General features: G+C 42.1%; 2 pseudogenes; both read right to left on the bottom strand.

Annotated features, from left to right (window-relative positions):
* Positions 1 to 1,115: 1,115 nt before the first annotated feature.
* On the bottom strand, positions 1,116 to 95,614 carry LOC115656786 (annotated as a pseudogene).
* Positions 78,283 to 78,488, bottom strand: LOC115656689 (annotated as a pseudogene).
* Positions 95,615 to 110,915: the final 15,301 nt, after the last annotated feature.

Raw genomic sequence — 110,915 nt, 5'->3', positions numbered from 1 at the left:
ACTGAAGAGCACAAGCATAGCTTGAAGCTATTCATTCATCCATTGGGCTATCAGTCTCTGCCTTTTATAAATGTTCACTCAAAACAAAAAGCAGTGGGGAGAGATGGAGAGTAATCTTGGAGGAGTTAAAAAGAATAACTTGACCACAGGGTGTCACTCTTGACCCACATTTGGGTCAGCATACAACCTTGTCTATGGCAGCAGGAAATGTGTTTCGTTGCAGATTCGTAATAAGCCTTACATTCACTCTAACACTAAATACTGGATGGCACAGATAATTTTATGCATTTAACCCCCCCAAACATACTGTGTGCTGCTTTCTTAATATCACTGGTAGAACTCTCTAAGATGGGCACTAAAGCTAGCTAAAGAAAAGGGTGTCCTGATCTCAGTAGCTTTCTAACTTTCAGAAAAATAGAAAAGATGGTGGTTCAGAAAAAACATTCCACTCAGAGCCGCATTCATGTTTGTGGTGCACTGTGGTTTCTTCTTCTTGACTTAATTATATGTGATCTTTATCCTGTGGAACATCTGGATCAGCAGCCTTCAAGAAACTCCACTATTGAAATCAACACCTGGGAGAATGTAAGACGGAAGGAGGAAAGGAAATTACTCTAGGCATGGGATACAGCTGGTTTAAGGTTAGGTAAGAGCAGTCACTTTGGTCTGTGTTTCAGTAATGTAAAAGGAGGAAAAAAGAAAAGACTATAGAATATATTTTCCATTCACCCCTGCAATTTTAAAAAACATTTTGGTTTAATATAAAATTAATCCTCAAAGCCAGGATTCCAAGAATTTCCTGGTGCTACTATGACTCCCTGTTTGTTCCTTCCAGGTGCTCTATGTTCCGTGTATGTTAATCTGTGCAAGACTCTATAGTATGGTCTCCCATGGCAAGAAGTTTGATAGGTGTCTAGAGTTGGATTAGGTAATTTAAGTGCTGATGGAGAGCCTGGATCAGCGTTCATGTCGCACTCCCTATCAGCACCTTCCCCAGGTCAGGGAAGCTAAGGATCCAACCAGAGGACCAAATCTGGGGAAGAATCCTGGTCATGTGACACCCACGGCAGGTTGCGCAAACACTAAGAAGAAGGAATGCTGATAATGCTCTGCTTTCAAGTGCTAGTGCCCCTCAGAAACCATTTTCTGATGAAGTAGGAGCTGGTTTTTAGTTCCACTTTCAAAGAAACCAAAAAATAACGGCATCATTTCTTCATCAAGTTCTGGTATGGGCTTGTCAAATTCTGCAAGTCTTAACTAGACTTCTCCTACATTCAGCCAACTCTTGAAACTGCACTGTGTATTTCAGAGCCTTAGGTAAGTAAAAGGCATGACCTTTGCTGCACTTGTGTGCCGGGGTTGCGAACAGGACCTGCCACTCACCTGCACTTCCTACCCAAGCAGCAGGGCAGGACCTCTGCTTGGTGCTAAACACAATGCTTGGATAGTGAGCAGGCTTCTAAATGGGCTCACACAGGGATATGATCTACTAGTTACGAGTCTGACTACCCAGCAGGCTAGTGGGAATGCTGCGGTCAGCAGCATGCCAGCTAAGGAGCAGGCTGCTCTTTTTCAAAGCATCAGCAAAATGTGACCTAGTGTGTGTCCTCTCTGGCAAGAGCCCTGAAGCAGAGGACACATTTGCAAGAATCTCTGCTCCCCTGGCAGTGCTGGTTGGGATGCGATTTGTCCCTATGTGTATAGTGTATGATTCAGGTGACTATCATTTACATCACATGAGTTCTTCACTGCAGCCATCCGTCAATTATGCTTTGAAGCATTCCACAAGGTGCTGAGCGCATATATTGAGAGCAGGGGTGCTATCTACCTTGGAAGGAACACTTATCACCTTGCAGGACCGGACTCTTAGCTTCAAAAAAGGCACTGCCCAAAGTCGTACTTAAAATCAATCTTACCCGCTCTTGAATCTATAATTTCTACAGTCAGTTCATTCTTCTGCTCCAGAACAGCATTTTAAGGCATGCTCAGTATTATTTTTAACACTTCATGGTTTTCCTCCAGGCCATCATCCTTAATGTGGATATTCCAAGACTTTATGGAAACACCTGCAATGTGTAAAAGCAAATGACTGAATCTCAGTAACACTGGAAAATGGCTTTTATGCAGCATGACAAAAAAAAAAAGACATGTGACTACACCAAAACCTTTTCTAAATAAAGATCAAAGTAAGCAGCAAAACCAAATTTTAATTATAGAAGTGAGGACTGGAGAGAGAGTGCAGTGTCAGTAACACCCTAAAATAGGAAGTTCTCATTGTATTAATTCATTTATAGTACCACCTACCTTCAACACAGCAAATTTGCATCACAGAATCATTTCTACCTGGACATAAAGGCACTTGAAAATAGCCTCACTTCAGCCATCACTGATGTAGCTCTACTGCTGCTGATTCTAAGCACAGACAAGGGCAAGCAGAGGTTTGTACTGACTGAACTGATCAGGGTTTACTCCTGCTTGAACCTCTCTCTAAAGTAAAATAAAAGCACAGTTGCAGTGGTTTATGATATTGGCTATGCTCCTATAAACATAGTACAGGAAACACTGCAGATTCTTTACTGTGGGTAATATCACTGAGTTTCAGAAGCAACTGGACTGGTTTAAAAAGTGTCTAGTATATGTGGATAAATGTCAGTATCCATAAGTTCTTTGGGTAACAACTAGAAAGCATTCTCAATCAGACCCATCTAGTAGAGGGAAAAGCAGCTGCAGAGGTGACAGCTGGAGGAGGGAACTAACACTAAAAAATGAACTAACAAACCACATCTTGCAGCTGTTAGCTCCAGTTCCATCCTGTCTACGTTACTTTTCCATTGATTATAACTTCCACACTCACAGCAGTACCAGCTGATAAAAGGTAGAATCTGTTAGTCTTTAAGGTGCCACCAGACTCCTTGTTGTTTTTGTGGATACAGACTAACACAGCTACCGCCTAGCAGAGTGCAATAGTTTGGCAAATTTCCATAGACCTTTTCTAATGCTATCTCTTAAGAAGCAAAAGCAACAACATAAGCACTCCAAAGTCAGTTCTTTGTTTCACATTACCTCTTTCACATCCTTGAGACACCTGCTTCATGCTACATCTTCATTGCTTAGAATGGTTAAGTCCAGAAAGTCACTGCTACCACTGTGGTGTAGCAATCAAGTGCTATTACCTTGAGTGTCATTATAGTCTTTATTAAGCCTTCGTAACCAAATTCTTAGCCTGTTTTCATAGAAATACAGAGCACACTGGATATTTACCTGTATGAAGATTTAATAGAATTCCACCCCCCACCGCAAATTCAGCTTTGCCCAATTTTTCTTTTACAAAACTGCGGGAAAAATAGTGTTAGGATATAGATATTCAGGCCTGTCTGCAAAGGCCTATACTTTAAGAATTTAGGTGTATTCTTATCATATGGGCCAGATTCCAATCATGCAAACGGTTATAAAATGGAGTGATTCCACTGGAATCAATAGTTCCTTTGATTTACACCAAAGTAACAAAGACCAGAAACTGGCCCTGTATCTAGAGCCACAGTTTACTTCAGACAGCAATAAACTACTTGTACATGGTTTAAAGAGCTAATGGGGGGACAGGGCTGTTTACTATAGACAATGGCTTTGCGAATTAACATTTAGTAGCCTGAAATTAACCGTGGCTCTTGACTGCAGAAACTACACCTGGGCTATGAAGGCTGTGTGCAGCTGGTGTTACAGGCCTGCATTCGGCTGCAGAGAAGATGAGAGGTTTGGGGAAATGATTCACACATGCTGCATATTAGACAACGTCTAGCACAAGTACTAATCTGGCTGTAGGATGAGTGGTGAGAGAGACTTGATTTGTACTCCAGAGGAAGGTTCATTCCCATCCAGATCCCCAAATCAGGAAAGTATGTACTCATGTCTCCTTAAAATCGATGAGATTTAAACATATGCTTAAATGCTTTCCTGAATCTGAGCCCTGCAGCAGAATGTCCACCACAAATACCTAATAATCGGAGAGGAATAAAAAAAAGAGGAAAAATACTCCAACTGGAGTGAAATTTACTAAAGCAAACACCACAAATTCATTTAAAAATTATGCTCAGCTTCACTGAATTCCTTGAGGTTATGTTATTGGACAAAACATTTGGGCCATTTTATAAACTATCAACAAATCACTGCAAGTAAATCAAAAGGAGCGTTTTCTCTCTCATTTTTTGGCACAGCATAATGGGAAATTCTGATATTTCACCCTAAATTGGGACAAAAGCTAAAATATCAAAATTTTCACAGAGCAAAAAATTTCAGTGCAGAAATGTTGAACGGTGGATTGAAACGAAACATTGCAATATTCCCGAAGCAAAATATTTGCTTTTGGTTTGTTGAACCAAATCTAAACATTTGATGTCAAGCGTATGCTCAGCCCTTCAGGTGGGCAGGGTAGCTTGTGGGTCACCTTGCAGTGCTCATCCTTAGTATTAAAAACAGAGGCAAAAAATCCTCATGATTTTAGAGCCATTACTTGTATATTAAAAATGTTCTCACAAAAATAATCTTTAACCTTCTTGTTTGCTCTGTCAGGACAGGCAGAGGTGGGAGATGGTTAGCAGGGAAGCACGTAATCTGTGAAGTCCATGTGAAGAGAAGGGGAAGTTACAACAGGAGAATCAACTCTTTCATTATACGCTTAGTGAATTCAAGTGGTAATTATCGCCCCTCCTAAACAGCCATGAAAGCAAGAAAAGGAGCAAAGAGGCCAGAACAAGAGAGGTGGGTGAATACAGAGGCATCAGCACCAACAGAAGTCCCTAGGGAACTGGCTTGGCAGTGGTTAGAAAGTGAAATAAATCCCAAGCACCAGCCAACATAAGCCATGGAAGATGGTCAGCCTCACTCACAGGAAAGCTGTTCTGTGTGATGTTCTCCTCCCAAGTGTACGGTAGCAGAAATAATACTTAGTATTTCAATTGTGTATCCATCCAAGACTATCAAGACACTTTACAAAAATGAATAAATTAATTCCCACAACACCTCTGTGAGACTGACTGTCTCCATTTTACACATTGGGTACTGAGAGCTTTGGAAGATCTGGGTCTATATATCTATAGTTGGGCACCCAAACATTGAGATTCCCAGTGGATGACACTTTTGGAAATTTGGGTCTAACTGGCCTAAACAGAAAGGAAGGTCTTGTGGTTAAGGCATAGTACTCCTGGAATTATAGAGGCCTGGGTTCTATTCCCTTCTCTACCACAGACTTCCTCTATGAACTTGGGCAAATCACCCTGTTCCTTGTGGTTGTTTGTATTTTTACAGACACTTCCTGATCTAAAAGCATGATGATGCCTGCATTAAGGATTGTGAGGTGCTCAGACACTGCAGTGATGGAGTCCATATACCCACTTAGAATATTCCTCTCTCTACCTTTTTTCCAGCACCCGGCCACTACTGAGAAAGGGGATGCTTGTGCATAGGGCTAAGTGTGAATAGATCTGAAATCTTTATCCAGTGCTGCATAAATATCAAGAGTGGCTTGTGGGCAAGTCATTTTTATCTAGCTAGATGCTTATGACCTCTGTCACTGTAGTCGCAAAGCACCTCACAATCTTTAATATATTTATCCCCACACTTTTAGGTAGAGAAGTAGCATCCCTATTTCTACAGAGGAGGAACAGAGCGACTGCTGTTTGGGCCGCTGGTGGATATGAAAGTCATGTAGGAAAAACTAAAAAAACTGATCTAGCCAAAGTAGTCGGAGTGTCACAGAGGGGAAAGACGGCCCCATTGCTGCACTGGATTTTTCTCTCTAGTTACACTGCTGCCGTGCAGCTGGGTATTTGTGTGGAGATGCTGTTAGAAGAGGCAATGAGGGCACCCACATAGGAACAGCTGCTCTAAGAAGCCACTTGAAAAACAATCAGTCACCAGAGTGGGTGAAACATCTGTGGTGCTGCTGCTACAAGCCTCTCTCAACACAACATCAGTGCTGCAGGGGAAAGAGCAGATAGAAGCAGCCCCGTCAACACAGTAGCTCAGTGACAGGTCCAAACAACATGCGTGGTCCACTCCTCACTACAAGGGTCACAGAACCAAACAAGTACACCTGGAAGCATTATGCGCATGGCTGCATAAAGTGCACCTCTCATGTAGGCAGAGAGAGGGGGAGAGGTGCGGCACAGAACTTGTAGCCCAAGAGGAGGCAGGGATAAAGCCACTTCAAAGTGCTCCTGGACTGCTCTGAGAGCTGGAGAGGACCCCAGAATAATTTAGACCCCCTTAGAAGACTCCCAGTGTTGCCCTACACAGCACCATCCAGAATCTCTGCACCACTACTTGCAGCAGCCCCATCTTCATCACACAACCTCCTGGCCCTACACTGGGGCTTGCAAAGGAAGCCTCAAAAGACATCCCTGTGAGCACCCAGGCAATTCTCCCACAGCAGGAACCAGGGCTTTTAGGGCCCTTTCATATCATGTAAAAGGTCCAGAGCAGGGCTGAAGCATTCCATGGGGATTTATAAAATATTCACACTACAGAATTCCAAAGAGGCTAGTCCCAAATGTTCTAGAGTGAAAACTGCCCTATGGACTACTTAAATACACAAATAGGATCATTTGCTGCCATCTTCTTATAATGTGCCCGTGAGCATCTATTAATGAATCCGTAATGAAGCATCTTTGAAAATGCATCTGACCCTCCTGCCACATTTTCCTCCATTGAGATCATCACCACTGTGAGTGGGATGAGTGTTATCAAGGACATTGATACCATTGTGTTTGATCTTAAGAATGCAGATGACAAACAGCCTCCATGTCTACCAGCTCCTCCCTGAGGTAATGACCAGGTAGAATTCTATCTTTTGAACACCAGACACACTCTTTCAAATTTGCAGTGACTCGGACAAGTTAGAAGCTGGACATGAAGGATTCTAGGCTGCAGCAGGCTCAGTTTAGCTGGGACGTAAAGGAAAGCCTGTATGTCAGCATCTTGAGATATGTTGGAGAGGAACAGAGAGAAACGTGTATGTATGTGTAAAAGGGTGCTGGCTTAAGAGGCCCTGAACCAGCCCCTGTTAGTTCAGAAACTGCTAGCATAGCTCCCATCAAGGGGAACTGGTCGGAGCTGGCAGGGTGTGGCTCATTAAAGGAGCCTGAGAGTAATCACCTGGGAGCCTGCTGAGGGGAAGGCCTATAAAGCTAGCAGGAAGGAAGTAGGAAAGGAGGAACAGGAAAGTGAGGAGTGAGGGCCTGTTGCTCCCTGCTGCTGTAAAAGCAAGCTGTTCCCTAAGGGGCTACCTGACAGGTATTGAACTGTATATAGCTGTGTGTATGTGGTGGTGGGAAAATACTGGGAAATAAAAGGGCACTGGTGTGTGAAAGAGTGGTCTCCAGCGAATTTGTACCGTGAGCAATGAAGCACTTGTCTACAGTAGTAACAAGATTTTAATATTGCTTGGGCTAGTGTCACTTTCCTAAAGGTTTTTTATTCAAACACTGGTGTATGGAGACTGTCCTGATCCTATCAAAACAAAATCTACCTCCAGACTAGGATCTGAGGGCAGTCATCCTATCTTACTGGCAAAGAAGGAAGAGAACAGAAGAAATGCAGAAAGAGACTTCTTCTGGTATTGACTGCAGACTTAAAATGAGAGTATATAAAAAACAAGACATAAATAAAAATAATCAGTGATTTACAGTGACTCAACCTTAGGACAACCAACTTCATACTGCTTAAAAGGGTGAGATTCTCAGAGAAATTTGGCATTAAGCTGGGCACCCAAAAGCTAAGGCTCCCAAATGTGTAGCTATAATTGCTGTTTTTCTGCTGCTCTCCAGCAGATAAGGGAAGGGATTGATTGGTTTAAGATCTGCTGTATGAAAGAAAGAATGACTGTAGCCAGTTTATGAAACTATACCTAATACATTCAAGATGAAAGAAGTGAAATGAATGCTGCACCAGGATCAAACTGCACTTAACTTGCATGCAGCACTGTGAGTGAAGTCTAAGCCAACTCTAGCTGAAAAGTCTTGGACCTTAAAAGCAAAACAAGACACCAATAAACTGCATTAGACACAGCAACCAGGAATTTTGGTTTCATATTGTTAGCAAGTGTTAATGGCAACAAAAATGCAGTCTGTAAGGATCCAGCCATAGAAACAGGGCTCATCTCCTATCCTTATGCCAACAAATAATGGCTCTGCACTCTGTCCTGTCCTTACCACCTTAATGGCAACAGTCCCAACATTTTCACAGACACAATAACAAGTTTCTGCCAGTTCAACTCTGGACCATTTCATTTCAAGTCTGAAAAGAAATTAGATCTTAAAATATTCCTTATTGCTACAGCATATGCAGCACAGAAATGTGGCTTGTAGCCACCATTGTTTCCTGCTCCTAGCTGGGTTCAGGGGAGCTCAATACAGCTGTGGATCGAGCCCTAGGGCTAACATCCTCTGCACCATGCAGCTATTGGACAAAGTAATCTACCATACTAACCCTGCACAACTGTAAATAGTACACCCAGCATCTTTCAGGACAGATAGAATCTGCAGATTTAACTGTATCCCATAATTTGACATACTTGACCCCTCAACGTCTAATGTTTTACTTATGTTCAGTATCCAGGCATTCTTCATTTTCTTCCCCTTCACATATTTATCAGCTGCTATACCAAAAAAAAAGTGCAGATTTAACATCTTCCTGTAACATTTCACTTCTTCTATGACTTAATAATAAAAAGAGCACTGAATAGAAAGGCCAGAGTTCAGTTTCTGAGCTCTATTACCATTTGCAAACTGCATTGTCCCATAGTTCCTCACTTGAAATACAGCCTACGATGCAATTTTATGCTATCTCAGGAGCCATAAAACTGTACATCGCTAGAGGAATTGAAAATCATTGTTCTATACCAGGGAGAAATCTTAAAAATAGAAATATAAAAGATAAAAAAGTGAGGGTTAAAGGGAAAGTTCTGGATTATACTATGTATAGAAATTTTCTTTCTTGAAAAGCCTCCTTTTTAAAACAGACATTTGATTTGGTTTTAGAAGCGAAATGGTGCATTATTTTTATGATGATTTTTGTTTAAATTCCCCAAGCTTCCAAAAAATGTAAATCATAGTGTTTGAGAAGATAAAAAACAAAACAAAACAGTGTGGACTGTGGACCCTCAGGTAGCACCAGGACCAAGGAATCACAAAAGTGGCTGAGAACCTTTTATCAGTTACTTCAGGAGATTATTCCCAATTTACACTGAAGTAGGCAAGGTCAAAATCAGGCCCGGATTCTCACTGAATGTTTTATTTTTCCATCAAGTATTAGACCTGGCCAGGGAGCAAACAACAGAACCTTCAAACTCCATCTAAAACCATGTTAGATTCTGAAAATGGGCCTGAAATTTAAAATAAATTCTTTCGGCAGGGATAAAATTTCATCTCAGAAAAGCTATAAGCACCTTGATATTTTAAAAGGGACACACACTGCTATTTGTGAAGATCATATACTCCCCTCTCTAGACAGATTATACCACCCCCTTCCCTCATCCCCGAGTGAATATACTTGACTGGACTCTGACACTTACATTTCTGGAACCATTGTATTTCCTGCCACATCTGATACTTGAAATTCAAAGCTATCTGAAGTCACTTCAGTGGAGGGATTTATGAGGTACCGGATGATCTGCTGGTTTAAATCATTCTCGGTAAAAGTACTGTGTACATAACTACCTGCAATAGACAATGTACCATTATAGCAGAGCTCAGATTTTCCAATTCATTATGGTCACTGCTGTATTTTTTATTATTAATGTGTCTTGAAAAATAAGATGTTTAGCTAAGACTACTAATTCTTTGAAACTCAAATCATTTAAGCTGTCTAACCTTATTCAGGATAATTATTTCTATCCATTATCCATCATGCTAAAAATGACAGCTCTGGGACAAGGAGGCTTTTCAAGCAAATGTTTTAAGACAGTGTTTTAGGTTGCAGGCACTGGCAAATGTTAATTAAATTAGATAAACAGTGACTCAGAGTAGCTGCACTATACTAGAAAAGAAAGATGGAGATGGAGGGGGAAGCAATTTAATATCTTAAAACCTATTAGATTTTTGGAAACAAGAATCTATCCTTTAGACATTTATCTTGCCTAAATTCAGGTGTTATCAGAGGATAATGGACATTTGGTTGGGTATTTTTCATAATCACTGAGGGCTCAATAGTGAGCCAAGCAGTGCATCTGTGCAGGGGAGCCACCACTGGGCTGTTACTTCCCATCTTTTGCATCTGGGTGGGCAGAGGTGGAGAGAGGGAGGAGCCTTGACTCCATCCCCCACAATGCACCGGCAAGAGCAGCTGTGCTGGTATGGAGGGGGAAGTAATCTCCACTGAGAAAAGGTTGGGCACATGGAGGAATCAAGGGGGCAGTTAGGGCCCAATTTTGATTTTCAGAGCATAACTGCACTGCCCCTTGCTTAAGCTGGATAGCAGAGTTCAGCCTCTAAAACAGGGGTCAGCAACCTTTCAGAAGTGGTGTGCTGAGTCTTCATATAATCACTCTAATTTAAGGTTTCGCGTGCCAGTAATACATTTTAACATGTTTAGAAGGTCTCTTTCTATAAGTCTGTAATTTATAACCAAACTATTGTTGTATGTAAAGTCAATAAGATTTTAAAATGCTTAAGAAGCTTCATTTAAAACTAAATTAAAATGCAGAGCCCACTGGACCAGTGGCCAGGACCCGGGCAGTGAGTGCCACTGAAAATCAGCTCGTGTGCTGCCGTCGGCATGTATGCCATAGGTTGCCTACCATTGCTCTAAAACATAAAACACTTCAACCTAATAAATAGTAATGGTGAGGCTAAACATTGCTGAATGCAAGAATCAGGCAGACACCCAAAATTTTGGATCTTATCCAGGTTAATGAAGTCTTTTCTCAGTCTCCAAAGCTATGCTGGAAATTCCAGAAATTCCAGGTTGTTTCACAGGATTTCCAGAACTTTCTACGTCTGGTTCCAGTTGGATCCTGGTAAGGTAGATGGGCACAAAAATTAATCCAAACCCAATTTCTGAACCTAAAAGTTAGTTGCAGAGTGTAATTTCAGAGAAGAGTAGCGAGTTCTTATTCTTTCCAAAAGGGCTTTCTCCATTCCTTATGAAACGATAGGCCAAATTCACCTCTGCAATAAAATGGCAAAACTCTATTATCTTCAGTGGAGTTACATCTGTTTATGCTAGCTCTGAAGTTTGCCTTGTGACCTTATTCTTCAAGTTCCTCTATTTTCAGCTTTCATCAAACATTATCAGAGGCCAGAGCTGAAACATTTAGAAGCTGTTCTAAATTCTAAAATCCACATATGTGGGTGGCATCTTCCTCCATTTGGTGCACCTCACCTAACATCCCCTCTGAAGAGGGGACAGACTGGAGTGACCTCATGGAAACCAGACTTGTGGGCATCAAGCCACTAAGTGTCTGCCCTCCAGAAGATTTGGTACTGTGGGTAAGAAGTTGGCCAGAATTGTTCATTGGGTGGTTTGGCATTTATCACACTAAATCAGGATTCAATTTCGATTGAGAGTTGGGCAGAGATTTTTCTATCCATCCATCCAAGATATTTCTAAGGTGCTTATCACCATAGTATCATACAATATCTCATCATTGCTCTTATTTAAACCCATGCAATTCACCCATCCATATTTATATAAAGTCATAAATGAATACAGCACTTGACAGAATACAGAGGTGCCAAACAGCTCCATTTACTTCAGTTGGAACTACACCAATTTACACCAGCTGATGATCTGGCTATATTCCTTTGGGCAATTTACTTATAACATCTTGCACAAGCAACCTTAATTCTAGCATTTCCAAATTTTTGAGTGCTTAACTTTGTAACCTCAATAATCTACTTTAAACATACAATTGTTGTGTATGTTCTTCTAGGTTTTTAGAAAAGCAAAATGAAAAAACAAACTATCGCATGACATCATATTGACATCCACAGGGATCATCAGCACACGAACCTCTGTGCCTTGAGTGAATGGAGTAACTGATAGCAGTGGTACATTTCATCTTCTGAGTGGACCAGCCCTAGAGGGGAATCTTTGCAGGGGGTTTCACAGACCTTTGCTGACAGCACAGGAATATTGAGACTCAGGGATCTTGGGTCCCATTCCAGGCCCTGGAGGGGAATGTACTCTGTGGGCACAGATTCTTCTGCCTATTTCCCCAAAGCTTGATCTCCCCTTCTGCTCCACTCCCTCCAAACTTTCCTTGTCCCAGTCCCATTCTCTTCACCTACCCAATCCATCTCCACACCTCAGAGTGCTTATCTCAGTCTCCTTGCCCAGTCAGCCCTAATGTTCCCTACCCCAATTCTTTGCCCCTAGTCTCCTTGTCCAGCCAGGCCCATTTCCTCCCCATCTCAGCTCCTCATCCGATCTGTCTTTCTCCCCTCTACCACTCTTTCCTAGTCCCAGTCTCCCTTCCTCCTCCCAGCTCCTCATCCAACCTCAAAGTTCCCCTTAAGTAGCTGGTTCCCAATCACCCCTGCTACCTTTCCTCACAACCTCCTACTCATAGTTTCTCCTTCACGGTTCCAAGTCCCAAGCACCGCCCTCCACAGCTACCAGGCCCAGCCTCCCTGCCCAACCAGTCCCAACCTGATCCTGGCCCAATATCCTTGCCTAACCAGTCCAAGTCTCCCCACTCAAACTTCCAGTGTGTGTGTGTGTGTGTGTGTCTCTCTCTCTCTTCTACTCTCTAGCCTCAGATTCCTTATCCTAATCTACTTCTTTCCCTGCCCTGGCCTAGCCTTGGTTCGATCTGCATTTGAGGCAGACAACTAACTTCCTTCTCCGTGTTGCCTGGGCATCAGCAGAGGGGTCATTGAGAGCAGGGATTTCTCAGTTCTGGTGCCCAGCCTCACTCAACCCAGAGCAGCAATTACGGAGAGAGTCCGGCTTTGAACCTATAGTTCTGGGCTGGGGCATGTTTAGTCACTCTATGGTAGGGTGACCAGATAGCAAGTGTGAAAAATCGGGACCGGGTGGGGGATAATAGGAGCCCATATTAAAAAAAGCCCCAAGTATCGGGACTGTCCTTATAAAATCAGGACATCTGGTCATCCTACAGGCAAATAGTTAAAGTTTGGCAAAGTCATAAACAACTGAAAACAGGGTGTTATAATGCAAAGCAACCTTAATATTAGGTGGTAATACCCACTTATTGTATTGTATTGCAGCCTCTACCAGTTTGAGGGCTTCAGAGCTGCAGCTTCCAGCAGCTACCACAGATAGCAGCACAGAAGTAAATACCTCCAATGGGCCAGTCTGTGTTGCCTGTGCTGGAGGAGACACAACAAGGAATTTTATTGGCATATTGGGGTGACCAGCAGCAGGCTCCAAAGACCCTGGACCAGGCTGGCTGGTGTGAGGTTCCTTCTGAAGGACTGTGTAGCCAGGGGGAGAGAGACTGAGGGAAAGAGGCTGGTTGTTGCTCTCCACTGCTGGAGCAGAAGCAGCCATTTTGACTCTCCCACTCAGACAGCCTGGGACCTATCCAGAGCTCTTCCCTGTTTCACCACAGAGAGTCTGAGCGCCAAGAAGCTGTGGTACATTAAAATTAGTGAAGCCTGGAGGCTCCTTCTGCAGCAGGACCCAGGAGCCAACCAGGGCTTGACACTGTCTGGGACACCAACAAGCTAGAAGAAGAGCCACTGGCTACATGGGAAGGGTTACTAGCCGTACTCCTCAGCTCCAGTCCCACTGCCCAGATCAGACCTGTGGGGAGGCTTTGGGAAGGGAAGGGGTTCTGCCCACCATTATACTGATGTCACTGAGGGCTTTTAGTTGTTGTTGTGGGATTGGTGGGTGCCTTATGTCATCATCTCTCTGTCCTTTACATGCTTCCCCCCAACACATTGGGTCCATTGGTAATGTGGGAGAGGGCAGAGTCCCTGCAGAGAAAGAAGGGGGTTCACCACTTTTGGGGATCAGGGGTGCCTGAGAACATGTACAATATTTTAAATGGCCATACAGTAGATTGGCTGCAAAATTTGGGGCAGGGGAGGAAGTGGTTTTGGAGCTTTATTTACATTCCAGGAAGTCCAGTGGCTTGGTGTTTCAATCCCCTGTAGAGTACAGTCCCTAAAAAAGGAACAAAGCTGCCTAGCTGTCTGTGTCACTGTAATTCAGCCAACTGCTGAGTTTTATACCATTGAGCTACTGATGTATCAAAACTTTCTTCACCTGCTCTGATAATTTGCACTCCTTTGGGATCACACCTTCATGCCACTGTCCAACTAATTAGTTGCTTCACTGACTGCATTCTGCAGTTCTTAAGTGATGGTTCCCCACATGACAACGTATGACAACTGATTAGTAAACTAGGCCATGAGTTTAAGAAATATGCAATTTGGGCACTACTTCCTATTAACTCTTTATATACCTTTTTATTTTTTATTTTTGTGAACTAAATATGAAACAATCTGGATGAAAACATGTTTGCCAAGTGACTGTTTAAGACACCAACTAGAATAAAGAAAGCATCCTAACAATAGGTATTGAAGATGCAATCATGGAGATGTGTTCTGAAAAGTAAGATAAAACCTTTATTATAATGTCTAGGTGTAAAGGCATATTTTTAAAATTTCTGGCAGAAGCCTATCCAATAAATCATGAGATATTGAGTTAGGATTTTAAAACAACAAACATGTCGAAGAGCTAAATCACAATAAATATAACCTGAGATTTAAATGAGTGAATATCTCTTGAGGTTTGAAGGCATTTCAACAGCAACTAGCCTCAGCATCACAGTGGTTAAATGTCGTTTAAGATTTAACTGTGTTTGGTCTGGGATTCGCTCTCACTTGAGAGCTGGTCAAACCAATCTTTCCAAAACACTGACTTCTGAACTTTTGCCAGAGGTGCCTCTCTCTGGTGACTGTGAAGGCTGATTTACCAGACATGTTAAACCTGTCAGTTTTGAATAAGCAGTTAAGTAAGCGCACACAGTAAAGAGTATGCTTAAAGGTACAGTGTTTGATTTTGCAAGCAAGCTACAGAATTTGAATTTATACCAGAAGGTTTACAAATCTTTAGCTGGAGATTTTGGACCAGATTCTCACTGAACTGGAATAAATTCCAGTAAACCAGTGAAACTACATTGATTTACACTGACTAGGAATCTTGTCCTCTACTCTTTAAAATGTTGAACTCTGCTTTTCTATATCATACACATTTCAGTTGTTATGGAATTCTGAATTACTGTTTAGACGGGTTCCGCCGGGGCTCGACCCTCCCTGAGGGGGAGGGGAGCCACACCGGCCTCGAGGTCTTCCCTGCAATTACAGTCTGCTCTGGCCTTTCGGCAGGTCAGAGCAGTGACAAAGTCAAAGGGGGCCCAGCCCTTGATTCAGGCGGGGCACCAAACACAATTATAACAGCTCTGGCCCTTTGGAGCAGGGCAGAACAGTGGCAAAGTCAGCGGGGCCCCAGCCCTTGGTTCGGGCGGGGCACCAAACACAGTTTAAACAGTTACAAGCCTCTCCGACTGGGAAGAGGGGGAATCTGCCACCAGGATCTCCTTAGGCAGCCCCACGTGGGCAAAGACCTTCACTAATTCGCCCGCGATGGGCCGTGATGCTCGGCAAGGGGATGGCCTCTAGAAACTGGGTGGCATAGTTGACCAGGACCAGGACGTATTGAAAGCCGGCTGCGCTCCGGGGAAGTGGGCCAACCAAGTCCATTGCGACGCGCTCAAACAGGGTGTCAATCAACGGCATGGGAACCAAGGGCGCTTTGGGTGTTCGGGCTGGTGCGGCCAACTGACACTCTGGGCAGGAGTTGCAGTATTGTTTTACCTCTCCGTCCAGCCCCGGCCAGAAGAACCGAGCCCGAATTCGTGCCAGGGTCTTTTCATACCCCAGGTGGCCCGCGGCTGGTACATCATGGGCCAAGCTCATGACAGCCCGCCGATGGCATCGGGGCACGAGGAGCTGCATCCGCGGTTCTTGTGTGTGGGGGTCCCACTCCACCCGATAAAGCCGGTCCCGGCGGAGCTCAAAGTGGGGCCACTGCGTAGCCCGGCCAGGGTCAATAATGGACCCATCAATTGCAGCCAGCTGTTCGTAGGCCCGTCGGAGAGTGGGGTCGGCCTGCTGGTCCCGGCAGAAGTCTGTGTCAAAACGGGGTGCAGGGGGCGCTCCCTCAATTAACTCCTCGGCCTCTGGGGTTTCTAGTCCAGCCCCCTCGGCGTCTGTCTCGGCTTCCACAGGGGGTTCCGGGGATTCGGCCGCTAGGGCTGGTATAGACCGAAGGAGCCTGTCAAAGGCGGGCCAGTCACGTCCCAGGATGACAGGATAGGCCAGTCGAGGGGCCACGCCGACTATCAGTGACCGAGTGAGGCCATTAACAGTCAGGCGGGCCCGAGCACTGGGATAGGGCCGAACATCCCCATGGATACATTGTAGGTGAATGGGCCCCAGACTAGGATCGATCGGGGGCCCTAGAGCCTGACGGACCAGCGTTTGACTACAGCCTGAGTCGACCAGGGCCATGGTGGCTTGGTCCCCCACGAGTAACAGGACTGTGAGCTTTGGGGGCTGAGGCCGCCGGGCCCGGCCCTCTCCTGCGCAGACCTGCCCGAAGTCACACTCCATCTCCGGGCAGTCCCACTGTAAGTGGCCGGTTCCCCCGCATCTAAAGCAAGGTCCTACTTCAGAGTGTCCGCACCGGGGACCGGTGGCCTGAGGGCTTTGGGGGCTTCGGTGGAGCTCCGACGGACCCACGGGGGAGGTCCCCGAACCCGAGTGTGGGCCAGGCTCCGCGTGTTGGGTCCGCGGCGCCGGTTCAGGGCCTAGTCCATGACTCAGCCACCGCTGTCCCGGTGGGCCAGATCCTCTCCGGCTTCCACGAGTTTGGTTGGGCCCCGGGGCGGGTGGCCGGAAGGTCAGCCCCACAGGAGCCTCCGCCGCAAGGAAATCCTCCATCAGGGAGACTGCCGCCCCCAGGGTGGTAGGTCGGTGGCGGAGCACCCAGGCCCTTCCTCGAACCAGCAGGATATGTACGAATTGTTCGAGGACCACCTGCTCTGTCACTTCCTCCGCCATCCGGGTTTCTGGCTGCACAAGAGGCATGCCGCCGCTGGCTGCAATTAAGCGGGGATGGGTGCCGGTCGGATAGGTCTGGCCCCGGAACGGTTGTCAAAAGTTTTCGGGGCTGACATCTAAGGCGTCGAGGATCGTGGCCTTCACCCAGTCATAGTCCTTGGCATCCTCCGTGGCCAACCCGTGGTAGGCCAGCTGGGCGGGCCCGGTTAAATACGGGGCCAGAAGAGTGACCCATTGGGCTCAGGCCCATCCAGCGACCAGGGCCACGCGCTCGAAAGTGACCAAGAAGGCCTCAGGGTCATCCCCCGGGCCCATCTTGGTCAGGCGCAGGTGGCCGGGGTCCCGCGGGGTCCTCCCCTGTGGCCCCTTCGGGGACTTGGGTGGCGGGCCCAAGAAGCGTCTGTAGCTGGGCCCCGAGTTGCTGGATGAGTTGTTGCTGGTGCTCCAACTGAGCAGCATGTTGCTGTTGCTGCTGCTCGAGATGGGCGGCCTGCTGCTGTTGCTGCTGCAGCAGTTGCGCCGCCTGCTGCCACTCCTGGCTCTCCGTCAGCAGCTGGACTAGCCGTTCGACATCCATGTTCCCTGCCCTGGGGACACCGGATGCGCTAGCATCCTTCTACCAGCCCCTTCTCACAGGGGCACGGGTTCAGAAGGTCCCTGGTCAGGTGCCAGTTGTAGACGGGTTCCGCCGGGGCTCGACCCTCCCTGAGGGGGAGGGGAGCCACACCGGCCTCGAGGTCTTCCCTGCAATTACAGTCTGCTCTTGCCTTTCGGCAGGTCAGAGCAGTGACAAAGTCAAAGGGGGCCCAGCCCTTGATTTGGGCGGGGCACCCAACACAGTTTAAACAGCCCTGGTCCTTTGGAGCAGGGCAGCGCAGTGGCAAAGTCAGCGGGGGCCCAGCTCTTGGTTCGGGCGGGGCACCAAACACAGTTTAAACAGTTACAGGCCTCTCCGACTGGGGAGAGGGGGAATCTGCCACTCGGTTGTGGGTGGCAGGGGGAACGCAGGCCCACCCACTCCTCTGCGTTCCAGCCCGGGGCCCTGGTAGTGGTTGTCACCTCTACCAGTGGTCAGTGGGGTCCTGACCGCAACACACTGACATGGGCAACGGTAGCTCTGCAGCCTGACTGGAGTCAGCTGCCCCCGGGCTACTTCCTAATTCCCCCTCTATTCCTACCTGGTCCGGGGCCTCTGTTCCAGAGACGTCCAGGACCATCAGTTCCTCCCAATCCGGGCTGGGTGGCAGGTCTGGTAGGGTTTTGGGGAATTCGGGCCACTCCTGGTCTGGGGGCTCCTCGGGGCCGCAGTAGGGGCGAGGCAGTTCTGGCCGCCTCTCGTCGTAGTAGGGGCGAGGCAGTTCTGGCAGCTCCTCGTCATAGTAGGGGCGAGGCAGCATTGGCAGCTCCTGATCTTGACCTCTGGCTTGGGCAGCCTCCCAGTCACGAGCGGCGGTGGGCACATCTGCTCCTGCCTGTGGCCGAGCCGCAACTGAAGACTGGGGCCCGGCTTTTATTCTTTCGGGTCGCCGCCTGACCCTTTGAGGGGCGGGACTTCCGCCCAGCGGCCCTGCCCCCGTGGATGACTGACGGGGCTTGACCCTCCCTGAGGGGGAGGTGAGCCACACCGCCTCACTACATACTGATAAAAATGAGAGAGATAAGGAACAAGAAACAATTCATTCATTGTTGAAATGTTAGCCTGACAAACCTCACACTAGCTATAATTTTTCAATATTCAGCACCTCAAATTTCAGATGACATTACTGTCGATTGTCCAACTTATCTACAAGAGGATCAGAAAATACCAACGACACTGAAGGAAAATTAGGATACTCTAGGTTACAGAGAATAAAGGTGAATATCTCTAGCAATCAAGAGACAAAGGATTTTCAATGAAAGTTAATTGGCCTTTTGCTCCTAAATCATAGGATCATAGAAATGTAGAACTGGCCAGATTTTATAACCTCCAAACTCTGGCAAAGTTCAAATCCAGATCTGAACTTTATAATGTATGCCCATTACTAATCTATATAGCTTGGAACAAACTCTATATAGCGACGTAGTTTCTTCCGAAAAACCAACAGTTGCCATAGAGTTTAAGGCCAGAAGGGACTGCCAGATCATCTAGTCTGATGTCCTATATCTCACAGGTCACAAATGCCACCCAGCACCTGCACACTAAACCCAACAACTGAAATGAGACTATACAATGTGGAGTATCAGAAAAACAATGGATAGTATTCACTCAATGGGTGAATCTTAAAAGCTTTGTTTGCTTCACACTGGTTAGCGTTCATATTCCTGATTTGCTTATCTGAACAGCTTTGGTAGAGAAATCAAATAGTCTTGTGAGATTTCCAGTACCTGGTTGGGTCAGAAATACCACAAGAAACATTACATACTATCTTTGCCAGCAGTGTAAATCAAAATCAGGAGGCTCCAAGGTAAATGCACAAAAAAAAAGGAAATCAATAAAATCACCAAAAATCTGATCACTTTAAAAAAAATAACATTTGTTTGCTCCAAGTTTTGGGAAACAGCGCAAATTATTTTTTGTTCTATGTAAGCCTTTTAAGTTATAGAAATAACCATTGTTAATTACTAATCAGTTAATGAACACCAGCTATTTCAGTTTACAATATTTTGCAGTTAAGAGGCCCAATAGACTTGGTACATACTTTCAGATGCAGTTAATAGAGATTTGATCTCAGATATTTTAATGGTTCCATTGCATTCAGAGAAGCACCTTCAAATTCACATGATTTTCAATCTATCTGAGCCTCTTGAGCCTACACTCGTGGCCCAGATTTTTCATGGAAACATTCTCTCACACAAGATTTTCAGCAATTCTTGGCTTGAACTGAAAAGGGTAAAGCTATATCAAAATGAAAAATAATGATATTAGAGAGGTCAGTTTTCCCAAAAGCAACCAAAAAAAAAGCAAACGGTTCATTCCTTCCTCATAGTTAGAACTAGAGCTGGGCAAAAAAAATTGGCTGAAATCTTTTTGGGCAAAAAATGCAGATTTGGCAACACTAAAATGTTTCATAAATTTGTGTCTATTTTGACAAATTATTTCAGTTGGGAAAAGAACCCTGAAAAATACTGAAACAATTTGTTCTGATGTTTTCAAAATGAAATGTTTCATTTTTCTGGTTAGAAATGACTTTTCAGTTCAAAATTTTCTTTTTAAAAAAAACAATCAAAAAGGTTGAAAATGGTCAAAATCAAAACAAGATGCTTTGATTTTGTTAAAATGAAGTTTTGTTTGACTCAAAAAGGATTTTTCTGAATTTTGATTTGCCACAATTCTTGAAAAGGTTCATTTTCAATTTGTCCCCAAACTATTTTTTTTAAATGTCAGAATTGCCTGCAAACCACAAAATCTGTTAACACCACAGCTCTAGTTAGGACTTAGTGTTCTTTTATTAGATACTTTTTAATTTTAGAGATGCTTCAGAAGCGAGATAGCTACATTTAATAACCATAGTTACCTATATTGTAAATTCCATTGCCTCTTCTCTCATTTGCCCATTGACCAGAAAACCATGATGGACTTTGTCGGTAGCTACAAATGAAAATCTATCAATTTGCCCAGCACCTCCATTTTGTCTGTAGTACGCTTCCATGTTATTGATATCCATCTGTGTAAACTGGCCCCAGTACAAGACAGTCTCTGTCATGTAGAGATGACCATACTATGTGGGTGCTTGGTAATTATGTAAGGTTTTTTAATGGACTAACCAGGTCTGTGAGCTGAAGAACATCTGAATGAAAGAAACTTTTGATGAAAAATAAGAGGCACAAATAACCTTGCAGAATTCTACAAGAATGCAGCTCTTTATTTTCACTGTCCAATAATGAGATCTTCCTCGAAGACTTAGGCTCTGATTCAGCAAAATACTTAAGTGTGTTCTTAAGGGCTTTGCAGAATCGGGATATAAGATATAAGGATTCAGTTATGGCTTTAAGGACAGTCCCACTTTGGGGTAATGTGGAGTCACATTACTCCAAAACTTTAACCTGTTTACCCCAAAATCCTTGATGCCTAGGAAAAGCATGCCTGCTGCACCATTTAACCTCTTCTTGTTTTCCTTGGAGACACCTGCGTCCTACAGGGTGCTAGTGGGGAGCCATCTCTGTACAGACAAGAGGGTAGGACTGCAATTGTGCCTGGATCGTGCATAGCAGCTGCAAGGAGATATCAAGGGCTCTTTGTTCCCTTCCCAACCCTCCCCCCCATTTTGAGCATCCACATGGGTGCAGCTAAATGTGTGCACTTCAGTTTCCAGCCACCAAGATGATGCGACTAAGGGATTATATCCTTCTAGTAGAACAAATCAGTTAGGCCAACAACACACTAGGGCTGGATAACATATGGGTCCTGCGCTCCGTACTGTGAAAATCATCCAGTAAAGCCAATGGGAGGTTTGTTGCATGAAGAATGCTGGATTGGTGTCATAATTCATGAAGATGTTTAAATGGTTAAGTGTACTATACATATGATATAAGCACTCTGGTACTGATGAATTTTGAGTGCTTTATTCCGTTTAAATAATATATGTAGCATTCTTTTACTGGGCTCCTAAGGCGGTAACATGTCCTCAAGTGTAGGAAAAGCAATGCTTGCTCCAGATAACCACTCACTTCCACTCATGGGTTTAGACATCTGTACTACAGGAGGAGTTGCAGAAGGAAGAGCAAAAGGGTGATATTTACAAATATATCCACCATTTTAGATTCCCAGGCAATTTTCTGACAGCTTTTAATCTAAAAGAGGCTTGAGCTGAGATTTTCATAGGTAGTGCTTAGATCTCTAAATACTGCACTTCATGTTCTTAATCACATCTGCTACAGAGAGGAGGCTCTGAATAATTAACTATGCCTCCAACATTACAGTCATAAGATTATGGTGGTGATGACTGGTGGACTGCCATGCGCAGCATAAACCATTTAGGAAACTCTCTCATCCACTTTCCCTTTATATTTGTCTTGCAGTCACTTCCTGCTTAAAAGGGTAAATCTTTCATCACTTTAATTAAAGCATTTAAAATAATTTACACTGAAATTGTATGTGCTCGGGTTTGTCAAAATTGATGCTTTAATAACATGTCATCTCTTTTTTCGATTGCCCTGAAATCTGTTAAAATTACCACTAATCTAATTGGGAACAAAGTTGTCAACTGCACGCAGCTCTGACAGTTTGTCTTTCTGCAAACTGCCGACAGATTGCAAGTTACGCATGTGTTGAGCAGATGGGTAAGTTAAAAGGAACACAGGGAAAAAAAAGAAGCAATTTATTAAATCACCTGGAACCAGCAGCTCCATTCCAAAAATAGTGAGAATGAAATATAGCAAGGGCAAGGAGAGTTGGCACTGGAACATGCCAGAAGGTAGCAGTTACAAAACAAGATAAACATTTTGAGAAGCCTCAGCTGTGTTGAAGAATAATGAGGAGTTATTTAACCCAATATAGATTACCAGCAGAAATTAATTTAGGGTGCAGGGTTTTTTTAAAAATGATTTTTAATTCCTTCGTTCTTGAAAAGCAGGCATCTCTCTCTCCTCCATGCCTCCCCACAACAACCCAGTGTACCTGTTTTAAATCACCTTTGGCAGAGTGGTGGAAGAGCCATACAGACGATGCTCTCTGCTACAGGTACTTAGCACATAATCTCTTTTGTGTGATCACCCTCCATTTATTGTGGGGGTGCCAAATCCAGCCATGAATGTGGAACTGACAATGCTATCCCACCAGTGCAACTCCAGGTTAATATTTGGATTTTATCTTCAATAGAGAGAACCTAAATATTAGCTGTAGTCTGAGCAGACATAGGAAAATGTCCGGTATCTCCAAATGCAATCGTTTTTTGGATGAGTCATTTCTAGGCTGCTCACTGTTAACACTTGTAGATCAAGGGCTATTTATCATTACTTTATTTGTATTACAATAGTGCTTAGGAACCCCAGTCAGGGGTCAGGGCCCAATTGTGCTGACAAGCAGAGTCAAGCAGACAAATAGCAAAGATGACAGCCCCTGCTTCAGAGAGTTTATAGTCTATAGATGAAAGATAGGGCAGGGCAGGTGAACAAAACAGACGGACAGGACATGGGTAAGAAGGGAGAGGAGATAACATAAGGTAGAGTGTTTAGCAGAATAATAGAGGTCCTGACTCGCCACTTGACCAACCAATGCCAAGCAGGAGTGATTTGTAGGTGTCACAGCAGAAGTAGGTTTTAAGAAGGGATTTGAAAGAGGATAAAATGGTGGCTGTATGGATTTTGATGGGGAGATTTCCCATGCATGAGAGTGAAGGTGCTTGAGAAAAGTGGACTGGCTGGTGACAGAGGCTAAAGCACTAGCAGAGCAAAGGCGAGAGATAAGGTGATCAGGCTTTTTCAGTGAAGGAACACAAAGAGGGAATTGATGCAGTTGGAGCAACACATCAAGAAGATACAGCGGCATTCTGAATGGACTTGAAGTGGCAATGTGGCTGACCTCCAGGCCAGAGAGGAGGGGACTACATTAGTCAAGGGATGAGATAGTCAGGACTTGGACAAGAGACTTGGCAGGACAGACAAAGAGGCTGAATCTTTGAAGTGTTATGTAGGCAGAGGTGCCGAGACTTGGCTATGGCCTGATAGCATAAGTCAAGAGCCAAATCAAAAATGATTCCTTTATTGAAGGCTTGCATGATAGGGAGGATGGTGTGGTATCCATGGTGACAGAGACATGGTGGAGAAGAAGAAAGCTTCATGAGGGAAAGAGAGAGGAAGAAGAGGGAAATCAGAAGCTTATTTTTGGCAGCGTTGAGCTTGAAGTTGTCGGCTGAATATCCATGAGTGGGTGACAAAAAGACAGGCCAAGATGCACAATAGGATAGGGGGTGAACAGGTCTTTAGTAGAGAGGAAGACTTGAGTCATAAATGCAGTTATGGTATTTGAAGCCATGTTTGTGGATAGGAGTGTGTGAATAGCACATAGGAGGAGCCCAGATATTACTTGTGTGTTATGCTAAATGTGGTGAGTCTTGCTAACTCTGGCTGGTGAAATCTCTACCCCCAAAAATGATGCTATAGTCTCGCCCAACATTGATTGGCCAATTCCTTAACAGTGCAGTTCATATAATGGTAAGGGTATAGCAATAACAATTAGCAGCTACCTGGAGCCAGAGTGTGACATGCATTACATATCCGTAGCACAAAGCAAGAACTCTGCTCACATCCCTGCATGAGCTACCCAGACTTTGGGTATGTCTGGGTAGGAAAAAAGGGCATATTTTTCAATCATGTTAGCTCAAGATAGTTTAACAAGATTAAGAAACTCCATTAAAATGCAGGTAAATATATCTGAAGTTAGGTTAGCTGGCCTTGTTGAGCTAACATGACTGGGGAAAAAACACTGTTTACCCATCAAGACATGGCCTTTGAGTCCAGACGTTAATTCCTTCCCCGCTGAAGTTGATGGAAGCTTTGCAATTGACTTCAATAGGACCAGGATGTCATCTTACACGTGTAGGAGTAAGTAGGTGCTGCATTCCCCCGCTGGTCCCAGAACAGGAGAGTGGAAAATTGGCAGTGAGAGAGGTGGAGCCTTGGCTCTACCATCCCTCTCCTCACTGGCCACTTCAGGTGATGCACCATGGAATTGTCAGAATTCACTGCTGGTACAGGCCAGAAACAAACTACTATTCTCCCTAGAGCAGGGGTTATTAACCTTTACTGCAGCCTGCACCCCTTTGGTTCTCAAAGTATGTTCTCACACCTCTGATCGAAAATCATTGAAGTAGCTCAGTTCTTTAGACCTAGAAATATTTTTGTTTGTATATTACAGTAATCATTTTAAAATGTATAATGTTAATAAATACATAGGTTTGATTAATCAAAGTAGTTGTACTTACGTGCATGTGCTTAATTTGTGTTTTCCATGATTTACTGTCTAAAAAAATCTGGCATGTCTTGCACCCCCAGAAAGGGCATCTTACACCCCCAGGAGCGCGTGCACCACAGGTTAAGAACCACTGCCCTAGAGCAAAGGGAAAGTAAAGAAAGAGTTACAATTCCGGGGGTGTCTCTGAGTCCTAGTGGCATGCACGGTTAGTCCTTCATAGGGGAGGGCGGGGGAGGGAAAGTAGCTCACACAGCACTCGTAGCTCAACACTGGGCCAACAAGCACAGTTTAGCCCATAGGGCTTTACAGTTTCAAAAGATTTTAATTTTCAGAGGAAAGACTGAGGCCCCTGGCCTTTCACAACACCTACTTGCTGATGGGTGCAGATGTGGAACTGATCTCTGTGCCACATGGGGAACCTGTGTGCATCCCTTGTGTAGCCCCTCTAATTACACACACACACACACACACACAATGTCCAAAGGAACTATACCAGTTCCACTGCCAGAAAACACTTCACACCTGTAAAAGAGGGACCAGGATTTACTCCATGGAAACCAAACCAAACAACTGAATGAATCCAAAAGAATCACTCACACAAACACACACAATGCTCTGGACAGAAAAGCACATTACAAAATAAGGAAACTCTTAGCAGCAGCATTATGAACTTTCTTTATAAAGTAAAAATGGACATAGCACAACTGAAATAAATGCAGTTTTACACCAGCTAACAGCGTTGGCCTAGAATACAAAACATTGGGGAACCATTCTTCACCGGCATAAGCAAACATAGCTCAAGTGACCTCAAGGGAATTGGGCCCACAGACACAAGTAAATTGGTTCCATTTTATGGATGTTTTTAGGGAGGAAAATAGTTCATAAAAATAATTGCAAATATGAGGTTAAAAGAAGAGCTGCTTAGAAAATGGAATGCTCCTTTCGATCTCTTTTCCCCATGAAAATTTTGAGGAAAAATTTTGCTGAAATTTCTAAATTTTGAGATGTTTTAGCAGTTCTAGTTAAAAGGTTCTGTACATTTTCATAGAGTGGATGGTGTTTGCACAGCTCCTCTGCTTTACTGATAGCATTCCTTAAATAAAAACCATTTCCAAAAGAAACAGGGCTGGAATTCTCAACTACCTTGTGTGACGGGTTCAGATCCCCTTGGAACTGTCAGCTGACGTGCTGAAGTTATCCCTACCAGCTTGGAACTCCAGAACCCTCCCTTGTAGAGCCAGACACACTAGCCTGCTGCAACACAGACCCAGGTCTGGTCCAAGGCCCCGTAGCAGCAGACTTTAGCCAAAAACTACTCAGCAGGTCACCTATCTCCAGTACCCAGACACCCAGCTCCCAAACTCCAAATAAATCTGTTTTACTCTTTATAAAGCTTATACAGGGTAAACTCATAAATTGTCCGCCATCTATAACACTGATAGAGGGATGCACAGCTGTTTGCTCCCCCCAGGTATTAATAACTTACTCTGGGTTTACTAATAAACAAAAGTGATTTTATTAAGTATAAAAAGTAGGATTTAAGTGGTTTCAAGTAATAACAGACAGAACAAAGTAAGTCACTAAGCAAAATAAAACAAAATACACAAGTCTAAGCCCAAAACATTAAGAAATAAATTTATTAGTCTCTATGGTGCCACAAGGACTCCTCCTTGTTTTTGTTTACAGGTAAATCTCACCCTCAGAGATGTTCCAATAAGCTTCTTTCACACACTAGACTCCTTCCTAGTCTGGGCCCAATCATTTCCCTGGTACAGTCTTTGTTAGTTCCAGCAGGCATCTTAGGTGAAAAGCAGAGGCTTTCTCATGACTGGGACCCCCTATGTTCTGTTCCACCCTGTTTTATAGCTTTTGCACAAGGCAGGAATCTTTCATCTCTCTGGGTTCCCGCCTCTCCTTCTAAATGGAAGGTTTAAGATGGATTCCAGTATCAGGTGACATGTTCACATGTCCTGTGAGACCCCAGCCTTCATTCTTCCAGGGCTAGCCTGCATGCAGCCAGGGAAGGTTTGCAAGTAAACAGACCATTTACAACCAATTGTCCTAACCAATGGGAGCCATCAAGATTCTAAATCACCATCAATGGCCCACACTTTGCATAATTACATACATACAAATAGGATGAACACTCTGTAGATTATACGATTCGTAATGATACCTTACAAGAGACCTTTTGCATAAAACATATTCCAGTTACATTATATTCACACTCATAAGCATATTTCCATAAAACATTACAGAGTGGAGTGTCACACCTTGCACCTTGTGTGCTTTCTGCATTCACTTTGCAAAGGGGTAAGTGACAACACTTGATGCAAGGCAGAGGAAATAGAATATAAACTAGGTAATAGTCACAGCAGGTCTGATTCTGAACTCATTTCCCCTGGTGCAAATCAGAAGTCATTGTATTAAAATGAATGGAGTTATGCCAGCATGAGTGATAGCAAAGTCAAAGCAACAATATAAAGAAAAAAATGTAATAAAAATGATCAGGCAGGTCCTAGATCAAGAGGACTAGTCACACTAGCCCTCTACACTACACTACACTACAATTAAAAACCTGTGGCTGACCCGTGCCAGCTGACTCAAGCTCAGAAACTCACGGGTTCAGACTAGCAGGGCCGGTGCAACCATTTAGGCAACCTAGGTGGTCGCCTAGGGCACAAGGTTTTGGGAGGCACCATTTTCTTCAGTAGAGACTGTGGCTGCTGGATCTTCGGCCGCCCCAGTTGCCTCTGGCAATTAGGCAGACGGAGCTGGGGTAGGGGAGCACGGGGAGGGCCGCTTGCAGCAAGTAAGGAGGGGGGGACATGCAGGGGAATTCCCTGCCCCACCTCCTCCCCGAGCACACCGTGGCTGCTTCACTTCTCCCACCCTAAGCTGACTGGCGCCACAAGCCTGGGAGGCAGGAGAAGTGAAGCAGCCATGGCATGCTCAGGGAGGAGGCGGGGCAGGAGTTAGCTGCTTCACTTCTCCCGCCTCCTAGGCTTGTGGCGCCAATCAGCTTAGGGTGGGAGAAGTGAAGCAGCAATGGTGTGCTCGGGGTGGAGACAGAGCAGAGGTGAGCTGGGGAGGGTAGAGGGTGGGGAGCTGCTGCAAGGGGGGCACCTCAGGGTGGAGGGGGGAGCTGCCATGGGGAGACACCTCAGAGCTGGGGTGCGGGGGGGAGGGAACAAGGTGGAAGTTTCACATAGGGGGTGAAACATCCTTGCACTGGCCCTGCAGGCTAAGGAGCTGTTTAACTGTAGTGTAGACATTAGGGGTCGGACTGGAGCCTAGGAACTAGGACCCTGCAAGGTGGGAGGGTTCCAGCTCAAGCCTGAATGTCTACACTGTAATTAAACAGCCCCATAGCCGGAGCCCCATGAGTCTAAGTCAGCTGACACAGACCAGCTGCAAGTGTGTAACTGCAGTGTAGACATACCCTCTGTTCATGTGCTTGGTGCAGGCACACCAGTGGGGAGACAAAGGTGCTTTAAGCAACTTTTGTGCCCTCCATAGTCCGGGTCTGATCCCCAGCATAAATTAGATTGGCCCCATGGATACTCCAACTTATGTTAGGCAGTTACACCCCTTTAACAGCCATTTCACAGCTGAGAGTAGGCAGCATGCAGCTGTGACTACACCCCCTCCCTCCCTGCCAAAGCCCAAGCTCAGGGCAGCATTTTCGGTATTACTACAGCAGCCCATGGAAACCGCTTATACCGGGGAAGATTCCTGCAGGTGGCTCCATCTCCTTTACACTTCCTGGATGAGGTAAAGGGGCTATAGAAGCTTGCACCTACTTTTTAATTTTCCCTTTCTCCACGAGTTTTGAAGGGGGAAAAAAAGCGATTCTGTCTCATATCCAAGTGGGTCATAATTTAGAATCGATGATTTATTTAATGGTGGTTTTAACCCCACTTAGAAATAGACCGCTTTCATGATTTATTGCTTGCTTCTTCCCCTTGTTAATTTGACTCATTTCTTAGGAAATTATTCCTAGTTAATCATAGTAAGAATAAAATTAGCTATAGTCCCCATTTTGCTGCAAAGGGAGCGTAAATAACTTTTAAAGCAGATCGGAAAGAAAAACATGTTAAAAAAGCCCAGAAGAATATAGAAAATGATATTTCAGAGTGGGCAGTAAATCAAGTCTCTGCCCTGTTACTGGGCAGAGTTGCTCAGAAATTTACATTCCACTGGAGTATGGTTTTCACAGCAGGTTCTTATCAATTGAATTTGCCACATCTTTTGGGAAACACACCATTCTGGAAGATAAAATCTCCTGCCTCCCCAACTCCATTCATAGGATAAAAAAACAGCCCTGTTGTGTGCCTTTTTTACCCACTGGAGGAATATAAAACCATTATATTTAAGTATCATAATAGCCAACATATGCTTTTTCTTAGAAACGACACCACCATCTGGATTAAGTTCTACTGATAATTTCAGACAATGTTACTGTTTTTTTTTTCTTCAGGAGGAAGAAACTGACCAGAGAGCAACTACTTTTCAGATAGGGAATAGATCATTTCCCTTGCCCTGCCACCTGAGACCTTGGAAAGGGCAAGGGGGAAAAGCATGCTCTTATATGTACTAACATATTTTGATTTCACATGCTAATTGATTATGAACATCTAGCCAGGTATCCCTCAATACTAAGCATGTCTCCTATTGCCTTTGGACATATGACTTCAATAATAAAAATATGTCATGACTGTACTGATGATAATATACCACAATATTATTGAAGCAGTCTCTTTGGTACTACCATATCGGTCATTAAATACTGCACTTATTGTATGGTATAGGGAGTAAATGAGAAGCAAATTTAACCCTTAGCCTACTCAAGGTCTTTAAATACATTGGAGAGTAACGGGGAAGCCTTCTCACCTGAATGAATCCTTACTAGCCTCATGGCTATTGTCATGAACATAGCAGACCTTCTGGGCCACCACATCCAACTGGCTGTAACTGGAAATGGGCATGCCAGGATAATTGATGTACTCAATCTGACCGTGCACAGGTGGCACAGAGACGGCATACAGCAGCTTCTCGGGTTTGCTAGTGCCATCTGTTGCCACAAGAACATCTGTCGTCAAGGTCACCCTGTCACCCTCTGTTAAAGTTACAGGTTTGGTGAGTAGAACACTGTCCCCTAAAAATAATAATAAAAAAAAAAATCTCAGGAAGAGAAATTAAAAGGGGGGATAATCCTTTTACATTCCAAGGGGAGGATGAGAAGTGGTCAGAAATCAGCTTTTTTTTTTTTTTTTTTTTTTTACAGAGAGAGAGGGGGGGGGGTCGGGGAAATGAACCACAAAACACTGTAGGGGATTTAACAAAGAGAACTTTATCAAAACAGCTTGGGAAAGGATTTTTTGTTTTAGCTTGCCAGGTTTTGGATTTTCCTCCGTTAAATTACTCTCTTTTATAGCACAAAGAAACTTTAACTTAGGTGCATACAAGACATTTGCAACAGTACAACCATACAGATCTAGAAGCATTTGTTTTAGAAACAAAACATTCCTCCTTCTGATTTTTAACTTCCAATCTGATCCATACAATATGGAGATTCCACCCAGTATGTGTACGCACTGTGTGTGTGTGTGTACATATGCATGCATATTTTTGCATGTATGTGAGTTCCCCAAAATATTGAAACTGGCTTTGAGGTTCTCTCTTTGTGGAGAGAGAATGACCCATTTGTTCACAAAGAACAATTAAGTTAATAGGCCCAAATGAACCGATTGACAAAATGCCTTAATGAACTAAACACTAAGCACAACATTGCATTTTAAGCTGATAGCGCTACGTGATGCTGTAATCTCGGCAACAGAGGTTCCATATCCATTAGATTTATTTTTTAAAATCACAGCGGCACAGGAAGATCAACACAATTCTCTCCTATTTACAAAAGAGCAGCCAAAATAAATTTAAAAAATGAGGAGCTGGACAACTAGAATCAGAAGTGGAAATAATTTGCCAGTTCACAGCCCTCTGATACAGTTCTATCATATCCACTCTTAATTCTCCTAGGTTTTAAAAAATGAAAGTGTTAAAATTACAACACAATGAGCTGGTTAACAACAATGGGACAAAACTGGAGAATGGCATCTTGGACTATCCCAGGGCCCAGGATGAGTGATCTTCATATTGCCAGGAGAACGCCAAAGGCTGAAGCAAAGAGAAACTTTACATTTGATAGTATATATAAAAAGAAAAAATGCCACACCAATTTCCTAATGCACCACTGCAGATTAACATGTTGATGATAACGGACAAGCAGGGTGTTTGTAGCACTGAGCCAGCAGTTTTCAAGCCTCTTACCTTCTTATAATGTTGCCAGCTGACTTTTATGTACAACAGAGTTCCTATTATTCACTTCAGTTAGCAATACTGGGGATGGTCGATTTTAAATATGCATTTTTTTATTCCTGCTGCAAACTCTGTTCTGCACCAAGTTTGCAGCACTGCTCTCAAAAGAAGTTTGATGGTTCAATCTTACCCAAAATCTTTCATGGCTATTAACCATGAAAACCATCATTGCTGGCTTCCCACTGCATCTGCTGTGCTGTACTGGTATGCCACTGAAACCAATGGGACACTTGGATGTACTGCATCTACTATATTTCGTGCATTAAGCAGGTGACTAATTTCTTAGGAACTTATTCATGGTTAACCACAGTATAAACACAATTAGTTATTTTGCCTTTATCAAGTGAATTGAAAGCAATTTTTTTGGAAATAAAAAAAATAAACCACCACCATAAAACTCTTCCTTGGAACACATACTTGAAAATGCAGGACTTGGAACATTTGGCAGAAGTCAAGTCATTAAAGTTGTGTTTTAAAGAGAGGTGGGGGATTTCCAGTTATATGTTGTCTCTAGGAAAGCGTATTACTACATTCATAAGGCTCATCTGAAGTCTGGGAGCCATTTCCAGGCTATTTCCAAAAGAGATCAAGGAGTGTGGGGAGAAACATCAAAGTCAAGGAGAGAGGAACAAAGCTGGCAGAGGAAGGATGGGTCCAGAGGTCAGGGAGCTTGCCCGAAACTCAGGAGATACAGCCTCTGTGCCCCACCTTAATCAGGCTTTGTGGCAGCTACACAAAGCCTTAGCATTTATGAGTGGGCCTATAAAACAATTTTTTCCCTGTTCCCAAAATGTAACTGACTTCAGTCCACTGTGATCACAACACTCAGCATAAGAGCACCTTGAAGATTTGAGGGAGAAGCCCATACGGCTTGTTAGACATTAGACAATTCGGTCAGTTTACCAACATCAGTTAGGGGTGAGCAGTATAGTTAAGCCAGTCTTTCAGGGACGTGTATTACCTACGCCAATGGGAGAATCCCTCCTATCAGTGTAGGTAGTGTCTACACTGTAGATATGGTCAGCATATACTGTCATCAATATACTTCAAAGCACTTTCCAAGATCAGTATCATTATCCCCATTTTAGAGATGGGAAAGTGAGGCATGGGGAGGTGAAGTTGCCCAAGGTAATTCTGTAACCCAATGGCAATGTTTAAAAAAATACTTCCAAGCCTGTGGTGACAGAAGGCTGCCACTCATTGGAAGGTTCTGTGTTCATTCTAGCGTTGTTATTATTTCTTAGATTTCTGGGATCCATAGTGTGCTAAGCATTACATTAACCAAGACAGGCACATCTAAATAAAAGACAAGACTAAACAAATGAGAGGAACAAACATCCAGGGGTGCAGAGAAATAGAGGGGATGGAGCACAGATACAAGATTATGCAGATACTCAGTTGCAGCAAGCCAGAGCCTCAACTTGTGGAAATTGTTGTTGCTCACTTGAAGGCCGTGCAGCTATGGCAATTTACACAAGCTGAGGATTTAGCCACTCATATTTACATCTTAGAACAACTAAGGAATTTAGTTTTCTTTGCAAAGTGTATAAGGTATTTTTCAAACGCTAGTGAATTGATCATCACAAAACACCAGCAAGGTGGGCAAGTATTATTATCTCCATTTTATAGAAGGGGAAAAATAAGACAGAAAGGTTTGGGGCCAAGTTCTCAAGAGCAGTCTTTATATAGAGATGCACAACTTGAGATGCTTAAGTTGTGTCTAACTGGCAGTTCTGGGGAATCTTTCCCTTGCTGGGCTTCCTATCATGGGGCTGTGTAGACCAACAATATCAAGTTATCAAATCATTCTCAGAGTCGTACTAGATGATGCAGTGCCAAGAATGCCAGCAGCTGGTCGAGAGCAGCGTCCATACCATTGCTAGTACCAGTGGAGTTGCACCTGAGTTGTGCAATGGTAGGAGATGTCCCAAAAACTGTCAGTGCAGGCAAGGCCCTAGGAATGAAGTCTGAGATGTTGAGGGTCCACACTTGTAATGGAATTTATAAAAGCCGCAGGTACCAAGCACCTCTGAAGATTAGGCCATCTAGTTAGGTCTCTAACTACGGAATTAGAGCCCAGATTCAACAAAGCTCTTAAAACACACACATACGTCACATTGACTTCAGAACATTCTGAAGCGGAGCCTAGGTGACTCACTTTAAGCACCTATGTTTGAATAGCTTGGTCATTGCACATCATCTAGTAATTTATTTTTAAAAAATCTTTGCAGTATAATACTGTAGCATCTGGAATTAGAATCATATATTAAAATCAGATCAATACATAAAGATGTCTGTTATCTTCTGATTAGTCCAATCAATTACTGTTATCATCACTTTTTTCTTATATTTCAATATACATAGGGTACAAATTGACACAGGCCACAAATTCTAGCAGCAGATCTCTAGTGAAGTCATTTTTATTTGATGGCAGATTTTCGTCCTAGTATTTAAAAAAAGAGAAAAAAAGATATCATTTCCATATCCAATAACCTAGAGAAAAAACACAGTTGGACTCCCAAGACTGGTAATATTGCCCAGCCTCTCTCTGACTTAGGCATTCTCAGCCCTCAGCGTTTTTGCAGGCAGCTTCCTGAAAGTTCCATTAGGTTTAAATGGCCACTGTGCTTTCTCTCTCTCTCTCTCTCTCTTTGCCAGGGGCAGATTTGTGTGCCTTTTGTTATGCACTTGCTCAAACATTGTGGGCTTGAACGTTCTACTTGAAACAGAACATTGATGGGTTTGCGGTAGAAGGAACATAGAAGTTAGGATGACAAGAGGAGCAGAGGGGACAGTTTAAAAGCAGGTCCAGAGGGAATGGTGCTGGGGAGGAAGAAAGAAGGTAGAAAAGAGGACAATATGGCTGAAAAAGTAAATGTATTGTGTATCACATACAGGACACTTATGGGCGCCCACCTCTTTTTAGGAGCAATGCCTTTTAAAAAATATACTGTAACATGTATATTTTAAAAACCCTACCAAAACAAGACACTCCACTGCATACACTTCTCCCCCTGGGAAGAGGATGAGGGAATAAACAACACATGGCAGATGTTAGTCATGATGCATAAGGCACTGCTGGAAGGTGCTCAGATACCATGGTGATGAGCACAGTATTAGAACATATATTAGAAAGGTAGAGTCATGGAGAGGCTCTTAATGTAGTCATAGATTTTAAGATCAGAAGGGTACATCAGTTCATCTAGTGTGACCTTCTGTATAATACAAACCAGAGAATTTCATCCAGTTGCTCCTGCATCAGACACTTGTCAGGAGGGCCCCCCTATCAGATAGTAAAACAGTTCTTTACAAGTATTATTCCCACTTAGGAAGTGGAGGTGGGATAGAAAACGCATACAAGGGGAAAATTCATGGATTTGTACTAGTTTTGTGACCCCAATTTAGAGAGACCCACTCCCTCCCCTACACACACACTCCAGTAGCCACTACCAATTGCACAAGCTTTTGCCTATTTTGTACCACATTTTTCCTTAATTGCACATATTATTGTCTCATTAACTGCCAAGCTTTCCAGAGCACTGAAAAGGAGAGAGCATTAAAAATACACTGAAAAGTCCTAGAACTCAATTAACACACACCGGGGGAGAAGGGGAAAAGGTTGGGTTTTCAGCTCCAATTATAAAAGGCAAATCTCTCTCTCTCTATATATATACACACACACATATACATATACATATACACACACACACACACTTTTTGTAATATCAGCTAATTAGACTTTGACAACCAATTAGCAGACTCTTAGTGAAGCTGAGAATCAAGTTAGCATTAAGAAAGGGGCAGGGAAGGGAAACCAGCAGGCAAAATGCTCTTTCTCCATATACAGGCTATATTTAAAATTCATAGGCTCAGATCCTGCATGGGGTTTACCTCCCTTGCAGTTGACTGCCAAGGCAGGTGCATGAGGGTGTATACTTAGCACACAAGTTGCCCTGCTAACTTTATGTCTCTGTAACTCATGTAGGCCAACTGCAGTATAGTACCCTCCATCCTACTTGCAAGGTTACATTTTAATTTTTAATAACCTTTTCTCTCTTTTTTCCCCAGCATCCATGAAGTACCCAGATGATTATTTAGGATTAATGGATTATCAAAAGTGCCAGTTGGCACACTCCTAGTTAAAGAAAAAAAATGTAACAAATGCAGCTGTTTACTAATAAATAAAGCCTCAGCTGTAACAGAAATAAATTAGATGCATTTAATTGGTCGACTGCAAACCTCCTCTCTTTATTACAATGCTGCTTGTTATTTCATGATGTCAGGGTACATGGCAGACTGACAGAGTGTTTATGAATCACAGTTTGCAGATGGCACTCCTGGTTTTTCGGCAGTTATGAGCACAAGTAGCATGAGGACTCAATAGAGGGTTTTTGCCAACAAGGACCCCCTGAGAATTAGCTGCCTCCATTTCTCTTGTGCCAATTTCTCACTGACTGGAGCACTATTTCACAAAACCTACATTCAATAAATTACAGCCGCCTGGCAAGAATTTAGTAAAATTTAACACTCTGAGGACACTGGTGTCTCAATTTGATTTCTATTCATTTCTAAAGGACATGCGATAGTATTTGGAACAGACCTTGTGTGATTTTTTTTTCCACCCAGCCAGAAAAATAAGAGCCCAGGAATACCCCCACCCTGCCTACAAAGACAGTTACCTTCACTAATGACAGTTTTATAATCCAGTGGGGAAATAATCTCAGACCACTGCACTTGGAGCTGGTGAGCTGTAAGACTTCTGGACTGAACTCCCTTCTCTTGGCCACTTCAATCAGTTATGAGTAAATGCACGAGGGATGTGGCCATAATTGTCAACAGATTTGTCAACTTGTGTCATTAGTTATGCGCATAATGGATTTTATTCTAATGAGTTTGTTCATCAGAATGCCAGGAGGAGCTGGCCTCCACGGAGGAAATGAACTACAAACTTTGCCCATGCATTTTAAAATACATCAGTGCCACATAAAGGGAAAAGGAGCATTTCCTTTCTTTTTAACACACTGCAGTTTTCACTTAGGCGAACTAGATACATTGGGCTAAACCTTCCCACGATTGCTGTAGGCTCATTTCCTACCTTTGCCCACATTTCTAATGGAGATGTAGAAGCTTTCCGGTGGGCAGCTGTTCTCCCCATCTGTCACGTAAAACTGGAAACAACCACGACTCTTTACACCCCGGATGTTAGTGTGGAAATACCAGAGGAGGCTCATGTCCACATCCTCTCGAGTGAAATTCATTCCAGGATACAGAGTGGTCCAAGATGACATGACCTGAAAAACAGAATGAAATGGTTGGATCTGTACCCACAAATGAAAAAAGAAAAACCCACTGGGGCGCCTTTTCCACAGCTAACACATGGGCCAATCCACAAGACACGGTACATGCAATCGAGTAACATACAATAAGACTTTTGACTGAAGTATTATTAGGGGTACTAGCTTTACTCTCTAAAGAAATGAAACAACCACTAATGTCAATATCTAAGCTTGTCCTTCTGGAAAAACTACCTCCTGCCTTTCTGGAATCAACCTAGAAATTTTTATTGAATGCATTAGCTGGGAGAAATCCAGACTGTCCCACCTAACCCTAGTTGGCACCCTAGCCAAAACAATGTTTTCTGTCTGCTCAGTGGATGCTCACACACGGCTCTGTCTCTCTGTGGTATCCTACTTCCCAGTCAGTCACACATAAAAATCCCTGACATGTGCCAAATACTGCAGATGGATCCATTGTAGCACACTGTAATGTTCATAGCTGACATTCAGGTGTTTCTATTTGTACTTGCTAGCTGGCCAGAAGCAGGTGTTCTGCCAAAGGAGAGGCACAAAGCACTTAGATATCATGATGAGAAGATATTAGAATAAGACAACTAAAGAAATAGAAGAGAGGAACAAGAAAGGGGTTGCCCAGAGCAAGAGATGGATTAGTCCACTATCAATAACCTTTTCCCGTCAGTGGTTCAGTGTCCCTTCCACTCCATCCCAAACTCTGTCTCAATACTGGATTATGTTTTCAAACTCTTTGCCAGAATAATTCTGTCTAGAGTTAGACTAGTTCAGCTGGGACCTATCACCCACTGCAAAGTCTTGTTAGCTCTAAAGCAACTCATCAAAATGCCCAGGTGGAGGCAGGATGGGCAGGGAGTTTCTGAGGATGTTTAGTCTGCTTGGCCTTTTCAGACTGGCAGCCACTGGTATGCATCCATTGCTTGTATAGGGTATGGTAAAAAGTGCCATCATGGCTTCTTCCCAGCTCACTTTAAAAAACAAAAAACAACCAAGCAGCAGCAAAATAGCCTTCTTCCAAACATGAGGATGACATGTGGGGGCTTTTGCTGTTCAGAGGGTGTACAGGGTTCTTAAGAAGAGTACCATAGTTTCTTTTATCTTTTCTATCCTCCCCACTCCCTCCCCCCAGGAGCCCACTCTCCTTCCAGCCTAATTTCCTCCAGTTTAATTCAATTTCAGTAATCACAAGTCTAGACACCACAAACAGCAGCTTCACACCTTAGGGTACATTCATAATTGTCCTGGCTATCGCAAAGAGGCATTACGTACCACCCTGCACAAACCTGTAGCATCTACAATCATTTATGTCCACAGTACTAGAAATAGCTTACACCTTTATGAACTGACTTCTGGAGTAAGAACATGATCAAAATTCACCCCAGAACCTTTTCCAAAGACAAATACTTTAAATGATTCAGGTGAATGTTGCCCCTAACTGAGCATTCTATGTTTGCCAAGAGCTACAGGGTAGGACAAGGCTGTGGGGTGCTGGGAGTCTGCTGGAAGAAGAGTTACAGTAGGTCACTTACCTCTTTGAGGAACCTAGAGAAGAATATCTTCCAAGTGTATAGAGTCTGCCAGGGAAAAGGGAGGGAGAGACTGGGATAGCAAGAACTTGTCGGAATGTGAGGGTGTTGCTATAGTGATGGGGATGGGAGGGCAGAAGAGGGTTAGGAGTCCACCTAGGCCAGCACCAATCACAGCAGGCACTTTGAACCCAATCGTATTCTTCTTCAAGTTCAGTGTTGCCACCATACCTGTTAGTCTTTTGAAACGCAGAGGCACAAGTTAATTTTGCACGCATTTATTATTATCCTATTCTTTATGGCTGATAACTTACCCTACGCGGTGACCATCACACCTCAGCATCATCCCACCCAGCAAGCTCCTGCACTGCATCTCACCTGCCCAAGGAAGACTTAGCGCACATCAGAAGAGGTAGCAATGCTGAAAATACCCAAATATGTTGGGTTCCAAATCTGAATATATATTATATATATTACTTTCATTGAAGCCATAGCCCTGTTTACAGTCCTACAAAATCCCGCTTCCAAAACCCATAAAAATTGGGCAATTTGATTGTTTGCCATTTTTTAGAACTTCTAACTCTTTAGGTCTGAATCTGCTAAGGAGTTAAGAATATTAATGAAGCTGTCGTTGGATGGAAAAGCCAGTTTGTTCGTACACGCAATAGTGAACAGTTGTGGCACCTGAAAAGAGTTTTGATTTGGTTAAATAGTCTTACTATTGAAATATTTACTCTTGCTCCAATATAATGTCTAGCATGGATATTTAATGAATAAGGTCTATCATACCCTTTCCTCCTCCACTTTTGATCAGCTTGCTGTCATTATTGACCGGTATTATCAGACAGGACAAAAAGCTGAGCTTGTAATTTAAACCATCTCTCAGAGAACTTCGGCTTTTTATTTAGAAGGCTCAATCCCTACTATACATTTTTATTAGCAAACGTGTTTGCTTATGTCCATGAGACTGAACAGTGAAGAAGCAATGAACTTATTTCCCCAACTTCACAGATCATGTTTAACTTTAACACAACTCAAGCATTCAGAACTGTAACATGAAACCTCAATCAGATGAGCCCCTTATAAAATTAACGACTCAAAAGATTGGTCATATAATTATATATCTTTTTTTTAAAAAAAGAAAAGCAAACTTTGAGCACTGAAATATACCACTTTGTTTGTTTTTTTTAAATCTACAACATTTTTGCTTCATCTAGCAGGCATCAGCAGATAGGTAAAGCACTATACCATAGCCAAGAACTAATATAGCCATCCTAACTAGCACCGTAACATTTTCCATTTTCTTACCATTTTGCTATTTTTACTGAAAAATTGTCAAGCATGACCACCTGATTCCTGGAACGATTTTTTGGGCATTCCCAGCAAGCAAAGCAAAACAAAAAAATGCTGAAATACACTGTAATATATTTCTATGAGCTAGATTTCCTCATGCACACAAAATGCCAAAAAGTTGGAATTCTACTGTTAAAAATCACTCCCTCTCTCCCTCCACACACATGCATTTATATTAGTAAATTATGTGAGACTCATTACATTTTATAGCCCTGCATTAAAACCTTACAATTTCTTACTAATATTTTGCAATGACATAATTCTATTTGTAGAGGTGCCACATAAAGGGATTGACTTTTACTGGCTTCTGACAGCAAGACTATCCACTTTATATTCTGTTTTATATAAGAGTTCTCAAAATTTATCGACCCCAATGGATTTCTCAAGTTGCTTAATTATAAAAGAAAGAAGACAGCATAGTGGCTTAGTGAACCAATATAAAAGTCAGATAAAATGTTTTATTACAAGAGATGGTTCAAAGAGTCAGGGAGCAAAGTGTCAGTTTCTAGGACACAGTACAGAGAGGTGATATTTTTCTGCTGACTTATCGTAATGTCAGATGCTAAGACTCTGCGCAGTGATGTAGGGTTATGTCTACTGGCTTGTGTTGATGTCAGATCAGGTAGGTCCTATTAGCTTTAATTCAAAAAGGATAGACACTGAAATCCTTTTATTCCTGAGGCAAAGGAAATTTGAGGAAGATAAAGAGAGGTACTACAGGGTGAACTCCTAGGACTAATCAAAATCAGGAGAATTTTGGCTGCAGTTTGTTTTATTGTTACTATTTGTGTTATCAATAAAGGCAAACCATGCAAGAGGTTAAGTGTGGACCACTTCAGGTGTGCAAATACTGTGTTCAGAATTAAGTGGAAATGCTGCATGCTTACAAGAAAAAAATAGATGGACACTGAAAGACATAACCCCCTTAACTTTAAGTCTCCTAATTTTTGCACATTGTTGATGATGTAATGGAGTTTATCCCTGGGGGAATCTTTGTCTTCTGCTTCTAATGCTACACTGAAAATGACCTTATGCTCATCAACTTCAACTTCCAAACCTGTATTCCTGAGGAATACACGAAACAGGACACCAAGTGAGTAAACTAAAGGCACATCACTTCACAACTGGCATCGTACAACTATAATCTGTGAGCTGAAATTCTTGTCCCTCTTTGCACTTAGCCATGTCTCTATCTTGCACAGCAGCTACTAGCTTCTGAGGATGTATTTTACATAACACTACACTCAGATCAGTGCAATGGAGGGTTGCTCTTTTTCTGAGCTGGTCAGAAAAATAAATAGAAATGGCAGGAAGCAGCTCCCCTATCCAGCCCTCAGCTCCAGTACCATTATCCTATGCTACCTCCTTGGGTCCAGCCATAGCCATCTCCCAGGGGTGAGGCCAAAACCTTTGGGAGGTAGAAAACTTAGGCTGCCACTAAAGCAGCAGCAGTACTAACAAGGGAGGGGAGGGAAACGACGCATTGAAAAGAATATGAGTGAAGTGGCTTGACGGAAAAGTCATCTAGTTCCTGGACATAGTAGTGGTCAGTTGGGGTGTGAGCAAGGAGATGATCCTTTTTATTTTAAATCTGGAAACTCTTGGAGATGGCACAGAATGTCTTTATATGTTTGTACAGCACTCGACACAAGAATGCTGCCAAAAAGGCTTCCTGCCCATGCCCAGGGCCGTCCTTAGGCATAGGCAGAATAGGCAGCGGCGTAGGGCCTCACTCTGCCTGGGGGCACCACTCTGCAGGCAGCCCAGACAGTGTAGAAGGAGGGCTGCTGGGTCCTAGAGAGAGCCAAATGCAGCACAGTCTGAGGAATGGGATTGGCTGCTGGGGTCTCTGCAGGGCCGTCCTTAGGCATAGGCAACATAGGCAGCTGCGTAGGGCACCTGAAAATTTGGGGCACCACTGGGTCTTAGTGTCCAGCCTCTTGTTTTCCTATCCCTGTTCTGACCCTTCCTGCAGGCTCCCACAGATGGCTGCTCTAGCCTGGTGAGTCTTCCTTGGGAGGGAATCTAGTAGTTAAAAGTGAAAAAACCTCCAGCCTGCCAGACCTATTAGCACAACATTGAAACTGTTAAAGAGACATTCAAGGGGAAATATAGCCATTTAACAGGCATTTGCCAACCCCAAGGTATATACTGACAGGTTTCAGAGTGGTAGTCCTGTTAGTCTGTATCAGCAAAAACAAGGACGAGTCCTTGTGTGCCACCTCAAAGACTAACAAATTATTTGGGCATAAGCTTTTGTGGACTAGAACCCATTTCATCAGATGTCCACGAAAGCTTATGCCCAAGTAAATTTTTATACTGTCAGTTTCTGACTTTACTGACAAAAACAGTTGTGCATTAATGTAATATTTACACAGAACATGTCAGTCTACAGGACCTTAGTTTAAAATTTGCTTTAAAAATATTTCATTAGTGAGCTGGTGAAGATTATAAAATCACATTTCTAAAAAATGCTTGCATAGAGTTTTAGATGCACAATCATCTTTAGCCTTAAATGTGTGGATCTTCACACATAGTTTTTTAAAGAAATCCTTCAAAAAACCTCCCTTATCTAAAATACACATTTTAATTACTATAGTTAAAAAAAAAAGTGCTTCCAAGTCTTCCTGTCCTTTCTGTCCATCCCTTCACCACCTTTCCCCCCACTCCCCACTGAAGAGAGCGCTTAAAGGGACAACAGTCCTTCCCTTCCAGATAGCTGGACAAAGAGTTCCCTTTCTTTACTTCTGACTATCCGACAAACTAGTTTTAAAAGAACCCTCCAGCAAAATCAGTACCTTGGTAAGACAAAATCCTTGTCATATAAAATCTTTGGAAACATATTTTTTTAAAGTTGGTGAAATTTCATAACCATGTCTCTTGTTATGGAGATCACACAAAGTAAATTACTGTTCCCTTTTTCTAAAAGCAATGAACATTGTTATGAACACACTAAACTTCTCTGATTTGTTTCAGTGAGTTAAATATGTAGTAATCTGGAATGCTGGTTTAAGATTTGAGTAAATTTAAAATATAAATTCAACTTAGAAATACTGATGAAGAAAATGTAAAACAGAGAAGAGCTGCATCATGTATTCCATTATATGTAATGTTGTATTCAGCAGGACAGCTGACTCACCCTTACTATGAAGTTTTTGCAAATAAATCTCTGACAAACTTCAGGGCATATCAAAAAACCTGTGACTGACATTTTTTATTCCCAAATTTTAGTGCTTTTAATTAGGTACTTTCTTCATGTCCATTCTGCATGAGGGAGAGTGCATGGAAGTCTCTGCGGGGAACTGTGACTCTCCGCCACCATGAGGCAGGCTGGGCATCTCATTATCCTTTGCTGTCAAGTCCCTCCTCCCCCTCCCCCACCAGGCTGTGAGCTTGGGCTGCCATCCGGCATAGGGGTACCAGTTTAATAATACTGCGTAGGGCCCCATAAATCCTAAGGACGGCCCTGCCTGGCCCCATATCTCCCTTGAATTTTAAATGGAGGATGTGGTGTGATGTTGCTCTGCTGCTCAGATTATCTAAAGATGGTACCTTAGGCTCTGGTGTGGGGCTTGGTAAGCTAAACAGCTCTGCAAAAAGGTGAACGTACCTAAACAGGGAATATTTGGCTGGAAAAAGTAAATAATATCTAGTAATTTCCCTAGAACGTTTTCACATTTCTGGAAAATTGTGTTCGAAAGAGAGCCATACCCAGGACACACTAATTTGTCCATCACTTTACACAGCATGAGACCACAGGTCTCACTTCTCTTGGCAGCAGTACTCGTGTTTTCTTATGGATGAAGTATTCTTGAGCAATTTCTCCAATTTATTAGGCATGAACAGGCTTGTCTTAGCATCAAGCACCAAGGGTTGTTTATCTTTACTTTAAACAAACATTTACTATGGTACTTGAATGAAAAGTCCTGCCTATGTCAACATATGAGTTATGTCCTTTTCCAGAATCACAGACTATGGATGGTGCACAAGTAGCATTGTGTGGCTTTCCTTTGCTGGAAGAATATCTCTCAAAGCTTGGTAGTTATTTTAAATTTTTACACTGCTTTCCATTACAATCATAGAAGCCAATTAAGCCTTATAATTCCTAAGTTAACAGGCAAGAAGGAGCAGAAAATTTTCAATCCTATTTATGAGTAAATTGGTGAATACAAAAACTTTTTTGCAAGAAAATATTTTAAATTTGTTCAACTGTTGTCATCCTCTCTTTTTGTGTTTGCATTGCACAGACATTCAAGTGATCATGTTCTTCTGACATATAGTTTGCAGAAAGGAAATGTCAAAATTACATGCATAAATACTTGTGTAGTAAATTTACAAGGCCCAGTTGTACAACTCTTACTCATGATGGTGAACACTTACTCTCTGGGTAATCCCATTGTCATCAATAACATTAGTCACGTAAGTACCCACCAACAAGGGTAAAGGTTGCACAAACTCTGGTACTCACTGTTGGTGTAAGTGCTTCCATCTTTATCCAACCAGGAAAAAGAAACAATACCATTTGCATCCTCTGATTTATCATGACTAAGCTGCACAGCTCAAATTTTGAATAATATTGCACAGTCCCAGAGTGTAACAAATTAAAAAGCTTTTTGTTTAATTAATTTGAACACCAACTAAATCTGACTAATCACAGCAAACTGTGATGGAGATTCCATGAGACAAAAAAATGGTTAAATGCATCAAATAACTGAGAATCATAGAAATGTAGGGCTGGAAGTGGCCTCAATAGGTCACGTGGTGTAGCCTGTCCCTTGCTCCCTGACAGCCTTCTGTACTCTGGGAAGCTCCAAACCCTGGCTCCTCCAGAGAGCTGTTTGACCAAAGGCCAGCCCTGAATATTATTAAGTACAGTCGAGTACCGTCAAATTTCTGATGTTACACTGTGACATTTAAGGGGGGTTCATAAATCTCCATTGCCCCAGGGTTCCATAATCTGAAAGTCAGGGATGAAAGGTTAGCGGTTTCCCTCATAGAGGAGAAAGTTTTGCACACTCTGAACAGGTGAGCCGCAGAGGAAATCCAGGCAGAAAGCAGAGACTCTACCATTTTGTAGCTGTTCAATGTTTACAGCATTTATAAACAAGTCATACCAGTTGGAACATACCACAGTGTCACTCCCCACTCCCTACCCCAGAGTGGGAGCAACAGCCACATCTGCACTGCACCTTAGATTATGGGCCAAATTTTCAAATGAAAATCAGCACATAGATATCTAAATAAATGTTTGGGGCTCAGTTTTCAAAGCTCGATACCTAAAGTTGGGCATCTAAATCTGCAACTAATAGAACTGGTCAGCAAATGTATAATTTTTTCCCTATAAAAAAAGTTAGTTGAAATTTTTCCATCTTTATTTTCAACTTTCAACAACAACAACAACAACAAAATCAGTTAATGAAAAACAAACCATTTTCAGATTCTGATCACTTCCAACTTTTGTTGTTTTATTTTGTTTTGAGGTTTGTGGCTTTACAAACCCTTAATCAAAAAATTATTTTTCATCTTTTTTTCTGGAAAAATATTTCCACTAGCTGTAGTAATTACGCAGCTGAACAAACTGTCTGATTTACAGAAGGCTGACAATTAAAGTCAATTTTGTAGGTGTTTTCCTGAAAATCAGGCCATTTACTTTGGGGCCTAAACACTGGAATTGGAAAACGTGGCCTTAATACTTGTAAGCTTAACTTTCAGGTTTTGTACAAGGAAATCCCAGCTCATCACATTACATACAAATAAACTTGTTTTAAGGAAAATTAGCTTTTCCTGCATTTACCATAGAATATTTCCAAATTAAAAAGAACACTGTTGTTTTAGCAAGATCATGAATGGGCTATAACACACGAGATTATTGCTCTCCAGTCAGAGCAGGAGTCAATTTAAAAACATTGTAAGAATAGCAACAATAGCACCTCGCAAAACGCATGTTCAGAGCATTTGGCACTGCAGGTTGCGCGCTCTGGATCCATTCAGCACCTATTGAAGTCGGTAGGAGGGTTAACATGTAAAGAGAGCAGATTTAGCCCCTATCTGCTAACGAGCATCAGTAGGGACCTCATCACACTGCAGTAAATGAGAGTAATTGTCAAAAGTAGACTGGGGAAAATGAAAAATGTGTTGTGGGTTGGGAAGGGGGGGGGGGAGAAGGTGATGAAGGAGGAGGAGAAGGAAGGGTAAAATCCTAGCCCAAATTAAATCAGTGGGAGTTTTGCCCTTGACTTCAATGCAGCCAGGATTTTGCCATGTCCTTAAAATGCCCCTACATTCACTCAATCGTATTTAGTCTGTCAAGGCTTTAGCTGAACTCTGGCTCAGGTCACAATTCAATATCGTTACTGTACAAGGAAAAAATATTTTTTTCCTACCAACAACAATTTACTCAAAATGCTAACAATTAGAAAGAAACCATGTTTTCCCTGGCTAGTGCATGCAGTTTTTTCTTAAAGTCATTTTGCGTTCAATGTCACTTAAATAGCTAACCTGGAAAGATGAGGGATTTCATCGTTGACTGGCATGATGTAGATGTAAAGTGTCCCTTGGACTGTGTGCTTGCCATCTGTCAGCTGTATGGTAAAACTATCCTCTAGGCTTTCTGTGTCATCGTGCATGTACACTAGCATCAGTCCTATAGGAAGGCGGGAGGGTGAGGGGAACTGGACAGTGAAAACTTAGAACAGAATACTCAAGTCATCTTCAAATGGACACCAGTCATGGGATTCAAACCCCAATCACTGGGAATCAAAGTACAACTACAAAGCCTGGGACTCAGTCATCTCATGGCCCAATCATGCTCCTGTTGAAATGAGTAGGAATTTTGCCATTCATTTCAGTGGAAGCAGCATCAGCCTTAGGACATGATCCTTTTTACATTAGATTATGGCAACTGAGATCCACTTGGCTGCTCTTGCGGTTATTCCTGTTCGTGCACAGCCAGTGGTGAACAATCTCAGTGGAAGTCCCTCCACCTTATTAGTTCATCACTATCAGAGCTTGACAAGCTTCCGTGGAGACCGTCAGTGAGTTCCGTACCAGAGGTGAAATTATGACAGCTTCTTGAATGTGTTTTCGGGGCCTTTAAAATAGTTTTGGATATCCTGGGCCTGATCCAGCATGTCTTCCACAGCTAGAACTGCCATTAAAGGCAATCTCTCTAGGTACTTGCATAGCCCTCAGCATCATAACATTGAAGTGCTTCACAACCATTATGGATTTTATCGTCCCAACACCTCTGGCAAGGTAGAGAAGTAGTAAGCCATTTTTTTCTCAAAATAAATGAGAACAGATGCACAGGGCAGATTAAGTGAATTGCCCAGGTCACATAGGAAGTCTGTGGTTAGGGTGGGAATCAAGGTCTCCAGAGTCCTAATCTAGCATCCTATCTGCTAGACCATGATTCTACCATTGTTGGGAGAGCTGGCTACAGAAGAAATGTGGGTTCAGGCTCTTCATGGACTGGACTTACCTAAAACTGGGATAGCGATTGTCTTGAAAAGCACCTAACTAAATAAATCAAGAGTTTGTCAAATTCAAAAGGGACTTGAATGCAATGAGAAGGTATTTGAATATGCTGGAATTTTAAAACAGCATTAAAGGAAAGACATTCCTAAAAATAATCAGGTGTTAATTGAATAAATAAAGTTGTCCTGAGCAATTGCAAGAGATACAGCAACAAATATTTTACAAGGTCTTATTCCTTCCATTGCTGATGAAAGTTTTTAAGCAGCACTTTAACCAAGTGCCTCTCTGTTTAATTTAGATTTATCTCCTTGCCACAAAATGTGCTCTGCCAATTCTAATAATTGTTATTCACCAAATGTATCGTGTTTGCTGGGTTAAAATGTTCTGTGCTTGCAGACTCTGATGCCAGTATAGTGCGACTTGCAAAAGAGAGGCCTAAGAAAACAGAACTCAAATTCAATCACATCTGTAAAGGGTTTTTAACTCATTGTATAAAAGCTGAACAAGCTTCTTACTTCTAGGAAACTGTGGACTGTGTTTCGTGAATGGCCCTGGTATATATGGAATGCACAGATAGATTCCCTTCCAGTTTGCAAAATAAGCTTTTTTCTAATAAATCAGGTTCAGGAAGCTAATTTCCTCTAGTCTCATTTTTTTCAAAAACGGAAGCAGCCATTATGTACAAGTTCCTTAAGGGCCATTACACTTCTCTGGAGTGTGCAATCCAAACAGTGTGGAAGATGGATCTAAATGATGTATTCATCTCCTTGAAATCGCTCTGTGGAACATGCATATGTTCAGATGTGCTCCATCTGAGAAAGCTCTAATCTAATGGATTGAAACCCTACATATCCTTAGCTGGGGTCACTGGGCTGGATCCTTAACTGGAGTTAATCAGTATGGCTCCATGATTTCACTGGAATTAACTGAGCAAGGACAGTTTACATCAGCTGAGGATCTGGCCCACCAATGCCCCCACAATATCCTATGATCATTTTTGGTTTAAGTTTCAAAACAAATATTTATGGAAAAAGTACATTTAAATAATAGAAAAGGACCCATTCAGCTTTTCAGACTTTCCTGGGAATAAGAAATTAAGATAACTGATAGTAAACTTTCCAAAAGTTTCAAACGTCTATCTAATATCTGGCTTCAAATGATGAGTATATCAACTTCAAGCAGTCGAATCCATTTGGGGCTATAGGAGTAGTATGCATAAGATTCTAGGAAATGTTCTGTACATTCTTTAATGTAACTATTAAGTTTGCAATGAATAGGGCTTTATTCCCTTATAGTTGCAATCAGTTTAATCTATGCACAAATCTGAGATTTCTTTCTGTCCACTCCAAGGCCTTTCTCTGTGAAAAAGGTTTATATCTCACTTAATTCAATTTACAGAATTTCTGTTGCTAGTTTCTTAAAAATTTAAAGTAGGTCTTTACAAATTTTAAACACACACATTAAACAAATCTCTGTGGTTGGTTTCTCAGCTTAAATCATAATCAAATAGCCCACAGCCCTCTACTGCTTCTCCTCCGCACCCTGCTCTTTTCTCCTCACTTGGCAAGAATAGGACGCAGATGCCTAGCTATGCAACGTACATCTGGTTCTTTAGCAGATTCTAGAGGCAGTTGTATTGGCAGCTTCAGAGATGCCTTTGGGTCCATCACATGGTTAAGCTACAGCCTGAACTGGCAAGTTCTCTTTCACATCATTTCCCTTTGGCTTGGCTTGTGTTGTGGAGGGTATGTACACTTTCATCCACTTAAGAACAAGCTCTTGTGGAAATCTGTACAGTCTGTCTGGAAGCTCTAGTGTGGTTAGAAAAAAACATGGGGAGGGGAGAAAGGAAGGAAGATTTGTGCAGTTATTTCTTATATTTGCAGAAAGCTACCATCCCACTGACCTTCAAGCAAGTCATACATTCTATACAGTACGTACACTATAAATTATCACTATAGTCTCAGTTCTGTTTTCAAAGTGATATCCCCAGCTCATTTTGCACAGACAATATTAAGGAAAGTGCAATTCATCCTCTTTCTTGAGTCTGAAAAGCTTAAGCATATATCGAGCTTGTTGCAATGAACTGTGGTTTCCAGCAGAGGACATCCGCAGCTCATACAACATAAATCTAGTTAGATCAGAGGCAAGCTCTTGAGCTGCGAAGCTGATAAATGAAAATTATTAAGCATTCAGCGCCAAGGAGCTGACCCCAGCCTTTTAAAAGTCTTGTTCAGTAAAGACAAAACATCCTATGAACAGATGACCATATTCCTTCTGAAAGGGCCACAAGAGAGGCTGTAATTAATCCAAGACTCATAACAGTGTGTTAACACTGTGAGACCAAGGAGACCATTTTGTACACGTGCAATCATATATAACACACATAGCCCTGATGCAGCTAAAGTGTACGAACAATAAAAGCCAGTAAAGGAAAAGCCAAAGTTCCATTACTCAGACCTTGCTTGAGTTCAGCCAAGGAAAAGCTGTGAAGCTGTAAGTCTCGATAAAGGACTGCTGAGTCCAGCTCCTTGTACCAGCTGACATCTCTGCCATAGACTCCATTTAATATCAATCCATGAATGGGGGGTGCGGGGCAAAGACAGAGAAACTCATTGCATTATGAGGGACATCGAGATCTTCAGCATTCAAAGTGCCAGGCCCCAGCTCACACGTCACCTTCTGTTATCATGGGGAAGAGGGAGAAGTAAAGGACATTTCAGAGATTTCTGAGACGGAGAAGGAGGAATTTTTAAAGCAGAGTGAAAGATATTGGAGGGTATCAAAGGGCATTTCCCAAGAGATTCCTCTCAAGGTTTACTGTGCTGAGAGAGAGAGATTAAAAATCATATGGGAAACATTGGTTTCCTATTGTCAGTAAAGGCTGATTTCTGGAGACCAGATGCACACAGGTGAGAGTGAGAAAACGCAAGGTTTGGGCAAGTCTCTTAACTGGGACTGACTGAGATAACCTGACAGATCTGCTGCAATTGCAGTGGGCGCCCAGGACAGATGAGAGAGGGAAAAGCAATGGGTCAGACTGCATTGTTTTCCTTAAATAAATTTATGCAGGCTCCTTCCTCCCCACAACTGGAAGCTAGATACTTCACAAGCATGCCCAGATTTGCTTGCACTGCCTTCATCCAGAGAACTCCAGATTTCATCAATGATGAAAAAATCTATCTGCATTATATGAGCTCTCCCTGCCCCTCAATAAATGCACCTTTAAAAAAATACTGTATATATCCCCAGTATACTTTTTTTTTTGCCCTTCAAAAGTAGAGTGTAACACAATATAGAGCTGACATTTTAATTTCAAGTCATGAAAAAGCAAACAAGTGTGCGTAAACAGTTCAGATACCTTCTTACATAGCTCACCATTCTGGGATATTGCTTTGATTCCATTAGTTAACTAGCTTTTGTCATTTAATTGGGAAGAGGAATGTGAACTGATGGTCCCACTCAAAGTGCTGTAGGTCAGTGCCATCAGAGAGGCCCTCACTAAATTAGAAGTGTCATCTGTTTTGATTACAGATTTTATTTGAGTGGAACTGGAGTGTTAGACAAATTCACTTACGAAGCAAATGCTCTCACAAAGGACCATGACAGATCATTTTTTCCCCAGCTGGAATATTGGAGGCAAGCTGCAGCACTACCTACCAAAGTTTGGATTGGTTATATAGGCCTGATCCTGAAATCCTAGCACAGGCCAATGGCATCTTGACATCAATGAGCATTAGAATCACCGTAAACTCAAGGGGATGAGACAAGGCCATCTGTGCAGGTAATGGAAAGATTGGGAGTCAGCAGTGTAAACCTCTGTGAATACCTCATTTCAAAGCCATTTGAATTAGCCAACTCTTAAATCCTTTCTCAGATTGGCTCCTGTTCTCAGTTCCTCCATTCCTGAATTTGGGGGAGAGGAGGGGGCCCATAAAGATAGCTTTAAAGCACCTTTGTGATCCCTGTATTCTGGGGCAGACAGGGCCTGCTCAGCTCCTAGGATAAATTAGAGTAGCCTCCAAGCTGTCCTAGCTTCTGTTCTTGTTCCCATCAGGCCCTAGGAAGCAGATAATAGCCACAGCACAGTGCAATCTGGTCACACCCTGCCCCACGCCTGACATATCCCTATACCAGGGGCTGGGGGCGGGACTGAGAGCAGATCTGGGATACAATCCACACATCAGCCCTAGACAAGACAAGGATGTCCTCTGTAGAGGGTGTAGCTCCCATTTCCGTCACTGTTAGGCTGCCACTACAGCATAAAGGGTTATTTGCGTAACTGCAAATCAGGCCCAATTTCTTCATTTGGCGGTTTTCCCTTCTGAAAAGGCTCATGAAATATTTAATATTTCAATTAAAAAGTCACTCTGAAAAAAAGTTAAATATTCATTTTTCTGCAGTGCTGTGAGCTCAGCACAGCAGCACTGTTCCAGGGCATGAGAACCAGAAGCTGGGACCGGAAACCCAAGGGAAGCTGTTCAGCCTACATTCATTGCCTGAGCTGACTGAAGTGCAAAAAACAAACAGCCAAGTAGATTTTTAAATCCTTACATTTTTAATAATCTCAGGTGTCTCATGAATTTTGTGCTCACAGAGTCCCTTAAGAACTCAGAACTGAATCCTTGGCATTCTCAGTTTATAGAAGGGATACCCAGAGAACATAAGAATGGCCATACTGGATCAGACCAAAGGTCCATCTAGCCCAGTATCCTGTCTTCTGACAGGGCCTGGTGCCAGAGGATTCAGAGGGAATTAACAGAACAGGGCAATTATCAAGTGATCCATCTGCTGTTGTCCAGTTCCAGCTTCTGGAAGTCAGTGCTTTAGGGATGGGGTTGCATCCCTGACCATCTTGGTTAATAGCCATTGATGAACATATCCCCCATGAACTTACCTAAGAGAAGAAAGGCATCAATGCCATGCACCTGAATCAATGGATGGGGGAACTTGATGGGGCCAACAGTGAAAGGGGGGTAGTTCCAGTAGCAAGAGAGGGAGACGTTCACCAAGTGACAGTAGGAAGCTCCTCCCCCCGGGAGTCTCTGGCACCCATTGGCCAGCTGAAGCAGAGGGGTGCTGATTGGCCAGCATTTCTCAGCTCCCAAGATTTAGCCCTGTGCATGGCCATGGGGAGCCTCTTTCAGTTCCATTCCAGCAGCCCACTCTATCCACACAAACTAGGAATGGGAATACAGCCTAACAAATGTTGTGGGTCCAGTCAGTCGCCTGTTTAGGAGGTCAGGAAGGAACATGTTATTGATGGCGAAGCCAAACCTGAGTGGCATTCTGACTGTGTGTGCCAGGTTGAAATGCATCTCGCTGAAATTTAGCCCGGCAGCCCTTCCGTCATTTCGGGAGCCCTCTCAAATGGGGTCACAGGGCAAAGTGCCCCCCCACCCTGCTGCGACTCTGTTTATGCACCAGTATACCACGGTGTTAAGTGCTGTACAAATACAGAACAAAAAGACAGTCCCCTGCCCCAAAAGCTTACGAGTTCTATATCTGTTACTATTGCCTACACTGTTCCATTCAGAGGCCCAGTGCCTTTGTCAAACCATATTCCTGAGTACAAAACATACCTCTTTCTATATAGGGAAAAAAATTAAAACTATGCATCTTAGGTGACCAGTCACAGCTAGCAAACACAGTTTAAACTACATCTATGAAACAGTGACTATTTGCAATTGCTCCTGATCAATCCATAGATTTAGAAGAAAAAAACTTGACAAAAACTGGCAAGATTGAAATAATGAGCAAATTTGAGGAAATCACAATTTGCTTGCAGCTATTCAACAATTCGTGCCTCCTACAGGAATGGTGTCCCTAGCCTCTGCTTGCCAGAAGCTAGGAATGAACAACAGGGGATGTTCTGTTCATTCCCTCTGGGGCACTTGGCATTGGCCACTGTTGCAAGACAGGGTACTAGGCTAGATGGACACTTGGTCTGACCCAGTAGGACCATTTTTATGTTCACTGTACTCTGCCCACTATTCCACACAGATGTCCTTGCATTAATGTACATAATATTATATCTAACAATTTACAAGGTCCAATCCCTGAAAATAATTGTGCTTTGGGATGACACAAAATGTACTGTGATAACACATGGTCATTGCCCCTCTCATTGTTGCTGAAATGTTTTACTGGGGTAGAAGGCATTCTTCAGAATGTGCTATTAGAATGTTAGTATTTCCAAAGGACATAGCTTGTATAGGGGTCAAAGTGTATCAGTTGGTATCCTTTGTATCAGGTACATTTGATAGTTCTCTAGTATTTAAAGTGTTGAATCAACAGACTCCTAGGCATTAGAAAATACAGTGCTGATAAATATATAATTCAAGTAAAGGACATTGTTCAAGTAGCAGCCCCTTCACTAGTTCCATCTCTTCCAGAACATGTAGGCTACTGGTATGTCTACACTGAGGCACTACAGCTGCAGCTGCACCACCATAGTGCTTCAGTATAGTCACTACAGCAGCAGGAGGGGTTCTCCGATGGTGGTAGTTAGTCCACCTCCAGAGAGGCTGTAGCGAAGTTGACAGAAGAATTCTTCCATTGACTCCTAGGGGTTAGGCTGGCATAGCTCAAGGGTGTGGATTTTACACACCCCTGAGAGATGTGGCTATGCCAATGTAAGCTTTCAAGGTAGAGCAGCCCTTAGTTTTAACAGCACTGCCTACTTGAAACACTGATGCTCATGAATGAATTAAGAGGGTTTCAGTTGTTTTATTTATTTATCATTGTTCTGAGTTGGATGAAACCTTGCTATGGGTTGAGCTAAAACCTCATTCAAACTGATTTGTGAACCATTTAAGACAGGGTATGGTTAAGGGGCCATGCCCAAAAGAACTCCTCAGGGAGTCTGCCCAGAAACAAAAACTTTGTGGGCAGAAGGTTCCACTGGGATTGTGACTTGGTGTGAGGGAGGACTGTGCAAGAAGGAAGAGAAATCACACAGAAACTGAGAACAGGCAAGGATAGAGAGAGAGGCAATGGTAAAAAGCAAGCAGCCTCTGAACACAGTGTAGAAAAAGAGAGAATTTTTGGGTCTGTTGGCTAAAGAGATTTGGAGCTGTAAGCTAAAAACTGCTGGTGTTACTTTTGGTTCCTCCTGCGTTTGGAGAAGCAGGACTTTGCACATTTCTTATAAATAAAACCGATTGCATCAAAGAAAATGCCATAAGCCGTCAATTTCAACTTCCTACTGGCACATCCCCAGGGCCTTGAAATTTGACTAGTTGCTCAGGTTGAAAAAGGGCAATATTTGTACTGCTTTGCATAGCTTCATAGGCACATGAAAGGCATGGGCCTCTGTAGCGAAGCGAGACTCAATGGCATGGCACCTCCTGCTGGTTATCCTGGGAATTAGCTCTTGTCCAGCCCAGAGCACCCTCTACAGGCAGGTGTCTCACCTGCCTTAGGGCCCCCATGTCCCTCCCAGACCCCAGTGCCCCTTTTCCTCTGGGTTCTGCCCCCAGCAGTAACCCACAGTCTGGGTCTCCCCTCCTAGGTGAACCCCCAACCCTCTATCCCCACCTTGCCTCAGCGGCTACTGCCAGTCCTCATCTAGTCCCCGCTCACTGGGGCAAACTGCAGTCTGTAAAAGGCCACTCATCATTAGCTAGGGGGGGGTCAGACCAGCTGCCTCTGCCTAACCCCAGGCTGCAGCCTTTGCAACCCCACTACCTATTTTGGCCTTTTAGCAAGGCCCAAGGTCAGGGAATTTACCAGGCTGGAGCTCCCCAGCTCCTCTTGCCTTTCCCCAGCCCTGCTCTGTTCCCTAAGCTCCCAGGCAGCCAGATCCTTCTCCCTCCAAGGCTGGAGAGAGCCTGTCCCAGCTCCTCCCTGAGCTCTTATAACAGGGCTAGGCGTGGCCTGACTGGGGTGTGGCCCCAGCTGTGGCTGCTTCCCCAATCAGCCTGGCCCTTTTTCTAGGAGCAGGGTAACTGCCCCACTACAGCCTCATTTAGAATTAGTCATAATATGCAGATTTCTCAGTCTTCCTTTCCCTCCATTCAGCTTAGACTGGGGGCGGGGGCACTGCAATTTTTTCAAAGTGCAAATACTTCTGGGTAATTTGTCATCAAATACAAGTTTATTTCTTTAAAAAAGGATTCCTCTGACTGATCAGATTCCAAAGTTTATGTTTTATAATACACACATATAGTAATATAGTACATTTCAGGATTTTAAAAGGGAAACAAAATGGTCCATTCTTCTATTTTATGTCCAAACTTATGATGGGGATTCATTTTTGTACTTTTTCCCTTTTAACTTATTCTGTGATTACAGTGCATTGTTCAATTAAGAAAATGATTTCTTACCCTCTCCCCGTGTGATTGCAATATTATGGTTATGTATCCCTTGAAATGCATCAATGATGCATAATATCAACAAGGACTCCAGCTTCCATTTATCTTCAAATATTTCATAATCCACTGCAGAATATTCTCAGCTGCAATTTTTGCTTTCAAGTTTGGCCACCATGTGTGTAGCATTAATTTCTCTGTTCGCACGTAATTCATTCAGGGACTTACACCAGCTGAGAACCACATATGGAGGCCCAGATTTACGGAGCTTTTATTTTGTGTCATGGAAGCCTCAAGAAACAATTTTCTATTTGAATGTTGAACAGTTACAGCGGTCTTGTCATTCACTAGAGACAGTGGATTATAAAGTCGTATTCTGCAATAATGCTACCCAAAAAACCCAAAGATTTAACAATCCAGCTTTATTTTATTTTTAAGACTTTTTTTAAAAATCCCCACTCTCTCTTAATGTTTGTTATTAGATAATATCTACCTCCTTCTTTTACTGGTCCAGTTTCAGAAACAATTTCTGTCCATGTGTGCGCCACCAAAACAACTCTCAGAGCTACATTTAGAAATTATTTTGTGAGAATCTATGTAGGCGTAATTTATTAACAGAGGGAACTGGAATAAGGTACAAGTCACACCAGCTTGGATGCCCTAATATTCACCTCTGAACTTAGCCTTCTCCCTCTGTTTTCCCTCTTTTTTCCTTTGTGACTGACTCCAATGACAAATTCCAAATTCCTTCTCCTCAAAATAGAAATATTGATTCCCCCGCCCTCACCCCATCATCCACCCTCACAGCCACATGCTACTGCATTTGGAATGCAATTTAAAACCGAACAAAACCCATGCAATAATAGGCAATTTGGTAAATGTATGGATCTTAACTAAGTTCAGCCTATAGATTGAGCTATTTGTAAGAACAGTACTCATTCAATTATGCATAATGTGCAATTTGCTATTCAAACTGTAGGATTACTCATTAGATCACATAATATTCAAGCTGGGCAGTTTCTGCTGGAAAATGCTGATTCATTGAAAGTAAAACTTTCCACAGGAACACATCAGGTTTGATTAAGCTTTGAAAGGAAACCTGCCACCTTGCCCACCTGCCCCCTCAGCAGCCCGATGAGTTTATTTAATTTCAGTAAGACTGAAACTTGTCCCACTGCAAGACCATTTTGTTGTTTCCAAAAGGAAATATTGTGAAATTGCACTTCTGCAAACTGGGCCCTACAATCTTTTTTCCATATGAATGTGGAAAAACTTTGATCTCTAGAATGTTTTCCATTCAGCTCTACTAAAATCAAGGTGAAACTAGCTGGGGGATCTAGTGAGGTGGAATGCAACAGCCTAAACTGGAATATGACTACATCACTGGGGTTAACATTTCCATTTTTGTGAAGACATACAAGAGAGGATTCTCTGCAGCTTGAGGTCTTCAAACCACAATTTGAGGACTTCAATAACTCAGACATAGGTTGGGGGGTTGTTACAGGAGTGGATGGGTGAGATTCTGTGGCCTGCATTGTGCAGGAGGTCAGACTAGATTATCATAATGGTCCCTTCTGACCTTAAAGTCTGTGAGATTTTGCATGACCATCAAAGGCAGGGCCGCCCAGGGAAGGGCAAGTGGGGCAATTTGCCCCAGGCCCCGGGTCCCACAGAGGCCCGCACAAGAATATAGTATTCTATAGTATTGCAACTTTTTATGGAAGGGGTCCCTGAAATTGCTTTGTCCCACGCCCGCTGAATCCTCTGGGCAGCCCTGACCAAAGGTCAGGAACTTGCCTGAGGTCTCATCTAAAAGACGGCACCTCCAGTAATACAGATTCCCTTAACACTGTTCATTTAACGTTCACTCTGATAAGAGTGCAACCTACAGAATCACTAAATGGTGTGATGCAAACATTGTGGCTAATAGTTTATCAAGATCCAGAAAGGGACTGGACATTTATATGGATAACAAGAATATCCAGGATTATAATAGTTAACACTAACAACAATTTTAGAATGAATGCCTCTGGGTTTAAGCCAGTTTGACTGTTTTAAAGACCAGGATGAGACCTAAAGTGGGGGACAGTTTATCCAACATATGCCAAATGCAGCATCTGGCGCTGGCCACTGTCAGAAACAAGATACTAGACTAAATGGATCAGAGTCTGAACCAGAATGGCAGTTTGTGTTCTCATTTCTAGTTTCAAATGTCTCTGCTTATTGTTGTTGAAAACAAGGGTGCAGCTCATTCTAATTCCTTCTGGAGTATGGAAAGAAAAGTACAAATCAACATTAGTTATGGCTCATCTCTGTGTTCTTGCAAGTATTAGCTTTAAATCAATAAATATCAGCAACAATCCATTTTTTCTTCCACCCCAAAATAGTTCTATAAACACCATTGCCACAACAAACCATTAAGAACAGGCTATCACACACTTATAAACATTGCAACATACAATAATCCAAGTTACCAAATAAACTACAAGTACTATATACCATAGGGCATCTGGCTTTATTTAGTTTGCTTTATAACTGGTAATAACATGACAGCACAGCTGACATGTGGAAGAGCATGTCGGGCCAACTAGTCAACTTAGCCACAAGCCAGCCTTCAGGACTGCATCCACAAAAGTGAGCATATGCTCATTTTACAGCCACATGCCCAGAGTGTATGCAAACGTAGGGTTCTACATGCAAAACAGGTTCTGAATGCAAAATAGGTGCATACCCAACTTGATACGCCTGTTCTTCGCAATTCCTCTCAAAAATGTTGACATTAACTTTAAAAGGGCAGGGTACAAATTAAAATGGAGAGACCATCAACTGCATCTCTGGAGCAAATCTCATCTACATACCCCATTTACTTAAACAACAAGCTATTTGAGGGAGGAACTTTTTTTGTCATGCGTTTGTGCAATGCCTAGAAAAAACATAGGACTCCTAGGCACTATTGCAATACAAATAATGAACATATGCAGTGAAGTTAGTAATTATTGTGCCTTTGTTCATTATTTTCCTTTTTAATGTGAATTACCATCAATGGGAAAATATGCCCTTGACAGAAAGAAGTGGTGGAAAATTGTGAGAGCAGCCAAGGACCTCTATGGTCTATAGCAGTGGTCCCCAAACTTTTTCACCTACCAGACGAAGGACCATGGCAGCGGTCGAGCATCCATGGAAATGCCTCTGAAATTCGGCAGCAATGCCTCTGGATGACGCCGCTTGTTGGTGGTAAGCGGTGTCATCCAGAGGCGTCACCACCAAAATGCCGCTGAATTTTGGCAGCATTTCAGCGGATGCTCAACTGCCAGCCAGGATGCAGACACATTTAGATGCCCCGCAGGCACCGCACCGCATTGGGGATCCCTGGTCTATAGAGCCAGGGAGTAAGTAATAAAACAAATTACTGCCCTAATCTAATTTGAGTAATGATTTTGGGCCAATGGGGGAAAGAGCCTGACAATTTAATGTGTTAATTGTAGAGATGGACCAAAGTCTGAGACCTGAACATCTGCAATATTTGGGATAATATGGGTCCTCCTACAAATTTCACAGGTGACGCCTATTCTGTAATGGACCAGACTTATATTCAGGATTCAAACACTTTGAACTTTGTGAAAGTCTGGATCAGAACTGTAAAGGCCCATCTCTAGTTAATGGAAAGGTTTAGGGCAGAATTCGAACCACATAGTGAATGTCGGCTTTGGTATTCTGCTCTTCCTACTTGCAGAGAACTCTTATGGTCTCCAATAAGGGATCAGCTCCCAGGAAGACCAGGATATTAGTGTGATGGGTTGGATCACAGAAACCACCTTGGGAACTGCCAACTGATGTACCAAGACTACTTCTGCCCCAGCTTTCCTGCCCTGGCAGCTTGGGACTTCCGTGCCCTGCCTGGTTTGAGCCAGACCCGCAAGCCTGCTGCAAACCCAGACCCAGGTCTGAACCACGTCCCCTAACAGCTGTAGGTTTAATTGAAAGCAGCTTAAGAAGTGTTCCTGTCTTTAGCACTCAGATGCCCAACTCCCAATGGGGTCCAAACCCCAAATAAACCCGTTGTATCCTGTACAAAGCTATACAGGGTAAATTCAAATTGTTCGCCCTCTATAACACTGATAGAAAGATATGCACAGCTGTTTGTGCCCCACTCCCAGGTATTAATACATACTCTGGGTTAATTAATAAGTAAAAAGTGATTTTATTAAGTACAGAAAGTAGGATTTAAGTGGTTCCAAGTAGTAACAGACAGAACAAAGTGAATTACCAAGTAAAATAAAATAAAACACACAAGTCTAAGCCTAATACAGTAAGAAAACTGAATACAGATAAAACCTCACCCTCAGAGGTGTTCCAGTAAGCTTCATTTTGCAGACTAGTCTCCTTCTAGTCTGGGTCCAGCAATCACTCATATCCCCTGTAGTTACTGTCCTTTGTTTCAGTTTTTCTCAGGTCTCCTTGGGGATGGAACCAGCTGAAGACCAAATGGAGGGGTCCCCCATGGGCTTAAATAGACTCTCTCTTGTGGGTGGAGACCCTCTCCTCTATTCCATGCAAAGTTGAGCTCCAAAAAGTCACATGTCCATGGATGACTCACTTTTTACAGGCAGCAGCCATTACCCACATGCTATCTTGAATGTCTCCCAGAAAACTACACATGTGGATTGGAGCCTTCCAAGATCAATTAAGAAACACTTGATGAACAATGGGGCACTTAATTTGCACATTCCTTTCTCAAGAAGCTGGCCAAATGCTTTACTAAGGCTACTTAGAAATCAAGTACACAGCCAATATTCATAACTTTGAATACAAAAGTGATACATGCATACAAATAGATTCAGTAGATTATAACCTTTACAGAGATATGTTACACGGCATATGTAGCATAAAACATATTCCAGTTATGACATATATACATTCTTAAGCATATTTCCATAAATCCTTATGAGGTGTACCCTCACAATTAGCAGAGATTCCCCAATGCACATCTGGGGAGATCAGAGGTTTGTGTTTTTTAACCTTTGGAAAGTAAGATCAAAGTTACCGTTATGTTCCCAAATTGCAGGTCCAGGATTTCATCATTAACTGGATTGATGACAACGTAGAAAGGCATCACTGTGGACTTACGAAGATCATTGCAAACAGGGAGCATGAAACGATTGGCAGTGGGTTCTGAGCATTCATTCTTGGACAGAACATAGTTGATATAACCAGCCCAGAGACTCTGAAGACTGAATGAACCTCTGTACAAAGTAGGTGAGATTAAAAATAAACTAGGGGAAATTTAGACTCAAACTTTGTAGGTCAGACCCATCTCTAAATATTATTGATAAGACCAAATAAGCAACAGTAAGGTCTAGTAGCCTGTGGATTAGTTTCCCAAGGAAGTAGTGGATCATTGAAAATAGTACTAGACAAAGCACTCATGAATACACTGTGAAGAACTGTGTGCTGAACGATGGACAAGATAACAATAGGTTTCTATGATCTGATGCTGTTTAAATAGATAATGATTAGCTAACTAGAAGCCACTTGCTGCACTGTATTTCCTCAAGATGTTCTCTCTCTCACCTACCAATACTCATCATTATATAACCAGTTGTGAAGCATTACCCAATCATCTTTTACCACATTAAACTCCAATAAGCCCCTTTATTATTAGGAATACATCACAAAAAGTCTGTAACTCATTTATATTGATTCCAGCATTATTTTTTTCATAGCAAGGTGAGGGAAGAGTGTCTTTTAGGTAACCATACTGAGAGTTTGTCTCCAAGAAGAAGGTTAGTTCCTCAGAGACTGTGTCCTTATCTGAGGCATTCAGATATTCCAAACTGATACATATTGCAGATCCCTCATCCACTACGAACATGTGTCCTGAGAAAAGACAGGTCAGCATTATTCTAACTATTTGGAACAAGTCGTTTAGTTGCATCAGTTATCGACATCTGGTTAATTGATCAAACCAAAAGATTACCAAGTACCAACAGCTACATGGGCAATTGATTAATACAGGGACTGTCAACCAGAGGAGTAGCTGTTTGTAAGGGGGTGGTGATATTTATTACTATGGGGTTAGCGAGAGAGTTTGTTAGCAAAGGGCAGTCCATAGCTGCTCTGCCCCAGGAGCAGAACAGGGAGAGAATTAGAAGTTTCAAAGGCTCAAATCCCTACCTGGCTCCTCACTTGCTCCAAGACGGAACAATCTGGTACCGGCTCTATACCAATGGCAGGTTACTTCCCCCTTCCAAATGAGACCGCTGGTGCATTAAGGAGCTGGAATTCAGACTCCACCTATTCCTGGCCTACTTGTAGGAAGGGAGGTAGCTCCCCATAGGGCAAGGGCTGTAGCAAGCCCTCTAGAAAAATAGAAAGTAAGAGAAACGGTAGCCAGGAAGTCTTAATAAATTAACTGAAGAGTCATTTTAGATCAGGTCTACTAGGTCTATCATTGTGTTTGTTTTTAAAACTATACTTCTTCTTTGCTATGTACTATAAGGATTTATTTAAACATACATACATATTTTTTAAAAAAGTATTTTCAAAAACCACACACATATGATTTCTGAAAATAAATTCTTTAAAATATATACAAATGAATAGCACAAGCACATAGGGACAAAATCAGAAAGGTTAAGACACAAAATGAGTTACATCTAGCAAGGAACATAAATGACAATAAGAAGAGGTTCTTTAAATACATTAGAAGCAAGAGAAAGACAAAGGAAAGTGTAGGTCCTCTAGTAGGAAGGAGAACTAATGACTGATGACATCTGGAAAGCTGAGTTGTTTAATGCCTACTTTTCTTCAGTCTTCACTGAAAAGCTTAATAGCAAACAGATACTCAACACAAACAATATTAACAACAAGGAGGGAAAAATTCAAGGCAAAATAGGGAAAGAACATGTTAAATAAGATCATTAGATAAGTTAGATATATTCAAGTTGGCAGAGCCTGATGAAATTCATCTTAGGGTACTTAAGGAATTAGCTGAAGCAGTCTTGGATCATAGAGGATGAGTGAGGTCCCAGAGGACTGGAGAAGGGCAAACATAGTTCTTATTAAAACAGGGGAAAAAGAGGACTCGGAATTATAATAGGCCAGTCAGCCTACCTTCGATATCTGGAAAGTTACTGGAACAAATGATTAAACAATCCATTTGTAAGCACCTACAGAATAGAGATATAAGTAATTGCCAACCTGGATTTGTCAAGAAAATCATCATACCAAACCAACCAAATTTCCTTCTTTGATAGGATTACTGGCCTAGTGAAGAAGGGGAAGCAGTAGATGTGATAGATCTTGATTTTGGGAAGACTTTTGACACAGTCCCACATGACAGTTTCATAAACTAGAGAAATGTCATCTAGGTGAAATTACTATAAAGTGGGTGGCACAACTGGTTGAAAGACTGTATACTTAAAAAGTAGTTATCAATGATTAGTTGTCCTGCCAGGGTCAGTCCTGGGTCCAGTACTATTCAATATTATCATTAATAACTTGGATATTGGAGTGGAGAAAAACTGAGCAAGTTTAGTCTTGAGAAAAGAAAATTGAAGGGAGTCCTGATAACAGTCTTCAAATATGTTTAGGGCTGGTATAAAGAGGACAGTGATCAATTGTTCTCCATGTCCACTGAAGGTGGAACATTCAAGCAGTAATGGGCTTAATCTGCAGCAAGGGAGATTTAGGTTTGATATTAGGAAAACTTTTCTAACTATAAAGGTAATTAAGCTCTGGACTAGGCTCCCAGGGAGGTTGTGGAATCCCCATCACTGGAAGTTGTTAAAGAACAGGTTAGATAAACATCTATGCAAGACGGGCTAGTTTTATTGGTCCTGCCTCAGCACAGGGGGCTGGATTGATGATTCTCAAGGTCCCTTCCAGCCTTACATTTCTATGATTCTACAATATATGGGCAAGACCTGACTTTTCTAAGAAACATGGTTTATATTTATGACTGGACACGCCAAGTGGAGTCTTCATGCCAGCTAATGCACGTCTTAGGTGTGTAGTGCCAAGTGCCTCACTAAATCTCCCCAGGATGCATTAATCAACACTACTGCACTGGCTTGTATCTTTGCCCATTTCTAGTTGATGCCAGAGGTTAAATGGTCTTCTGACATTGCTGGCAAAGTCTGAAACCACAAACTTGAAGCAATGTGCACAGTTCAGTGTGCCAGTTAGTGTCGATATTATTATGGGACTGAGGTCTGAATTGACTCCCCACTTGGTTCCTCTGAACCCTTCTCCTCCAGCCAATCTAGCTAGGCATTCGTAGCACGCCTATCACTGTAGTATCCAGTGTGCCTCTAATTCCCCACTGCTACGACTCTGCCCTTTTGGAAGATCCTACAGGAGTGCTGATTTCTCATCTCAGATTGCATCACCACATACAGGTCCACCATCAGAGTAGGATCACAGTAGGATTGTATAGTATTCTATACTAACATTCAAGTCTAAACTTATTTTCAGGCACTGTAACTAGTTTATTTGGGCATAAGCTTTCATGGGCTAAAACCCACTTCATCAGATTTTAGTCCATGAAAGCTTATGCCCAAATAAATATGTTAGTCTCTAATGTGCCACAAGGACTCCTCATTCTTTTTGCTGGTACAGACTAACACGGCTACCACTCTGAAACCTGAAACCCTACTCAGAGTAGGACCACAGCCCTCACCACCTCAGGGAAGCATCAGAGCACAAAAAATTTGAACAGAGCTGAAGCTCAGCACAGAGGCGGAGCTGCACATGACATAGCCAGAGATGGGATTTTGGAACTTAGTGAGGGGGCAGGATAGAGCTGAAAGCAAGTGAGAGGTTGCAGAAAGGAAAAAGGGAGCATGGCAATGGATACAAACTAGTGTTTTTGAAACTGAATAAGTAACCAGAAGTCCCAATGAAGCCACAGAGAATTGACGGTACTCAGCACTTCTCAGGCTCTAAGGACTTGTACCCTGTAAAATAGTTGAAGAAGGACTCAACAAGAATTTTTAAAGGGGATGGTAAAGTGTGATGTGCATCTGTATATGTGGGGGAGGTTGGGAGAAACACCAGTGTAAAGAAACAAACATCAAAGCAAATCTTCCCTATTTTGCTGGCATCCAGCAGTGGTTATTCACAGATTTAACTGACATCCTTTTCAACATGTCATCATCATAGAGAAGTCCCTGCCGCTTCTCCAGAACTGAAAGCCAACAACTCATAAATACCATGGGCCTGATTCTCAGATGTTTGCATTAGAATAAAACTCCATTGATTTCAGCAGAGTTACATTGGCAAACAACTGAAGGAATGCAATGGAGAATCAGGAGAGAGAAGCTTAGACAAGCTTTTTCATGGCTGAACTTTTCTCGTATTTGATGGTGGTCCAAAAGGTAAAAACTCCTTTTGGAAAGTTTGATTAGCATAATTTCAGGTATTTTTGTGCTCCACAAACATGAAAAATAATTTCCCCCCTTAAATTTGTGCTTGCATAACTCAAAATAAGCCAAAGCTAGAAACAGGGAAATGGAAAAAAAGAAAAAAAAAAGTCATATGAAGAAAAGTTCAGTGGTCCAAATTTTGATCTCAGGTAGGGTGGTGACACACAGGAAAATCAAGAGAACTCTATAAAAATTAATCTCTTTACAAAAAAGAAATCCATAAAATTTAGTTTTAAAAACTGATAATCTTAAATTTTGTAAAGTATTGGAGGGGTAGCCGTGTTAGTCTGGATCTGTAAAAGATGCATCCGACGAAGTGGGTATTCACCCACGAAAACTCATGCTCTAATACGTCTGTTAGTCTATAAGGTGCCAGAGGACTCTTTGCTGCTTAAATTTTGTAGAATTTTTCCAGAAGGAGTAATTTCAATTACCTGTGTATTATAATATGCAATTCAATGGTATAAGTAAATGCTGCAATAGAAATCTTAAACTTTCTGAATTTCCTGATCTTTGTTTGCTCGCTATCTCAACCTTGTTGTTGCAGTGAGGTTAGTTTTATATTTAGTATCATTATCTAGTTTGTACTAGATCTGGGGAAAAAATGGTAACATTGTGGCTTGATCCCCTGCCCCCTCTTCAAAACAAAAAAAACAAAAACAAAAACAAAAACACTGATGAAAAAATTCTAACCAACTCTAATTTACACTTTTATCATGTCCTCCATCCAAAGTTCTCAAAGCCTCCTATAAACAGAAATAAATTAGACCCTGCTCCAGAAGTGCATTTAAGCACATTTAACTATAAGCATGTGAGTAATCCCTCTGGGATCTGCTCAGATGCTTAAAGTTAAGCACGTGCTTACATGCTTTGCTGGACTGAGCTCTTAAACCTCTGTAAGTGAAGTAATTTGTATACCTATTTTATAAAAAGAAACAGAGCCACAGAGATTTTAAGGTCAACATTTTCAGAAATGTCCACTAATTTTGGTTTCTTCCTTATGTCAGTTAAAGGCACCTACCACCTGATTTTCAGAAGCGCTGAGCACCACTGACTTCTCCAGCTCTACTCACTAGACTATGCTCCTTTCTCCCATGAGAGGAGTATGATTCTTGCATTAACTGATTCCCGGGTTAACAGTGAGAATAGCATTTAATTTCTCCATTAAATGGGTCAGCCAAGTTGAATTACTAAGCCAAGAGGTGCCTGGGTTTCATTACCAAATGCAACCAAAGAAATGAATAATAATTTAAAAAACAAAAAAAGGAATTAAAATAATGTGACGAATTAAGGAGTTCTAAAATGTCATGCTGCTGAAATACTTCTGCTAAAAGTGTGCCTGCACAGATGGAGCGGAGCACTGTCACCAGTGACCTTGTTCACTCTTCCGCACCAACTCCATTTTTTCAAGTTTCTTCCTCCTACTGGAGCTACGGACCTTCCATCCTCAGAGGTATTGTGACTTGCCAGCACACATCATTGAAAGGAATGTCTTTAAGCACTCATTTGAAAACAAAACAAAAAAAAGAGAGACAGGAGAATGATTTCCCGGGCAAGTGAGCAGAATAACCACCATTGCACAGCATAACATTGCAGCACTAAACGTATATCACCCCTGTTATAACTGGAGATTGTCAGTAATCATTACCAGAGATCTAGGCTATGAAAGTGTAGTAGTTAATTACCTGCTCTTATCTGATGGTTTTAAAGGATCCACTGCAGAGGGATCTTTTTATATGTGCTTTCTGTCAGTGGGAATGGGATTATACAGGAGTCAGAATTGACATCGGTAATTTCTGATGAACTCTAGTCTACAGATGGACCTGACTCAAAGAGCACAGGGTCTCAAAAGCCTTGCAAAGTTTCAAATCCAGACATAGATTTTTGAATTCATCTCTACATCTATTCTCATTCAGGCTTTCTGACTTCTAACCTGTCCTACTCTATTCTCTTCACGCATGTTTTCCAAATGGAGAAGTCATTTAAGACTAGACTGTACTTAACCTGTTCAGATGGGGTGAAGGGGAAGAGTTAGTCTTCTCCAATTTTGTGTGACCATGCAGAGGATACATACAGTACCTATCACTGAGCTCCCTCTGTGTAGAAGGACCCTGATACCGTAATGCTGACAGCCATGCTAGAAATCCACTGGGAGCAAGGACAGACAGGGCAAGCACATGCTGCAAGCTACTAAAAAGTTTTAGAAGCAGTTGTTACTATATGCTTTCCTCCAGGGTCTGCTGCAGGTCTAGTTCCTGCTCCTGGGACAGTGACTGCAAGTTACCACCTCTACATTCTCTGCTAGTGCACAGTGGCTTGAAGACATAGGGCACAATTCTGCCCTAAATCCAAATTCTGCTCAGAATAGTGGGTTGGAGTCCTACTTCTGTGCACCTGGCCCTGGCATCTGTTAGAGCAGCCTTGAGGTGGCTCTAAATTACTCAGATAGCATGACAGAGCACCACACTCCTACCTCACTGGGGTAGTGATTGGTACAGGAGCCAGCTTCAGCAGCTTTACACCAGCAGCATGTTCCTCTCCACAAATAGGAATTCTCCACTGCCCAGCTACAGCCAGAATCCAGCCCTTTCATATCACCTGAGCAGCAGAGGCCACAAGCTACAATATTGTCCACAATTTAATCCTCAGTGTTCTGTATTTCACTTTGGAGCTGAAATGCTATTTTTTAATCATGTTGAAATGCTACTGTTAAACAGTAGGGCAAATAATAAAATTGGGCCTGATCCTGCAGACCTTATTCAGGCAAACTCCCATTGTCTTGAGCACAAGTTTTCCCTAAAGATGGCAGTATCTGGCCTATTGTAATTAACTTGAAAAAGCAGACACCTAATGCCTGTTGTGTATAGGGTTTTTTGTTGCCTTTAGAATGTTTAATATTTTGAGAAGTAAACTAGAAAGACTTAGCCAAATTAAGTATTTTCTCTAAACTGTCGGTGTTATTTGCACTGGCAACGTGAATGAGATAAATTGGATTAGATGCTGTCTATATTCAAATCCTAATTGTGAAGGATCCAAATTTTTGAGCACTGCGTGGAGGCAAACCAAAAAGAAAATACTACATTGTCTGCAAAGCAGCAGATAGCTCAGTTTACCAATTAATCAAACGGTTTTGGTAGCATGACTGATCTCTGAACAGAAGCATTCCATGTCTATTGGGTCCTGTGCAATGAGGTTTATGACAGCACAGCTCTCCATCCTGTGTCATGAAAAACTATACAACCTGGAGTACAGCATGGCACTTCCAAGCTTTGGGTGTGTATTTTGGTGTCATTACAGTAACTCCAAACCAGACTAAGGTAAGAAATCTATCTTCTGAATTATAATCTGGAAAAAATTATAGTCCGGTAGTTCAAACTGAATACATTGAAATGTGAAATGGTTAGTAAACATACCCAGATGAATGGTGGGACGTTGGTTGGTGATGGGGAGGACTGTGATGTTCAGATCACAGACTGGGAGAGTGTGTGAAGAGATAACGGTGGAGAGAGAGCTTTATTAAAACAACAACTATCCACTGTACCAGCCTCTCCATCTGAGACAATGAGGGTCAAGTTGTCGTCACAAAGGCTATGTCCTATTTCACCTCCTAGAAAGAAACAAAGAATAGAGATACTGAAATCACACTCACAGGAAAGCATACAAGAAGAGCAAAAAAGATCATCTGATCTTTCCTTGAAAAACAATAAATCAATCAAGTATCTTCAAAGGCCGAGGACTTTGGATCAAAAAAACAAAGGAACTTGTGTGTATTTGGAAATGTTTTAGATTTGGCTGTCAAATAAAATTCAGTCTCATAACAGCCATTGAATTTAAAAGACCAGCCCAACAAACTCCTAAGTAGTGCCATTTAATGCTCTCCCACATAGCAAACCTGTAAGCTATATTACTGGAAAGTTAATACTAGAATCACATGTGAAATAGTGCACAGTATTATCCCTTTCATAGCGTCGTCAGTGTGAGGCACTCAAAGCTCTTTGCATACTTTAATGAACTAAACATCACAACAAGCCTGTCAGGTAAGGAAGTCCTGTCTTATTTCCATTTTACAAATGGAAGAACAGAGTCAAAGAGTTTAAGGCTTAAGCTTTCAATATCATCAGCTAGTTTTTCTCTGACTTTCAGAGATGTTGAGCACTCACAGTTCTGACTGAAGTGAAGTTGTGGGTGCTCATAATCTCTCAGTCAGGACATAAGGGTCTCGTGTTGAACCCCTGCCCCCCCAAAATGGATGCACTCAAAATTAGTAGATACTTAAAAAAATAGGTCTAAGGTCACACAGGAAGTCTGTGACAAAGCCAGGAACATACCTCACATGTCTGGTTTCTCAGTCATGGTCTAGAGCCGCAAGAAAACAAATGGAGTCAGGAATGTCTAAAATATAACAGGTACTAGAACTGGTTAAAAAAATGTGTTCTCACTGTGTCCCTTCACAAGATTTTAACAGATGCCCTCCAAAATTCTTTTCATCTAACTTTCCACAGAAATGTTCGGATTTGTGGCAGAAATTCCAATACTGAAAAAGGTATCCAAAAATTGAAATAGTTCAGTGTTTTGACAAAAAAAACAAACACTAAATTTTCTACTGACCACACATGCTTCTTTAATAAAAATGTCATTTGGTCAGAAACCTAATTTTCTGTTTACAATCAGTTTCAACAGAAAATTTTTAACTGCCCTACACAACACAGTCCACTGTGAGGAGGCTGGAAATCTGATCATCTAACCCTGTGCAGTGCACAAATCCTTTTAATAATAAAAATCTTCTGTTTAGTACAACAGGCAATAAGTGCCACGTGTAGAAAGCATCATAAGGGGAAAAAAATTATTGCCCATCCTTGAAAAAAAAAATTGTATGTACCATACTGTACTAAAATAATGCAGTATATAAGCAGAATTCATTTCTCTAGACTGGGTGGGCTTTATTAACTAACAGGTTACAGCTTTTCATTTCAGATAGGCCAATATTCTTAAAAACAGCTGTATCCTTAAGAAAACAAAAAAGCTAAAAAAAATCCCAACAACTAAGGGATCTCATAGAAGACAGTGGCTACGTCTTCACTACCCGCCATATCGGTGGGTAGCAATCGATTGCTCAGGGATCAATATATCGCGTCTCATCTAGACTTGATATATTGATCCCCAAACACGCTTATATCAATTCCAGAACTCCACCAACCCGAACAGAGTTGCAGAGTCGACATGGGGAGCCGCGGACATCGATCCCGTGCCATGAGGACAGTGAGTAATTCGATCTTAGATACTTTGACTTCAGCTACGTTATTCACGTAGCAAAAGTTGCGTATCTGCGATCGATTTTCCCCCGTAGTGTAGACCAGCCCTCTGGTCAGAAAATTCAAGACAACACAAAAGACTCCTACTTCCATAAAGGGTTGCTGCAGCTGATCTCAATGGAGACATATTATTTAACAATCACTAGAACATATCTACTGACAAAACAGTATCCACCAAGATGAGCATACAGAATGCTAGTGTGCAAACTGGCAATATTTCGAGTGTCCATTCTGCCCTTAGGATGAATAGCAGGGTTCTTGGGGAAAAGAGCAGAGCAACAGAGAAAGCAGTCTCCCATCGCAAAGGCTGCTACAGTCACAGGGTGGGGGAGGAGGGAAAGCAGGTGATTTTGAACTTGAAAGAAAGATGAATGTATTGAAGTAGTTCTCTTCTCCAGGCTGATGGCATGAACAATAATCTGCAGTGCTTGAAATCTGTACAACAGGAGCATTCTTGCTGCAGTGCAGGAGGAATTGAATGATAATGTATGTGGACATAAAAGCAAAAAAAAAAACCCAGTGAGAAACAAGGATTTTTTCCTACAGTAATTAAAGTATTTTAAAAGACAGTCTTTTGATGTTCTTTATTGCATCCAAAACTGCACAAGAAAGGGGGTTGGCAGAGACTTCTTCTAATACTCATTAGTATATACAAAGACAGTTTTAAAGTAAAATCAGAAAAGGTGCAGGAGAGAATTTCACTGAACATTTAACATTCTAAATATTGGTTTAACTCAAAACAGCAAAGAGAAGGACAACTCAGGCAGCTATTCCACCCTTAACTCATCCTGTAGTGCCCAGGTAACTCAGTGCAAATGGCACAGGGCAGGTCTAGGGCTCAACGAACTGTCTCAAATCACCCACATTAGCAGATGATTAAATGTTTGTTTCAGACACCTATGAGATACCTGCGTCAAGCTGTGGTGATGGTATGTCTCTACACAAACATGCACTGAAGTCAAGGTGAAAGACCATAGCACAATCTGGCCTTAAAATAGGAGTCCAAGAGGGCAATCTGAAACTAACCAAAATCCAATCAAACTAGCTGGAAACAGCCAAATCTTCTTTGACAACAGGCTCCAGCCTCAAGCCTGTTTTAATCACAGAGTTATAGACCTCTTGATAAGAAGGCTTATAATAAAAAACAAATAGAAACAGACCATAATACAATAATCCATAGTTGTGATGGTATTTAGTAATAAAAAAATAAAGAGATAGTGCTTACTAAGGAACAAGCAAACTGTGAAAATCAAAATTGTATATTACCAGTATGTACGTAAGTGATCAATCTCTGAGTGACATCCAGCTGGGAGAATTTATCCACCATGAATCCTCTCTTTTGAATCACTCCATGCACTGGAGGATGAGCAATCATCTACGTCAATTTTGTGTCATCGCTATCAGCATCTGTTGCATAAAGGTATTCTGTAGTGATAACGTGTCCTCCCTCCAGACATTCCAGTCTTGATTTTAATCCTGCCTGTAGCTCTGGGGTCTTATCATTAACTGGTATAATCTTGAAAGAATGAGAAGAGGAGGGAGAGGAGAGAGATTTTCATTTATAGTTCAAAATCCAAAAAGCAGTATTGGCCTAGATTTTATTCTAACAACCACCTTATTTCCTCTATCACTCATATGGGGGAGCTCATCTAACAAGAAAGTAATAAACTGTTGCCTCTCAAATATATTTATGTAGCACATTTCACACTCTGGGAAGGTTATTTGATTCATAACGGTTATCAGCTGCTGTTTATCATAATTGTTACGGTCAAATGTTTAGCATCTGAGTCTGTCTTTGGGAACTGGTATCGATCAGTAACTTTGGACATCGGTGGTGCTGGTGGATTTGTTCCCAACCAACTACAGATGTAATGAATTCTGGGTAGCTTCCCCAGTTAGCCCACGTCCAGACTAACCCGCGGCATCGGCGGGTTAAAATCGATTGCTCGGGGATCGATATATCGCATCTAGTCTGGACGTGATGTATCAAACCCCGAGCGCGCTTACATCGATTCCGGAACTCCATCAACCCGAATGGAGTTCCGGAATCGACACGGAGAGCTGCGGACATCGATGCTGCGCCATCCAGACGGGTGAGTACCTCGATTTTAGAAATTCAACTTCAGCTACGTTATTCACGTAGCTGAAGTTGCGTATCTAAAATCGATTTTAATACCCTAGTCTGGACGTGGCCTTAGATGAAATCCTACAAAATGTGTTCCAATTAGAGTGCAAATAAAAAAAATAAATATTTTCTTTAGAAAGTAACTTCAAGATGTTTTTGGTGATGAGCTATTATGTAAATATCTCATTTCTATCAGCATCCTGAATAGCAAACTCAGTGCAGAGGCGGTTACAAACATTATTTCACGTTATGGAGCAATTGGTTGAGATGCAATAGTTAAGAGTCAGCCTACACTTCCATTTTAAGACTTATTTTCTACCTTCCTTTTCCTTCAACACTTTAGCCTTTATTGAAGGATGAGGTAGGGACCAGGGAAGAGAATTTAGGGGAGGAGGTAGCAAGAGGTTTGGGTTGCTTATACATTTTATCTCAGTTCTGAATTCCTGGGTTCCCAACATTTGTTTTTTCTTTTAAACTACAATGTTGTCATTTGTTTTATTCACTCTGATATATATTCTCACAGCCTTAACTCCATCTTCATCTACGTCTGGGCATCTAGCTTCTCAGATAAAATATTACACTTTAACATTACTTATGGAACTTTGAGTTATATTTCAGACCTACAGCCGTTCAAAAAAATGTCCATCAACATTATTCAACAGAAAATGGGTTTTTCAGCTGAATAAAGTTTTTCATGAAAGGATCTGCTTTCCACAGAAAAATTTTGATTTTTCATTGGTGGAGCTGGTGTGGGGGAAGAATGCCCAAAAACCTAAATATTTTAATTTGGCTGTGCTGCCATGGTGACTCATGTGAGTTGCAGTTTGGTTAACTTTTATCCCTATTCTCCTCTGTGGGCAGGGTTCCTTGGCCAAATTACATCTCCCATGGTGCACTCCCCCACTATGGTGGGCCTTCTCTCCAAAAGGGGAATCCATGGTGCATTGTGGGATATGTAGTCCAACCAGGGAGCCTGGCCTATAAAGGAGAATGCAAGCATGAGACACATGATCTACAAGTCCCCATAAGGCTCTGTGACAGCATTTCCAAACAGAAATAGTTCACTCTTCAGCCACAAATTTTCTGATTTTCAATTTCTGCCAACAAATTGAAATTTTCTATGAAAAATTCTAACAGCTCTATTCAGAACTCAATACTCCAAAGTTCATTGTTCTGTAGATTCCCCAAGGAAGGAAGATGGATTACATCATGTGATCTATTTTCTCACTTCACAAATGAAGTAGTGTTTTGTAGAAATACAGTAAAGGAAATCTATCTGCATGAGAACAAAGCATACAACTAACAGTCACCAAACCACTCAGTCTTGCACTCCTTACTTAGGCAAGACTCCCTTTGAAATGCCAGCTGGGCTCCTAGTGCAACTGCATTTACGTGTTCAAAGATTTTTAAAGGGCTATGGTAAATTGCTACCGTGATTTTAAAGAGGTAGCTGTGTCTATTACACAGGATTTGAGACAGTTCAATAGCAGGAGAAAATAGCTACTAGGAAGAGAGAAAACCAAAGTGTCTTTTCCCATTTTGGTCTATAGGTAGGCTCCTGATTCTACAAAGACTTATGCACATGCTTAGCTAGACACACATAGTAAGCAGTCTTATTAACTTCAGTGGATCTACATCTAGTGTGTATAGTTAAGCATGTGCATAAGTCTTTTCAAGATCAGAGCCTTAGTCATTAATAACTCTGGAGTCGTTTTAGACATTTCATCCAGGAGTCAGACTCAGCCTAAGCAGAAATCTTTCCAGGAAATCTGGTAAAAAGATTGATGAAAATTAAAAATCTACTTAGTCAAGCTAAAATAACCAATATGTGATTAATACTTTCCAATTATATTTCAGTAGAGTACATTGCTGAATTTGTTATTACCTGCCCTCTTAACACTCCATCTGCAGTGTTAAATCCATCTGTTGCTGAAAATATGACTATATCTTCAAGGGTTTCTGAATCATCATGCTGGTACCTTTTAACATAATTATAATGAAAAGTGATTAAGTAGTGAAAATTAGAAACCTATAAATAGAAGGTGCTGGGTGGGGGGAGGACTAAGGTCTATCAATGCCCACCACTTACAAATGATCCTGTGAGATGCTTCTGTTTAATCTTAGCATATTGGTCTAGATCCTCAACCAGCATAAAACAGCATCACTCCATTGGATTCAATGAAGTTACACTGATTTATGCCAGCTGAGGATCTGGATCATGATCATTATGCAGTGGTTCAGAGGTAAGCGACAGAGATGAGTCCATGACATGAATCACAATTGTCTTCACTAGTGAACATAAACAAAGAAAAAATCCCATGTGCGCATTATTGTGAAAATGTCTTGCATGACATGATGTAAAAGACATTTATGTCCTCACCTCTAATAGGTGAAGAACCTAACACCCCTAGTCATGTACATTTTTGGACAGTATTCAATTTAGATAGCACTGTTTTCTAAATGCACTCTAAAATTAACGACAACATGATTTTTTCCCAAAAAATTTCTATTGGAGAAACAGAACCATTGTTAATTCTTTTGAAATGGAAACATTATTTGCAATGCAGAGATTCATTTAATAAATAAATAAATAAAAGGTGGAACCCAAATGCATTACCTGACTTCGTAAGACTGCAAATCCTCAAGAGTAAACATATCTCCTTCCTGCATAATGAGTCCATACAGTTCAATGTGCCCATATTGAGGACATATCTTCAGCTGGATTCGAAGATCATCCCTGATGTCCAAGTCTGACACCATTAGATTCTCCCAAGAGATGAAGAAACTGGCACCTTCCTCTGTTAAATGATTGGTGAAAATCTTAAACAGTGATGAGCTCACAAAATGCACTGAGGCACTATAAGGAATAACAAAATAATATACACGGGAAAATAATGAGTTCAACGTGTCAGCAACTAACAAGTATTTCAAAGGCAGACTTTGGCATAGGAGTGTCTATATTGGATTTTCTACTGATCTGCAACCATTCTCAGTGCAGGTTCAGAGTCTGCCTCCCAGATTTCATCCACACGTCTCACCAGAAAGAAACCCACCTGCTTTGCCCATGTTAACTTTCAGATGGTGCTATCACACCACATGGATATGGGGAATGTAGTACTGGTTCTAGTTATTTTTACTGTCCTGTGACAGGGGTGGAGACAGCTTTCAATGTTTTACCCACATAGACCCATGACAGCCCATCTCTGCTTTAATCAGGTAAACACCACCTATTTTAGCAATCAGATAAGACCTATACTTTTCTTGGAGAAGCATAGTTAGATGTTAAAACCAACTAAACAAAAAAATACAGGCCATTTACCAGACAGAGTAAGCGCCATAACTGAGCAGGAGGATATTGTGATCTACTACATTTCTTTGCATAGGAGGGAGGTTTGGGAAGAAGTGTCTTTAACCAATCTTTTCTTAACTGCACAAAAGCGCATCTCAGTTTGATACAAGAGACAAGTGAACACATATGCAGGTCATCTTATTTAACTAGGTGGCTTGCCCAACGCTGCTTGGAATCTGGATCAGCACATACAGTCCTCCTGTGCTTTCAAAGCCCCTCAAATAAGTTCTAAAACCCTCACAGAAGTACTAAACATAGTCTCCTCTTCCTTTGCAGGCAGACAGGCTCAAAACACCCGAGGATTCCCAACACAAAGAAGCAGGGCTGGCTTCAGCATTTTTGCCGCCCCAAGCGGGCGAAGAAAATTTAAAAAAAAGATAAAGCTGTGATTGGCGGCACTTCGGCAGCAGCTCTACTGCGCCACTTCATTCTTCAGTGGCAATTCGGTGGCTGGTCCTTCCCTCCAAGAGGGACTGAGGGACCTGCCGCCGAAGACCTGGATGTGGTGCCCTGTTCCATTGGCTGCCCCAAGCACCTGCTTCCTGCGCAGCTGCCTGAAGCCAGCCCTTCAAAGAAGCCTCCATACACAAACCTACAGTTAAACAATGAAACAAAAACATCAATAACCACCGGGTTGTATTCACTTTGTGTGTATGAATAGAGGTGTTGTTGCCCTGTAGTGGCTCATCCATGGAGATGATAAAGTGACTTACTACTAATTCCAGCTATAGGAGTTCTCCTTACACTCAGCGGTGGAGGCCTGTATGTTTGGAACTGAATCACCTAAGTTCTACTCCCAGCTCCCTACGCACATGTAATTGCATCTGCTGTCTGCAGCACATGGATGTGTCGTACCACAGAAACTCACAGCTATTTCCACAGCAAACCAACAGCAAACCAACAAAATAAAAGACAAGGAGACAAAGCCACTCTCAAGGAAGCAGACAGGAAAAGAGCATGTCAGAGAGACAAGGCCAGTGAGGAACGTGTGGTTGCAGATAACATCATTCATTCCTCGGGAAGGCTTTTAGGCTTGACATTCACATCAGTAGAATTCACAGGTCCCAAGGGTCCCTGTTTTAGAGCTTAACAGTACTGCCAAAATCTACTTGGCATGAGTTACCTTCTCTCCAGCCCTCTGGTGAAAAGCTTGTACTAAAAAGGTTGCAAGTCTACTCAATAGCACTATAGCTTGATGAAAGGTAGTTAGCACTCGCAGGTGAGTTATAATATTTCTGACCTGGTGCTGTGAATCAAACAGCAGGAAGAAAACCAATTTAACAACATGTTTGCTTCCATCACATTGCTCATAAAATATTGCCCACTTCAGTGAGTAAAACCATAGATAGATAATGTAAAAATGTTTAGAGTCTCTCTCTCTTCTCCTTAAACTCCAACTAGAATAAAAATCTTTCTCTATCTGCTTGCCTGAGAAAAGTTTGCTGTCTCTACATCCCTATAAACAAATACTGGGACAGCACACGGGCTACAGAAAACCACTGACTATCCACTGAGATATAAGGAAGCTTATGAAGAAAAAGTAACTTTCCTTTAGGAGGAGGAGAGCTTTCCCCCTTGCTTCAATAACAGACAAAGCAACTAAGGAAGGGCTAGATGCATTTGCCCAGAGACCTTTGAGTCGTAACTTAAGCTGCTAAAAGTTATGGCCTAGTACTCTATCAAAGAGACTTTTCTAATGGACATGAACCTTTTTCTTTGCACTGTGGTGGTTTCCAGGGCTTATCAATGGCTGGAAGGTGTGACAAAGTCAGTCCTGATACAGATATAAGAGTGGTTTGTGGGGTTTTTTAACTGGAAAAAAATCCTTTATTTTAGTCTTTGAAACACAACATTCCTCTTCATTAAGTCAAGCGGAATAGGTATGAACTGTTGCCTCTTCATTAGAGGAAATCAGAAATGGTAGTCACATCAGGCTTGCCATTGAGCTGCAGCATGCAGATTGTAGTAAGTGAAGGCCCAGTATGAGGCCTGAGGCCTGAACTAAAGTAATGGCCAAGACTTTGCTAACATAAAGCAGAGTGAAGCTGTGAGCCAGAGGCAGGCCCTGCTCACAGAAGCTGGCAAGGAAAGGGCTGATGCTGCAAGAAGATACATACCTAAAAGGTACTGAACACTAGAGATCAGAACATTCACATACTTGCACATTCCACACAGATAACAAGGAACAGACTGACCCATCCCAATGACAGGGGCAAAAGGGTAATATGATGGATAGAGCTGTTTTGATCGAACCAACATGTACAAGGTGAGAGGCGGCACCTTACTACATAGAGGGGTTGTACCTTGCTACGTAGAAGGGTTGTACCTCAATACGTCAGAAGTGATGTGTAACTTGTTTGTACCTGTGTATAAAAATGTATCCCTGGGGCGATGTCTTTGTCCAGCCTAGGGAGCAGTGGAAAGTCCCGCCACTGACTGAGCCGGGTCCATTGCCAAGAGGCACTTTCTCGTAGTGTGCCCTGTAGAGTAACAATCTGGAGGGAACTGCAATTGTGTCCAAGATCGCAATAAACCTGGCCGACGTGCCTTCGTACCTTACTAGACTCTGTGGTCATTGGGGGTTCTCTTCGGGTCTGCTGTGTCAGCTATCTGCGCAGAGCTGGGGTAGCACACAGAGGGAACACACGCACGCAGCCAAGTGATATCAACAAGAAGAGAGCAAAGCAGAGCACCACACCGATAGTGCTTCTGACAACACACCTCTGACAACACAGATCAGCGTAATCTCCTTGCTTCATCCTCAGATTTCAGCAGCATCAGGACATCCCCCTCACAGGCCTCTTTACATTCTGGATGATGGATCTACTGGTGTCGTCCATGAATTCAACATGAACCTGGGTGCACTGGCCCTGCAAACCCAGCCAGCCCAGCACCTTGGTAACCTGGGCAAGTTTGAGGGGCTCTATGAGGCTCATATCCATGGCGGCTGCTCTGGTTGGTGGAAGGCAGATATATCAGCCCTAGAATGGTGAAGGTCCTGTGACCTATGAGTGGAAAAAAGGTTACCTCAGGATAATCAGACACCTGAGTCCAGTAAGGGCTGCCAGTGACCTTTCAAAACCACTCTTTGAGTGAGAGAAAGGAGGGGAGAGCTATGAGAGAAGCTGCAGCAGAGGCACTGGCAGCGGGAAGGAAAGGCTTGTCCTGGTGAAAGGCTGTCTTTCCTCCCTATAGGGAAAGAAAGTTAACAGCTGCTTGGGATAGGACTGGTAACTAGGAGCCAGCGTAGTAAGGTAACGCCCTGAAGAGGGGGCAGGGGAAAGTATTTCTGTTTGCATTGTGAGTTGGGGTGGGGGGGGTTGTTTTGCTTAAGATAACTCCTTGGGATAACCCTGTGGCCAATCATGTAAATAGGGGGAAATAAAGCCAGAGTGAGGGTGAAAAAAACCCTCCAGAGTCAGACTAATTTATTCCATCACCCCCACTGCCCAAGGGAGAAATGCTGAGGCCACTAAGGTAAAGGTGGTGTCCTGCCACAAAGGGCATAGTTAGATAAAGGAGACTGAGATCAGAGAATGACCCCAAGCACAAATGCATATTAGATAACTGTATTAGTTTTAAAGAATAGGGCCCTGAAGTAAAAACTCAAAGAAAAAGCAGCAATGAAAGTGACTAAGCTTTAATTAAACTTAATGTTTATTTTCTTCTTTAACAAACATTGACTGTTATTTTGAGAATATTATCAGTGATCATTTTCTACTCTGAATATGATCAAAACCTTGCTAGTGACTAGAACTGCCTGAATAGTTCAATGAGTTTTGCCTCTTTCTGTTAATATTTTTGGGCAGATCAGTTTTCTCAAAAGCATCCACCTTTCATAATTACTTGCCAAATACTTCCTGCAAATAATCTTGGTTTGTAGATTGTTCATGAGTAGTTCACTGTATTTAATATTCTAAATTCCAGTTGCCTTGGACAAACAGATCTCAAGGAAAGACTCAGTTATTTGACTGGAGTGCATTAACTGGTTCCAAGTGTGTACTTAACAGTGACTTTCCACAGACATTCTCTAATACTGACAGAGCTGTCTGTTTTGCTGAACACTCCTGCCAGTGAACACATTTGCTAAAATATTTGTGGAAAGTACACATAACAGGAGCACAGGGCCGGCTCCAGGCCCCAGTGAGCCAAGCGTGTGCTTGGGGCGGCATGCCGCGGAGGGCGCTCTGCCGGTTGCCGGGAGGGCGGCAGGTGGTTCCGGTGGACCTCCCGCAGGCGTCCCTGCGGAGGGTCCGCTGGTCCCGCAGCTCCGGTGGAGCATCCGCAGGCACGCCTGTGGGAGGTCCACCGGAGCTGCGGGACTGGCGAGTGGCAGAGCGCCCCCCCCTGCGTGCCACCATGCTTGGGGCGGCGAAATGGCTAGAGGCAGCCCTGCAGGAGCATGAATATAGAAGGAACAAATAGAGTGAATAATTCCAACTAATAGGACCAGAAAATGTTTAGCCTGTTCAAAAGAATGAGAGCACACTGGAAAGTCCAAGCATACAGCTTTTGGAATGACTCATTTGCCAGTTAATACCATACCACTGTCCTGGCATATAAGGTCTTGCATTCACATCCCATTCTCATCCTTTCACTGCCTAGGCCAACAAGAGGCAGAGGAATCACAGCAATAATGGTCTCAGCTTAAAGGGAGACAAAATGCTTCACAATGCCTTAGCAGTCATTGCAAACTCACTCAATTGGACGAGAAGCAGTGCTCCAACAGGACTTGCTGGGTCCCACCTCTGGCTAAAAGATGTTAATACAGAATAAGCCCAATGCAGAGAGAGCGGAAACACCCTCCCCTATCATGGAGGGCTGCTGTTCTTTTTAGTCAAGAAGTTATGTTGAACGGGAAAGGCTTTAAAAATGGAGCAAGGGAAGTTAGAGCTGCATGCAAACAATTGTGTTAAAGCTTCAGACAATGCTGGAAGGACCTCAACTCATAGGAAGAAGTCAGGCAACAATTGTGTGGGGCAAAGGAATGTATCCTCATAAAATAAGCAAAAAAATTAATTGGTTGACTGGTTTGAATATTTGAAGCACAATAATCAAAAACCAGCACACACTTGAATAATCATCCTTTTTGTCATAGATTCAAATCCCTCAACTCTCCTGTTTACTCTAGAGCTGTACAGTGGAAAGTCATTAGGAAGGCATCATGTCGACAGATAATTAGGATATTTGATAAATACCTCAGGTGCTTCATCATCCACAGGCATCACTGCGATGTTAAAGTTGAGTCCAGCCACTACTCGTCCCTGCTGGTCACTAACAGAAAACTCAAACTGTACAAACAGTGGGTCAGGACCACTCTCTCTCTCTCTGGAGGCATGTATGCCAGTTTTAAATGTGTTACAGCATGCTGTGGAGAACAGACATGACAGTATCACGTAGACCTCACAAGTTTAATTTCTTGAGTTATGGATGAAGAACATAATGCAAGATGTGGCACTGGTGAAAACCACTGCACCGACTCACTTGGCATATTCATCATAAATCAACCTCTTACTGTAATCAAAATGAATGCAACCAAGCAGTTCTTCTGGCAAGATCCTTTTGATGTACATATACAGCGAAGCATTTGCATGTTTTTAAAACATTATCAAGAAGGAAACCACTCAGGATCATTGGGACTTATTGCAGCCATGCTGGGCCAAACTGATCCTTGGTGCGACTCCATTGAAACAAGGGAATTTGACCCACTGCATGATCATAGAAACAATGAAAACCTCATAATCACAAAGGAGATTTAGGTGTCCAAATCCAACTGGAAAATCTTCCCCTGATGCCTACTTTAATCAAAAGATCCGATTCAGTAAAATGAGTGCCTTTAAAAAATATTATACACTTACCACCTGGAGTGAATTTACCAGTATTTCTGAGTACACTGCATATAATATGGTTTAAGTAAATACCACCAAGCTGCAAAACTTTGTTTAGTAGCACCCAGTGCACCATTCATTGCAGGTGAAATCCAGCCCTCTGAAGTTGGACAACATCATGATTAGTCACCATTTAAATCCCACTCAAAACAGCACCACAATTTCTAGTAATTAAAATATTCCAGTTGTTTACCTGAGTGAAAGATGTCAGCATAGAAATAGCAGGATCTTTTTTATAGCTTTCCATGCTGTCTATGAAAATTTGCTTCACCACACATAAATTCTGTAAGAGGGGGAAAATGTTAGATCTTTTCTTAATTGGCTTATAAAGTCTAATTTAGACCAACAGTTTCATACATACCCAGGAGAAGAGGGAGAGAAACATGATTTAGTAACCATGTACATAAGCTGATTCTCTGGGGACTTGGTGTCTGTAAAGTGGAGGTGATTCTTTGTGACGTGTGCAATCTCAGTTTCTTTGACAACAAGTTGTCTGGTAGTCCCAGGAACTTCCTCTGGCAACTGGTCTTTCACCAGCATAACATGAATCATTACAATCTACAAAAGAATTGAAAAATTTGGGGACATAGACCATGAAATCTGATCAGCAGCAGCTAGAGAATTCTGCTCTGCTGCTAACAGTAAAACATGTTTGGAAATGAAAAATACAGTTTTCCATTTATCTTGTGCTTTCCAATACCTTGATATTTCTATTCATTTATTTTATTTGTGCAATCCTTCCAAAGGAAACATGGGAAGGAACTAATAGCTAAATCTTTAATTGTGCTCCTGATCTTTTTAATTCTGGTGCAAATCAGGAGTAACTCCATTGATTTCACTGCAGTAAAACTAATTTTCCACAAGTATGAGATGAGAATCAGGCTCATGAAGTATAACGTTAGCTTTTAGCAAGACATTTGTTACAAAAGTCCCATCATCCACATAGTTCCTTGCTATGCAGTATTATATCTTCTGGGCTTCCCCACAACCACCACAGCATGTTAGACCATTGTCAAAAAGCTAGCCATACTCACTTAAGTATCTGAAAGGTTAGGAGGTTCCTGACTGTCAGATAAGATGAAATCAAACAAGTCTTGAAAAATCTCTCCTCCAAGACGGTGATAGTAAATGAGGCCATGGAAGACATCCCTTTGCAAGAAGGTTGACACAGGAATACCTTGAAAATACAACAGATACAGCCCAAATAGTTTTCAGAAAACAATCCTTGGCTTTTCTCCCCTTCCATTAACTGGTAGTCCCATCCCACCACAGTAGTATCCTAGAGTGTGGGGCATATACCTAGTACGTTTTATATAGCTGTTTGTTATCCTTAAAGCTACCTATCTCAAAAAGTTACTAGTTATTCAATTGTTGAGTAATACAAATTGACTGTTTCTTTCAGAGACCATCAGCATTCTACTGATCCACCTGGAAAGTGTGTCTTGATAATCTCTCCAGCACGGGGTGGCTTGGTTACCTTGCAGATAATATAATCATCACTTGGGTCAAAATCAGACAACATCAACATGTGCTTTTCTATGAGGACTGTCTCCCCTTCTGCCAGCTGAAAGACAATGTTGCTCACCAGGAATGATGCACTGTCATCTTTAGGGAGGATGTTAATCAGAAACTTGTGCCTTCCATCAAAGATTCTGAAGATTGCATAGTCCTTGGTTGCATCACTATCATCATGCTGAAAACCAACAACTCCATCTTTGAGATCTTTAACTGTGAATTTGAAGCCTTTGCCTCCTGTTATATAAATGCAGGATGAGAGTTACCATGTGCTGTTTCTATCAACATAAATCACCAACAAAGTTTTCACACCTGCGCAGCCATGACACAAAGCTTCTACTCCACTATGTAAGGGCTTGATCCAAAGCCTCTTGCAGCCAACAAGACCCTTTCCATTCCCTTCAATAGGTTTTAGACTAGACCCAAAGTAGTAAAATGATAATGTTTTCCAGAGATACACTGTATTGTAATAATACTTACTGACTTTGATTGACAGTTTGGAAGCCATGAAGATCTGCACACTGCAAATGGACAAGACAGCATGCATCTAGGAATCACTCAAACTCAAAGAACTATTGTTGTTTTTTTAAACAGCATTAATAGCTCCTCATAAATATTTTAAAACAGGTTCATGATTATTAAATAGGCCTTTATTAGAGCAAAAAGATACTTCAGCTATTACTGGACAAATCCATTTGCTTATCTGAAGTTTCCCAAAAATGAAGTATTAAAACTATAATAGTGTCCCTCCTCCCCCTGCCACACACACAGAATACTAACAAAATAAATGCTTTGAAGTCACGATGAACAATAATCTCCCAGGAATTATTTTCCCTTATCCTCTTTTTCCTCCTGAACCCCTGTGAAATGCTGCCTAATCTGGTTTGGTCATCCATCTATTTTATATTTTAAACTCCTAGAACTGGGGGAGGATCTTGGATCAGACTAAGAGCCCTTCAGAACAACTGGAAACCTAGCAGATCCAACCCATGTATAGGGGAATCTTTAGGCAGAATACAACCACTGTAGCAGCTCCTACACCGCCTCCCCTCCTAGCTTCCATTGCAAAGGGCATTTCAGAGAGAAAGGGCATATGGCTGAGTATTCTTATTCCCCAGATATTTGCAGCTGCTGAAACAGCCACCTGGAGTCTGTGGGAAACAGTGTAATAAAAAGCAGCCTGAAAAGTACTGAGGTAACACTCAAGAAGTAAAAGTTGGCAACGCTAATATCACAACAACAGAAGCAGAATAACGGAAGGGGTATGTGTTCAGAGTAGCTCTGGTTGAAAATTTTCAAACAAAACAACAGTGTTAAGCAAGCCAGAGAGACTGCAGTGCATCATGGGAAATGTAATATGGCTCAGGTAGAAACTGAGATTAACATCAATAAGGAACTAAATGTTTCATTTTGGGTCAACAAGCAGAAATGAAATATTTTGATTTGTGAATGTTAAAACATTATGTTTCAATGGGAAGTTTCATTCTGAACCATAATTTTTCAAAACTTTTCATTGCACAATTTTTTTTAATATTTTGATATTTTTTTTTATCTAATTGAAGATGAACACAAGGGATGAAATATCAGAATTTCCCATGGGACAAAAATTCCATGTTTCAATCAGCTCAAGAGACATTTGTGCCTAGAAATGCACTACGGGCACGTGTTTGAAAAGGTTCTATGAATTTAATGATGGATGTTTGGAAGCACGTAACTGAAGCTTCAGGAGAGGCTGCATATGCATTGCTAACATCAGTTCTTCACAGTGAGATTATTGCGGAACCCGTGTTACAAAGTTTTCAGATTTGGGATTCTAATTCACTTTCTCAAATTTCAAGGATGTTCAGATCAGTAGCCCCAATTCAGGTGCATCTCTAAAATGAGGCCAGGTTTAAGAGTTTCAGAGAGCTGGAGGGATAGGTGAATCAAATAGTAATCACAAATCTTACAGGTTCTTACTGTTTCAGGGAACTTTAGCTATTTTATCTAGAACATCTGAAAAAGAAACAAAATATGAAACGTGGCCCAAGGAATCGGTTGGGGTATAGGAGGGTTGGTATTTTGTTCTGGGAAGCTCACTGTGAAAAGTAAAGTAAAGTTAAGCAACCTGTTCAAAATTGAATAATCAATTCATCAAGACAGTTCACACGCCTTCATGCCCGTCTGTGATACAGTGTACATCGAACTGTGATCCATCCATGCTGTGGTTCTTCCACCACCACTGAACAGCATCAAGTTAATCATTGCCCACAATCTGAAAGGTACCCTAGGTAACTGGATGTGACTGAATTTCCAATAAGTCAAGCCCTATAATGTACACATGTAAGCATAACAGTTTAAGGATCGATCATAAGGATTTGGAAGACTGTTCTTCAAATATTATTCAGTAGGTGGTACAGCAAAATTACTGGGGGCTAAATCCTCCCTCTTGGACTCAGCTTAAACAGCTGGGCTTGGTGAAGGGAGATTTTATGGGATTGTAAAGAGAGGAAAGAGTCATTTCCCCAAGCTGCTGTGCAGATCTGCTGAGGCTGCAGTAATCACCCTGTGCCTCATACCCAGAGTGAACAGATGGTGGGTCTACTTCCCAAACACCCCACTGCACAAGGACACAGAAGGAACCTTTTCAGAGTCAGAATCTGCAGTGTGCCGGGGGTGCAAACCCCCTGCATAAGCTCCCATTCTATCCAATGTCTGCTGCACGTCAGAATTGCACACAATTTGCTGCATTTAAAGTCCTCCCTGGCACAGAAGGAGAGGGTAAGATTTGCCCTTAGGAACAGGAACTCCATTTCAGAAGAAACACAGTCAGCTCAAACCTTTGCTCAGTCAAATCAAACTTGCAGAATTTGCACGATTCAACACAGCTCTCAAATTTGTGTTCTCAAATCCTGAATTTCCTTATCCTGCCCAGAATGGGATAGAAAAATCAGGTAACAGTGCTGGAAAGACTGTTTTTAAAGTGTTCTCAATAAGAAATAAAGGAAAGTACTGAAAACTTTGCAAGAAAGTCTGTTCTCATGAGATTTCCAGTTTACGTTTAATAAAGCATATTTTATATCATGCCTTAACTGTGTTAACATTAATGTATCTGTATTGTACCTTTGGCATCTTCTTTAGGCTGAACAGCTTTTGCTAAGAGGAGATCTTTTATTAATATACATGTTTCTGTTGGAAACTTTGTAAGTTCAGAGTTCACTAGAACTGTGTTAATTACCAGGTTAAAAAAGATTGCAACATTTAATTGTACTAAAACAGGTAAGCTGAGTGATTACATAGTCCAGAAGATTGTCAGATATTAGTGATCTGTTGTACTGCAGCCTGGAGCCTTACAATTCTGTTTGGCCTGGTGGAAAATTGCTTGTCTGCGGGATGAAATCCACTAAGTAGCAGAGATCCTGTTTTTAAAAAAAAAAAAAAAAGCTTCCTTCTTGCCAGACATGTGAAATTTCAAGGCTCCAGTACTGTAGGTGACTGTAAGGGTATATTATTAGAACTGGTAACTTTAATTATAGAAAGTCAACTTCACAGAGTATGTGTATCGCAAGTGCAAACTGGAATGAGGCACATTAGTGTTCAGTAAATTCCAGCAGCATCTCCTTTTACTTGAAACATGCTTATCTTAACCATAGAATCCTGTGGGGATCTTTTGGTTTTTGTCCATCAGGATTTTGAAGATTTGGCTATATCTAATAAGAAAAAACAAACGAACAGCAAAACCAAACCAAATTCTCCACTTGCTTACAATGGTGTAACTCTACCAGTGGGATTACTCTGGATTTACACTAACGTAAGAGAAAGGATTCTGGATGCTTATTTTTCTAGCACCTGCCAGATATGTACAAGAAAATAAAATGAAATAAAACATAACAAAAAAACTTAACTGTCTTAAATGACAGATAGAAAAAATGAGGAGGCCCAATTTAAAAACAGAAGGGGAGAGGGAAGGTAATTACAGAGCTAAGAGTAGTTATTCTGTAGACCCACTGAGGAATCTACAGGACCTTAATGCTAGTCTCAACACCAGAGATGCATCTGTAGCACAGATTGTTTACAGTACACACCAAAGCATTGTGAATTCATACATTTAAACAACCTTGGATAAAATTCCTCTTACTCATGTTCCATGCAACCCTAGGAGCACTTCTGATTGGAAAATGGACCATGATAGGAGAACTGCTCATGAAGGCACTATCAATTGCTTGAAACTCAATATAGCAAAACAAACACTCCATGAAAGATTAATGCAACATTTGGCAACTGGCAAGCTTGCTGTGGATGCACGTACAGTAATTCTGACTAAGAGCACTCCAGGTCCATGCCTCACCTCATAGTTCTGTCTCTCAGAATGAATGATGTTGGGTGACTGACAGGCAAACTTCATGCCAAGTGAAAGATGTAATGGCCTTGGTGTGGTCCTCCCAATGGGTAATATACAGGACTGGCGCTAGGGTTTCTTGCGCCATAGGCGCACGGCCATTTCGCTGCCCCCCGCGCTGATCCCGCGGCTCCGGTGGAGCTGCCGCAGGCATGCCTGCGGGAGAGGTCCACCGCAGCCACGCAAGCAGCCGACCGCCCGCAGGCATGACTGCGGCAGCTCCACCGGAGCCGTGGAGCAATGGACCCTCCGCAGGCATGCCTGCGGCAGGTCAACTGGAGCAGCCTGTCGCCCCCGGCAAAATGCCGCCCCCCGAATAATCCTGGTGCCCTAGGCGAGTGCCTAGGCTGCCTAAATGGTAGCGCCGGCCCTGGTAATATACCCTTCTAGTGGGCATTTGGTAATGCTGAACACTAATCTGTCTTTTGGGATTTCTCCAGCTTCAGCATCTAGAACTGTTGTTGTAAGTGGGGTGAGAATAAATTGATCAATCTCCAAGATGAACATGGATATAAATGCAGCTTGGGCCTGTGTATTTGGGATGGCTCCCTTTATCCCCACAGGAATCCAAACATTTTCTGTCTACAAACAAGAACTCAGCTAATCCCTTTGCAAACACTTCTTCAAGAGGAAATATATGTATATCCAGAAATGTATATATTGCAAGTAATTTTTGGGGACCCATCACCAGATTTAAAACAAACAAAAGGAAGTACTTCTTCACAAAATGCATGATCAACCTCTGGAACTCATTGCCAATGGATACTGTGAAAGCCAAAACTATAACTGGGTTCACAAAAGAATTGATAAGTTAATGGAGTCCATCAATGGCTATTAGCCAAAATGGTCAAGGACAACTCCGGGCTGTAGGAGTCCCTAAACCTCCAATTGCCAGAAGCTGGATGACAGGGGATGGATCACTCAATAATTGCCCTGTTCTATTAATTCCCTCTGCCCCAGCTACTGTTGGAAGAGAGGACACTGGGCTAGATGGACCATTGGTCTGATCCAGTATGGCCATTCTTATGTTCTTACCATAGTACCTGGGCTCTATTAAACAAAACGAAACAACTAATATACAATTGACCAGAAAATCCCTTTCAGACTTTGTCCCAAACTTTTCACACCTCCAACTAACAATACTCAATAACTGAAAAGCCTGAAAAGAAAGAAAAAGAAATCAGAAATGCAGAACGCAACAATAATAAATTGGCACAAGTTCTCAAGAATTGTCAGCAAGAGCAGGTTCTAGAGCAAAGGACCTTCAAAAAGAACAAACAGCCACTCACCCTGGCCATGCCCCATAAAGGAGTCAACTTTATCTCCTTATCACATATATTAAAGGCTGCTGGAAGATCTAAAAGCAGCAAGGCAGTAGTCCACTGGATAGGGCATTCAGCTGGGAGTCTGGAAGCTTGGGTTCTATTCCTAGTTCTGTCACAGACCTGTTGTGTGATCTCAGGCAAGTCATCTCCCCTTTCTTTGCTTCTGTTTCCTCTCCTACATTTTGTCGGTCTGGGCCATTTATTCCATAAGCAGTTTGGGAACAGTCTCTTACTGTGTGTTTGTATCATGTCTAGCAGAATGGGACCCAGATCTCAGCTGGAGCCTAGAGTGCTGCCGTAATACTGCTAATAATAAATAATAATAATGGACGGCTGATCTCTTCCCATGGTCATCAAATAAGTAAGTGCAGACTTATGTCATACCTAGGTCTAAAGCAAGACCAATACGATTCAAAGAAACTAGAGAAATCAACGTATATCTTCAGTTAGGTCAACTTCCACCTTCTCAATTTACTTCTTCAAAAGGGGAAATCTCTAGTCAGGGTGGACATGGCAAGATTGTTAATCTCAGAAGAGTGGATGAAATCCTGGCCCTGTTGAAAACAGTGAAATTTTTGCCACTGAATTCAATGGGGCATGGATTTCACTCATAGTCATTGACGCAACTATTGTTTGCCTTAGGGTGGTAGGCAATTTGACATGAAGAAGGAAGGCAGGCCTATCAATAACAGGCCAAGCACTCTCCATTTGCCTTTTTTTTTTAGCCATGCAAGAGTCAAACAAGAGGAGATATGTTTTTACTGCCCAGTCCTATTAATGCTTCATACTTCCAGCCAGTGCTCACTCCTCCAGATAACTTGGCTTTGGATGGGTGATACTTCCTCCTCTCCTTCCACCGCTTGGCTCCAGCAGCTTTTTCAAAATTTGCAAATGCGAATACGTGAGCAAAAGTGGCTTTTTCTCTTTTTGCAAATATTTGGTTAACAAAATAGTTCATTTAAAACAATTATTAAAATTGCTCCAGTTTCATGAGGTTTGTAAACTTGAAGCAGGCAATGTCAGAAATTGTGTGTGTGATGAAATCACTAATATGTCTCTACATTGCACAGTCTCATTAAGACACTTCAAAATGTGAGTCATGCCAGGGTAATGCCACTCCCATGGAGGATGAAGCCTGTTACTTTCTACTCATTCCCAAGGGTGCACCCAAGTTAAGACCAATAATTCAATACGGCACAGACATCCAGCTTGCAATGTTTTATTGTTTTTCCAAGTGTTTGTCAAAATCGGTTATCTGCTCTCACCTGTAATGGACATTGGCTGTTTTTATCTCTGATCTCCACTTGGATGAGGATGTAATCTTTGTCAGGGGATAGGGGGCTGAGGTGTTGATATCAGAGTTGCATCTCCAGGAAATCTTCACAGTTGGTCTTTAGAATATGCACTTCCTTTGATCCTGGATGGCAGGCATTAAACCATATATTTAAGTCAAACAAATCTTCTGACAATTATTGCATCACAATCTTTTGATTGGCCATTGATTTGTTTGAATTTGTAATTTAGACGGTAAGCTCTTTGGAATAACTGTAGGTACTCTATATACAAATGCCCAGATCTTGTACAGATTTAGGCATGTAAATAACTTTACCTATCTAAGTAGTCCTGTAGACTTCAATGGGATTACTCGGGTATAATAAATTAAGCACATCCATAGGTTTTTTCAAGATTGGCACCTATGTTTGTACAGTACACAATACAATGGAATCCAGAACCTAACAAGGTCATCCACGTGCTGCTGTAACTTAGTTATTAAAGATTATTGAAATATGGAGAGATTCCCCCTATACAACATTTCAATTTTTTGGTAGAAAATAGAAAATTGAAATATTTCAGTTTGGAAATATCTCTTGCAGAGCCTATGGAAATTGTTGTTTGGGTGCCTCCTGATCACATTCTTCTGTCTTCCACTTCTCATGATGAACCACTGTGTCCCCCTGTTGGAAAGGAGAAGTACTCCATCATGGAAATCACTGGTCAAGAGTTTTGACAGAAAATTTTCCACAAGCCCTAATCTTTAAATAATAATCCAAACCAGATAACCAAATACTGAATCCTACAGTATTTCAAAATGAGAAGATTTGATCTGGGTCCTTCTGATCCTGTTATTTCTATCCTTTAGTTCTACTGTTATGCATTTTTGTACAAAGAGTTAACCATTTACCAGCTTAAAAACACAAGTAAATAAAATGTGTGTTACTCTTATTTATTTTCTGTCACTTTTCTACAAGAAGGGGAACACAGTTTGCTTTCAACTTTCTTCTATGTTCAGGACTGAATGATTCCTCAAACAACATTTTGTTTTTAAACAATTCTTACATCAATAAAACTACTTGGGATGCTGGCAAGATTCCCTCGTCTCTGGAGAATTCAGCACTTGTTCTGTGGTCCACAGCCCCATTCACATAAACTCTGCTCTACAGATTTACTATTTTTGCATGAGGAAATTTGGAAGATGCAGAGCAAAGTTGGAAAAGCTCCCACAGTACAACTTTATCTCCTTGTCAAGAATAATACAACACATACATTTTTAACAAGATTTTAAATAAAAAGAATCTCTCTCTGCCCCACTAAAAAAGTACTGTAGATGTATTGAATGTTTTAAAATTCATCACTTGTCCTTGCTCTAGTGTTTTTCAGAAGCTTGGGTACATTTCCACTCCTATGGGATGCTCTGCTACAATCTGGCCAAAAGCAGGAAGTGAGGTCTCTGAAGACATGATCCTAATGGTGCAGACCGTACACCTAGCCCATCAGCATTGTACCTGAAAGTTAAGACACTTCTGTCCACTTGCTAAGATATGCCAAGAAACTCAGGAATGTCTAGAGAGCTTTTTCCAAACTGAGTAATATTTGATGTTGGATTCCTGATCTCTACATGAAGAACATAAGTCTCTACAATGGTCTCCAGTTCAGTAAACCAGATGTGAGAGATTTAATATTGTATTACAGCCTATATAAAGAAATGCAATTTGTTTTAGCCATTTATGTAGCGACCTATGAATGCATTTATTGTACAATTTTACTTTCAGCAAAATCTATATTGTAAATAGACAGTCAATAGGAAGTGAAGGTGCTCAATGCCTCACAAAATCAAATTCTTAAAAATAATACTTTGGACTTGCATTATGGGCCAAATCCTCAGCTGCCACAAATCAATAAGTCAATTTACAGCAGCTGAAGATATGACTCCATATATTTTTGGTTCCCTGTGATCATCTCAGTAAATACTAATGAAGGTTCAGAATACCTCCCAGAAACGGATAATGTATCTGTTTTATAGTTGGGAGAAGTAAATCACACAATGGCTAAGGGACCTGCATAACCTCACAAAGGCAATCAGTGGTATTGTTGAGGATAGAACCCAAGATTCCTGACTCTCATATCCTGACTCTAGCCCCTAATGACTATCATTGCTGTACTCGGTAATATCCTGTCAATACTTTCAATGATGCTTCCCAGCATGCTGTTCATTGTCTTAGCATTTTCCTAAGATCTATGCAAACATCTCCATCTATGCAAATCATTTATAATACAAGACAAGATCCTGTTTCTATCTTCAATGCACAAGCATTTTAAAATAAAAATGTGTATCAAAGAAATGTTCAAATACTCTGGCATTGTGCGTGGTCTTTGAGAAAGACTTGTACGTCAGAAAAACTTAGGTACATTGCACCAAAGTAAACCCTTGGGAGATCACTGTGAATTTGAATTTCTGCTTTGCTGTTAAAACAAGAAGTAATTTAAAGACAAGAAAATCATTGCCTGTTTCCTGGGGGAGATGTGTCTTTGAGGATACTAGCTTATGCCTATGGTTTCACTAACATGATCTTTGCTTCCTATCAGAATTCTACATGGCAAAATTCACCCTTGTGCAGAGGCCTGGCAATGCATCACTTAAGTCCTACTTAAGACCTCAAATAGAGCTTAAGTGGTGCATGGGCCTTGTACTTGCTTTTTCCACAGGAGTGAATTTCACTCTGTGGTACTATACTTGTCCCCTTCCCAACTTATATTAAACTGGTAGGTTACCTTTGAATTCATATTTAAGAGGAAAAATAGAAAATCTCTGTTGTACTAAACTCTAGTATAGTAACACTTTATCTGTAACTGAAAGCTCTTCATCTCCGTGTCACATTCAAATGGAGCTTTACATAGACCAAAGTGGCTCTTTGTGAGTACTGGAGACGGTCTAACTTGGGTAGGGGGAGGGATGTTAATAATGACTGGGATTTTCAAAGATATCTAAGAGGTTGGGCATTCAACTCCTGTTGGCTTTCAATGGGACTTGGTGTCTTATTCCATTAGGCCCCTTTGAAAATTCCAGCAAATAACAATGGGTCAAATCATCACCTTTATCTCTACATGTGAAGGGTATGAAAACCTCAGTTGTATGAGGAGAGGGAAGAGAAAATGCCTATGAGACATCATACCTTCCTGTTCCCTAACCTAGCAAAGGGCTTACCACAAGGATGTGAGGTGGCTATAACACAGAAGACAGCTTGGAATGGGACTTGGAAGGTTTGCTAACAAGGCATTGCAATCTACTATAGCGTTCACAGAGCCTAAGAGAGTGTCCTGACTCATCGTAACCCTTTTTCAAGTTGTGAACCTATGTTTAGGAGAACTTCCACAGTCTGCAAAAAGACCTGTTGGCAGGGCTCAATCAGACCTAAGCTAACAGAGCTTGAGGGATGAGGAACAGGGGTCTAAGAAGAAGCATGGTACTACAGAATGGCCTTGGTCTCTGGCAGCTCCCCTGAGAGCTACCAGTTTGAGGATCATCCTGTAGAAGGGAGGGGTAAAGCTTCACCTAATACAATGACGTGGTTGAAATTTCACAAGGGCAACCTACCTGAATTTCCTGTCCCCCTTAGGGATTTTTCCATGCAGGGGATCGATTTTGGATGAAGTTTCTACTGTAATTTAGAATGCTGCACCATGTACTGAGCAACCTGGACAGGAGGGGTCTTATAAATAAATGGTGAATATTGGAGATTGTAAAAGGATTATGGTCCTGATCCTACTCCAATTGAAATCAACAGCAAAGCTCCTATTGATTTCATCTGAGCTGGAGAAGGATGCAAATGGATATACTTTTTCATCTAAAAGTCACTCTAGAAGGAAAGTAACACACACATATTTAAGAATCTTTGACCAAAAACAGCAACAACAAAAACCTCACAATTTCACAGACCAACTTTGATATAATTGTTTTGTTTTCAGATTTTCTTCTTATGGATTACAATTATTTTACTCAAATACACATACAGGGACAGGGATTTTTGCTATACCTTAAAATGCAAATTTTGTAAACAAATTTCAGACTCTTTTTTATTGTTATGATCCCTGAATCCCAGCAAATGAATATGCTCTTGAAAGAAAATAACTTAAATATCTGCTATTTCAGCACCAATGAGAACCTACCTATAAATTCGCAGCCTCACATGGCCCTCTTCCAAAAGTGGGCAGCCATTATGAATATATTTTACTTCACTGGGCAGGAAGTGGCTGTCAAATCTCTCTTAAAGTAAGCGGCATCAATAAACTCATAAAAATAATTTTATGTAGTTTTATCAGTCAAATCCTGTAGGCTTCAGTCAGGAAACCAGTGGGAGTTTTGCCTGAGGATTGGGCTGCCAGATTGGACACATACTACACTTTCTAGATAAATTGTCCAGTTAAAATGATCACATAAGATCAAGTAAAAAAGTATTACTTACCCTGTGTCCATTATTTCACCCACTTCCATGGAGATGTCTTGAACAGGGCCCATTCACTCTAGAAAGAAATTTTCCCTGGGGGCAGGGACTACCCAATCAATATTGGGTGACATAACTACAGGGCTTATTGTACCTTTGTCTGAAACATTGTGAAAAGACAGGATATTAGACTAGATGTACCCATGGTCTGATCCTGTATGCAGTTCCTATGTTCCTAATATGTATCAAACCATGTCAGGGAAAGCATCTCTCCCGCTCTTTCATTCTTCATAATTTGAATGGCATTTTTGCTGGGAATTTCTTGGAAACCAAAAAGGTCTATGAAAAAAGTGACGAAGAGTCCAGTGGCACCTTATAGACTAACAGATGTATTGGAGCATAAGCTTTTGTGGGTGAATACCCACTTCATCACACTTCATCAGGGGCGTCTGACGAAGTGGGTATTCACCCACAAAAGCTTTTGCTCCAATATGTCTGTTAGTCTATAAGGTGCCACAGGACTCTTTGTCGCTTTTTACAGATCCAGACTAACATGGCTACTCCTCAGAAAGGTCTCATTAACTTCAATGTCTCTTAGCATCTCAGCAACACTTGGGGAAGCTCAATCTCTCAATACTTGCCCATCCCTACATCTCCCATTGGGTGCAGGGCTTGTTACAGAGGAAAAGATAGGAGGAAGGGTGCAAATTGTGTCATGAACATCAAAACTGTGAAGATGGCTCTTATTAAAGGGTTTTACTAAATGGATGGAGCAGTAAAAAATAAGTAAAGCATCAACAAATCTCCCCGGTGCAGCACAGCAGCTACCTGGGAGAGTGCAGCCGTTGCACTGCACTGGGCAGCATCCCAGGCACCATGGCCAGAAGAGGAGAGACTTTGGCCCTGCCCCCTTCATTTCTCTGACTGATGGCTCCTTGCCCCTCCCCCAGGCAGTAGGGGAGGGGCATGAGATCCTTTGGGTTCCCCCAACCACTGTGCATCTCCCCGGGGAACACTGATTAATGTATCAGTCTAAGCTGTTCTCTCTATTGACTTCAGTTCAGATGAGCCTGCTCAGGAAGATGAGCCTGCTGAAGTTAATTGCCAATGAGCTTTGGTCGAGCTGATTTACATTTCAAACAACAAAAACAACAAAAGCAACTGGTCAGAAGTCCATCTGCATTGTGACAGGTTTTGATTCCCATGAGAAGGATCACTTACCTGAGGTGTAAGTTTCCCCATTCTTTGTGTATCTGGCTCATTTAAAACCACCTCTACCTTACAAGGGTTTCTCTCTTTGGAGACATTAAAATATAATTCCTTATCAGTCACATATACCACCCGTCCCCTTTCAACACTGATGTCTTTATTTACTAAGAGTTTTGCCGCTTCCCCATGTCCAAGATGCACCAGAAATATCAGAATATCCAACTTCAGAAAACTGCTCACAGCTTCCAGCTTTTGGACTCAGCTATTTCCTTTTATAAGGCAAAGAAATTCAATGGATGAAAGTAATTAATTTATGCAGTTACCGAAGCCTTTTTTGCTCAAGAGAGGCTTGAAAGCTCTTGCAGCTCTGCAGATATTAAAGGGCATTTTGCTTCCTGTTTTATTTTCAAAGTAAAAGAAAAAAATATGACCTATTTTCTCTCATGCTGTTGTGGTTTCTTACTCCATATCACCCAGTTGCCCAATTGGCTACAGTTGAGTAGCTTATAGGTGTTGTTGGGTATTACAGCAGCATAGTTTGCAGTTCATTTGACAAGCGTTCAACAGATGGTGATCATTCCCCTGGTGTTCAAAGTGACTAAAGTCACTCTATAGGGAGAAGAAAGATGCTGAAGTGAAACGGTAGCCTAAAATAAAGTAAGAGAAATCATGAGATCTTTACCTCAGAAGCAGAGGACACACACACAATAATGGAAAAGGTAGCTTGATTCCAACAATATCCAAAGGGTTGGTTGGAGGGTTGGTTTCAAGAAAAAAAGTTAATACATGGAACATAATTATCACATAGCATAGTGCACAACCTGCCTGCACCCTTTCCGTATATAAGATCACCATTATTTGGTACTGTGCTTCAAGGCCTATGCAACACTTATATAGTGTTTAAAAGGTACATAAACCCTCTGCATAGGGGTGAATTTCACAGCAAATGTGGTCAAACTAGTCCACTATAAAAGTAAGAGCTCACGCATTGAATTTATTATAGTCCTTTAGATAAGTTTATTCTAGCTTTTAAGTGTGCTCCCTATCTAGAGGTTGTTTATAGGTGGGGCTTGTCAACATGGGGATGCTCAGGAAAATTAATCCAAATTAACTAAAATATATGAATTACAACTGGATTAATTAAACTGCATTAAACTCCTGTGTGGAGACTCTCATTCAGAACTGAAGTGGCCTTAATTTGGTATGCCTTAATTAACAAAGCTAAACTAAACTGAAACCACTTCAGAGTCAAATGAGTGTGTTCACATAAAAGTTTAATGAAATTTAACTAATCCAGTAGTAAATCACATCTTTTCGTTAATTTGGATAAACTTCATGGAGTGTCCCCATGTAGACAACTCTAAAAATACTACACTTCAGTTCCCATCTTCATTCTGAGTACATTCCAAACAACCCATCTGTATTATGTACCTCCATCCAACGTGGGGCTAATAATGCATAACCATTTTCATAAAGTGCTTAAAAGTCCTAGATAAGTGCTAAGCTTTGTTAATTATAGTGTGAGCTAGTGGTTATAGGATCAGTCTAGGACTCAAGCATCCTTAATTCTATTCCTAACTATTACTGAACCCACTGTGTAACTTAAAGACAAACAGAGTTACAAAGAGACACCATATAAACAGTGCTAATTACCTTAGCCGTTGAGGCATCCTTTCTTTACAAACTAAAATTCGTAAAATTCTGAAAAGGATCTCTAAATAAATGTTCATGTCCTGCCCCCAAAATAACTCAGGGGGTCACTCAAAGCTTGACAAGACATCTTATGTTGTGCCCCAAAGATCAGTAATCTCTGGCTCTTGTGATACACCAGAGAAATGTTAGGCTTTCTACTGAGAACATCCCACTGCCATTTTCTGAGTGTTCATTCAACATATTCATAAATGATCTGAAAAGGGGGTAAACAGTGAGGTGGCAAAGTCTGCAGATGATACAAAATTACTCAAGATAGCTAAGTCCAAAGTAGACTACAAAGAGATACAAAGGGATCTCATTAAATAGGGTGACTCGGGAACAAAATGGCAGATGAAATTCAAAGTTGCTAAATGCAAAGTAATGCATATTGAAAAACAATCCTTACTATACAAAATGATGGGGTCAAAGTTAGCTGGTACCACTCAAGAAAGAGTCTTGGAGTCATTGTGGATAGTTCTCTGAAAACATCTGTTCAATGTGCAGCAGCAGTCAAAAAGCCAAGAAAATGTTAGAAATCATTAGGAAAAGGATAGATAATAAGACAGAAAATATAATGCCACTATATAAATCCATGGTACACCCACATCTTGAATACTGTGTGCAGTTCTGGTCACTGTATCTCAAAAAAAGATATATTAGAATTGGAAAAGGTACAGAGAAGGAAAACAAAAATGATTAAAGGTATGGAAGAGCTTCCATATGAGGAGAGATTAAAAAGACAGACCATTCATCTTGGAAAAGAGACGACTAAAGGGGGATATGATAGATGTCTATAAAAGCAAATAAGGAAGTTTTATTTACTCCTTCACATAGCACAAGAACCAGAGGTCACCCAATGAAATTAATAGGCAGCAGGTTTAAAACAAACAAAAGGAAATATTTCTTCACACAACACACAGTCAACCTGTGGAACTCTTTGCCAGAGGATGTTGTGAAGGCCAAGACTATAACAGGGCTCAAAAAAATAATTAGATACGTTCATGGAGGACCACCAATGGCTATTAGCCAAGATGGTCAGGGATGCAACTCCATGCTCTGGGTGCCCTTAAGCCACTGACTACCAGATTCTGGGACTGGACAATAGGAGCTGGATTGCTTGATGATTGCCCTGTTCTCTTCATTCCCTTTGAAGCATCTGGCATTGGCCACTGTCAGAGGACAGGATACTGGGACAGATGGACCAATGGTCTGACCCAGTATGGTCATTCTTATATTCTTAAATTAACCTATATTTTTAAAAACACACTAAAAATACCTTAAGGTATGTCTACAATGCACACTTCTTTCAGCAGCATGTAGTGTACATATGCACATAACACCCCCTCCCCCAGCACAGATAGCAACAGTGAATGGCTCTGGCAGTAGGGAGCTGCCGAAACATTTCCTCTCTGCCGGAGTGTTTCACTGACAGGTGCAGCTCCACAGTGTAGTATGGCTGCAACTTGGCTACTCATACACTACACACCACCAACACTGCTGTGCAGGGTAGATGTTGCTTTAGTGTTTTCTCAGCATTACATATTTACACATTATACACAGATGTAATCTGTAACACACACATAATATATTAACAACTTTCAGCATTTATTAAATAGCAAGATAGATGTATGATTTCCCAATCCTTCATGTTATTAATTATAATAATATGCAGATATTTGTACAATTTACTTTGCTTTAATGGGACGGGTTTTTAGTTCAACTTACAGTTTATTTACTAAGTTTTCCCCTACATTTTTAAAACCAGTAAAGACTAATTTTCATAACTGATATATTACAAGCTAGGCCAATTGCTTGTTGTATCAGATTTGGAACGTGTTGCTATACCTTTATTCTCCTGAGCATTACAAGGGTCAGTGCTGGAAAATAGTTTGCACTTCATTTGTCCATGTACTAATTTTGAATTAAAGAGATCCACATAAATCCTTCTGAAAAATGATGCAATTAAGTCTGGACTATTTGTAAAAAGGACATGTGGCTGCAATTATAATGGCTAAACATATTGGTAACACATTGACTTATTAGTGCCTAAGTAGTTTGTGCAATACATGCTGAGTAGTCCTCAAAGAAATAAATCTTAACAGTTAGCACTGTTTTAAAATTTAAAAAATCCTGATAATTTTTAAAACTCATGATAAACTATCAGCATAAAATTTCATTACCCTGCCAGTTCTACACAGGGAGGGAGATTCTCTACATGAGGCAGTGGCATGGGGCAGAGAGAGGGAGCTGTCTTAGATGTAGCAGTTCCCCTCTTCCTCTGGACCCAATGCTGGGAGCTTTTCAGGTCTATGATCTACTCTGGGGCTGAGGACATTCCTCCCTGAAAGTTAGTAGAATCCCAGTGGCACCTATGGCTACTGATTGGGAGTGGATACCAAAGAACCGTACCTGTTTGGGTTTTGATTTCACATTTGAACAGTCACTCACCGTTTTGCATATATTTACTGTATTTAGGTTGCAGTCTTATCAGGGGAGCACTTAGAAGTCCCATCAAGACTGTGATCTCATTGTGTTAGCCAACATACAAGCATAAAGCAAGAGCCAGGCCCTGAGCCAAAAAGCTAAAGCCCTGAATTTCAGCAAAGCACTTAAGCACCTACTGCAGTGGGAGTTAAGCACGTGTTTAAGTGCTGAACTGGGGCCTAAACAGGTAAGAGAAGAAGAAAGGAAAACTTATCAGCCCCAATATTTATTTTCAAATTTGCCCTTTCTTAATTTATTTCTGATGTCCCAAACTTTGCTGTGTGTATCTATTAAAGGACTGAACCAAGAAATGTATTTTGCTATTTGTATTTTGCAATTTGAGCCAAGAGTGATTCAGTTTTGAAAAATGGTTATTTTTGTTATCTGCTGTACGATGTTGTAATTTTGCATAGAATTATGCTATGTATACACTACTAGAGTGTGACGTTCCTCCAGCTATGGCTGGTCTTCTTTATCTCTTGCCTAACACCCATGAGCCCCCCTGCTAATCTAGTATGACTGCCATCATCTTGGTCAACATCAGGGACTGAACTAGGGACATCCAGAACTAAAAGCACAAACTTGTATTGCTTGGCTAAAGGACTAGCTCCTACAGCCAGGAGCTGTAAAAGGCTCTCATCTTCTGTAGGCTCACATCTTCTACAAGGATCACATCTTTTGAGACCATAAGCCTTCTACATCATCCCTCTCACATTGGAATATTGGCAAGGTGGCCATGTGAGAAGGAGATCTGAAGATGTTATAAATGGCAAGACTTTTCTAGGCCTCAAACCTTGGTAGGCGAACTCTTTACTACATGAGAATGACATATGCACCAGGAATCTTGTAATATTTCCAGTGCCTACTACTACTGTTTTTTTTAAATTGCAGTCTGAATGAGATACAAGGAGAATGACTTAACATTAATCATTAAACATTAACTACCTATCATCTCTCATTCTCTACTGGGTGATCAACTTCCATCTCCAATCGGGTCCATGATACCAGCTTCCATCACCCCTTTGTTAAATTTTCAAACAAGGGCCCTCATGATTTCTCCCATACAGCTCCACACGCTTGGGAGGAGCTCTCCATAAATATTCCACAAAAATACCTTCTCCTCCTCCTCAGGGCTGACTCTAGGCACCAGCATTCCAAGCACGTGCTTGGCGCAGCACCTTTCAAGGGGCAGCATTCCGGCCCTTCGGGGCGGCACTTTGCTTCGGCCGCGGCACTCCAGTTTTGTTTTTGCTTGGGCGGTGGCACTTCAGCTTTTTTTGCTTGGGGTGGCAAAAAGCCTGGAGCCGGCCCTGCTCCTTCAAACTCTCCTTTGCTGTAATTCCTACAAAAAAACTTGACAACAGTTAGGCCGCTGGTGTGCTGAGACGTCTGCCTATTGTGCTGAGCAATATTGTCTCACTGTTTCTTTGTTCTCTCCATCTGTCTGTATTTACCTGTTATTGTCTCACACTTAGATTGTAAGGTCTTTGGGGCAGGGACTGCCTTTTTTTCTGTGTTTGTACAATGCTTAACCCAGGGGGTTCTGGTCCATAACTGGGGCTCATAGGTGCTATGGTAATATAAATAGCAATCAATCCCCCCAACATCTTATCTATAGCATTTGCAAATGTAAAGACAAAAGAAACTGCAAATCTCTTTTGCCTTTCAACCCCCAGTCCTTCTGGTTCTCTGCTTTATTATCCAACATTGCAGGAAAAGCTTATTTTCTTCATTACATGCCTTTCACTGAACTAGATCAGAAAATCCTTCTAATCTCCAAAGGGCTAGTTTCCTTTAGAATTAAGACACAGAGTCAGTTGTTTCTTTAGCTCCAGTGACCTTTCTTTCCCCACTAGCTAGGGGGCTTGATTTTTTCCACAGGAGAACATGTAATATAAACATAATCAGTCCTTTCAATTCATGTAGTTCTTAGCTCCAGCAACAGCTTCCTTTACTTTGAGATTTTCTGATAGAGACTCTTTCTAAAGTAACAGCAGGCCCATAGCATAGTGTGTGTGTGTGTGTGTGTGAGGGTGGCCCATTAAAAGATAAAAATGCACCTGGACCTTGTCACTGAAAATTAATATAAGCCAAGGTATGTGATACCCTGCTGCTAATTAATAGAGTCCTATTAGATTCCCCTTTCCCCTTGCACTAATTAATTTAGGGGGAAATTCACACACACACACAAAATATCCACAGAACTCCATTGTTAAGAACAACACTTGTGTGTGTAATTTTAAACACCTGATTGCCTGAAGCATGCAGGTGTGGGAGAAATGTTGACTAAGCGGTGCAAGTCTTTAAAACTGCCATCAGTTTGCATGAAAATTCAGATTTCTCATTAGTAGTATGAATAATTTATCTGCAGCCCCATAAACCAGAAGAATGATACTTTTGTTGTCTACTGAACTAGCAATGCCACCAAAAAGAGAAAAAATTCTAAACAATAAAATCTGCTGTCTTAAAGCATGATCATTCCTTGCCAGAACTTTCAGACATATTGTAAAGACACCAGTTATTCTAGGACAGGACATTCCTTTCCATAACACAGAGAAAGCTGCACAAAGCTTTTAATAAGTTTTTAAAAGCTGTTCTTGCTTTAATTTACCCCTATTTGCTTCAAACAACAGTTGCAGTACATACTGATTTTTTTTTAAATATATAGTATTAGTATTTCAACATTTTCTAAAATGAATTTCAAGTTAGCTTGAGGAAGTTTGAAAGTCCTGTAGGAATAAATATTGCTTCTAATCTTTCAAAGCACAAACTGTAGCATTAGTGTTATCTGCTCTTGCCAAATGCAAAAAGCATAGTGGTCTTTAGGCACCCAGCAGTGTTTCTTGAAAGGGCAATGAAAGAGTGAATGGCAAAAGCCTGCCAAAAGGAAAATCAAAGCCATACCTGCAAGCTGCAATACAGCTCTAGGAATCCCTTTAGACTTTTCTTTTCATGTGTTTGAAACTGAAACTTTTCAAAATGCTGGTATAATTCCTTAAAGTCACTTTACTCCTTAAACCCAAACAACTTGGGGTGGGAAGGAGAGAAAGAAAGAAAGAAATGGGTATTAAATGTAATTGTCCCAAAGCAATCTCTTCAGAGGAAAAGAACCTTAAAATGCAGGAAATCTGTCTAACCCTCTAACTATTCCCACTCAAGCTGCCCCCTAGTCACAGATGTTACTGATTCAATTAGATAGCAATTCCAAGCTCCCAAAACAGATTCCAAGTGAGAAAATAGGAAGCGCCATTGGTTGCTATTAGATACGCATTCTGAAGAAAAAAGAAGTATGGGCAGTGAGGAATTTGTGGCCTGGATTAGAGATTCCATGGAAATTAAAGCGTAATGACAAATAGGATATCCATTGACCTATTGAATGCAAAGCCAAGGAGGTTAAAAAACTCAGGCTGCACTGCAAATTTGTAGGGAAATACGTCAAATTTTTCTACTGAGATTTACCAACAGAATTTAAAAAATCAAAGTAATAGGGTTTGAGGAAATACGATAGGGTTCTATTGAAATTACGCTAAAAACCTAGACAATTTAACAGCAAATGCTAAGCCTGGTAGAACAGTTTTAAAAAATCTTCTATAGAATTCTATAGCAGGGATATCATTTTCTGAGACATTTCAGTGTGGTCTCAAAAACAAACCAAAGAAAACTAGCAGGTGAGCTGTTTTCAGTGAAACTGTGTAACACTTTTTCCTAAGGACTGCCCTGTAGCCCAATCATTCCCTTTTTACAATCGCACCCCACTTTTAGCAAAGCAAAAGAGAATAGGCCCAACCTTCACATGTTCCCAAAACAACATATATCAAATCTTACTAAAATGATAAAGTATATGCATTTATAATAGTCTTGCCATGACATGTTTCAATGAGACAGACAAGTATGTTTGTGTGCATAATTAGCATGAATTATAGCTATTATAACCACCTCCAATGACACAAAGGCCCCACCACATAGTGAGAGACAGTCCATGCCCTAAAGTGCTCATAATGCAAATAAACAGGTGGGGAAAGAGTGGTAGAAGGACTGATTTGAGGTCACACAGGAGGAAGGAAGAAGAAGAGTGGGATAGAGCAGAGTCCCAGTCCAGTACCCTATCCACTAGAGCACACTGATGTGGTAAAAACTGACCGACACTGGAACCTACAAGATGCTGACAGGGAAGGAGGGGCTGAAGGGGTTTCCTTCAGAGCCCCTATCCTTCCATCTCTTCCCAAACTCGGTTTCTCTCTCTCACACACACACACACACACCCAGCCACTTCCTTCACTTTCCTCATCATCTCCACACTTTGGAGAGCACTGAAAGTGGAGTATGGGAGAGTCTCTCTGCCCAAAGTGCCAGCATCATAGCGGCTTCTGGCAGCCGTACAGGGAGTGACTGTAGGAGAAACCCCGACGGGCCCTGCACCTTGCTGGATACATGAGAGACAGACACATGTTGGAGCTGGAACAAGCACACAGGGAATTTCACAGAAAATCCCAGCAGCCAATTGCATTTTCTTTTCATCAAGATTGTAAATAAAAAAAGACAGACAAGCTCTCAGGCCCTACTCAGACACTGTCCAGTCCCCATCAATGGAGCCAGGCCCTTTAGTCTAAGAAAACCAGCTCTAGCTCCCTAAGAGTATCTTTAAATAATGGGCCAAGTGCTGACTTCACACCGGTTTTACATGAGTATAACTGCATTGGCTTTAAAGGAGTTATTCCTGATGGACACCTGTGTGAGAAACTGGTCCTACAATGATCAGCTTCAAAACAAATCTAACTAGTTTTTGACAGCAGTGGTGTTTTATACACCATCCTTTTAAAAGAGAATGGATAATTCCTGTCAGGAAGGGTTTCCCTAACTCCCAATGCAGAGTTCACTGTACCCATCTGAAGCTCAGCAACCAAAGACAAAGATCCTTTCGTGGCATGGCCTTTGGGATAAACTGTGTCACTATAGTAAAAGTTCTGCTCTGGCTAATGTAATTGGTTCTGAGATCCTGATCTGTGTGAAATGAGAAGTTTTATTTTTGTTCCGCTTCATATTTCCAATCACCAGCTGAAGAAACAAAGCTTTACAGCATTATAGGTATTAATTTGGTGGGGGGGAGGCATATACACAAGCTCTAGGTGCCCTGGCAATTAGCTAAATTTACAGTTCAGTTGGAATGAGTGCAGCATAACAATCCTCCTGCACAATAAAGCAATTTAACTTGACCAGCCAGTATATAAAGCAACATGTTATACCCCATTCCACCCAACTCAAAATCCCATGCCATCAGCCTTCCTCTAAAACTTGTTTCAAATTTAAGTGGAACTCTTTGGGTTTTTTTAGAGTAACATTTTACCTTGTTATCTTTATATTCTCATCTTTCTTTGTACTTCTGGGTTCTGTCTGGGAGCAGAAGTTAGAGCTGCAAAATCTGGTCCTGATCCTGTAAGCACTCATGAATGTGGTTATCTTTATGTGCACAAGTAGTTTCATTGCAGTAAATACAGCTTTTTTTCTTTATAACACGCCCAGAAAATCAGTAGATTTGGACTGTTTTATACCAAGGACGCAGAGGGACAAATGCCAGAGCCAAGGCATATTTGCAGAATGTTCTGCTGACTGTCCTGTAATGAGAACATTTTTACCGAGTGACTCCAGTGAGTACAATGGCAGCAGTATGGTACAAGAGCATTCTATGGTACTTAGCTACAGGTTTAAAAACAGATGATGCGCTCACCAAAAACAACTTATAAGGTATTCAAACTTTAGTGCCTAATTCACTACACCTCTCAATTATTTTAATTGTATCTTAATATTTCTGATGGGAAAACACCTGAAATAAACTGCCTGTGAATAGTTCACTGATTTAGAAACTAGTTTATTATTCACTCACCATGAATATTCATGTCGCTGTTTGGTTTGCAAAAATGTTTACACAAGTCAGACTTCGGACCTGTTGCCAAAGTATTTTTTAATCAAGAAAAGAAATTTTGTTTTATGGCAAAAAAGAAATTTGTTTTGAGCAGAAGAGGAACTAATATAATCAGATTCCAACTGGTCACCCAGCTGCAGAACAGAAACCAATGTCATGTGACTGAGGACACCAATAATTATACTTAAGTTACAAATAATCCATAGCTCAAATATCCACATAAAATCTATCTACATATAGTTATAATTTAGAATAATGAATACATTAAAATTATTAACAGGAAAAAGGCGCTAAATAATCATTCAGTCAGCTCAAATCAGAGATGAACTGAACCCTTCTGAGAAGAGGACTTCATTTTATCCACTGTGTGTCTTTCAGAATACATCACCACAGAGACAGCTTGTTTATATATCTGTGGATACCATATGTGGAACCCAAGAGTCAAAATATCGTGACATATAAACAGAAAACTTGCATACAGCTGATGCCCTCACTGCTTGAGACAGTTCCTCTGATGGGTAAAGAGGTTAACTTTTCCTGAGGAAATGGGGAATTGGCTCACAGATGGGTAACTGTCTGATTTCAAGCTAAACTATTGGGAGAGCTAGTGGGGCAACAGAGCTAAATACTCTGCCACAATTTACTCTGTCTTCCTGAAGTTCATTACTTTCCTGAAGGTGTAACAAAAAAGAACAAATATGATGGCGAATAAAATAAACATCCCTGGCTATTATAAGTCATAGAGACGGGCAAACTTCAAACGATTCAGAAGATTGCCACTCAACATCAGACTGCACGTACTGAAATCTAATGCAAAAGTCCTTCTCATGAGATTCCCAGTGTTTTCTGATTTAGGTCAGACTGGGATACACTGCAAAGACAGGTCTTCCTTCTGTAGACTTGTAGTGAGGAGGCCTCACTCCCTGCCGCGCCTGAGAGGGACAAGCCAGAACAGGCGTGGCAATGGGCGGAGCCACCCCACCTGTCCCCGCCCCCCAGAAGTCAAGGGGTGGGACAGGAAGTATAAAAGCCCGCCCCCGGCGCTCAGTTAGGAGGAGGCTGCCGGAGAGGACAGACACTGGTGCCCGAGCTCCCGCCGGACCCAGCCTGCCCCGTGCGCGGTACCCGGAGGAGCGCTGGCCTGACCTGCCCCGTGCGCGGTACCCGGAGGAGCGCTGGCCTGACCTGCCCCGTGCGCGGTACCCGGAGGAGCGCTGGCCTGACCTGCCCTGTGCGCGGTACCCGGAGGAGCGCTGGCCTGACCTGCCCCGTGCACGGTACCCGGAGCAGCTGCCTGCACTTCCTGACGCCCGGCATCTAGAGGAGCCGCATGAGCCACCCCACACCCGGTACACAGAGGAATGGCCGGGCGTTCCCGACGCCTGGTATCCTGAGGAACCCATGCTCTGGGACCCACCGGACGGCGCCAGTGGCTGGCAGGTACCCACTGAGGGGGAGCTTGGAAGTGGCCCAGGGGTAGCCGACCCCAGTCAGGCTAATGACATACCTGAGCCTATGTCAGTGTGTTGCAGCCAGGATCCCCATTGACAGCAGCGAATCCTTGCCACTGCTAAGGCCCCGGGCTGGAACGCAGTGGAGTGGGAGGGCCTGCGTTCCCCCTGCCACCCTTCCAAGGATGGCAGACTCCCCCTCCCCCTGGCCTGAGGAGGCCACGCAGACTGGTTGTTTGCTCAGCCCTCCTGAAAGGCCTGAGCCCTGAATCACTTGCTGCCCCGCCCTGAGCCAGGGCCTGGGCTTTATACACCTGAACTGCTTATTGCCCCGCCCTGCCCCAGGGCCTGGGCTTTATACACCTGAACTGCTTATTGCCCCGCCCTGCCCCAGGGCCTGGGCTTCTAGACTGTTTGTTTGCTCAGCCCTGCAGCAGAGGGCCATGAGCTTTGCCATGCGTTTGGTGCACCGCCCAAACCTAGGGCTGGGCCCCTAATTAACTGTGTATTGTTGCTCAGGCCTGCAGCAGAAGGTCTGAGCCCCTGCCTAACTGTATGTTGTTGCACAGCCCTGCAGCGGAGGGCTTGAGCTCCCAGCTAAGTGTGTATTGCTGCTCAGCCTTGCAGTAGAAGGCCTGAGCTCCTAAGTGATTGTCTATTGCTGCTCAGCCCTGAGACAAAGGGCCTGAGCTCCTAACTGACTGTATACTGTTGCTCAGGCTTGCAGCCGAAGGCTTGAGCTCCTAATTAACTGTGTGGTGTTGCTCTGCCTTGCCGCAGGAGGCCGGAGCCCCAAGTGACCATGCATTGCCGCTCAGCCCAGAAGCAAAGGGCAGGACCCGGGCCGACAGAGTTTGGTGAGCCGGTGTGACTCCCCTCCGTTCTCAGGGAGGGTTGAGCCCTGGTCCCACCCTTCTACAAGACTCAATGCCTTGGAAACACGCGTACTTCACTTAATACAAATGGAGCTGTATTTACTGCAATGAAACTACTTGTGCACATAAAGATAACCACATTCATGAGTGTTAACAGGATCAGGACCAGATTTTGCAGCTCTAACTTCTGCTCCCAGACAGAACCCAGAAGTACAAAGAAAGATGAGAATATAAAGATAACAAGGTAAAATGTTACTCTAAAAAAACCCAAAGAGTTCCACTTAAATTTGAAACAAGTGTACAGAGTGGATTCTAATGTTAGACAAGTCATTTCACTCATCCTGAGATGCAAAGGAGCGAATCCCTGGCAACTTCTGAAGGATTAATAACTCCCTTTCTCTGAGAAAAGCTATAGAACGAGAGAGCTGGATTTCTGGACAATGAAACAGCTGCCAAAATAATTGGCTTAAATCCTGTTAATTAAAGCTCAATGCAAGATTCAAATCAAGGCAGGCAAAGCACACAGCCATATTCTTGTTTACCCATTAACATAATAAAGTGGACTTAAAGGCATTTGGGGATGAAGAGAGAAAACGTTCAAAGGGGCAGACTGAGATTAATGGGATGAGATAGACAAGGAACACTGAGATGGAATATCATGAAAACCTTTCTGACATTGAGATGTATTAGGCTGTAGAAGATTCTCAAAAGGAAAGTGGAAGAATTCCTTTGACTTGGCACAAAATTAGACTGGATAAAATACTAGACAATGTATTGTATGGAACAGTCCTGCATTGGCAGAAGATTGAATGCATAATGATTATGGATTATTCATTTTGATAACATCTCTATGATAGGTAGACACTTTACCGGCAGGTATAAAAACAATGCCCCTGCGCCCCAAAGCTCAAACTATACAGGCATGGATTGCAGCCCGTTTAGCCAAGAGCCTGGCAGGTGGGAATGAAAACAGGGCCAAGAGAGCACATTAGGAGTCATGACACCTTCCAGAATTCCAAGGGGAAGGCACAAACTGCATCATCCCTTGGGATGATGAAGTGTGCTCCCTTTTCCATACTCAGCCAGCTCCATTGGCCACTGTGGAGGGAGGAGTAAATGTAGGGCTGATTCCATACTCCCTACCCATTTTAAGGAGATTAGCACTGGAGGAAGGAGCAGTTTTCTGAGCGCAGGGTCTGCAAATGCCTATGGTCCTTGGCCTGTAATGTACAAACAAGGGATGGGACTGGTAAGCAATAAAGAGCAATTACTGAGCCATGATACAGAGCCTGTCTTGTTAATTCCAGAATTTTCATATCAATATTTTCTGTTTTATTTATATATTATTTATAGCTGTAACCCTTCTGCCCCTCTGAGTTGGCAGCAGCAAGGGCCGGGTTCAGTATCCAGGGGGTTCCGTTTCAATAATGCAATGCAAAACTGGCTCAAGCCCCCTCCCAGTGACCTGGGACAATTACATAACCCCTCCCCCTGGGCACCTCTAGGAGGCAATACTTCCCCACTCGCAAGCACGGAGTCTGAGTGTAGCAAAATCCTTTTAATAAAGGAGGGAAACAATGCAGCATCACATTGGAGAAACACCACAAACAGGATTATAACACAAACCATAAGCAAAAACCTACCTCCAAGTACGTTTGGCAATGTCCTTTCCCCCTTAGGGTCTTAAGTCCAATCACCCCAAAGTCCAACAACCCGAAAGTCTCTGGTCAGTGCCACCCCAGAGTCAAAAGTTTATCTGCAGAGTTTTGCCCCCCCAGCCTGGGTGGAAATGGGAGGGGGGCACACACTGGGTGTTAAGGGGCACCTTACGTGGGCCAGGGCAAACTGCTCTGCCTCTCCGTGGAGTTCTGCTATAGCCTTCACCACGAACAGCTCCACTACACCAGCCGCTCCCTCCAGCCGTCCCCGCAAACCGCTCCACTCCGCTCACTGTTCCATGGGCTGCTCCAACATGCTGCAAACTGCTCCACTCTGCCAGCCGCTTAGCAATAGGTCTTCAGGCTCCCCTACTAGTTAACACAGCACTCAGTGATCTCAGCTCAATAAGCTTAGCTCTTTTAGTGATTTCAGCTTGTAGAAGGGGAGCCCTGGTGCTGGTGCACCATTGGCCAACATGAATTCAGCTCAGCAGCCTCTAGATGGAGTCCTAATGGAATCAAAATTAGCTCTACTCTTCAACAGTGGAGAGAGGAAGATGTGCAATTAGTGTTCCAGGCCCTCAAAAGGGCCCCATACCATCACGTACACACACCAGTCCCCAACCTCTCTCATTTCAATGGGTTTTGGCACCCATGTTTCTTGTCTAGCAAGAGCTACTTAATTGATATTGAGACATCTCTGGCATAAAGCAGTCTCATAGTTCCTCATTCACATAATCAGGGTGACAACACTTTATTCCTCCTGCCCCAATAACAAAGAAATTGAGGATCCCAAAGCTGTAAAAATAACCATCCTAGGCTGCCATGGGCTATGCTAGGTGAGGTGGGTGTGTCAATGCAAATACCTAAAATTCCTTTCCACACTCCCCATAATTCACCACCAGAAGTCAGGGTAGAGCTCATCCTGACTCTGCTTACATAGCTATTTGATGAACTGCCATCAGTTAGATAACACTTCTCTTTGAGGGGTCTTGGAGTGAACAGGAAGAGCTATCTAACAGCTCTTTTTCTTTTGTCTTCTATGATTATTTTTGTTGATGTTTATAGAGCTGGACAAATAATTTGTGAGTATTCATGAAAATAGAGGCAACATTTTTCAAACAAAATATTTTGAATTATTTTCCCCACTTTAAACTAGGTGAATAATTGGGAAAAAGAAACCTCTTCGTTTATTGGAAATGTATCATAAAATGTGTTGCAGCCATTATCTCACAGATGCTTATTTGATGAGTT

Source organism: Gopherus evgoodei, chromosome 8 (assembly GCF_007399415.2).
Source record: "Gopherus evgoodei ecotype Sinaloan lineage chromosome 8, rGopEvg1_v1.p, whole genome shotgun sequence".
Classification (NCBI taxonomy): domain Eukaryota; kingdom Metazoa; phylum Chordata; order Testudines; family Testudinidae; genus Gopherus; species Gopherus evgoodei.
Note: the sequence above shows the minus strand (reverse complement) of the source record. Positions and strands in the feature narration are given on the sequence as shown.